Source organism: Dermochelys coriacea, chromosome 1, assembly GCF_009764565.3.
Source record: "Dermochelys coriacea isolate rDerCor1 chromosome 1, rDerCor1.pri.v4, whole genome shotgun sequence".
Taxonomy (NCBI): domain Eukaryota; kingdom Metazoa; phylum Chordata; order Testudines; family Dermochelyidae; genus Dermochelys; species Dermochelys coriacea.
This window is the reverse complement of record NC_050068.2, coordinates 196,085,208-196,229,386: the sequence shown is the minus strand read 5'-3', so window position 1 is coordinate 196,229,386 and position 144,179 is coordinate 196,085,208. Positions and strand designations below refer to the sequence as shown.

The following is a 144,179-nucleotide window of genomic DNA, read 5'->3' as shown; positions in this document are numbered from 1 at the left end:
CCGTTTATTACTCTGTATAAAGCCTAGCATTACAGGTTCCTGATCTCACTTGGGAGCTCTAGGTGGTACTGTCATACAAATAATATAGCTCCTACAGTAAAATTTATTTGCCTTTAATCACATAACTCTGTGCATCATGGATCTTTTATGGTATAAAGTTAATAGCATAAACAGAAATATGCTAAATGAAACAAAAATAGAAAATACTACATATGTGCTGCATGTCTAGGTTAACATGACTTTAATGCTTTCTTCTGTTTTCTTATTTTAATGTTTCAACCTTAACACTGCATTTGTATTCCTATGACAAGTATTAGTGGCAGATCTTTATAGACTTTTTGTTTTCATTCTGAGCTTTTCCCACCTGTCAGATCATTTATATAATTAGAACGCATGCAGTCCAGAGTTTTGGGGGAAGGAAGAATTTAAGACCCAGATTTTTAAAGGTATTGGGACATTGCTCTGCTCAGCTTTGCAATGCCTAACTGACTTAGGAGCCTAAGACTTAGTGAAAGTCAGTGAGACTTAGGTTCCTAAATAGAGCTGGGTGAAAGATTTCATTGCAGTTTTGGTCACTCTGAAACTATTCACAAATTTGACCCGATAGTTTTCAGGGCCAGCAAAGTGAATGCATGCGTGAGTGTGAGAGAGAGAGTGTGTGTGTGTGCACGCGCGCATGCATCTTCCTTTAATAGTAGTTAGTGCACTTACCAGGGTTTTGGGGAAGCCTAGGTTTGAATCCTCACTCTGGTGCAGGGGCATGAATTCAGATCTCCCCTGCCGGTGAGTGTGCTGCCGATCAAGTTATAGGCTATTCTGGGGTGTGTCACCCTCAATCTCTCCTGTTGAAGCTGTTCCATTCAGTATAAGTACTTAAATATTCATTGTGCCAAAGAAAGAATTATACTACAGCCTGGTGATTCAGGCACTCAATCTTGGAGGTAGGAGATATTAATTCAAATCTTCTTTGTGATTCAAAGTAGAGATTTGAATTCACATCTCCAGCTTTCCAGGTGAAGGCCTTAATCACCAGGCTGTAGAGAGACTCTCTCTCTCTCTCTCTCTGGAACAGTGGACACACACACACACACACACACACACACAATGTGGAATAGCTTCAACAGGTGAGAGACTGTGAACAACCCATCCTAGAACTTGCTGGCCTGAAATGGACTTTTTCAGTTTGTCAGCAAAATCTGAAAATGTTTTGAACCCAGCCAAATAGTCTCCTAGTTTTTTGGTTTGCTGGCTGAACTGAAAAATCAATTATTCACCCAATTCTACTTCTAAATCGCTTCTAAAAACGAGATCCCAAGACAGCTAGGCCTTGAAATGTTGAGCAGAGCAATGCCTAACTACCTTTTATAATCTGGGTTTAAGTTCTCTACAAAAGTTAACAATGCTCATGTTCAATTGATATTAGAGACAATATGTGACCATGTTAGGCCCCATATAAAATGATGGGGTCTATATTAGTTGTTACCACTCAAGAAAGAGATTTTGGAGTCATTGTGGATAGCTCTCTGAAAACATCCACTCGTGGCAGTAAATAAAGCAAACAGAATGCTGGGAATAATGAAGAAAGTGATAGATAATAGGACAGAAAATATTTTGCCTCTTTATAAATCTATGGTATATCTTGAATACTGTGTGCAGATATGGTCACCCCATCTCAAAAAGGATATACTGGAATTGGAAAAGGTCCAGAAAAGGACAACAAAAATTAGGCATATGGAACAGCTTCCATATGAGGAGAGATTAGTAAGACTGGGACTTTTCAGCTTGGAAAAGAGAAGGCTAAGGGGAGAGATGATTGAGGTCTGTAAAATCATGACTGGTGTACAGAAAGTAGATAAGGAAGTGTTGTTTACTACTTCTCATAACACAAGAACTAGAGGTCACCACATGAAATTAATAGGCAGCATGTTTACAACAAATAAAAGGAAGTATTTCTTCACACAACGCAGAGTCAGCCTGTGGAACTCCTTGCCAGAGGATGTTGTGAAGGCCAAGACCATAACCGGTCATGAGGTTATTACATGGGGTGTTGTGAGTTGTCAGCCTTCACCCCAAACCCTGCTTTGCCTCCAGCATTTATCAGACTGTTAATTTATAAGGGGGGTTGCGCTCAGAGGCTTGCTTTATGAAAGGGGTCACCAGTACAAAAGTTTGAAAATCACTGGTCTTGACCAGGTCACAAAGGCCAATGTTTGCAAGCATGGATGCATACTCTAGACTGTGAAATCCATATTTAGCCACTAAAACAGAAGTGTCCTGACTTTCAGAAGTACTGACCACTTCCAACTCTCATTGACTTGAGTAGGAGTTCTGTGCTCAGCAGCTCATAAAAATCAGGCCACTTTAATTAAGGGGCTTAAAACTGGATTAAGAGCCTAACTTTAGGCTCTCACACTTGAAAACATTGACCTTGACCTATGTGTGCCTCAGTTTTCATACCTTTATAAGGATGATACTTCCCTAGAATGCCGGTGCAGTGTCATGTTTGTACATTTCTTTGGAAATCTGAAATAGTGGGCACTATGTCAGAGAAAAGTAATATAATTATTTAGTATCTGGTGATATGCCTACTTTGCACTGATGTAAAATGACTACACAAGACAGAAAGCAGTGGTGAATCTGGCCCTAAAAGCATTACTGTGCAGTTATTACATGAAATCAGTAAAATCTACTCGTTTGCATATTCTGTAACTTAAAAATGTCTTGGATCTTGTGAGCCAGATCTTCAGCTGTTGTGAATTAAAGAAAAAGGAGCTATATCAGTTTAATTCTAGACTTAAAATAAGTATTTAACCCTTGAAAACAAGGTTTTATCATTCTTATAGTGGCATAATCGTTGCTGCTAGATAAGGTTTTTGCCATTGTTTGAAACATATGGTGGATTTTTCTTTTATTGTAGTGAATTGTGCATCATTTTCTTCCATTAGCTAAGATTCCACAACTTCACCTTTCTGAATTAATGCAAACTTAACTGTTCATTGTCAACTAATTCATTAATGTAGAGCCAAACTCCACAGAAACATATGGCCTGAAGTTAATAAATTTAAATACATGAAGTAAATTAGAACTAGGGTTTTCATATTGATAGCTTTTACTACAAAACGACTGCCCAGAGTGATTTTTTTTCAGTTCTTCATATGCATCATTTTGTATACGAGAACACAATAGAATCATAGAAGATTTGGGTTGGAAGAGACCTCAGGAGGTCATCTAGTCCAACTCCCTGCTCAAAGCAGGACCAACCCCAACTAAATCGTCCAAGCCAGGCCTTTGTCAAGCCTGACCTTAAACCTCTAAGGATGGAGGTTCCACCACCTCCCTAGGTAACCCATTCCAGTGCTTCACTACCCTCCTATTGAAATAGTTTTTCCTAATATCCAACCTAGACCTCCCCCACCTCAATTTGAGACCATTGCTCCTTGTTCTGTCATCTGCTACCACTTTGAACAGCCTAGCTTCATCCTCTCTGGAACCCCCTTTCAGGAAGTTGAAGGCTGCTATCAAATCCCCCCCCCTCACTCTTCTCTTCTGCAGACTAAATAAGACCAGTTCCCTCAGTCTCTCCTCATAAGTCATGTGTCCCAGCCCCCTAATTTTGTTCCCTCTGCTGGACTCTAATTTGTCCTCATCCTTTCTGTAGTAGGGAGCCCAAAACTGGACACAGTACTCCAGATGTGACCTCCCCAGTGCCAAATAGAGGGGAATAATCACTTCCCTTGATCTGTTGGCAATGCTCATTCTAATATAGTCCAATATGCTGTTAGCCTTCTTGGCAACAAGGGCACACTACTGACTCATATCCAGCTTCTCATTCACTGTAATCCCCAGGTCAGTCCCCAGCCTGTAGCAGTGCATGGGATTATTCCATCCTAAGTGTAGGACTCTGCACTTGTCCTTGTTGAACCTCAGATTTTTTTTTTGGCCCATCACCAATTTGTCTAGGTCACTCTGGACCCTATTCCTATCCTCCAGCATATCTACCAGCTGCCAACTAGACACTGAGCCATTTATCACTACCCATTGAGCCCGGCGATCTAGCCAGCTTTCTGTCCACCTTATAGACCATTCATCCAACACATACGTTTTTAACTTGCTGGCAAGAATACTGTGGGAGACCATGTCAAAAGTTTTGCTAAAGTCAAGATATATCATGTCCACCACTTTCCGTATATCCACAGAGCCAATTATCTCATCATAGAAGGCAATCAAGTTGGTCAGGTGAATCCCTTGGTGAATCCATGTTGACTGTTCCTGATCACCTCCCTTTCCTCCAAGTGCTTCAAAATGGATTCCTTGAGGATCTGTTCCATGATGATTTTTTCCAGGGACTGAGGTGAGGCTGACAGATCTGTAGTTCCCCAGATTCTTGTTCTTCCCGTTTTTAAAGATAGGCACTATATTTGCCTTTTTCCTATAGTCCACAACCTCTCCCAATCACCACGAGTTTTCAAAGATAATGGCAATGGCTCTGCAATCTCATCAGCCACCTCCCTCAGCACCCTCAGATGTATTAGATCTGGACCCATGGACTTGTGCACATCCAGCTTTTCTAAATAGTCCTTAACCTGTTCTTTCACTACTGAGGGCTGTTCAGCTCCTCCCCATACTGTGTTGCCCAATGCAGCAGTCTGGGAGCTGACCTTGTCGGTGAAGACCAAGGAGAAAAAAAAAAAAAGCATTGAGTGGATCTGTCACTAGTTTGCTGAACTTCTTGTTGCTAACATACCTGTAGAAACCTATCTTATAACCCTTCCCATCCCTTGCTAGCTGCAACTCCAATTGTGCTTTGGCCTTCCTAATTACACCTCTGCATGCTCAAGCAATATTTTTATACTCCTCCCTAGTCATCTGTCTAAGTTTCCACTTCTTGTAAACTTCCTTTTTGTGTTTAAGCTCACCAAAGATTTCTCTGTTAAGCCAAGCTGGTCACCTGCCATATTTGCTATTCTTTCTGCACATCGGGATGGTTTGTTCCTGTGCCCTCAATAAGGCTTCTTTAAAACACAGCCAGCTCTCCTGGACTCCTTTCCCCCTCATATTAGCCTCCCAGGGGATCCTGCCCATCCCCCAGGGAGTCAGTCTGCTTTTCTGAAGTCCAGAGTCCGTATTCTGCTGCTCTCCTTTCTTCCTTTTGTGAGGATCCTGAACTCGACCATATCATGGTCACTACTGACCAGGTTGCCACCCACTTCTACTTCCCCTACCAATGCTTCCCTGTTTGTGAGCAGCAGGTCAAGAGGAGCATGATCCCTAGTTGGTTCCTCCAGCACTTGCACCAGGAAGTTGTCCTCCTAAACTTTCTGGATTGTCAGTGCACTGCTGCTTTTTAGATCTACTTTTTTACAGGAGTCTAATGGGAAAACATACATTTTCTTACAAATAAAAGGCTTGTATGCACTGAAATGAAAATGACAGTGTTTCTATTTCCTTCACTGAAGAACCCTGTCTACAGTCTGACAACCACAAAGAGGGAAAAAACTGAAGTGCATTGGGATGTAGGTGAATGAAAACCTTATCTGCATTCAAAAGCAAAAAATTTCTTTGTCTCAGTAATTCTGGGGAAAGAAACATATTGTCTGGATATTTTGAAATATTAGTGTTGGGCAAATTTCCCAAGTTTCAAGATCAATTTGGGTATGCATCCAAAAGTTCAGAGGCCTGATTCAGTATTCATTGCCTTGCCAAAACTCCCATTGAAGTCAGTGGGAACTTGCAAGATCTAGACCCCAGATGCTTATCAAAACTTTGTGAATTATCCAAATCTCTCTATGGCAGGTTTGCAAAGCATGTCATGCTGCCTTTATTGGTTGGTCAACTTAGGAGACTAGCCTATTACTAACTAGGACTAATGACAACTGAGGAAGTTTATCCTTTTGCTCCCAAGGATCTGTGCTTTGTTGCTGAAAGTCCCATGTTCAAATTAAAATAAGCACTTTTGGATCAAAACTCTCAAGCTTTAGTATTTTTTCTTTCAGTATTCGCAGCATCAATTGGTTGGATTTGGTAGAAAACTAATGAGCGTCTAGGATATCGCTTCTATAGTCAATCTTAATTTTTTTTCCTTGCTGAAAACTAAGATATAGCTGTTGTAGCCTCTCTTTGATTGTGATTTTGTTGAAGCCAATTCCCAGTGTTGTTGACTTCAAATGGAACAGGATCAGAGTTTTAACTGATGCGATCTCCCTCCCTCTCTCAATCTGCAACGTTAGGACATAAATATTTTAGTTTATTTTGAAAGGGCTGAACACTTCGAAGAGACAATTTGTAGGATTCCAGCCAATAGAGAGAACGGTAAGATTATTGATCAAGGAGCCATAGATCTTGAGTAAAGTCCAAAACTGACTGAAGAATTACAAAGGGATCTCGCTAAATTAAGTGACAGGCAAGAAAAGAGCAAATGAAATTCAAAGTTGATAAATGCAAAGCAGTGCACATTGTAAAACATAATCCAACCTATCAATGTTCCCTCTAACTTTTAACAGGCCATGTGTGCAAAAAATTTCTTCTGTGCAGCCGCCGAAGCAACAACAACAAAAAAAGCCACCACTGAAGCCAGAGTGCACGTGGTGTTTTGCCGTGTGTGGGGGTCTAAGATCTGTGTGCGTGCGTACAGCTTAGAGGGAACAGTGCAACCTATCCATACAAAATGATGGGGTCTAAATTAGCTGTTACGACTCAAGAAAGATCTTGGAGTCACTGTGGATAGTTCTCTGAAAAGATCTGCTCGAAGTACAGCAGCAGTCAAAAAAAGATAACAGGAATAGGAACCATTAGCAGAGGGATAGATAATAAAGCAGGAAATATAATGCCATTATATAAATCTGTGGTATGCCCACACCTTGAACAGCGAGTGCAGTTGTGGTTGCTCCATCTCAAAAAAAAAAAAAATTAGAATTGGAAAAAGTATAGAGAAGGGCAACACACATGGGTATGGAACAGCTTCTGTATGAGGAGAGATTAAAAAGACTGGGACTGATCCATTTAGAAGAGAGACAACTGGGGGATGGGGGGGTGGAATATGATAGGCATCTATAAAATCATGAATGGTGTGGAGAAAGTGAATAGGGAAGTGTTATTTACCCTCATCAAGAATCATGGGTCACCCAATGAAATTAATAGGCAGCAGGTTTAAAACAGAAGGAATTACTTCACACAACGCAGTCAACCTGTGAAATTCATTTTCAGGGGATGTTGTGAAGACCAACAATATATGTGGGTTCAAAAAAGAATGAGAAGTTCCTGGAGGGTAGGTCCATCAATAGCTATTACCAACATAGTCAGGGATGCAACCCCATGCTCTGGGTGCCCCTAAACCTCTGATTGCCAGAAACTGAGGCTGGACAACTGGGGATGGATCACTCAAATGGCCCTGTTCTGTTCATTCCCTCTGAAGCACCTGGCACCAGCCACTGTGGGAGGACAGGATACTGGGCTAGATGGACCATTGGTCTGACCCAGCATGGCCGTTCTTATCCCTGCCCAGGATTGAGGACTGATTGCCTTAAAATTGTGAGATGAAAGAGTAAGATGCTGACCTCGGGGCCTCACCAGTAAGGCTGTGTAGTGTACGTTTCTGATGTTCAGAGAAGAAAGTCCCACCAGTGGTTGTGGGTGATATACCTACTCCACAGCCTCTACCCCAGCTTAAGGGCTGAGGTGGCTTTTGCAACCCTGCTTCCTGCCTCCTAGCCCTGCACACATACTTTGAAAATCTGACACTAAGTGCTCCAGACCACATTTTCGCTCAACTTGCTGAGGCTTTTTTCAAAATCTTCTGAAATTTTGGCATCTAAATGGGAGCTGAGCATTTACAAAGATGTGGCCCTAACTGTGGGAGCTAAACCCTTTTGAAAATCTATCCCACAGCCAGGATCCATCCACATCCTGGCCCCAAAGAACCTCTTAATGTAGCTATGCATAGTCCCCACAGCTCTGTGAACATGCCACAGAAAATCCTGCCTCACTCCCATTGTTTGAGCTTGCAGGCAAAGTGGAGGTAGTGTGGGCTGGGGATGGGTTTTGTGGCATGATATAGTCCTATAGAAAACTCCATATGCTCTGACAGCAATTTGCATGTATTGTGTCTCCAGTTAGATGGCTGGATGGCATGTGGCCCTCACACTTAGCATTCTGCATGATTTGAGGATTGCTTGATGGTTCAAATCATGAATGAAAAGAGCTGGCAAAAGGATTATGTGCAAAGTGTCTCATTACCCTAGATCAGTGGTTCCCAAACTTGTTCCGCCGCTTGTGCAGGGAAAGCCCCTGGCAGGCCGGGCCGGTTTATTTACCTGCGGCGCCTGCAGGTTTGGCCGATCGTGGCTCCCAGTGGCCACGGTTCACTGCTCCCGGCCAATGGGAGCTGCTGGAAGTGGCACGGGCAGAGGGACATACTGGCCATCACTTCCAGCGGCTCCCATTGGCTGGGAGCAGTGAACCGTGGCCACTGGGAGCTGCGATCAGCCAAACCGGCAGGCACGGCAGGTAAACTGGCCCAGCCCGCCAGGGGCTTTCCCTGCACAAGCGGTGGAACAAGTTTGGGAACCAGTGCCCTAGATGTTGGACAGTGATTAAATATGGGTACACAAACATGTCTGAAATATCAGATAAAATAATCTATATTCAAGAAGACAGAATTGAAGTACTAGTCATTATATTTGTATCAGCTATGTGTGTGACCTTGGGCTACCAGTGTGATAGGGGTATGTGGTTATCCCCACTGTAGAGATGGGCAGTTGTGGGCACCAAGAGATTAAGTGGCTTGTACAATGTCACATTGCTTGTTGTAGAAATGGGAACAGATCCCATATCTCCTGAGTCCCCTTATTGTACCTTAATTGCAAAGCCATATTTGTCCTACTGCAATATTGCTGTTACCTCAATATGATGATGGAAATGTGTGTTTACAGTGGTTCTTTCTCATTATATAAATAGTAAAATTATGTTGATAATTTAGATATCTAGCTACTCAAAGGCCTCATTACTGTAGCATCTGAGCCTGTTGCAGTCATTGAAGGATTTTATCATCACAACACCCTTGTGAATTAGTGATGTATTATGCCCATTTTATAGGTTAGCTTAAGTGACTTGCCCAAGGTCACGTGAGAAGTTTGTTGCTGAGCTGGGAATTGAATGCAAGTCTCTGGGGTTCAAGACCAGCACCCCAACCACTCCACCATCCTTCCTCCAATAATGTATTATTCCAAAATTATATGTGGAATACAAGATGGTGCAGCATGGGTATTTTCCTTACCTGGGATTTGGTAGTTTCATTACTTACAAGGGGCACAGCCTCAAGAAGCTTGAAATAGTTTTCACTTTATTAAAAAAAAAAAAACCACACACACACACACACACACAGAAAAAAACCACACACACTTGCCAAAGAGGCTTCTTCCTTCTTTGGACAAATGTAGAATTTAGCTTCCTAAAATGACCTTGAGGTCTAGGGTGTGTAAGACTGACTCCTTGGACAGTGTAATGTGTTCTGTTTATTTGTATATATTAATGTATATATCCCTTTATTTACATTGTTTGTCCAGTCTTTTATTTTATTTATATATATATATAATATAATATAAATAAATAAAATATTGAATAAAATATAAGGAATTTTAAAGTACAGTATCTATAGCTTGAGGTTTGACTGTATTTAGATTTTTAAATATTTTCTGTTACAATGAATGTTATACCCAACTTTCACCATAATATGAATGAAGTAATAACTGCTTCCTTTTAACATGAGCTGAGCCTAGCTTCAAAATGCAGTAATTTCAGAAGTTTGATAGAAACTCACATTAGGACGTGAGGAAATGCCTTTAGCATCCGTCATTTCTAGCTCTTCCATTATCACCCTTCTACTGTCATCTTTCTCTGTGTTTAAAAAAAACTACATTAAAATGTTACAAAATACCTGCTCAGCTTGATTTGGTTAAATAAAACTAAGTGAACTTGTTTTATTAATGCAATCAGGAATGCCAGCATTAGGGAATCAGGAATGATTTAGCCAGTGGTAATGATTTTGGCCACTCCAAATTGGGGGTGACACAGGATTGGGACTCCCACTGCAGCACCTCCTGCTGTTCACTCTGGGAATTAGCTCAGTTCATGCAGCACACCCTCTGCCAGTGATGTCCTGTCCATCTCTCACCCTAGACTGGCGTCTCAACCCACATTGCTCCCAGCTTACGGCATCCTCTTCAGGACACTGCCCTCCAGCAGTGCCCACTGCTCCAGTCTCACCCCCTTCCAGGGAGTTTGGTGTTAGCCACAGTCCTTCTCTTTGCCCCAGCCACAATGGCCAACCACACCCCAAAGTCTATCCCCTTTTTTGACAGGGGTCTAGCACAGTCTGTGATGGCCACTCCAAATGGCCAGGTGGAAGTGCAAGGGGGGGACCCAGGCCCACCCTCTACTCTGGGTCCCAACCTAGGTACCCTTTGGCAGCAGCCTTCCTACCTGCCCTCCTTCTCTCCCTTTGTCCATCGCTCTCCCTGGGCCATTTCTCCTTTGGCCTCTTTGCACCATCTAGGCCCCTTTTCTCAGGGCCTGCAGGTACTGGGTGGGAGTTCCCTTCAGCATGCACATTCCTGCCCTAGTCTCCTCACACAGGAGGCAGACCTTCACCCTCTAAAGGCTTGGGAGAGACTACCTGCTCTCTTCCTGGGCAGCCTTGATATAGTGCCTAGCCTATCCCTGATTGGCTGGCTGTAATACTGGCCCTGATTGGCTGCCACCTTGCGCAGCTGCTCTGGCCTGTTGAAGCCCAATCTGGCATGGGAGTGGGGCATGCTCCACCACAGGGGGTATGTGTGTTATGGTCCCAATTCATTGAAGCACTTAAACACATGCTTAATTTAAGCATGTGCTTCAGTGCCAATTACTTCACTGGGGCCATTTAAGTGTTTAAAGTTCAACTCATGCTCATGTGTTTTGCTGAATAGGGATAGAATCAGTCAGGGGTGTGTAAAGTTAAGCATCTATGTAAATGTGGTGCTGAATTAGGGTCTAAGGCCCTTAGCCTGTGGATGAAATGCACCAGAGTATTGGAATCTGTGGGCTCGCTTCCCAGATTGCCCCAGGTGGGGATCTAAACTGGCACAGGCCCATCTTTGCACTGGCTTCTGGCTCAGTTTTGCACTTGTCATCTCCTGCACCCCCTCCCAGGGGGTCCCAGAACCTCCATTGCCCATGTAAAGGGGTTCCATAGCATGGATTGATGAAGTCTCTGTGCAAATGCTTCCTCAGAGAGGATTAACATATGCTAATTATCTCAACAAGAGCAGTGAGGAAAGGGGACACAATGCTGCAAGAGAATGGCCATCTGGCCTGCCCTCCCATCCTACTGTGGATCATGATCCTCAAGCAGCTCCTGTTTAGGGGCTTTTCTGGGGCTCCTAGGATTGAAGGGATGATGCAACAGAGGCTGTGCTTCTCCCAGGTCAGAACTCAGCAAGCCTTTCATTCTTTCTACTCACAGTTTTATGGGATGATTTGGCCCTTAAGTCCTTATTCTGTATTGCCTTTTATCTGTACTCAAATCCATGTATGTCAATGGGAGTTGCAAGTGTGGATTAAGACCAGTATATAATAATTTTTTTGTTGGGGGGGATAAAGGGAAGGAATTAGAAAAGTGGTCTAGGAAGCGCTGCCTTTAGTTTTGATGGGCTGGAGAGAAATGAAAATAAAATAGTTGCAGTTCTAAGCAAATTGCACACTAGAAGTGATTCTGATGATGCCTCTTTCCTGGTTAAAACTATTTTGAGATTTTACAAACTAGACATACATAAATAAATGAAAACACAAATGCATAAAAGGTAGTGTGTAGGCCCATCCACTAAAGTGGTGTCTGTAAATGAAGTTTCCACAAACCTACAGAAGAAATCACTCTGCATTCCATAATTTGCCGCAGACTCTTGGGATGCCTCTTTCTTACTGAAATGAGATCACGTAAGTTTGTGCTGCCAAGAGCGTGAGTAGAGGATGAATGCTTTTTTGTCTTGACAGAACTGAGAATTCTCCCTCTACCCCAATCTTTTTCTACAGGAACATGGGACATTCCATGACCTTTCCATGTGGCTCAGGGATTGCCTCTGTGTTAAAAACAAAAGTATTGCAATGTTTGCCTCATCAAACAACTTTCTTGGATGATCATCTCTAGGTGCGTTATGGGGAATAGCGATATTAACAATAATACAAAATATTTCATTTCCTTGGAATTTTCCTTTACTTAATTTTTCAAATGTTTCCCCCGTCACATGCCATAGCAATCAAGAGTCTGGACAGACAATTTTCTTGGTTACAAGTTAGGTAATATTTTTCGTAACAAAAATTTTAAATACAGCAGGGCATAGCTGGCCAAGCAAGGGAAAGTATTTAAATACAACCACAGTGAAATCTGAGTTGGGGGAGAGCAAATAGTTTTACCTCTCTCCTCACCTCAGAGCTCTTATTCTCTTCCTCTTTGTCCTGTTCCTCTTCTTCCTTTCTTTGAGGTGGGAGTAGGCAGGGTTTTTTCATTTCTTCCTAGTTATTCCATAATTGCCCACCTTTAGTGTTCCTTGTACCTTCCTTTTGAAGCAAATATGGATACCATGCCTCTATGTCCTACATCTAGCCTCTGATTTCTTCTCTGCTGCTCTATTGGAGGGCCTATGGCTTTCAATGGGAGTTAGGCACCTACCTGCTTAGGCACTTTTGAAAATCCCACTAGATGCCTGTCTGCAGTTAGGTGCCTAAATACCGTTCTAAATCAGGCCCTAAGTGGAATCTCTGTGGGAGCCAAAATCGGGGTGTAAAATGTTTGTCTCATCTTCCTCTCTCTGCTGGCATCTTCTCTGTTGTGCATCACGGAGCATCATGCTACCAAAATGTGACCCATAATGCAAGTCTCTGCCCAATCACCCCAATTGATCTCTCAGATCAATCATTAGTTTGCAGGCTGATACAATCATTGAACACATATTGAGAAAGCTTTTGTAATTTGCTGTATAGCTTTAATCGAGCTCTAGTTTTACTGGTTCAAATAGCTGTACAGTAGGTGGTGCCCATGTCCCTCACATCTCACTTCAGTTCTCAAGGATAGTAGGAGTTAAAATTATTTCTAATTTGAGAAATCTGTTTAGGGCTAATTATAAACCAAGTTAAAAGCAGATTGATGAGGACTCTGCCAGATGGAAACAGCTTTCACATTTCTTCCTAGGGGTTGTGGGTGTAGTTAAAAGAAATATTCTCCCCCGACTAGTCTATCTCCATCAGCTATTACTTCTCATAACAGTCCTTTTTTTTCTCCCTAACCCATGGGGGGAAAATGTAAACTTTCAGGTTTCAAAATAAGATGGCCAAGCTCAAAGCCTGCTTGCTGATGAATCTAAAGATGGATTCATTGTGCAATTTAAAATTTCATTTTTTGGTGGCACAGTGTACTGAACATTTATTCCTGGCTAGTTGAGACACAGGGATTCTCATATTTCATCCCTCTTACTTCATTGCAGAACTTGTCTCCTGGACTTGAGGGCAAAGTGTTCCAATTATAGTACTGCATAATGTTGTTTTTGCTTATCTTCTGCTAGGCTGAAGGACTGTATATTTAAGAAATAGGGCTGTCGAGTCTTGAAGTAAAACATGCCAATATCTGCCAGTCTAGCACTCTCTTAGATGCTGGACTAGTCTTCCAAAGTAGGGGAAAAGCTCCAATTTTTGCACATTTCAAAATTAGTGCAGTGGTTCTCAAACTGTGGGTCGGGACCCCAAAGTGGGTCAGACCCCATTTTAATTGGGTCGCCAGAACTGGTTTAGATTTGCTGGGGCTCAAGGCAGAAGCCCGAGCCCCATCTCCTAGGGCAGAAGCCAAAGCCTGAGGACTTCAACCTTGGGTAGCGGTGCTCAGGTTACGGGCCCCCTGCTAGGGTCTGAAGCCCTTTGGCTTCAGTCCTCCCACCTGAGCAGTGGGGTTTGAGCTTTTGCCCTTTCCCACCCAGGGTGGTAGGGCTCAGGCAGGCTCAGGCATTGGTCTCCACTCCTGGGGTCGTGTAGTAATTTTTGTTTTCAGAAGGGGGTTGCAGTGTAATGAAATTTGAGAACCCCTGAATTAGTGTAAATAAAGTACACAAGAATACAGCAGAAGGAAAAATCTTGCACCTGGCAGAGGAATGGACTTAGATGACCTGATGTTGATATTTGTCTATAATCATAGAATCATAAAATATCAGGGTTGGAAGGGACCTCAGCAGATCATCTAGTCCAACCCCCTGCTCAAAGCAAGACCAATCTCCAACTAAATCATCCCAGCCAGGGTTTTGTCAAGCCTGATCTTAAAAACTTCTAAGGAAGGAGATTCCACCACCTCACTAGGTAACGCATTCCAGTGTTTCACCACCCTCCTAGTGAAAAAGGTTTTCCTAATATCCAACCTAAATCTCCCGCACTGCAACTTGAGACCGTAACTCCTTGTTCTGTCATCTGCTACCACAGAGAACTGTCTAGATCCACCCTCTTTGGAACCCCCTTTCAGGTAGTTGAAAGCAGCTATCAAATCCCCCCTCATTCTTCTCTTCCACAGATTAAACAATCCCAATTCCCTCAGCCTCGCCTCATAAGTAATGTGTTCCAGTCCCCTAATTATTTTTGTTGCCTTCCACTGGATGTTTTCCAATTTTTCCACATCCTTCTTGTAGTGTGGGGCCCAAAACTGGACACAGTACTCCAGATGAGGCCTCACCAATGTCAAATAGAGGGGAACGATCACATCCCTCGATCTGCTGGCAATGCCCCTACTTATACATCCCAAAATGCCATTGGCTTTCTTAGCAACAACGGCACACTGTTGACTCATATCCAGCTTCTTGTCCACTGTAACCCCTAAGTCCTTTTCTGCAGAACAGCTGCCTAGCCATTCGGTCCCTGGTCTGTAGCGGTGTATGGGATTCTTCCATCCTAAGTGCAGGACTCTGCACTTCTCCTTGTTGAACCTCATTAGATTTCTTTTCGCCCAATTCTCTAATTTGTCTAGGTCCCTCTGTATCCTAACCCTCCCCTCAAGCGTATCTACCTCTCCTCCCAGTTTGCCATCTGCAAACTTGCTGAGGGTGCAATCCACAGCATCCTCCAGATCATTTATGAAGATATTGAACAAAACCAGCCCCAGGACCGACGCTTGGGGCACTCCACTTGATACTGGCTGCCAACTAGACATGGAGCCGTTGATCACTACCCATTGAGCCCGACAATCTAGCCAACTTTCTATCCATCTTATAGTCCATTCATCCAGCGCATACTTCTTTAACTTGCTGGCAAGAATACTGTGGGAAACCATGTCAAAAGCTTTGCTAAAGTCAAGGAACAATATCCACTGCTTTCCCCTCATCCACAGAGCCAGTTATCTCGTCATAGAAGGCAATTAGATTAGTCAGGCATGACTTGCCCTTGGTGAATCCATGCTGACTGTTCCTGATCACTTTCCTCTCCTCTAAGTGCTTCAGAATTGATTCCTTGAGGACCTGCTCCATGATTTTTCCAGGGACTGAGGTGAGGCTGACTGGCCTGTAGTTCCCAGGATCTTCCTCCTTCCCTTTTTTAAAGGCTACATTAGCCTTTTTCCAGTCGTCCAGGACTTCCCCCGATTTGCCATGAGTTTTCAGAGATAATGGCCAATGGCTCTGCAATCACATCTGCCAACTCCTTTAGCACTCTCGGATGCAGCACATCTGGCCCCATGGACTTGTGCTCGTCCAGCTTTTCTAAATAGTCCCGAACCACTTCTTTCTCCACAGCGGGCTGGTCACCTCTGTAATGTCTGTACTTCTTTAAGTGAGGGATTTCCTGCCTCGATGGAACAAGGGACATCCTCTCAGCACCTTTTCTGGCTGCTTTGTGCCGCCATGCAAAGGAGCTGAAAGCTTTCCTCATGGGGCAGTCAAGGATTCCTTTTGATACAGGGGCATTGCAAAGACAGGGTAACTAGCTCTACGCTACCCATCCTTCACCTCTGACTAGAGGAATGTTGAGGCCCAAGAGAGCTAGGAATAGGGCATGCCCCGGGTGGGGCAGAGTGCCTGTCTCTTCACCAGATCATCAGATGGTGCAGCAGCTGGCTGCAGCCAGTTTCACTTAGCACAGACTTGAAGCTAAGATATGCCTGCGGCAGTTTCAACGTCTCACTGACCTAAAATTGGGGGAGTGGAAAGATGGATTTGGTCCACCTTCCCCCTTTTTTCTTCACTTGCACCAAGTGTAAACTCAGTACACCTCAGGATAGAGCCCAACAGCTACAGTATGAAGGCTATCTATTCTACTGCTTAGTGTTTTCAAATCCTGTCACCAAAAGCCAACCATGATATAGTACTGGGAAAGAGTATTTTTGAGTGCTTCTAGATCAAGAATTTGCATCTAACAGGGACTGTCTAGCCTGTCCTGGTCTGACTTAGTGATTCCTGTTACCTCCCTGGAAACACGTTCCCTTTTTAATGTCAGAATGGGAAAGAGTTTGGGTCTAAGTTTAATCAATATTAAACCAAAACAAAACATGTCTAGCTGCTGGCTAAGTAGCACAAAGTGAAAGATTGGTGCCAATAAGTTTATATTTTTATAAGGTTCAAAGATACTGGTGTAATTACACCAAATGTTTGAAAATTACCTGAACTACCTAGATCTTTTGGGTTTAAAACGACTAACTTGAAAATATCACGTGAACAGGCTTGCCCGGTATTTTCAGTACTTCCTAGTTCTAGTCAGATCAGATATTTAGGGATGGACCCAAACCAAAATCTTTGATCTCCTCTGATTCCATTGAATGTAGTGGAATTAAGAGGATGAAATCAGGATGAGAGCAGAATTGAGCCCAAAATGTTTACAGCAGCTTAATTAGCATTTTGTTCTTATCTGACTGTTCTAGTGCCGGGTTAAAATATGATTACTATAGGCAAATACAATGCAATTAACATAACTGTGGAACAGGAGAGACTTGTGGGATATGGTTTACATATCTGATGATGGGAAAGAGTGTGCAGAAAAGAGTTTCTCTTGCCTATATATTTAATTGGAGACTCAGGATACAAACAGAATGTCTCTCCTGCCATTTTACCTAGGCAGGTAAATGTTTCTCCTTCCATTTCCTTTTTCTTTCATGATAGTCTGCCCAAAGGGAGTAGAAAATGAGCTAAGCCTCTGCTATTTTGTAAGTTTAACTATGTGACCCATTAAAAAATAGAAATGCTTATTTAGGAAGCATAAAGAATGCCATTAGTAACTAGGCGGGGGGGAGGGGTGGCGTTGGCTGCTTCCCAAAGTCTTTTTTCTTCACCCTTCTACTTTGTTTTACTCATTTATTTTTTCTCAGCATCTTCTATTCATCTGGTATCAGCCTGGATGTTTCTTTGCCTCCAGCCAGTAGATGGATCTGTGAATAATCCATACAGAATTATCTGTAGATGAGGTGACAAAGACCCCACAGAGGAAGCAGTATGACCACCCCCATAAACTCAGACTGTCAGTTCAGTGTCTAGCAGAGCTGTGCTCTGCTGGAACTCTCAAAGCAACATGGCTCAAAGCCCTGAGAAATCACATTTTCCTACGCAATTTAGGGAAGCTAAGATGACAAGCCCAAGTGTGGGGATTATGGCAGCCCTTTTGTACGGTATCCTCCGCTTTGTGCTTCTGAAACTTTAAAAACTGCTCAAAACTGCTTTGAAGAAGTTTAGCCTCATAATTAAAAATCCTCCATCCCCTGCTCTGTTCAATGTTTTGATGAAGAGACATACTCTGGGACCCATTACGAAGAACTATGTGCACCAATCCCATTAATGAAGAGGGACACCAGAAGTACATTTACAAGGGATGCTGCATGTAGATTCAACATCCTGTAAAGCACGGCAATGCAGTAAAACTGTATGTGTACAAAAAATACATGTATATGGCCATTTATTACCTAATTTGAATTTTAATAGATAAACTCTTACAACAGTGGCAGGCTGGAGAGAAAAAATGATTGAAAAAAGCCAAAGATATTATTAACAGATAATTATTGCTCAATTTAAAATGCATTTTCTCTTCCTCCTGTGTAATATTTTATTAGCTCATCATAGCATGTTGGAAGGTAATGGCTGAAAGCCGTGGTAAGAAGCAGATCCCCATTATTAGTGGTGTTTTCCCCCCTGCAGCAGGTGCAATGAGGCATTGGATTGTAAATGGAAAGGTACACTGGATGACCATCTCATATCAGCAAAACAAAATTCATTTGCACATCAAGGAAGCAAACACCAGAGCTTCGGGAAACGACAGCCTTACAAACACTGGCATTGCACAGGGACTGAGAGACCAAGGGAGATGAAATAGTTTTTACAAAAATTGTGACTACTGTGGCTTCAGTAAATATCCCCAGCTTCACAAAGCTGATGATATAACATTTAGAAAGCTTTTAAGTGCTTTGTGTAAATGGTGGGCACGTTCCCACTGGAAAAACCTCTCAGCACTGAGGCAGCAGTGCCAAAACAATTTGAAAAGCAGAAACAAAGATTGATTTTCAATCTTTTTTTTTTTTTGTGGTTAGTGTCTCTCCCGCTCCTCTCCCTCGCCCCTTAACTTTTTGGTAGCTATTTGCAGCTGCTCAGCAGGTACAATAACATTTCACGTGTCACACTGAACACCGGATGAGGGGTTGGCATCTACTTGATAAAAGGAAAGGGGGAAAAAGTCCTTTCCCTTTTCTGAAAGAAACACAGTGTATAATCACTGCCGAAGCTGTGATTAAAAACACCTGTTGAATATAGGATTGATTTTAGCAGGGTATTTGTTCTCTGTCTTACATGACTCACTACATGAGAAAAGCATTTCAGGCTTCTCTTGAGAGAAGGGGCTAGCTTACCTATATCTTTAATAACTCTGGCTAGGCGCTTTTTTGCTGCCATTCTAGCAGATGTCTGGCTTGATTGCTTCTCAGATCCTTTGGTAGAAACCTGCAGAAAAGGATATTTTGCAAGTCTTTGTTGCATTGTTAAAGCTGAATTGATGTACTATTTTTAAAGAGCTCTGAAGAGGAGGTGCCAATAATGCAGTGGTATACATGGTTCAGTGCTTCCTTTTAGCTTTCACCTATCTATTGTCAAAGGAAAAATAGATGAAAAGAGATCCTGAAGATGTATCTGCAATGTTTGGGGGGATACCATTTTTCTTATTGCTCTTAAAGTATGCTGGACCATTCTTGTAGATGGAAAAAGCCACAGGTTTCATATCATAGGTCTTGATTATTGTATATATTCACCAAAGCCATCCCTTGTCAGTAGTGAACTGGAGAGCATCTACTGTGCACAGAGAGTTGGAGCTGATGGCTTATGGGTTATATTGAAAGCTGAATCACATTGGCTGTTTGGCCTTTGTGAAATAAGTTTGGTGTCAGTTCAGTTCCTAATGCACATGATGTTCAAACCACACACACCATCACCTAGCTATACCTGCCTTCAATGGGAAATAGAAGAGCTGGAGACTTTAATCTTATCCTGCAATGTATTCAGACAATGATGGATCTCTTGACTCAAGAACTTCTTAACATCCTTTCTGGACAGGGCTCAATTTTCTATATCATCCTGGGAATTGTTGAGATTACAGAGGCCCTGTGACTAGTGGCCACCCTAAATAGTGGCTCAGAAAGTTCAGAATGCTATAGAAACCAGCCCTTGCCACTACTGAAAATCTTAAAGTTATGGAAGCTGAGCTGGGGGCATGAGAATTTCTACCTCTTCTTCTGCCCACAAAGCCTGAGTCCATAGGCTAAACGCCAGAGGTGACAGGTATGTTACCATCATGAAGAGTATGTCTTCACTGCCAAAAAAAAAAAGTGATCTTAAATTGGATTAGCTAACTTGGGTTAAAAAAGCAGGGAAGACACAGCAACTCTACTTGAACTATTGGCTCTATAGAGGAGACTGGGGTTGAACATGAGCTGCTAACCCAACTTTAAAGCCAATTTGCTGTGTTTTCACAGCTTTTTCAATTCAAGATAACTAATGCGGGTTAGCTAAACCGAGTTAAGAATACACTTTCCCCCCCCCCCCCCCCCACTGAAGACATATCCTCAGTTCTCATTGGCAGACTTAGTAAAGAGGCCCAGGACTGAATGGAGACTAAGGCCTAGTCTACATACAGGTTTGGGTTTTTTTGTTTTTTTTACAGTGTAAATATTTTGGTTAGGGGTATAATTGTTTTACTGATATAGCTACATTGGAACTCCCCTAGCGTGCACAGAGTTATGGTGGAAAGGTCCCCTATAGCTTGTCACAGGGTGCTTAGTCTCTTTTAGAGAGAGCAGAGCCAAGTCCCCTGTGACAAGCAGCCTGCTCATGTCAAGGGTTAACTGAGCCTGGTGAGAGATACCAGCAGGTACTTAGGTGATACCAGTCCTGGCTGGGGTGGATGGGGAGTGTGGGTTAAAAGGAGGAGGGTTGTATAGGAGGAGGAGTTCTGCAGGTGCTTTGGTTGAGAGAGGAAGGTTGCTTGGGAATGGAGGTCCAAGTAGTACCCAGTACCAATTAAAGGGGGGGGGGAGTTGTGAGCCAGACCTCTCTGGAAAGGGGGTTGCAGGCAGGGGGTGACTGAAACAAATTGCAAGGAAACTATTTGCTTATGAAATACTTGTATTGCTTGTTCCCCTTCCCATACAGGAATAAACTCTATTGATATAGCTGTGTCTGTAGTACAGGATCGTACTGCTTTATCAATGCCGGGATAGTTAAGGTGGTACAAATTTCTAGCAAAGACAATGAGCTGGTCTCATTTCTATAAGCAGCCTCTCCAGAGCTAGTTTAAGAGTGGTGAGTCAGTGCTAGGAAGCTTGAACTGCTGTTTCCTGTGCTACATCTGTTCAAGGGGATAAACATACTCCTTCGATATCCAGAGCTGTCAATCTGCAACCTTTGGCAAGCAGGAAATTCCCTTCATTTTATTTTGAATTAACTTTATTTCCTTTACATTTGAAACCCCATGCAAGAGAAGTGTTATTGGCATTTATGTATATACACATACGCGCGCGCGCACACACACACACACACACGCTCTGACTCTTAATGAATTCATATCAGATTCATTCAGTTTAAAAAAAAAAGTAGTAGAAGATTTTATAGCTTAGGGCTTTTGATGGCATAGAAATGTCACAAAAAATCACATGTGAGCAACATTGCTACACCGAAAAAAGTTTCTAGTTTAGACTCAGCGTAAGCACTCCTGGCTGAAAATTTGCTTTTGAAACTTTTTTTCCATGGAAAATTGTTTTTTTGACAAAACACACACACATTTTAACAGAAAATGTCTGTTTTTTTAAACATATTTTTTCAATTAGGAAAGCAATCCCCCCTCGCCCCCCAATATTGAAAATTTTAGGCTCAACTGAAAATTTCAGTTTCCAATCGTCTCCCACCCCCAACCCCTCCCCAAATAATTCAGCTTTTGGCAAAAAAATTTTTTTTTCTCAGGGGGAGAAAAAGAATTCCTACTAGCTCAAGAAATAAATCCAAAGAAGCTAGCCCTAACTCCTTTCCTTGGTCTTATTTGTTAAAATGACATTTTGCTTTTCCCTCTTTCAAAGGGGGAAGCTTTTCTTTGAATCTGCAGTTGCTGAATTTGCTAAAAGGAAACAAATATGTAAAATACCAAAGAAATAAGCAGTTTCTGCATTGGGCATTGATATATGCTGGTGTGGACTCCTTGTGTCTATGCAGATTCCTACTGAAGTCAGTGGAAACCTGTATAATGCCAGGATCTGTCCCAGTGGATCCCAGCACAAGGTCAGGACCTAACCGTATATCCACTGTGTCATGTTGCTCTTCTCTGTTAACTTACCTGGCAAAAGTATTTGAATGTTTGGTCTCTGTTACATTTAACGGTTTGAAATTTGTGCTGCTTTGTACTTTTTAATGGGGTGTAATGGTAAAACATGAATGACTTTTATATCTTCTGATGGCAGAAACTATGCAGTCCCTTGTTTCATGAATTTAAAAGCCTCTGCATTAAGAGTCCTTAAGTTTCCTTGTATTGGCAAGATTCTTTGTGGCAAGTCTGTGAACAATATGAATTCAGAAGCATTTTTTCAAAGCCATACATATTCCACAGAAGTTACACAAAAAAACATAATATTTGCTGCCATATGCACAGGAACTGTGTTCAAACTGTGCAGCTTTGAGTTTTATTGGAATTTAGCATCAGTCAGTTTAATCAAAGATTTACCAAATATTTGCAAACTTTTTCTATTGTTTTAGTTTGAAAAGTCTGAACATATGTTGCCTTGTTTCATCTATTTCTCTGTTAAAACAAACAAATACAAGACCCCGAAAATTTAAAAGAATGGGGAAACAATGAACAGTCTGCTCAGGAACAGAGAATTGGCCATAGCTGTTTTAATCAATTGATGATGAAATTATCTGTGAATGTTTTTTTCATTATTTGACCAGTTTCATATATGGCTTGCTAATATTCATCATATAAAGTCTTTGTAGTCTTCCTCATCAATTGCTAAATAAATTACCTGTGAATATATTTTTTTCATCATCCAACCAGATCTATGCAGCACAGGGATGTTCAGATCCAGTTGTTGCCATATGGCCCATTTTATGACTGATGGATCCAAATCAGAATGTTCTGAGGTTTTGGTTCAGCCTTATCTTTACTAATATATAGCTAGGCTTGGGGGAAGAAGATTTTTATTTTTATTTTTATAATTTTGACAGATTGGTTTATTTTTAAGCCAATTATTATTTATTTAATTTAAATTTTCACATTTGTGCAAAATTAGGGGTTTTAAGCATTTTGTTTTAGAATGTTATCAATTTAAAATTTCACAGCTGTGGGAAATGACTTGGGAGAGGTCAGACAAGAATTATTTAATGACAACTGATGTTGAGATTGAAAAAGTTAAAGCTTCATAACACATTCTCAGCATCACATGGCAAAGTATACAAAATAAATAGTTGTAAATCAAACTCTAGTAAGTTCTCAAAGCTGCATTTTTCTTACTTGAAATTTACAGGTAGGTAAAGTATTATCAACAGAAATATTTTTTCATCGGTACATTGAATGTTTATCAGCATTTACTGACAAACATAGAATCCTTCCAAGCCTATTTATAAAAGTCAAACTCTCTTTCCCTACACTTGCTTCTCTCCTTCACTTCCCCAGCTCCCTGCAAACATTGAATTCAGGCGTACTTAGTACCACAAATGTACAGACACTCAGGTTTGGGCTCTAGAGCCACATATAATTCTGTGGTGTCCTGAGTGTAGCTTTTCACAGGGTTGCTCTGTGTTTATAGCTGCTCTGCCATATGTCAGATGGCGAGTGGCTGGAATTGTAGTAGAACTTATCAGAAAGCAGTTCTGGGAGTGAATCGGAGACCCAGCTGTGTCAGAACTCTATTGGGATGTGCTGGTATGAAAAGCTGTGCTCCCAAATCCCATTCTGACTAGTGATGTTCAATGGTTGCAGCCCTCTACCTCTTAGTTCCTCCCTCCTTCACAGTTTCCTTGTGGCAGCTGACAGGAAACTCCAGATGCCTCAGTATGGGCGGGACACCAAGGCTAGTTGCTTCTTCCAGGCCTGCTCACCCAGTTGGTGGGCCTCTCTATATTGATGTCTCCATTCTGATGCACAAGGCAACAGAAAAATATAGTGTTATTAATAGATAGGTCATTCGAGCAAAAAGAACAGGCTGGGGAGGGAGCCTCAGAGAGCTGTGGAACTGTTGAGGAAATTCCCCTCGCTCCAGAAGTAGGGGGGAGGAGGATTGCTGCTCTTCATCACCTCTGGCCTCAACAAGAGAAGTAACTGGTGGATGGGGCTGGAAGCAGAAAGCCTCTCAACAACTGCTCCTTAGACCTAGTGAGGGTACAGGGGAGTAGAAAGAAACCCCTTCTCCATCTTCTTGCCACTGATAAGGGATATAGACTTAATGGCACAAGCCAACCTGTATTTAATGGTGGTTAGGAAGAATTTTCCCCTATGGGCAAGTTATTCCATATATGTCCTTTTTGGGGTTTCTTGCACTGACCTCAGAAGAACTGGTGCTAGCCACCATTTGAGGCAAGATGGACCACTACTGGAATTCTGTATGGCAATACTTGTGTTCCTAATGGTCACAGGAATTATTTGGTGAGTAATTCTGAATAGCATATATGCTGTCTTTGGACAATCAGCAAATGGGAAAAGAAGTGAAATTCCATTAATAAACTATTTATTATGAATTATTTGTCCAGTTCTACTTTCTAAGCCTGAGCCAAATATAACCAATAACGATTATTCTCAGCTACGTTGGTTCTGGAGTTTGATTGTAAGGTGACTATTATTTCTAATAATTTTCTCTGTTCAGTTCCTATGACAATGCTCAGATTTTTAATTTTTCTTTCATTTCTGACTTTGGATAGACCTGAGTTAGACTTCAGCTTGCATGTGTTTTTTTTTTTCAGCTAAGTGCTAAATTTTAATCATGAACTATAAAGGGGAAAAATATCAGTATCTTTTTAGAAAATCCTGTTGTAAAGGGAAACAAATTCAAAAACCTAAACAATGAGAACTCCCAACATCTTCTAAAACAGTATACTTGAAAACAATATTTGGTTTCTGAGTGCAATAATACGAAAACTTATAGTGGGGAACTGATGAAAGTACTTTCAAAGAAATATCACTTAACAAAAGAAATACATTAACCGTAGCTTTTGTGAAACCTGCATTATAACATTTGACAAAATGGGCTTTGAGGCATAACACATTAAACTCTGTCAGTGGTTAGGAGTCTGAATAAACTAAAGAATTAGGAAGCTCCGGTGAATGAATACATAAAACAAGTTTTTCGCCTTTCAATATTCCAGTATGTTATATTCAAAAATTACTCCCTTATAACTAATAAAAAATGCCTCATGAAATGTTATAGAATTGCACAGGGGAGGGTATGTATGGCTAACTAGATATTTGCATCTTCTACACCTATCTATAAATATCTTCTCCAGCCCATATAAATAATTTCTGTCTTAAACGGCTTTGGGTATTGTACCAAAAACTTGAGTGATGGCTGTATTTCTGGGTAATATTGCAGCATATTATTTATATCTTCAAAACAGCTATTTTTATTTTGTAAAGCAAGCATTTTATGTGATGTATTTAGGATACTGTATATTCCATCACAGTATGCCAGCAGTCCATATCCCATTCAAGGTCAAAAGGAGGAGGTCTTCTTGGGCTGTTAATTCAGACCCAGTTCATCTATCCTTAGGAAGCCTATATCTTTATCTAAGTGGAATATAGTGACCTTAAAAACTCACAGGAGTAAAGCTCAGATGGTTTGTTCATGTCATCAGAATTCCAAGATAAATGTCATAACAGAGCTCAGACATCATGCATTATATATCCACAGGCAGTGCACAGTTTTTCTCCCACTCTGCTTCAGGACTGAAGCTTCTTTAGATGACAGTTAAGGAAAATCTGAAGTGCCTGGTTTGGGCAAAAATAGAAAGTTCTGAATGCGGTTATTAAAAGTTTAATGTGTGAGTTACATCAGCATAGAAATAACTAGTGATGGGTGAAACCCATAGTTGCAGCAGTTCAGGTAAAGTTCTATATCTGAACTTTTTAAAGATCTCTTTCCCTGTCTGCGTATGGACTTCCCATCATTTTCCCATGCTTCCGCAACACAGTCATATTCTTCTACCTGACTCAATCTTTCCATTCTCCTGACTCACAAATGAATCTGCTCATCCTCAGCTAGGGTTGCCAACTCTCTAGGATTGTCCCAGAATCTCCAGGAATTAAAGATTCATCTTTAATTAAACAGTATGTCATGTGATGAAACCTCCAGAATACATCCAACTGAAATTGGCAACCCTAACCTCAGCAGGTCCTGTGAACCCCAACTTTCAATGCGGGTGCCTGCGCTGTTAACTCTGATCTAATTTTGGAGATGTCATCAGGGTGGTGGAAGATCTGCAAAGAGACAGGTGAACAGAATCAAGCCTTGATTGGTTAGAGAAGTGAGGGTTGAAATGTCAATGAGAGAAGAATGATTACTAATAAATAAACCCAGAGAAAAAAACTAAACAAGCAGCACAGGTAAAAATAGAGTGGGGTAGAGTGCTAGAGCAAAGAACCCAAGCAGCCATAATGTTAAAACGAACTTATTTTATTTTTTTCTCTTTAAGAGACAGCCTTCATATTGCTGTTTCATGTAACCAAACATTGTTGCTGCAAGGGAGGGGATTGTGTCTAGATGATGAGCTCAGGCTTGCAAGTAAAAGCTGATGTACTTTATTTTTAAGCGTAACAGGAAGCAACCTCGTATTTCTTCGAGGTGTGATTGAAGAGCAATGGAGAGAGCTGCCATTTGCTAAAAGACCATTGAATTAGCTGTGGTGACAGCAGCAAATTTCAAGCCAGAGGCAATTTCTTTTCACATTGGACCTGGTTTTCATCTTAGAATCATAGAATCATAGAATATCAGGGTTGGAAGGGACCCCAGAAGGTCATCTAGTCCAACCCCCTGCTCAAAGCAGGACCAAGTCCCAGTTAAATCATCCCAGCTAGGGCTTTGTCAAGCCTGACCTTAAAAACCTCTAAGGAAGGAGATTCTACCACCTCCCTAGGTAACGCATTCCAGTGTTTCACCACCCTCTTAGTGAAAAAGTTTTTCCTAATATCCAATCTAAACCTCCCCCATTGCAACTTGAGACCATTACTCCTCGTTCTGTCATCTGCTACCATTGAGAACAGTCTAGAGCCATCCTCTTTGAAACCCCCTTTCAGGTAGTTGAAAGCAGCTATCAAATCCCCCCTCATTCTTCTCTTCTGCAGACTAAACAATCCCAGCTCCCTCAGCCTCTCCTCATAAGTCATGTGCTCTAGACCCCTAATCATTTTCGTTGCCCTTCGTTGTACTCTTTCCAATTTATCCACATCCTTCCTGTAGTGTGGGGCCCAAAACTGGACACAGTACTCCAGATGAGGCCTCACCAGTGTCGAATAGAGGGGAACGATCACGTCCCTCGATCTGCTCGCTATGCCCCTACTTATACAACCCAAAATGCCATTGGCCTTCTTGGCAACAAGGGCACACTGCTGACTCATATCCAGCTTCTCGTCCACTGTCACCCCTAGGTCCTTTTCCGCAGAACTGCTGCCGAGCCATTCGGTCCCTAGTCTGTAGCGGTGCATTGGATTCTTCCATCCTAAGTGCAGGACCCTGCATTTATCCTTATTGAACCTCATTAGATTTCTTTTGGCCCAATCTTCCAATTTGTCTAGGTCCTTCTGTATCCTATCCCTCCCCTCCAGCGTATCTACCACTCCTCCCAGTTTAGTATCATCCGCAAATTTGCTGAGAGTGCAATCCACACCATCCTCCAGATCATTTATGAAGATATTGAACAAAACGGGCCCCAGGACCGACCCCTGGGGCACTCCACTTGACACCGGCTGCCAACTAGACATGGAGCCATTGATCACTACCCGTTGAGCCCGACAATCTAGCCAGCTTTCTACCCACCTTATAGTGCATTCATCCAGCCCATACTTCCTTAACTTGCTGACAAGAATGCTGTGGGAGACCGTGTCAAAAGCTTTGCTAAAGTCAAGAAACAATACATCCACTGCTTTCCCTTCATCCACAGAACCAGTAATCTCATCATAAAAGGCGATTAGATTAGTCAGGCATGACCTTCCCTTGGTGAATCCATGCTGACTGTTCCTGATCACTTTCCTCTCCTCTAAGTGCTTCAGGATTGATTCTTTGAGGACCTGCTCCATGATTTTTCCAGGGACTGAGGTGAGGCTGACCGGCCTGTAGTTCCCAGGATCCTCCTTCTTCCCTTTTTTAAAGATGGGCACTACATTAGCCTTTTTCCAGTCATCCGGGACTTCCCCCGTTCGCCACGAGTTTTCAAAGATAATGGCCAAGGGCTCTGCAATCACAGCCGCCAATTCCTTCAGCACTCTCGGATGCAATTCGTCCGGCCCCATGGACTTGTGCACGTCCAGCTTTTCTAAATAGTCCCTAACCACCTCTATCTCTACAGAGGGCTGGCCATCTCTTCCCCATTTTGTGTTGCCCAGCACAGCAGTCTGGGAGCTGACCTTGTTAGTGAAAACAGAGGCAAAAAAAGCATTGAGTACATTAGCTTTTTCCACATCCTCTGTCACTAGCTTGCCTCCCTCATTCAGTAAGGGGCCCACACTTTCCTTGGCTTTCTTCTTGTTGCCAACATACCTGAAGAAACCCTTCTTGTTACTCTTGACATCTCTTGCTAGCTGCAGCTCCAGGTGCGATTTGGCCCTCCTGATATCTTTCCTACATGCCCGAGCAATATTTTTATACTCTTCCCTGGTCATATGTCCAAGCTTCCACTTCTTGTAAGCTTCTTTTTTATGTTTAAGATCCGCTAGGATTTCACCATTAAGCCAAGCTGGTCGCCTGCCATATTTACTATTCTTTCGACTCATCGGGATGGTTTGTCCCTGTAACCTCAACAGGGATTCCTTGAAATACAGCCAGCTCTCCTGGACTCCCTTCCCTTTCATGTTAGTCCCCCAGGGGATCCTGGCCATCTGTTCCCTGAGGGAGTCAAAGTCTGCTTTCCTGAAGTCCAGGGTCCGTATCCTGCTGCTTACCTTTCTTCCCTGCGTCAGGATCCTGAACTCAACCAACTCATGGTCACTGCCTCCCAGATTCCCATCCACTTTTGCTTCCCCCACTAATTCTACCCGGTTTGTGAGCAGCAGGTCAAGAAAAGCGCTCCCCCTAGTTGGCTCCCCTAGCACTTGCACCAGGAAATTGTCCCCTACGCTTTCCAAAAACTTCCTGGATTGTCTATGCACCGCTGTATTGCTCTCCCAGCAGATATCAGGAAATACAGCCAGCTCTCCTGGACTCCCTTCCCTTTCATGTTAGTCCCCCAGGGGATCCTGGCCATCTGTTCCCTGAGGGAGTCAAAGTCTGCTTTCCTGAAGTCCAGGGTCCGTATCCTGCTGCTTACCTTTCTTCCCTGCGTCAGGATCCTGAACTCAACCAACTCATGGTCACTGCCTCCCAGATTCCCATCCACTTTTGCTTCCCCCACTAATTCTACCCGGTTTGTGAGCAGCAGGTCAAGAAAAGCGCTCCCCCTAGTTGGCTCCCCTAGCACTTGCACCAGGAAATTGTCCCCTACGCTTTCCAAAAACTTCCTGGATTGTCTATGCACCGCTGTATTGCTCTCCCAGCAGATATCAGGAAAATTAAAGTCACCCATGAGAATCAGGGCATGCGATCTAGTAGCTTCCGTGAGTTGCCGGAAGAAAGCCTCATCCACCTCATCCCCCTGGTCCGGTGGTCTATAGCAGACTCCCACCATGACATCACTCTTGTTGCACACACTTCTAAACTTAATCCAGAGACACTCAGGTTTTTCCACAGTTTCGTACCGGAGCTCTGAGCAGTCATACTGCTCCCTTACATACAGTGCTACTCCCCCACCTTTTCTGCCCTGCCTGTCCTTCCTGAACAGTTTATAACCATCCATGACTGTACTCCAGTCATGTGAGTTATCCCACCAAGTCTCTGTTATTCCAATCACGTCATAATTCCTTGACATCACCAGGACCTCCAGTTCTCCCTGCTTGTTTCCAAGGCTTTGTGCATTTGTATATAAGCACTTGAGATAACCTGTTGATCGCCCCTCATTCCCAGTATGAGGCAGGAGCCCTCCCCTCACAGACCTTCCTGCCTGTGCTTCCTCCCGGTATCCCGCTTTCCCACTTACCTCAGGGCTTTGGTCTCCTTCCCCCGGTGAACCTAGTTTAAAGCCCTCCTCACTAGGTTAGCCAGCCTGCTGGCAAAGATGTTCTTCCCTCTCTTCGTAAGATGGAGCCCGTCTCTGCCCAGCACTCCTCCTTCATGGAACACCATCCCATGGTCAAAGAATCCAAAGCCTTCTCTCCGACACCACCTGCGTAGCCATTCGTTGACCTCCACGATTCGACGGTCCCTACCCAGGCCTTTTCCTTCCACGGGGAGGATGGACGAGAACACCACTTGCGCCTCCAACTCCTTTATCCTTCTTCCCAGAGCCACATAGTCCGCAGTGATCCGCTCAAGGTCATTCTTGGCAGTATCATTGGTGCCCACGTGGAGAAGCAGGAAGGGGTAGCGATCCGAGGGCTTGATGAGTCTCGGCAGTCTCTCCGTCACATCACGAATCTTAGCCCCTGGCAAGCAGCAGACTTCTCGGTTTTCCCGGTCAGGGCGGCAGATAGATGACTCAGTCCCCCGGAGGAGAGAGTCCCCGACCACCACCACCCGCCTTCTCCTCTTGGGAGTGGTGGTCGTGGAACCTCCAACCTCAGGACATCGCATCTCATGCCTCCCAACCAGCGGAGTCTCCTTCCGCTTTCTCCCCCCAGACATATCATCTGGTCCACTCTCTTGCTTGCACGGATATAAATCAGGAGTAACCCCACAGAAATCAATCTGTTTACACCAGTATAAAACCAGAGCAAGTGAGCTCAGAGCCAGATTTGTTGTCTTTGGGGAGGTACACCTGCAGTGCTCGGAGAAATTATTATAATTTAACATGATCAGTCCAGATAAATACTGTTACATTAGATTATTGCATATTCATTATCGTTGATGGTTAATTTAGTGTTAATCAGTTTGTCAGCATGGCTCTTGAAGTTCTTCACCAGCTCTGCTAATATATCGTAAGGAACATGGCATTAACTCTCATTCTTTTGAAATTTGTTGGGCAGGGGAAAAAATTCCTCTAAAGATGAGTTGAGATCCATGTGCTGGCATCACACCCAGCCCAGAAGTGAATTTAGTGCTATTGAAACATGATAAGTAGATTAACGTTGGAGTGTGGAGTAGTTTGTTTTTTTCACAGAATAGGCAGCGGCAGTACAAGTGCCTCTCTACCCGGAGCAACCTACCTCCATGTTCGTTCAAATCCCAGTCCCGAAAACCTTGCCCTCTCCACCAGAATTACAAAACTGGCCATATGTGATGGCAGATTTTATGATGTGCCCACCAGCAATTGGATGCTGACATCTAACTCATTTCAACAAAAGCCACTGAACAGCTGTCGAATGGTAATGGTTTTTCATTTCTAATGACTTAGGCCAGATATGAACTAGTAATTTAGAAATAAAGGACACCATATCCAATTATCAGTCCCCTCTGCCATTCAGGCGCCTCCTTCCCTCACTGTCTCTTAAGGAACTCTGAGGGTCAGCTGCTATGGGAAGGAAGGAAGGAAGCATACATACATACATACATACATACATAGTATATGAGAGAGAGAGAGAGAAAGAGAAGGCAGAGAATCTCTTTGTAAATCAGGAGGAGAGAAATACATTAGAGTATACAACATATACTGACTAAATAAAGCTGCAATGCATGCATGATGTATCATGCCAAGGGCCCAATATCTAATTAAAGTCAAACCTTTTCATGGATGGAAGAGGGTTGAATCCACAGCTGCTGAAAAGTGCAAAAGAATTAGAGTACTATTTGTGTGTATACAACTAGGGAAATAAGTAGACAAGGAAAGGACTGTTTAGAAGGGCACTTGGCTTCTTATAAGGCCTTGAGGTATTACTTGATTTCCAAAGTGTGCTCCAAGTTACCTTGAGAGACTTTTTAGCCCACAGATAATCCAGGATTGGGAGATTGCAAATGTCTTTGCATCCACACTCCTTTGTAATCCCTGATCTACTGTATGTGAATGTGAGCTGCATGGCCTCTGGCCTCTGAAAAGGCCGCAAGGTACATGCTACTGATCTGGACCTAAATTTGTGTGCGAGAAAAAGTTGGCTTGTTCCCAGTTTTTTTTAAACCCAACCATATTAAATGTTAAATTCTGTAATCTGTGCTAGTTTGATCACTCACTAGGGATTCTTGGGTAAGAAGGAAAATGATAGAGCTGGACAATGCAGGTATTTTGAAGCTTGGACTTCCAAGTAGGGTTTCTTTGAACAGGAAAGGAGAGTGTGTGTGTATTTGGGGATTGTTAGGTGCAACCTGAGTGGAATGCAAAAAAGTGAAGCAAAGAGCATAAATAGTGAAAAGTCAGAAAGCATTTTGAAGAACTGCCCAGGAATTGAAGGTGTTACTGGTTGGGAAAACTAACCTTTGGCGAGTGACATTTGAGGTTACAAATGTGAAGGCTGAATGATTTATGTATAGCTCAAGGTAAGAGTTTCAAGTGTTACTATCTTTCTTTATTTCTCAATGGGGCAGGAAACCTTATTCCTGAAACTAGTGTGTGAGAGTGACTTGGGATAAAAGCAAACAAAAAGACTTAATATTGTGTAATTCCTTCACATTTATATCCCCACAGAGTGGAATGAGCTGTCCACCAATAAGGATGTTATCCCACAGAATTCCTCAGATAGTCCAGGGGCCATATCCCAACGTCTTTACTGAGGTTTTTATTTCTTCAGGCATAACTCCCCTTCTAGTCAGTGAAGTCCATAGGAATTTTGCTTGAGAAAAGATTAAGGACCTCAGGAATTGGTCCTACCTCTTTTGACACCACAGCCTCTGAAATGATAGCAAGGTCCACACATGTAAAAAGTCTTCATCTCCTAGCCAGAGTAAAAAAGGGGTCTTCCTAAAAACTGCTGCTGCATTTCTATTGAGTGATTATCCAACCCAAACCTTAAGTCTGAACCTTTTGGCGTTCCCCTCAATGCCTACTTTATACTGTTGACATGATATGAAAAAGCAATAGATTCACTTGCAAGAACAAGTATAATGTGCCTGGGTGCTCTACTAACATGTGTGGGCTATTTTTTTTAAATCATTGGTTTTCATTTCAAGTATGTTTTTTCCCCCATGGATGCAATAAAGAAGCTTATTAAGTAGAGCTGCACATTAAAATTGAACAGATTTTTTTAATGGCAGTACCTTAACCAGCTCAGCCCAACCCCTTTTCCTTTAATAGAGAGGGAAGGGCAAGAAAGGAGTCAGGGCTCTTGCCCGTGGGCCAGTGGTCGCAAAGCACAACACCATTTTTTATAACAGTATGCTCCCTATAAATAACGAAGAGGTCTGGCTTTATGAAAAATACCTATATTCAAAAAAACATTTTTTAAAGGACAGAATAGCCCCCCTTCATGAGAATCTGCCAGCCAAGAAAGCAAGAAGACAGGCGCATAACATAAAGTCCTATTCACTGACAATTAAATCAGAAACGTGTTATCCCACTGTGCCCACAAACATACATACTTTGGATGAGAATATACCACTGAGGTCTGTATAGTATATTCCTTTCTTTCCCCAAAAGAGAACTGAGTATACTTAGGGTTCTTGTCTTTATGAATTACAATCGTTACGGGTAGAACTGGTCAAATGATGCAAAGTTCTGTTTACAAACTGTATCTACATTCTAAACAACTGTTAGCTTCTGCAGCTGGGTTGGTTAACTGTGCTGCTTTGTATGGTATTGCTTCTGTTCTTTGACCGGCTGGATACAAGCACTTCCAGAACAAATTCTCATTTGTTTGAATTTAAAAATCCTTCTTGCAAATATTCACACAGGCAGCTTTAGACTTTGCTTTCTAAAGAGCTGCTGGCTATTGTGACTGTATTGGTTAGTTGTGATTAGTTACATGGTATTGCTTCTGTTCCTTGACTGGGGGTACTTGAAAGATGCCCAAGGTTGGATCATCTGTGAAGAGTGACCCTGAAACCTCGGTATCTAAAAGCATGAACGTGTGCTGCTTCAGCTAGAGAACCCAGTGCATAAACTAGTAGACTTCTCACGCTCTAAATGTGATCTAGCCACTATCGGGTGGTTGAGTCACATTGCATTAGCTTGGTTTACAAGTGCACAAGCATTTTGGCTCAAACACTCCCACATGTGAATTTTAAAATTCAAGTTTTGCAAATACACATGCATGCAACTTGTATCCGTGCTTTCCGTGAACATTTAAGCCAGTACAATTCAACCACCTGCATGTAAATAGAGAGTAGAGCTGGCTGAGTTTTTTGCACCCAAAAATGCGAATAGGTCAACCTGCATATTCATGTTGAGTTCACCAAACAGTTTCAACTGAACCCCCACCCCACTCAAAATGTTTTGGAAATGTTGACATGTTTTGTTTGAATCTGAATTGAAATGTTTTGACTTTTCAGTTTGGCAAACATTTCTGTTTTAGTTTGATCTGAAACCAAACTCTTACATTTTTTTTAATTGCAAGCCAACCAAAAAAAAATCTATTATTTGGCCAGCTCTAATGGACAGTGAACACTCAGGGCAAAATTTTCAAATGTGATCACGGATGTTGGAAGCCGGAGGGTTTGGGTGATCAAAGGCAAACATCTTGAGCATGATTTTCATATAGGTTGGCCCTTTCTTATTGCCTTCAGTTGGAGTTGTGTGGGTGCTCAGTTTATATGAAAATCAGGTCCACAGTTTATCAGTCTGGGTACTCAAACACTGAAACAAGTAACTGCTTTTGAAAATGTTGACTTAAAGGGGCACAATCATGGCCAAGGTGAATTCATTTTTAAAATTCCATTGATTATTCACACAGAATGTTTCTCAGCTTCAGATGAAATCTAAATCAAGAGCGAGAAGCTTGCTGGGATTTTTCACTATTTATGATTTTATAACTCCAATTCCTTGCATGACTACTCCATGTTACAAGTTATGGCTAAAATAGTTATTTTCTTAATAATTTCTGCTGGACGCCTTGTGGCCCTATTATGGCCTGCCCCAGAAAAGGGCAATGGAGAGGGTCCTCCAAGCTGCCTAAAGTGGCTGTGTGGAACACAGCTGATCAGAAAGCAGGGAGCAGCCAATCAGGGCCCAGCAGGCTAGTATAAGAGCTGGAGGGCCAGCCTAAGTTCAGTTCCTTGCTGGATCTGGAGGAGTGTGAATGGCTGAGGGAGCTGTAGGGACTGGACTGGACTGGACTGGCAGAAACTGGGGAGAGCGAGAAGATGCTCTGGACTGGTTGTTGGGACTCCATCAGGACAAGCCCCTGAGGTAAGGGTGAAGATTGTATCAGGCTGCAGGGAATTAGAACAGTGGTGTAGCTTAGATAAAGGGACACGGCAGAGGGCTGCTATCTACAGGGTCTCTGATCTGGGACCCAGGGTAGTGGATGTGCTCAGGTTCCCACAACATCAATTAACCAATAGGAGAAGTGGCCTGGACTTTGAGGCACTCCAGAGGGTGCTTTAGTGGCCCTGCAGGAGAGCTAGGGCCTGAAATGCCCAGAGGGGTGAGGGCCCTGCCTCTGGGGGAAGCCCTGGAATACAGCACAATACCAAATCTGAGATGATTGGGATTAGGTCCTTAATTTCTCCCCTGATCAAGGAGGGCTACAGGGAGAGAAAGTGCAGGCCTGTACACACCTGACTAGAAGGAAGCACTCACGAGATGGGTGCACTCCATTATGTTTCTTTATATCTGCTTTTTAAATTCCAGTTACAAAAATGGACAGTGACTATTTATTTAACTTCAGTGGCTTGCATAACGTTATGGCAACAAATGAAGTTTTTTTAAAGTAAAATTTCATGACTGTGTGGAAGCTTTAATCAATGGGAAAGAGTAAATACTTAATGAGTCAGAGCTTGTGATACAGAATGTTAAACTTGCTTCTGCTTATGTTTAATAAATAAAAGGAGGCCTTTTAAAAAGCCAGTGTATTTATGCAGATGTTGATGCACAGCCTTTCATATGTCAATGGAATCATGATAGTGGCCACAGTGAGTAAAATAAAGATCATGGAAGGGTGTCTGCAGTGCTTTGAAGCATGGTTCACTTACATTAGCAGTTCAATCCACATATTAGTGCAGACTAATGTGTCATATTATTGTACTAGAATGATGCCAGTTCATGTGAGATTTACTTATGTGAGTAATCCTTACTCACGTATGTCATCCCACTGAAGCTGATGGGGACCACTCATGTGAGTCAAATTTTGCAGAATTGGGTCCTTGGATTTGATGTCCTAGTTTTCTTTCACCTTTCCCAGTCCTGATGTAACTAAGGTCTTGAACCTGCAATTAGCACTCGTCATTTGTGGATCTCTTGACTTCAGTGGGGCTCCATACCATAGATATATGGTGTATATATAATATTGTGCATGTAGGTTGTGTGTCCTGTGTGTGTCACACAAGAAAACAAGCAAACGGACAGCTCATTCCTTTCCTTAAATGTTGTTTTTGGGAGGTGTCCTGCAGATGTGTTCAAACCTATCTCCCCCCCCCCCGCCCAATTCAGAACACACTGTGTACTTCTCAACAAGCACCTCAGGTTGCTTTTCATCACAAGAAAGTTTCTGATAATGTGTCCCTCAAAGCATCTAGCTGGACACAATTATTTTGGATAGGAAAATATAGAAGCAAGGAATTATTGTGCAGGGGATGTGCTGACTTCTTAGACTTTTGCTAGTGGTGCATGAGTGATTTATAAGCTTGCTGAACAAATTCAAAGAATGATACCAACATCAATTGGTCAAGTGTCAAAATAAACTAGTAATAACCAAGACACACGGTATAGAAACATAGTACAACTCAACAGAAACTATTCTGGGCAATCTCCACCCACAGCTTGCAGTCCACATGAAGTTGTAAGAAAGAGAAGTTCATTCTGGATGGCTACTGTCTTGTGTTACAGATTTTGTTGTTTTTTTTTTTAAAAAAGGCCATTTTCTATCAAAAATATTTGACAGAAAATTTCCACCTAGCTCTGAAATGTAACAATGATCCCACAGAAAATTTCCGTTTAGTTTGAAAACAGACCATTTTGTGTTTTCATATTTCTGATTTACCCTCCTTTTCTTTTTTCCACTGAAAAAGAGAGAGGGGGAAGAAGAGAAACTGAAAAAAGAAAAAAATTGTTTTTTTTTCCTTAGGGAACAACAACAAAATATGGTAAAGTTAGAAATTTTTAAGGAGATTAAAAACTCCCACAAAAATATTATTGGTATTTTTCAACGGCTCTCAGTATGATAGTTATAGTGGTTGTAAGTATTCATTTTCTTCCTGGTTGATTTTTTTTTTTCTTCAGGGAGGGAGAATTGTAATAATGTAATTATATACAAAAATATATGTTAAAGTGTTGTTTAGGTTGCAAGACAACCACTTGGAAGTTAGGAAATGCCAGATGGATAGCTGCCTGTACAACCTTCATTTGTCCCCCAGATGTGTCCATCCTGTGCACTGAATGAGGCAGGAATATCATGCAGATAATAGAAATAGTATGTGATCATGTAATTAAAGATTGTGTAATATGTATGAAAAGGGGGCAGAATTAAGATGATACACCCTGATTGCTCCCTTGTAGCTCCCTTGAGGGAGCTACATGGGCCACTGGGCCCAGGTGCTGACTTTGGGGATGAAGGGCCCAGCTTGCTTCTGTTCCCCTGCCCCACCAACTTGTTATAGCTGCTCTGGCAGCTCCCAGGCATCCTCTAGTACAGTGTGTCCTGGTGCTGCTTTGGGAGCAGTACAGGTCCAGCCTTGTTTAGTTGTTGTTTTGGCAAACTGCAATAAGCAAGAGCAGATAAATTGAACTTTTTAACTGTTTGGTGTCTGGAAAAACTGAATGGAATTTCATGGGACAAAGAAAAGTCACTTCCACAGCCTTGAGTGCTTTCCCTAGTTGAATATTAAAGGCCTGCTAAAAATAATAGACATATGAGAGCTTCTTGGAAAAAGGTTGCAAGAATGTTTTTATAGGGGAAAGTGTTAGGCAACCTAAATATATAGGGGTTGCTCTCCCTATAATACTAACATGTGGTTCTGCAGCTCCTATACTTTGTACTCTCTATTCAGACCCAGGACATTGCAGCCTGAAATCTGAGTAGAACAGAGTCCATGTTGCAACATCTCTGGTGTAGTCTCCATTTCTGATTTCTTCCCACCCTTCCTAATCAGGCATTATTACTCACATACACTGCAATCTTTTTACAGGTCCCGGGGCCTAAACTGACTTATTGTGGTGTTTAGATGTTGCTTGTAATTATTAGAATTGGGAGCACTGGCTGTTGGGAGTCTGAAGGACAGGAAACAGGAAGGAGGGGGGAGGAGTTGAAGAGGCTGAGGGAGAGCTACTGAGGGTGCAGTAGCAGCTTGGAAAAGAGGTTTCAACTTTAAAAAATAAAGTCCTGTTGAAGTTTGTTAGTATCTTGCCTGGCTACAATGTTCAACATTCACTACAACATTTTGGCAACAAGGATGGATCTTCTGCCTCTGAAGCCACCTTCACCCTTTTTACAAAACCCAGGTGAGCCTCCAGTTGCTTTTACTGCCTGGATCCACATGTTTAGACTTATCTGCTTGCAATCAGTGCTACAGAGATTTCTGAAGTAAGAAAGTGTGCTCTGCTAATCCACTGCCTTGGAGCAGAAGGGAAGCATATATTTTACACTTTTCCCCTTGCAGACAATAAATATGGGACTGCACTCACTGAATTAAAGAACTGTTTGGTACCAAAAGTGAATGTATTAGCTAATCGCTACAGATTTTGCCAGCGTGAGCAGAAACTACGGGAAACTATAATGCAGTATATTGCATCCCTGAGGAGTCTGATTGTAACTTGTGACTTTGGGAATATAGCAGATGAGGAGATTAGAGACCAGCTCGTTGAGAAAACAACTATGCTTCGTGTAAGAGAATGTTTACTTCTAGAGCCACAACTTACACTGGAAAAAGCAACAACCATTGCTACCCAGATTGAGTCAGCTACAGCTGAAGCCAAAATAATGAGCATGGATACAGGAGGCACAGTCCAGGCTGCACTCCTTTGCAGAAAAGGTCACTACCACTGCAGACACATAATTACAAGAGGAAAATTTATGAAAAACCACCAAATCAGCTAATTCAAAATACAGTAAAACATGCTTTTGCTGTGGATCCCCACAATACCTTGCAAGCTACACAGGATGTCCGGCAAAAGTAGCTCAGTGCAATCATTGCAAAAAGATTGGACATTTTGCTAAAGTATGTTGCAGCAGCCAGTTCAATCAACAGGTGCATGCAGTTACAATACCAGGTGTTACTGTGCTGAGTGTGGACAAAATCACTACTGCATATATTCCGGAACTGATAAAGTGCACTGTAAATGTTTCTGCCATACCCTCACATCTCACTCTATTCAGCTAATGTTGGACACTGACTCAGCAGTATCTATACTACCTGATTCCATCTATTTGCATTACTTTAAAGAGGTGCCTCTTACTGAACCCAAGCTTCACTTGGTGTGCTATTTGAAAAACCATATTCCAGTATGTGGCTGCCTGCCAGCAATAGTTAGTTTTGGTGATTGCTGTGTAACTGCAGAGTTCTACATTGTCCACAAAGGCACTCCTATCCTTGGCAGAGATTTAATGGACAAATTGATCTTCCTCAGCAAAGCACTCTTGCGGTACAGACTTCAGTTTCAGCTAGGACCCAACACCAGGTTGAGGACAAACTCGGCTGTGCTTATGGGTTTCTGCATAAAGTTAAAATGCAGAATAATGTGATGCCTGTACGACAGAAATTACGGCGCTTACCATTTTCAGTCAGAGAAGTTGTTTCAGAGGAACTTAAAAAACTTATTCAAGAGGACATTATTGAAGAGCTCGACTTCTCGGAATGGGTTTCACCTATAGTAATGACACAGACGAAGGGTGGAGGCAGTCACCTTTGTGTGGACTTAAGGGAGCCAAATAAAGCTATTGTGATTGACAGCCATCCTCTTCCTCACATAGAAGAAGTATTTGCAGAACTCCATGGAGCAAAGATGTTTTCTACTCTTGATTTGCAGAGCGCATAACACCAGGTTATGTTGCATGAAGATAGCAGAGACCTCACAGCATTTATTACACATGAGGGTCTATTTTGTTTTAAACGTGTTCCATAGGGTCTCGCATCAGCCCCAGGTGCCTTCCAAAAGTCATTGATTTTGAAGAATCAACATAGAGTTCAGTGCTATTTGGATGATATCGTGTTTGGAAATACTTCTCAGGAGCATCACAATAACCTGCAGTCTGTACTAAACTGCATCAGCAAAGCAGGCCTCCAGCTCAATAGGTCTAAATGTAAATTTAGACAAACTGAACTCTCCTTTCTGGGGTGTACAATTTCACAGGCTGGACTAAAACCTGATCCGGCTCATATCCTGGCAATTTCAAATGCTCCTCCTCCAACAGATTTGCAAACCTTACGTTCCTTCTTGGGTCTTACTTCCTGGTATGCAAAATTCATTCCCAATTATGCTTCTGTCATTGAACCGTTACAGGAATTATTACGACGAAGTTCAACCTTAGTGTAGACAACAGATGCACAAGCTAGTTTCGAAACAGTGAAAGACTTGATTGTACATAGTTGAGTACTTGCACTATTCAGTCCTGCATTGCCCACAATTGTAACTACTGATGCTTCTGATTATGGACTTGGGGCTGTCCTCTCAGAACTGCATGTGGACAACACATAGGACTGTTGCATTTGCTTCAAGGACACCAAGTAATGCTGAGAGAAAATATTCTACAGCTGGAAAAAAAGCACTTGCTTTTGTCTGGGCTACTGAAAAATGGAGAACTTACCTGAGGGGCTGCCATTCAAGTTGCGCACAGACCACAGCCCTTTGACAACGTTGCTCACCATGAAAGGACTGGGAAGAGCAGGATATCGTATTGCTCGATGGTCTGCAAGGCTACTCTCGTTCAATTATGAACTGGAGTATAAGCCTGGAAACCAAAATGTGGTCGCTGATTGCCTTTCTCGCCTGCCTTTGCCTTCACCAGATGGTCCACCGGAGGATGAGGATGTAGTCGTGGCGCTTATTACAAGCACTCTTACTGCAGTTACAAGAGAACAATTTCAAGCTGCTTATTCAGCATGTCCAATTCAACAAACTATGGGACTTTGACAGAGATGGCCCAGTGACCCTAAAAACTTTGACCCAGTTTTGCTGCCTTATTTTAGAGTTTGGGATGAACTTTCTTTGTTTGATGGCAGTGTGCTATGAGGTACACACTGGCTACCTGTGCCAGAATTGCAGTCAAAACTCGTACACCTGGCACACAATACTCATCAAGGAATTGTCAGAACCAAACGACTATGGGATCTATATTGGTGGCCAGGGATGGATTCTCAAACTGAAGCACTCATAAAATCCTGTGTCACTTGCCAAATGCATGATAAGACAGCAGTGACATGTACCCCTCCATTACAGCCTGTTTTTCTTCCTGAATCTGCCTGGGGAAAAAGTGGCAATTGACATTGTAGGACCTTTTGATACTGCTCCAATTGACTGCCATTATGCCATCACTTTAATAGACTATTTCAGTAAATAGCCTGAGGTAGCATTTACATTACAAATCTCTTCAGCTATAGTAATTAAGTTCCTCTCTTCAGTTTTTAGCAGGGAAGGTAACCCCAAAGAACTGGTTTCAGATAATGGTAGTCCAATTTACTTCCCTGGAGTTTGAAACTTTTCTAGCACAGAGGAACATTCATCCCTATACTACCCTCACGCCAATGGGGAAATCGAACGGTTTAACCGAAGTTTGAAAGAGTTTGCAAACGGCTAAACTGGAAGGGTGATTGTGGATATACCCTTCACTACTGATTTCTTGCAAGCATACCAGGCTACACAACATGCCACAATGCAAAATCACCCACAGAGTTACTGCATGGGAAACAGATGAATACTAAATTGAACATTGTTGGATTGTTAAAGGCACAACCTGAGGCCCCAACAGAGGATGATGTGAGAAAAACAGTTGAACAGAGCCAAGCTTTTACAGACAAGCAGCGGGGTGCTAAGGAACCAAAGTTTCAGTGTGGTTCCTTCATTAGAATATGAAAACCCGGAATTTTATGCAAAGGGGACCATAAATTTCACAGCTCCTCTTAAAATCAGAGAAGAAGGGACTTTACACCTATCGACTTTCTGATGAGCGGGTATGGAATGCTTATCTTGCACCTGCCTATGCACCAAGGGGAGATTATGCCAACACCCAGTCTGCATTGGATGACTTCACCGTAGTATCAACACAACAAGACATTGCACTGGAACCAGGGCTTGAGAGACGGCCTGTCAGACCCAGACGACCACCTGTCTGGAGTAGAGACTGTTATGTAGTAACTATAGTGTGTTTAGTGTAATAATTCTGTCAACAGTATACTGCCTTGATTCCTAGTTGTTTCTGTGGTTAGAACAATGTTTATTTTAATTGTGAGTTTCTTACGAGGAGGAAATGTGGTGGTTAGATGTTGCTTGTAATTATTAGAATTGGGAGCACTGGCTTTTGGGTGTCTGAAAGGACAGGAAGGAGCGGGGAGGAGTTGAGAGGCTGGGAGAAAGCTACACGGGGTGCAGCAGCAGCTTGGAAAAGAGGTTTTCACTTTAAAAAAAAGTCCTGTTGAAGTTTGTTAGTACCTTGCCTGGCTACTACTAATGTAACTCTCAAACTTCCTACATTCATCTCTTGTGTCATCCCCAATCTTCTCTGACTATTCTCCTCTTTGGTTGACTACCGTGTTCGTTGTTATAAGTAATTATCATTGGACAGGTTAGTAATTTTGCCCCTGCATTAATAAATATGGACTTTTAGGGTCTCACTGCATTCATTTCTCCAAACTTTTAGAGATCTCATGAAACTGGGAGAAAAATGGTTGTCTTTGTTGTGCAGCTGTTTAGCTTTGGTGGAACTTTTCAGTATTGCCAGCATTCTGAGGGAGGAAAAAGAGGTTGAGGAGGGTAATTTATGGAATGTTTTTATTGTGGGGGTTGTAGGATGAGGAGCGAGGATTCCTTTCAAGACTAAATATAATACAATAAAATATCTGCTCCCTATATTTTACTATTGCCATGCTGCTGAGGAATGGTCTTGCCAGAACCAGTAAAGAGGGGTCAGAACAGTAAGTGCTAAGGGATGGGGGAACAAAACTAAAAAAACAAACAAACCCCTCCATGGAACAGAATTAATGCATATGAGACCTGGAATTCCATACAATGCCCTTGGCAAGTGTTTTGAATAAACTAAATTGGTTTCCTGATTTTTTTGGAGGGATGGGCTTTGGTGCTTTTTTATTTTCTTCATATCTTGCTTTGAATCTCCTAATTCACTGATGTAGTGAAAAGCTTTTGAGAGTGAAAGAGCTACTAGGGTACAGCAAAAACCATGCTGCTTAAAAACAGAGCTATAAAACGCAAGTTTACCTCTTTTTTTTTTTTTTTTTGTATTAGTTGCAATGAAGCTTACATCACGCTTCTGCACAGAGAACTTGTGCGTATATCCTTACGAATGCTCAGATAATTGTAGCTTTTGTGGGAGGAAAAAGCAAGTTTTTTTTTTTTTTTAAACAATTTGAAAATGTCATGTACTATGTGTGCTAAGTGGTTGAACTTTAGGTTGATTTACACTAGTATTAGGCAGGATTAATTTTCTTTATGAAAAAAAGGACCAATTTTAAGAAATCAGTTTGGGTACATTTCTCAACCTGGTCTCCATGTAAACCATGTGTTTTTTGTAAAATAAATCACTTCATTTCATAAAGACCATTAATCTTCTCTAAAACACACAGCACTCTTATGAAGCAGCTGTGCGTCACACACTTTGGAAATGAATTTCTACAGGGAGCAGGAGTAACTTGTATAGTTTGTATACTTATACAACCCTTTTGAAGATTAAATAAAAATGGATCAACATGGGTTATCTGAAAGTAATTCACAAAGGCCCCAGTTCTGCAAAGTTAGGTATGTGCTTACCTTTAGACATGTTAACTTCAGTGGGGCTAATCACAAAACTACTTGTGTAGAATTAAGCACACCTATTGGGACCAAAGTGTCATCTTCTTCTTACTAAGCAACCGGAGAAGAAGAATTATTATTAAATAATAATAATAATAATTTGTGTTTGATACAGAGCTCATTTCTGTAAAGGCTCATTACGTGCTTACCTTCATGGATGTGAGTAATGCCATTAACTTCAATGGGAGTACATGTGCATAGAGGGAAGCCCATGCATAAGTCTTTGCAGGATTGCACAGATAATATCTAAGGCGTTATCTGCATGGGGGGAGGGGTGTGGCTCAGGGATTTGACACGCATTTGTTAAGCTGCCATATGTGGGCCCAACTAACAGTGTACAATGGATGGCTATGTCCTCTTTTAATTTGAACATTGTGGACACATAGCAAGCGTTTGGCACATGCTAAGTGCGTTGCAGTCTGGGAGGGTATCCCATGGTCCTCTGCTTCACTGTTGAGCTGTGTACATTCTGGCATGTTTCTTGCTGCGCATTGTGGGATGCATAGCAGAAGCCAAGTAGAAGTCAGTGGGATTCTGGGGCTTAGGTTCAGATTTTACAAATCCCATGATTCTATGCTCTCAGTCCCATGATTCCTCTCTTCCTGGGTGGGCTAGCACCATTCTTGAATTGTTGTCGGGCTGCATGGACACAACAGTGCTCCACACTACTATGCTGGCAATTGCAAGCACGCAAAGGCTGCTTGGGCTTTTGATTTTGGGTGGCTTTGGTTTTTGGACTTCGTCAGCCACACTGCTGAGCAGTTGATGTGGCTATAGCAGTGGCAGAAGAGGAAGGAGAATGAGGACGGCTAGGAGAAGACTGAGCAGCTACTACTATAGGAGCTGTTCCTGCAGCAGTTTCATATGATATGGTGGTGTTTCTTGGCTAAGAAAAGCAGCATGGGTTGGTGGGAAAAGATCGTTCTGCAGACCTGGGATGAACGCAAGCATGAGGTGGCAAAAGTGACTGTCTTTCAGATTTGTGCTGAACTAGTGCTGGTGCTGCAGTGGCAGCTATCAATATGCAGTGCCTTATACCCATGGAGAAGTGGGTCGCCATTGCCATCTACAAGTTGGCCAGCTGTGAATGTTACTGGTCCACAGCCGAGCAATTTGGTGTAAGGAGACTGACTGGGGCCATTGTCACGCCGGTATGTAAGGCCATGGAAAAGGTACTGTTGCACAGCGTTATAAACATTGATGATCTCCTGAGCATTATTCATAGTTTTACACACATGGGGTTCCCAAACTGTAATGGGGCAATTGATGTACCTATCATTTTCCCCTGCCCCCAAGGGTCAGAATATATAAACAGGAAGAGGTATTTCTCCAGGATGCTCCAATGGCTGGTTCACCATCACAGCAGGGTTACAGATATAAATGCTGGGTGGTCTGGAAGGGTCCATGATGCTAGAATCTTGCAGAACTCAGCTCTTCATGAATAAAGGACAGTTTGCCCCCAGGCTCATTTATAATCATTAGTGGCATGGGGATTGCTCTGGTTATTCTGAGAGACCCAGCTTATCTTCTACTTCCCTGGCTAGTAAAGCTAATCACAGGCCTCTTGAACAGAAGGAAGGACTTGTTCAGTGATTGCATCTGCAGTTGCAGAAAGACAGTGGAGTGTGCATTTGGCTAACTGAAAGGAAGTGGTGCTGTTCATGTGCTAGGTTGGTAACTGCAAGAGGAGAAGAAAAACTTTCCTAAAATTACAGCTGCACATTTTACTTTGCACAATATTTGTGAGAGTCAGGGAGAAAACCTTCAAGATGGGTAGGAGGCTGAAGTGCAGAAGCTTGCTCAGTTGTTTGCACAACCAGCAAGGTCTCCACTAGAAAATGGAAACAACCAGATAGTAATGTCAGAGATGCCTGTTGCTCTTACTTTGAGTCTCAGGCCCGAAAATGTGCAACTGTACATCCAACTGTTCTCCTAAGACAGGGGTGGCCAACCTGTGGCTCCAGAGCCACATGCGGCTCTTCAGAAGTAAATATGCGATTCCTTGTATAGGCGCCGACTCTGGGACTGGAGCTACAGGCGCCAACTTTTCAGTGTGCTGGGGGGGCTCACTGCTCAACCCCTGGCTCTGTCCCCCCGCCACCCTTTTATACCCCTTCCCTGAGCCTGCCATGACCTTGCTCCTCCCCCTCCCCCCACCTCCTGCATGCCACAAAACAGCTGATTGGGAAAGAGGGGGAGGCACTGATTGGCAGGGCTGCCAGTGGGTGGGAGGCACTAGGAGCTGTGTGGGGGGGTGGCTATTGATGTACTACTGTGGCTCTTTTGCAATGTACATTGGTAAATTTTTAGAGACGGATTGTAAGCAGTGCCATTTCTTTCATGGGTAGAAGTGGCTAGTAATCCCCTGTACAACCTCCTTAGGCTGTCCTGACTTTCTTCAATAAGGTAAAGGGCAGAGCAGCGAGATACACCATGAAGTTATTCACCAACATGGTTCCCCCAAGAAACACTGAAGGGAATTACAAATTATGCTGGGGACAGTGACCATGCTGCTATCCCACATATTGTCCAGACCAAAAGCAAGCAATTTCTCAGTTTGAGTCTGGTTTCTCTCTCCTGCAGTGCTGAAAGGTGTGAAGAAAAATGGATCAGGTTCTGCACTGACTGTTCAAAGCCTTAACTGCTCCTAGTCTCTAGTGTGGGTGCAGTGTTGGGAGGCCTGTGACTTATATAGAAGGTCAGACTTAGTGGTCCCTTCTGGCCTTAAACACTATGACTGTATTTGAGCCTGTGAAAAACCATTCAGAGCCCTCTGTATGGTAAACTTATTTTCCTGTATGTTACAGAGCATGTACACTTTAGCATAGTAACTTTAGTAAGCTGTGGTCTTAGTACTTTTGTGGGCATACAGTGCATACACCTACTTCATGTAAACTGGGAATACTAACCAAACTATTTTTCCTGTAATTACTTTTTCAATAAACAGCTGAATTCCACATGACTGTTTTCATCATTCGAATATGCTGTGGGAAGGGAGGTGGGGGCTTTGGGCTTGAGGTTATGGCTGCACTCTTCCACTGGCTGCCATTTTGAGCAGGTGAACTGGGCTGGGGGTGTTCGCTGGGGAAGGGAAAGGAAAACAAGTAATGGGCATGCACCCTCCATGGCATAGGCTTGGAAAGAGTTGATACTTAGTTCTTCTGTCACTGTTAACTTCTGCCATTTTAAAGGGGTGGGGTGGGGCAGGGCAGAAGAGATTGCATTGGCTGAAGGAGGCAGGCTGGAGACTCTGGCTCCGAGTTCACATCTACATAAAATGACTGGCTGTGAGGCACCCACAACAGAAGCTAGCACAGTGGTAGAGTATAATAATTATAGTGAGCTGTAGCCTGATCTCTAGATTATGTCTAAGATTCTCAGTTATCACTTTAAGAGTAGACAGGTTCTTGTCCCAAGATCTGACCCAGTATTATAAAAATTATTATATAGTTGGGAACCCTGATGTGCAAAACTCACACTATAGGAACTTTTATATTTGTACATTTAAAGTCTCACACACTCTGACTCAGTAAGGTAGATTGAGATAATACAGAAAGTACATCTGAACATCCAAACTCGCACCATCCCTTGCAGAACAACCTGATATGTTAGCCACTCTCTTCCACATCACCATCACCTTCCTAATCTTCACCAGTGGCCATCATTCTGGCCCTTCCCTGGGTTACATCTCTCTCTCTCTCTCTCTCCTACTGCCCACAGGCTGGGATGCCACTTTTATAATACATTACACTGACTTTACCATGTCTAATGGTATATTCAGTAAGGGTTTCTCTCCTCTTCCTTATTTGTATTTCCTCCCCTTACCAATGTTGAGGTAACCTTCTTCTCTGGTTAGTATATTTATCACCCCATTATCATATGTCACTTCATTTCCATAGCACTCTTGCCGTTGGATGTCCTATCCAAAACCTTCCAGAAGCCGGTGTTAGTTCATTATGGACAAAATTTCCATTCTTACATTTTTACTTCCAGTTCCCCAAAACTTATGAGTTACCTAAGTTTATCTGTGCCAAAGTTCGTAGGCCAGAGCAGTGGAGGGCATGCAGATAGACACGCAGGTCAGTAATCAACACCTGTAAAGCAGTGTGGGATAATAGTTGGAAGACTGCCAAAGTAGTGTGCAGCAGCATTGCATGCACATGAACAGACAAAAATAACTCAATTCACATCAATTTAGTGCACTTTGAAAGAGGACTCTAGAGTTTGTGGTAAATGCTGAGTCAGTGTGATCTAATAAATTGTGTTGTGTGTTTGCAGGCATTTCCACACTAGACTAACTTGAGTCAAAGTGAACGAAGCCCCTCCATTTACATAAACCAATATGTATGTTAGGGCTTATCTATGATAACATTATCTATGATAGCATTTTTTTGCTGCCCCAAGCGGCAAAAGAAACACAACAAAAAACCTTGCCGCTGAACACGGAGGTGGAGTGATGGTGCGGCCGCCAAATTGCCACCAGCGACCCAAGAAGAGTTGTGTCCCCGCTGCCGAATTGCCACCGAGTGCAAAACACGCTATGACTGAGCAACCGCCCCAGAGCCCAACGTCCTGCCGCCTCTTTACATTTGCCGCCCCAGGCACCTGCTTGGTTCGCTGGTGCCTGGAGCTGGCCCTGATTCTAGTGACCTTCCAATATGGAAAGATTTGGGCAATTGTGAATAGTGTTAGCAATTCAAGCATTATTAAAGAGAAAATAGTGATGTACCAGCATCCTATTCATTTTAATTGTGGAACACCTCTCAATTCAAATGAACCAAACTCATCACTGCTGTAACTCAACAGAGGTTCATATTTTTGCTCATGGCTTTTTCTTTAACACCTCATATTTGAATCTTTGTATATTGCAAATAACACCTTTTTCCATTCAGTACTGCATTTGCATGTCTTAAGTCTGTAAACTAGCAATTTGATTTAAATCTCCAACTTGTCTGTCTTGAAAGGCTACCATTTAAGGGTACATATGATGCATGTAGCAATTTAAATTACAGATTTCTCTGCAAGCCAACTTGTGTAAATTGTCATTTTGCATTAACACTCAAGGAACATTCAAAGCTGTCAAAAGTTATATGCTGAGGGCCCAGAGGAGAGAGTAGTGTAACAAGCAAATCGACTAATAGAAGAAATTTGCCCTGCAGGAAATCCCCACAGAGCAGGTAGAATGTTAACACTTGTGAAATTCATTGCAGTGAAAGTAGATACTGACACAGACAATTGGTGTCTAACTCACTTAGTCATTACAAGTGGAAATTCCACAAATATCTTATTTCAGGGCAAGATCATGGTATTTATGGTCCTGCTGTGAATTAAGTGCTCCTGGGAGGAGCACAGGAGAAATTGTGCCTCAGATGCATGCAATCCCACCCACATCTTCTCCATGCTTCAAGTGGGTGATCATGCTAGACACACTGAATGGATGAGCTAGTAATAGCCATTTTATCTAGAGGGAACTTTTAACCCTATTGATCATGAGTTTCTGTTGTCTTACCAAGCCTCTTATCCTTAGAGGTGTGCTTTCCAGGTAAGGGGACATGGGCAGGATAATGTGTGGGAAGTTTGTGCCTGATGCCTGCTCTACTGCCCCCACTCCCTGGATCAGTAGCATCCCCATTTTTTAGCATGGCCATTAAACTCAGTCTAAATGAACAGAAAAGAGGGGGAAAAATAGCCCCTGGATTTTAATTATAGAGAATTTTTCTTGCACCCCCTTATTCTAGCACAGAGGTGGGCAGCCTACGGGCCACATCAGGCCTCCGGGACCGTCCTACCTGGCCCTTGAGCTCCAGCCAGGGAGGCTAGGAAAACTCTTTCTTACAACTACAACCAATGCAGAGGCAAAATTGCTCTAAGGGCTCCATCCACCAGTGCTGAGCACTCTGGTCCCAACCCAGCAAAGCATTTTGGCACATGCTAACTTTAAACAGGGAAGTAATCCCACTGAATTCACTCACATGCTTGAACGCGTTGCTCTGTCAACGTCTGAGTGCTCAGCTCCTTGCCAGATCGAGACTTCTGGCACCAATTTAGCAAAGCAATTCAGCATGTGCTCAAGTAATTTGCTGAATAGAGCTTTTAGCACAGAAATTGACATTAAGACTCTTCACTAGAAACATGCATTTTGTTCTTGGATACTCTAAGATCCGATCCTGCCTCTTTTTGAAGTCAGTGGAATTTTGCAACAATTTAAATCAGCAGGATTAAGCCCATTGTGAGTAGGGCATATTGAAAGTACAGGGTTCAACTTAAGTGACTTGAAAAGGGGGTAGCCACCTTTTATGGTCTCTGAGGCGAGGCTGTCATCCCCCACATCTTAATACTTGATAAATATGCAGTGGTGCAACCTGGTTCATTTAAAAGACTAAATCGTTTCTCTTCAGAGTATTTTTAAGAGTCTGAAGGAGTAAATCATCTGGCAGGGATGATTTTATACATCTAAATAAGGGGTGTTTCCAACAGAAGCAGAGAAATCCACCCAACCATCCCTTCTGTTAGGTTGCAGAATTTCATTAAGAGACTCTTGAAAACCTGTGAGAGTCTACTCCAGCATGCCAGTGGCTTTGTCTTACGTTTCTCTTGACTTTCACAGTATGGCATGATGACAGTTTTCACTCAGTGCCTCCTTATCCACTCAGACAAGTCTGGCATGCTGTTAGTTCATCAACCATAAAATGTATCACTTTCCAATCAATGTGACTCTTAGTGAACAGTGTCAGATGTTTTCAGAAGCAGTGAAAATGATGATGGCCAGAAGCGTGTAGAAGCTGATAATTACTCAATTTTAGAACAGGCAGAATGGTGCTGAAAATCTTCCATGAATATTTGTTCAAATTTTGAAATGAATTTGCTTCAGCTGTGTTCATGCCCCTATTATGCTGACCTTCTGTGGACACTTGTGCCATCAGATTTGACCAGCATAGAAACCCAATTGCAAAGTCCAAGCACGTATTGGTGGGAAGGTCATAGGTAGGGCCCTTTTTTTGGTTGGCTTCCACAAATAGTCAAAAGCCAGATTTACAAAATCAACTTCTAGTGAGAGTTGAGCACTTTCCAAAATCCTACCAGGTACCTATCTGTACCTTTACTTTTTGTAAATCTGGCCCTAAGTGATCTATTTGGTCTGGCTGAACAATCCTGGAAAGTGAATTTGAACATCATGTGCAGTCAGGGAACAAACAATACTATGACTTATCCCACCAATCACCACTAACACTCACAGATGAAATAGCAAACATCTAATACTCATACTCATGAGATCAAATCATAGAGGATTTTTTAAAATGATGTGAATAAGTAAATGAAATGATCTCAGTTCACTCATGGATAACAACAAAGGTTTTCAAGTGATTAAAAAATTAATCATGATTAATTGTGCGATTAAAAAATTAATCATGCTGTTAATAGAATACCATTTATTTAATATCTTTGGATCTTTTCTACATTTTCAAATATATTGATTTCAATTACAGCAGAATATGAAGTGTACCATGCTCACTTTATATTTATTTTTATAAATAATATTTGCATTGTAAAAACAAAAATATTATTTTTCAGTTCACCTAATACAAGGACTGTAGTGCAATCTCTTTATCATGAATGCTGAATTTACAAATATAGAATTATGTACAAAAAATAAGTGTTTTATTTTTGAATGCAATGTCAAACTTTAGAGCCTACAAGTCCACTCAGTCCTACTTCTTGTTCAGCCAATTGCTCAGAGAAACACGTTTGTTTACATTTGCAGGAGATAACGCTGCCTGCTTCTTGTATAAAATGTCACCTGAAAGTGAGAACAGACGTTCGCATAGCACTGTTGCTGGCGTTGCAAGACATTTACATGCCAAATGTGCTAGAGATTCATATGTCCCTTCATGCTTCAATCACCATTACACAGGACGTGTCCATACTGATGACAGGTTCTGCTTGGTAATGATCCAAAGCAGTACAGACCAATACATGTTCATTTTTATCATCTGAGTCAGATGCCACCAGCAGAACGTTGATTTTGTTTTTTGGTGTTTTGGGTTCTGTAGTTTCTGCCTTGGAGTGTTGTTCTTTTAAGATTTCTGAAAGCATGTTCCACACCTCATCCCGCCCAGATTTTGGAAGGCACTTCAGATTCTTAAACCTTGGGTCAAGTGCTGTAGCTATCTTTAGAAATCTCACATTGGTACCTTCTTTGCGTTTTGTCGTATCTGCAATGAAAGTATTCTTTAAAATGAACAACATATGCTGGGTCATCATCTGAGACTGCTATAACATGAAATATATGGCAGAATGTGAGTAAAAGAGAGTAGGGGACATACAATTCTCCCCCAAAGAGTGCAGTCACAAATTTAATTAACATTTTCTTTTTCTTTTAACAAGCATCATCAGCATGGAAGCATATCCTTTGGAATGGTGTCCGAAGCATGAAGGGGCATACAAATGTTTAGCATATCTGGCATGTAAATACCTTGCAAAGCCAGCTAAAAAAGTGCCATGCAAACACCTGTTCTCACTTTCAGATGACATTGTAAATAAGTGGGCAGCATTGTCTACTATAAATGTAAACAGACTTTTTTGTCTTAGCAACTGGCTGAACAAGAAGTAGGACTGAGTGGACTTGTAGGTTCTACAGTTTTACATTGTTTTATTTTTGAGTGCAGTTATGTAACAAAAAATCTATATTTGTAAGTTGCACTTTTTACGATAGAGATCATTATGGTACTTATATGAGGTGAAATGAAAAATACTGTTTCTTTTGTTTATCATTTTATAGTGCAAATATTTGTAATAAAATATAAAGTAAGCACTGTACATTTGTATTCTGTATTGTAATTGAAATCAATATATTTGAAAATGTAGAAGAACATCCAAAATATTTAATTTCAATTGGCATTCTATTATTTAACAGTGTGATTAAAACTGTGATTAATCATGATTAATTTTTGAGTTAATCATGTGAGTATCTGCGATTAATCAACAGCCCTAATAACATTTAAAGTCTAAATGTAACAAGAGTATTAGGGACTAGGGATCAGCCAACCCTGTTTGCATGGCCTACCCCTGTAAGGGTTCAGGAATTTTGTAGTACCCAAGGAACTAAGACATAGCAGAGGCAGCTACTGGGAGAGAGGGAGAAGTCCCAGAGGAATAATTTAGTGTTTGGAGGAAAAGCTGAACTACTGTTTCTTTTAGGCCTGGGATCAGAAGTCTTGAAGTGGAAGGTGGCCCTTTCTCCCAACCAACTGGAGCAAGCTCTGGGAAGGAGGGCACCATACTCCATACAAGACTTTAGTCTGAGGAAGGTTGATGTCTGCTGCTCTCTCAAAGCCTAGGAGTGAAAGGACTGATTGGAAAGGGGACAAGTGTGAGAAGCTGGCAGAGGGCTGCAGCTGGCCTGGATTATAATCTGCTCCAGAAGGAGGACTGTGGGAATCCTGTTCTCTACTTGAACTATTGCTCAGGCCTCCAGAAGGAGTGCTGTCAGGCTCCTGAACTTACAAGAGCAAGCCTACCTGAATTAGTACCTGGGCCCCACAAGAAGAGTTGGACTTGAGAGGCTAAAGAAGAGTTTTATACTCTGTAAAAGAGTTAAATAAGACCCCAACAATGCGGGATCTTGTTCTCGGTAGTCAGGTCTGTGAGTCAATTATTGTAAGAACCAAGGGGAGCTGGGGCAGCTTGCAGAAAGGGTGCGCTGTGCCTCAAGGAGGCGTGCATGGGGACAGTACTCTGCTGCACTAGGCTTGTTGAATAAATTATTTGTTGGGAATAACTTGCTCTTCTCTACACCACATAGTAAATACAGAGCTTTAAAATATTTCTTTCACGTAGATGTGAGGTGGTCTGAAATGCTTCTTGTTTTTAAAGTTTCTCATCAGTTCTGCCTCTCATTCACTCCTAAAATGAAAAGCTTAGCACTATCTCAGATGAGCCACAATATGGATCCATGCCAGGTAAAGCCATAAGGTCATTTTCTTTTCTGTAGCTTAAATATGAGGGTGAATTGATCAATTCTCTTCCTTCATGCTAGATTTCTATTGCAAAAAAATGTGAAGTCACTTCACTATTCCTTTGCCTGGCCCAGATGATTCCTTCTGTCTTGTGTCTATGAGATACTGTACCATGTGGCTTTTTTCTTTGTATTGCATTATCCCAACTTTAACATCAATGCTCTCCATTATCTTTTCCAGATTGAATTTAGTTGGATTCTTAAAAGGGAGAGAAATTGATAAGTCTCTTGAAAAGCTCTGCTTTTGTGTGGATCATATCATCTTCTCTTGTGATGAGGATTCAGTCTAATCTTAACTGAAAGATATTGCTTAGGCTTTTCTATTCAGTGTCTTTATTATTGCAGACATTGTACAGCTTCTATAGAACCATAGCCTCTACTAATTCACTAAGTATAGTTTCAACCAGCCTTATTTGCTCTTGCATTTCAATGAAATTCAATCCCTAGAGGAATCTTTTTCAAAGTAAATTCTACCAGTATTAAAAGATTTCCTGGTAGAACAAACTCGCCACACACAGACACGCAAACCACCACATCTTCCTACTTATCTATACTATATTACATTATAAGCCCAACTTATTGTAACTCTAAATTTAAAAAAGAACAAAACAGACAAACAAAAAACCACCCACTTTGAATCCTGGACTCCAAAGGTAAATGCCTGTCACAATGAGGTTCGAGTTACTTCCTTCTCTCTTCCACATCTATCTCTCTTTTGAATCATGATCATGTTTCTATTCTTACTTGTCTATTTTCCCACTCACCCTCTGTTCTGCAAGTTGAATTTCATTAGTTTTCAAACTTTTCTTTGGCTCCTTCACCTCAACTGTTTTTGGCTTCATAATCTGCATTAAAGTCATGAAAAGTAAACACTCTGGATTAACCCTTTGGTGCTGACATCCTGGCACTTCTGCAGTTTAAGCCTTGATTGAATTCATTCCTCCTCTTAAAGAGAGTTAATAGCTGTTCTATCTCAGTTAAGTGTACTTTAGTTATGTCATTTTCAAGAAATGCTATCTATAGCCTGTTCTCTGTAATTTCGACCTTGTTGTAGCTATATAGTGGATACTTGCAATGCCACTGAATAATTTGAAGGGATTCAACAGTTTGGATATTTTTCATCTGTAAGAAAAAATTATTTGGGAACTGAACTGAAGATCATTGAAGTCAATGGAAGGATAATTTTCCATGGATTTTGGATCTGGCCCTTAGAATCCCAAGAATTTCAAAGTAATGTATTTGCATTTCCTTTTCGTCAAACTGTTTCTTCAATAGGATCATTTTCTATATACATTTTGCTGGCAGATAATTTTCCATATCAACCCTGGGAAATGCTTCAACGATTAACACTTATAAATTCTACATTTCCTGGTCTTCTCTTTAATCACTGTGATTGCTTTGGCACATAATAGTATTTAAATTTCAGTTTAAGATTCTGTACTTTGACCAGGTATTCAATTTACTATATTTTGTTATCTTACAAAAGAACTCCTTCACATTCTTCTCATCTGGCAGAGTCATTCTTAAGAATGGAATGATATCTTTGAAGCTTCTGTGAAACTTTAAAATTGATTATTTATAACAAAATCAGGACTGTTAAACCAACTTTAACTACATGCGGGCCTAAAGGGAAAATAATAGAATGTGTGTGTGTGTGTGTGTGTATAAGTAAAAGCTGGGTGCATGATATGGAATTGATCTCGCAGTAGAGGATTTCATGTGAGGTGAATGATATTGGAAAAAAATTGGGTTTGTTTAGTCTGGAAAAGAGAAGACTGAGAGGGGACATAAGTTTTCAAGTAGATAAAAGATTGTTACAAGGAGGAGGGAGAAACATTGTTCTTTTTAACCTCTGAGGATAAGAGAAGAAGCAATGGGCTTAAATTGCAGCAAGGGAGGTTTAGGTTGGACATTAGGAAAAACTTCCTAACTGTCAAGGTGGTTAAGCACTGGAACAAATTGTCTAGGGAGGTTGTGGAATCTCCATCATTGGAGATTTTTTTAAGGGCAGGTTAGACAAACACCTGTCAGGGATGGTCTAGATCAGGCCTGCACAACTTATAAAGCGGCGAGGGCCATATTATTCCAGAGAAAACAACTGAGGGCCGAACCCTCCCCCCGCCCCCAGTGCCGCCCGGCCCTGCGGAAGCAACCCCTCCCTCCCCCCAGCGCTGCCCATCCTGCGGAAACAAACCCTCCTTCCCCAGCGCCGCCCTCCCGAAACAGCTCTGGGCCAAAAAGGAAGGTTGGGGGTGGTGGTGGTGGTGATACTTTATTAAGAATTTTTCAATTAAAGCAAACAATTTTTTTAATTTTTTTAATAAATCATGGAAAAATGAAAAACAGCTGTTCCGTTGAAAGAAAACATTTGTACTTTTCATAATTACCTTGCAAATTTAATGAGAGATAGTACATCTCTTTTCGGCAACAAGCTTGTCATGCTTCTGTGAAGCATTTCCCATCAGCAGCAATTTCCTTAGAAATTTGAAATCTTACTTTACTAACCTTATTGTTCTCAGTGCTCACTTTCTTGAAAATTTGCTGTTCTCCAGTAAGGTTTTTCGCTAAACTGGCTGCTTTAATTATTTTTTCATGTGGGTTCAATTTGGCGAGATTGGGATGTTTAGTTTCAAAGTGCCACCAAAGGTTGTATTCTTTTGGAACGGCTAATGTTTCGCAACACACAAGGCACAGTATTTTGTCTTTGGAAACAGTACATAAGTATTTATTCATCCATTCAGTGTTGAAAACTCTTTGCTCTGATTCTATTTTTCTTTTCACTCATAGTATCCATTATGAAGCTCAAGATTGTATTGAATAAATTCACAGAAAAGGGAAACACTCACAGTTGCACACAAAGAGAAGAGATATCTCATGGTGCATGGCACATTAACAAGGTACTGATGGTGTGTGGAAGCCTGTAGAGGGGGAAAGAAACGGCGTGCATAGGGTGACCAGATCGCAGCAGTAAAATAAGAAGACCTGCCCCCTCCCAGCTCGGCCCCACCATCACACCCCTCTTCACCCCCTAGCCCCTTGCTGACTTGCTGCATCCCACCTAGTCAGTCCCCCACCCACCACTCACCTCCTTTCACCTCCTTCCTCCCCTGCCAGAAACCCGCATGGCCATCCCTAGAACACCTGCTGGCTCACTGCTCACTTCTTTGCCCACCTGCTTGCCCCTGACTCGCCGCTTGCCCCTTCGCCCCCCGAAAGTATAAAGCCTCATTCAAAGACCCAGGGTCACTATATTACTGCACACAGCAGTCAATCATTGCAGTTGAAGATAAATCTCTGCATTATGCATTTTTGTATAACTTTTATATGACGTTGTATTGAACCTTGGTAATATGTTATAGCAGACCCTTACAGTAGTAAAATTAAGGTAAAAGAAAAATGTCTTTTGCTAGAAGTAGAATAAGATCTCCTCCCCCGCCACCCCCCCACTTTGTAATAAATTGCCCTGTTGAATGAATGAGGTGTGAATGAGGAAGGCATTGAAGGCAGGCACCTCCAGGCAGCTGCAACTCTTGGAGAGGTGATGGGAGCCAGATCAAGGACAATCAAACTTGTCAAGTGGGCTGACTAGAGAAGAGCAGACATACTGACGGCCTTGGGGGTTAGAAGCAAGCACCTTCCTTTGGGAACTCCCTCTTTGCAGCATTAGGACAACCCCCAGCCCAGAGAAAAGCAGTAAAAAAGACCAATGGACACAGTCCCAGATTTTGAATCTGGGAGATTTGCATAAGAGGGTAGCTGCTATAAAAGTGAGGTGTCTTGCAGAGAACCCTGGGTTTTGTCTTGTCAACATCGGAACATCGATCCAGATTGGCAGAAGCCCGGCTCCCCCTCCCCCCATCTAACTCACCTGGCCAGTGAAGTTAAGGGGAGCAACTCGTTGATAACAACAGCAAGATGGAGAGTGTGTGTGTGTGTGTGTGTGAGTGCATGAGTGATATATATCATATGCATATGATAGTGTTGATTATTACATGTAGTACTAATAAATGTGGCGTTTTGTCTTATTCCCCCTGAAAAGATCCTGTACAGTACTTTAAGTACAATACAGTAACATAAATTAAAATACTGAAAATGGATGCCGCCCTCCAGTCACTGACTCGCTGCTCGCCTCCTCAGTCCCCCACCCCCGCCGCCAGCTCACCTGACTCCCAGCCACTGGCCTCTTCACCACCCCGCCCGCTTGCCAGCTGGGTGTGGAGCGCTTACCTGGGGAAGCTCCTGTTTGGGGCTCAGGATTGGGGTGGGGATGTGGGGGGGTGCAGGAGTCAGGGCAGGGGGCTGGGGAGGTCTGAGGGGGTGCAGGGGTCAGGGCAGGGGGCTGGAGGTGCAGGAGTCAGGGTGGGCATAGGGCTGGAGGTGTGGGCTGGGGTCGTGGAGGTGCTCACGGCAGGGGCTGGAGGGGGTATGTCCCGATTCCAGCACCTTCTCCAAGGCCACGCTCCCTCTCCTCCTCCTCCTCCTCCTAGCGGAGCAGTGAGTGTGCTGAGGCTCTGCTCTTCCCCCTCCCTCCTGCCGGCAAGCAGGGGAGGGGAGGGAATGTAGCATGCTGGGGGAAGAGGCAGGGGAGGAGAGGCCACAGGAGAGAGCAGGGGGATGGAGAAGAACAGGCCGGGCCAGGGCCCCTTTGGACCCGTGGGCCCAGCGCCAGTGGTGCCATGGTAAATCCGGTATTGCTGCCACTGCCTACCCGCCCACCTGCTCGGCTCGCCATCCCCCCACCCCTCGCAGCTGGCCTACTCGCCTCCCACCGCCGGCTCGCCTCCTCAGCCCCCCTCCCCTGCCGCCAGCTCACCTGCCGGCCAGCCAGCCAGCCGTTGGCTTGCCCTATCCTGCCACTTGCCTACATCCCCCGCGGGCCGCACAGTGAGCTCACGGGGGCCATGTTGTGCAGGCCTGGTCTAGATAATACTTAGTCCTGCCTAGAGTGCAGGGGACTGGACTAGATGACCTCTCGAGGGCCCTTCCAGTCCTATGAGTCTATGATATTTAGGAGCTATTAATTGGAATCTCATTGCACAGGGAGGGTTGCACAAAGAGAAACATAAGCAGTTCCAGCCAATTTTGAGTCTTAAATATTATGACAATATTCTTGAAATATACAAAACTGTCTTCATTAGTGAAGGTGTTCCAGCATGGGAGAAAATTAGAGAGTGACTCAATGTCAACTGAAGGATGCCTATTGCCTTCAATGAAAATGAGATCAGGCATTAGTCGAGTAAAATCTAGCATAGTTTGTTACATAACTGATGCAATTTTGCTAATTTCATCTCAGAAAAATATTAGGGATTTACTGGGAGCACAGTCCAAAAAAGCTTTAAGTGGATTACGAGTGCTCATGCTAACAAACTGATATAGAATATGTGCGTTCAAGCAAAATGAGAATGGATATAGATGGGAAAAATATTGGAATTATAGAACAATGTGAATTCTGCAGGAGTGTGTGTGTCCACTCTACAAATTAAGGTGTAAATGTAGCACAGGTAGGCATACCAGAACAAGCTTTAATCTAGCTAGTATGCGCACCAATAGCAGTGAAGACGTGGCAGCACTGGCTTCAGCACAGGCTAGTCACCCCACTACTGGCCCACTTGAGACCCCAAGTATGTACTTGTGTTGCTAGCTCACACTGGGGTCCATGCCACCACATCTTCTCTGCTCTTGTTACTTGTGCTAGGTAGATTAAAACTATGATGGTATGCTTCCCTGCACTGCAGGTACACATTAATTTGCAATGTGACCATATCTTTAGGTGTCTAAGTCCCATTGAAAGTCAATGATACTTGGGTCCAGATTGCCGAAATCACTTTTGAAAATGGAACTTAGGTTTCAAAGTCTCAAGAGGTTTTGAAAATTTGACCCCAGATATCCACATATGTGGGATCAGTTTCCCTATGCATATTTTTGGCATACATGTAGTTCAATCTGGTTTTTGGTGTGGAACTTTGGGACCTTTTTTTTTTTTTGTGGTGATGATGTGCTGATCTCGCTCTCTTTTTTAAATTTTAATTTCAAGTTATTTTTTTGAAGAATTCATTTATGTTTGCTCTTTTCTTTCTTGTATGTCAGATGGCATTCCTGAGCCCACGGCTGTAACGTTTTTGGTAAGTTTAAAGTGAATGAATTAATGACAATTATGCATTTGATTTTGTGTTGTTTTTGTGTGCGATACATGGCATCCTTAATTAATTTTTGCTGCCTCTTCCTTCTTCCCAGATCTCTTGATAATGTTATTTTCAAGTTGGAAGTTGCTAATTCCTTTTTGAGATCAGCCATATGTTCTTTTTTCCTCTCATAATTACTTTCCTTTTCTAAATAGCTACGGTATTGAATATGCATTTGGGAAGGAGTTTGTGCTTGGGTTTGCTGAGAACTTATATATATGAACTCTGAAATATAATAGTCTGCATTAGAGCTTGTTAAAAGCTTTTTTTATATATAAAACAATTTTTTGTCAAAAAATGCAGTTTCAGGTAGGAACATGATTTTTGATTAAATTTGATGGGAAGAAGTTGAAACATTTCTCTTTAACAATGTCTAAATGTTTTGATTCATTTTGTTTTCATTTCTGTGTTATACTAAAATATTAAGTAAATATATTATATGCACATTGCACACACATTACAGGTATTTAATATAATAGTAAAAACAAAATGAATTAAAAGGGCAATATCAAAATGAATTTTTTTTGAATTTTTGTTCAGAAGGAAAATTAAAATTTGGGGGGGGGGGGTGATTTGGAATGAAAAATATTTTTGAAATGTCAGAATTTCCAGTGACCCAGAAATTCCATTTCCTGACCAGGTCTAGTATACAATCCTGTCACCTTTGGCAGAGATATCTTCAAACTGCACAGACCAAATAGGGCCAGATCATCAGGCAGGAGACCTCCAAGGAAAAACAAAAAGGCTGCAGAAAGTAGTGGTGAATATTCAGTTTGTGGAATTTTGTCTTCGTTTTCAGAATTAAAACACTATTCTAGCTTGGTATCTACCAGTGTTTCAGCCTGGGCTGTCTGAGGTGTCATCTTTTCGATCAGCACTGGATCAGGCTGCAGTTTACTCTAAAGAGATACAAGTCTACTGACCATTTCTAAGCATTACAGGTCCCATGGGACTCTCTGGCATCTCCCCTGGTGTCAGGGATAGTTTCCAATATAGCAAAAAGAAAAGGAGTACTTGTGGCACCTTAGAGACTAACAAATTTATTAGAGCATAAGCTTTCGTGAGCTACAGCTCACTTCATTGGATGCATTTGGCCAAACTTAAACTTGCTTTCAAACAACATGGTATTCTTCATTTACTCTCCTTAAGATGCTGTGTAGCTTTGTTGATACTTCTGCAGCCTTGTCTTCTGTTTTCTGCATCCCACCCACTGGTGGCTGTATTTGGATTGTCGATGAAGTTATATAATTTATGTGCATAATTTTAATTAGAAAAAGAGTCTCAATCAAAACCCTGGATCTGCACAATCCTGAACTTTGAGGAATCAATCTCTGAATCCAAGTCTTGCTTTGGCATCACCTCCGCTTCTAGTTCTGTAAAGCTGTTCTGAGACTTGTTCTAGGAATTATATAAATAAGTGAGTTAGCGCTAGATCCTGCCCACCTGATGGTGCTACTCACTGTGGGGTAGGTTGCAACATTATAATCGTCTGCTCTGCCCTAGGAGCAGACCAGGGAATGAATTGTGACTCAGTCACAATTCTTCTCCCCTGTCCCTGCCACTTGAGCAAAGAAAGGGAAGGGAGTTTGCCTGTCTTTGTGGAGCAGTTTATTTTCCTTGCATGCTAGGCCAGCTCCTCTAATTTAATAAGTAAGGAGGCAGAGACAGAGACCTAGCCAAAGCCATGTCCCACTTTCTGGTCCTCTCCATCTTTCTCCTCCTATGTGCTCATAGTAGAGAATATTGCGTGAGCAGCCTCTGCAGCTGAATTTGCAATCTGAGCGTGGTATCAGAAGCCTGCTGAGCTGGGCAAGGGGTTGTGACTGGAATTCTGTTATCCGGCAGTCCTCAAGTGGTATGTGGCTCCAAACTGAAAAATTCATTATTTGCTCAACTCTAGTCAGGAGCTGTTTGAGTAGATCCCTGTGACTGACGCAACAGCAGATTTGTTGGAATCTTCTAGTCTACTTCAGCTAGAGGTAGAAATCAGAGTTCCAATGAGAGTGAAGGAAAAAAGGATAGACTGGTAGAAACCCTAAACAGAATTGTAATTATTGGGGCTGTTCAATGCCAGAGTACACCAAACCTGTAAGGTTATATCTACACTGCAGCTGGCAGGTGGGATTCCCAGACTAGACCCATGGAGTTAGGTGGGTTTGGACTTGAGTAGCTAGCCTGTCCTCACTGCTATTTTTAGCATACTGGCTTGAGCTGAACTACTGCAAATCTGTCTACCTGTTCTGGGAAATGCATCTCCTAGGTGCAATTTGGACATACCATAAGGTACCAGTAACATGCCAGGTGCACCATTACTTAGAAGCAAGCACTTTAGGTGCTTCAGCAGCTAGGCCTTCTAGGATTTAGCTCAGGTGTGTCCCATTAATCACTCAGACACATGGGCAAAGGGGTAGGGTTGCCACCTTTCTAATTGCTGATAAACGGACGACCCCAAGCCCTGCCCTGCCTTTTCTCCAGGGTCCAACCCTCTTTTCTGCCTCTTCCCCTGAGGCTCCGCCCCTGTCACTTACTCCACTCCCCACTTCCTTCTTTCGCTTGCTGGATCATCTCCACCTCCCTCTTCCCCCAATTGAGCTCCCTCTGCTCCGAGGCTGGAACAGGAGCTGCTGCAGCCTGACATGGAGCCTGCCTACAAGTGGAAGTCAGCTCCAGATGAGCAGGGGTGGCATGGGTTAATTACCCCATGCCTAACCCCACCCCACGGTAACCGGACTTTTGCCAGGCCCCCTTTTCAATCAGACTTTCTGGTCAAAAACTGGGCACCTGGTAATCCTATGAAGGGAAAGGGCATTTTAGTAGTCTGCAGGAAAGGGAAAGATTGCAAAAACCCTATGTACAGAGGCTTAAATAGTTCCAATTCAAAGTGAGCAACAGCAGTTCTTGTTTGGGCCCTGAGGCAGTCCATTTCAGTGTTTGGGTGCCCTACACAGCTGTGCGCTTTGCGTATGGGTAAGGATGGATCTGGCTCTGAATACAATTCCTGTGGGATTTCTCTCTGCATCTGGCTTCTCTGCAGCTCCTGGTTAACCATGTTGCTGTTTCCCAAAAGTACTCTGTCACTTCCTGGTTCAAGGCATTTCTTCTTATCTGGCCAGGGGCTTCTGGGAGTTGTAGTCCTCTGTTTAGCAGGTTCTTCATGGAATGAAGCACTCAATCAAATCAACTGTGTTGGGAGTGGATTTTCACAAATGTCCGGGATCACTCTCCTTCCTTTCAGACTTGGAAGTTAAACATGTTGTCTTATGCATGGTACTGTGAGGATCACTGCTTCTTTGCACAGAACTAAAATATTTGCTTCTAAATTCACATTACAGCTGTTAAAAAAATATCGACACATTGTCAACCGTATGGCATTTGTTCCCAGAGTCTATAAAACCTGCAAAAATCACATTGCCAAAGCAAAGCATCAGGCTAATCATTTGTGCAGCCTACGAGGTACTTCTTTCTGAGGCATGATATTTAGCATAGTACAAACATTTTGTTAGTTGTCTGAACCGTTAATTTTATATCCATTGCACATTGTATGATGATTAAATCCAGATTGGCTAATCCTGCTCTTATTATATACGATGCATACACAGATGTAATTTTAAACAAAGCAAATACTGATTACATCTAATGAGTTAGAAAACATTAGTTGAATTAAATGATGGTGCACGGAAGATCAGGTTTGTTTAGCAAAAGATATTTGCTTGAGTCTTTCAAATTCCAGTGGGTGGAAAATATTTCTCTTTACTAAATATGTTTGAATAAAGAGGTTGCATGCATATGGAGGGAAAGTATAACCCTATGAAAATAAAATATGTAGCTAGTAGTGTTTTTTCCCCCTTAAGGAGAATGGTTGAGATTTTCAAAAATGCCTAGGGAATTTAGATACATGCATCCCATTAAAATTAATAGTAAATGTGTCTGAATTCCCTAGAATTCCCTAAAATCTCAAACTATGTATTTACCAAGAGAGAGAAAATAACCAGTTGCATTTATGGTTTCAAAGGTACAAGTAATCAAACTGGGAAAAGAAAAGTTGGGCCACTGGAGAGAGAGGAAACGGCCACATTTTTGGTGGTTTCAGGCCAACTAGGACTGATCAAAATGTTTTTGATGTAATAGTTTTCCTTCAAAAATGATGATTGGACAACATTGAAATGTTCTATGGGAACATATAGATTTCTTTGAAATTTGTAATGCAAAATTATCAAAATGATTAATTTCAATAAAGTCAAAATGTTTTGTTTTGATAAGTTTCAGCTTTATTGCTTTAACTTGTAAGCTTTTGTATTACAGTGTATAATAAAATAGAACAGGTCAAAACATCTTGATTTTATATTCTAAAATATCATTATAAATTATAAGTCAAAATGAAATATTATTTTCTTGTTTTCCAAAATTAAATTCTGCATTTCCCATTCTGTGGGACTTGAATTTTCTTTCTGATTCAGAATGAAAAAAAATTACATTTCAGAAATTCCCCTGAAATGGGAATTTTGCATTTCAACTAGGTCTGAGGCCAACTTCTAGTGGCCAGATGTCCATATAAAAGTATAGCAATTGACTACTTTGTTGGCAGTCTCAGCAGAAACCCAAAGACTTCAATGCAAAATGCTAATGGTAATTTTAATGTAACTACAATACCAAAATGATATGTGGGGGCGGGGGAGTAAAACTAAAATCAGCCATCAAACAGAGTTAATTTAGTACCATGAAAGCAATGGGTGTGTCTCCCTATTACTTAAAAAGAATTAAATCTATTTCAGAGTTCAAATATGCAGAGAATGTTCAATGTGTACACTATGGATGTGCAGAAACAAGTTGTTTCTATACATAATTTCTTAGAAAACATTTACATCTCTGGATGCTGCAAACAGAGCCTCATTCTCCATGGCTATACATCTTGCGTGGCCATTTAGGGTCTTACCCAAAAACCACTTATGCACTCCCAGTATGACTGTTCATGAGTAAAGTAATGCATGTGTGTAAGTGTTGCAGGAGCCAGGGCTTACATGTTATCATCTGTTTCACTCTTTACCCTGGTAAAAAATGCCTACACAAGTTGCAAGGCAGCAGAGAATCAGATCCACATTATCCTCTCCTAAGTGGTTTTTTTGGTTGATGGTCTGGAAAGTGATAGAACTTCAAGGGTCCGCATTAGAAAGAGTCAAAAATGATTTTGTTTTTCTGTGAAAATGTTGTATTTTTGGTGGAAATTCAAAAACTGAATAATTTCAAGTGAAAACCAAAAAAAATTACAACTGAAAACTTAAATACTTAGATTTGAAAATTTTGCTGAAGTCCTCATAGAAGTTGTAATTTGGGTGTCTCATTCTCCCATTCTCGTTTGTTGGTTTGTCTCACTTTCCTCCCGTGCTTAGCTGGCTGGTTCTTGCTCACATGCTTAGGGTCTAACTGATCACCATATGAGGGTTTGAGAAGGAATTTTCTTCCAAGTCAGATTAGCAGTGACCATAGTGGGAAGGGAGTTCACATTCTTCTGAAGTGTATGGGTTTGGTTCATGTGCAGGCATTATCTGGTTATATTTCATTTAATTAATTCCCTGCCATTGCAGAAGCCTCAGGCACAGGTACACCCCAGCCCCTCCAAATCTCTGCCGTAATCTAGTCTCCTGAGGACTTTAAAACTTTGGTCTAATTTCAGTTGTTGGATTTAGTGTGCAGGTGGTCGGTGGTGTTGGTGGCTTGTGATATACAGGAAGTCAAACTGATTATCTGGTGGTCTCTTCCGGCCTTAAGCTTGTGCCTGCATGATTACATCTCCCATGAGACACCACAGTCTCTCCTCTTGAAGAGAGGATGCAGTACATCATGGGAGTCCCTGGATGTAGTGCATTATGGGAGATGAAGTGCAGCTCATAGAGGATATTTGGGTGCCTCCTGCTGCTATGCTCAACTCCCATGAGGCACCATGGTGGCATTTCTGAAAACCAAAATATTTAGATTTTGGCCTTCGTTTTGTTGTGAAAAATCACACACTTCTTTAAAAAAAAAAAAAAAAAAAAAAAAGGGATTTTGAAAAAAACCCCCCAGTTTTCCATTGGAAAACATTGTGAATGGAAAGATTTTTTTTGATCAGTGCTAGACAACATATGTTTTGTTTCCTTTACAAAAAACCCCAACCTTCAGAGCGGGCTCTGAAGTTAGCGGAAGTCATTAGAACTGCAATGTGAAGCCCCCAAAGGTATGAAAAATTTGTTGAAAATATTTCATATTGTTCAAGATGATCAAATGCTGGAAATGTAGGGACATGCTTTCCAGTGAATAGGAAATGTCAAGTATTTTAAATAAGAACAAAGGCAATATGTTTAAAAACTTCTTTAAAATGTAACACAAATGTTTTATTCACTTGGAAACTCACTTGGATTTAAATAGAAATATTGTTATCTCTACCAGAGGGAGCCCGTATTGTTCCATACAAGAAAAAAAAATTATATGTGAATATATATGCTATAGTGTTTAAACAAAGTGTGTTCTCCTAGACCCTGACTTAGCAAACGACTTAAGCTTGTGTCTGAACTGAATATCCCACTGATCTTGGAACTAAATAGAGCCCAGTTCAACAAGGTACTTCAGCACGTGAATAATCTTATTAATTTCAGTGGGACTACTCACACTTATGTACTTTGCTGAGTAAAAGCCCAAGTTAGTATCAAGATCTACAGAACAAGATATGCATGTAAAAATATTAAAAACATCAGACTTACTGTATACTTTTAGTGCTAAAAAAGAGAAATAAGTTCCACCATATTTTGCATGTGATGTTCAGTAGGTTAGATCTATGGGGGTAGAATAAATGAAAATAAACCTCCAAGACGATGAAGTACAAAGCTTCAGTTTTTGATGTTGTCAGTCTGTGTATAATAGCAATTGTGCTGTTTTTCCCTTAATGTTGTTTTTTAGACTCTCGGCAGTGATTCAGAGTTGGAATAATTGAAAATAAGCCAGGCTAAAGGCAAACTAAAACATCTCCTTTTCTACCTGTCGGCCGTAGTTGCTAGTACTCAGTACTGCTCAGTGATGTGTTGACTTTTGGCATAAATACGTTTTAGAAAAAGCAGCTGTGCCCATCAGTGGTGTGAAGAGAAATGTAACAGAAGAGTTTAATTTTAATTAGTTTTCTCTTCCTGAAAAACATCTTATAACTACCATCACCACCAAAATAAAACCTGTTAGAGATAGCAAATTATTCACCCAGAATATATGTAGGCTTAAACATTACAATTATTATCAATTAAATACTATTTTAAAAACCAGTTTTCTCCTTCATGTACATAACCAGAACTAAAATCAAGGGCTGGTATTTTTCCTTGCAACAATCTGTAATTACATTAGCTCAGGTGCATAGTATAGACAGTTGGAAATTTCCATATGGAATGTTTTTTTTTCCATCGGAGACTGCCTGATTCATCAAACTAAGTGTTTTGCAGAGATGGTTCAATTGTATCGAAGCTGCAAGGGAACACAGACACAGTTCCAATAGAAATTTTGCCTGATTTTCTTGCCAGTTCACCTGCTCAGCTATTTAATGTGTAGACAAACCCTTAGATTGTGAGATCTTCAGACAGGGATTGCCTTTCATTCTGTGTTTGAACAGCACCTAGCACAATGGGTCCCTGATCCATAATTAGGTCCCTTAGGTGCTACTACGATACACATAATAAGAGAGAAAAAAAACTGTAAGATCTAATCTTGGCAGGTAAATAAAGGTAACATTGGTACTGTTTTTAAAATTTTAAATGCCTTTACTTATCCTTCCAAGTGTCTTGTTACAGAGTAGTGTATCCAGTAAACTTGGATATTAATGTAGAAGACAGGAAGAATTGCATTGGTGTAAAGTACAGATGGCTGCTAATAATGGGGCGTTTACACTTGTTCGTCCTGTTTTTGCCAACTATGTATGTATTTTGAATTTTATTTTTTAATAGAAAGGAGAATAAAGTGTGAAAATAGAAAATGCTTATTTTATCAATAATCATTCACAGTGGAGCAAGGAAATGGTGCAGAGAGAAAAACCTCTCTGCTTTACATTTGCACAAGAATAAAGAATTTCAATGTCATGTTCACGCTTGAATTTCATTTGAGATGTCAGCCCTTCCAAAGCCTTGGCACATGACATAGTAGAGATATTATCATCATGATCACATGATAAAGTTTACATTATAATAAGCAAAAAAAAAAGCCAACAAGTTGTATTGCTATTTATTATTGCCTTAATATTATTTATATAACACGGAAACTGGGTTGGATGTTTTGTGATTGCAAACACCCATAAGAGAATAAGGTCCCTGCCTTCGGATATTGCAATCTAAATAAAACCGTAGTATATACATTATCTGCCAGTGGAATTCTGAGTTCTCTTGTGAATCTTATCTCATAAGAATAATTGTAACTTGTTGCAGTTTGCCAATATAATTGTTTTCGTAATCTGACTTCTATCTGTCAGGACTAAGAAGCACAAGCAGTGATAGTAGCATGTTAATGCTTTTAATGGAATATAAACTATTTGGACATGGTTGCTTTATCATGGCAACACATTGCCATTGAACTGTGATATTGACTGCTGTCAGTAATGTACTGCTAGCCATTGTTCTTATAACCATATTGCTCTTCATGTAACATGGGAGATGAAAGGGTGTGGCAGAAATTACTGTGATGGTGTTAAGTAACATCTGCTGTGCAAGTGAAGAGTTGCGGGTGAATTTCATAAGAGACCGGTAGACATCGTCTTCAGCTGGTGTCAATTGGCATAGCTATAGTGGAGCTAGGCTGATTTATCTCAGCTGAGTGTCTGGTCCATTGTTTCAAGTAGTCAGAAGCTTGCTTTTGAAGGACACAATGAATTTAAGCATCCCTAAATTACAGAGAATTAACAAATTAGTCACATAGCTGAGCCAATATAGTCTGAAACTAGTGACACATCCAGCGCCTGCAGACATGTTCTTGAAGGTGTGCCCAGCCAGATAGTAAGTGATCTAAGACAGTACTGTTGCCAAGCAATGTTATTGGCACTGAAGGAGAAAACTGCAGACTCCTTTTGCCAAAATAGGGTACAATGAGCTTCACGATACTGTCAGTTGTTCCAGCTATAGCGCAGCTATGGAAACTGTTTCTGTGCGTAGAGGTTTGTTTAATGTTTTCTTCAATGTTGATTCAGAGGGGTTGGCACCTTACTAAGTTGTCTTTGACATGAGCCCCAAAACACAATTAAACCACTAAATTCTGGCTGGTTCCCCAGTATGTAACTCTTATTTTTTTCATCCAATTAGGTATGAGCCAAAAACAGAACTCTGCATCCTTCCATCCTTGGATTAATGGAAAAATTCACATCTAAATTCTGATAAAATCTTTGCTATTGGTTCCAATGTCAACCAAAAATACAGATCTAGATACTACTGGACTTTGAGAAATCTGGATTCAAATAGCAGTTTTGCAGCTGTAATCTCTCCATCTTTTTTATGCTGGGAAACCACAAATCATTTAGCACTCATTCCAATTTGGACCCAGGTTCCTTCAGTGAACCCTTTAGTGACCTTATGATCAGTTTTAAAACTATAACAAAACCCCCAAAATGGACAACGTGTGTCAGGTTTTGGCTTTCATTATGGACAGTTTGCACAGCTCTGTTCATAGTGGTTAATTGTTTGCAAGAAGTCAAACACAAAGGAGCAGCCAAAGAACACTTCCTGGGCCTGTCATAATTCTGTCCAAAATGTTCAAACTATATGCCTAAAGTAAGGCTCCTAAATCCATGTTTAGGCCCTTAAATATAAATGACCTGAGTTCTAGTAGTGCCCAGATGCCACTGAACTCAGTCAGAACTGCAGGTGGTCTGTATCTCTGAAACTCAGGCCACTTCTGTTTAGATGCATAATCTGGGATTTAGGAGCCTAACTGTAGGCCCCAGGTCTGGAAAGGTTGGTTTGTTTTTGTTTATTTATTTATTTATTTTATTTTTAAGAAACAAACCTAGGCAGGGAATATTGTGATCATAATGCTGGACAGGAACATTTTCCAACTATGTGCAGGAGGATTTGCTACACATACTACTTAGATGGTATCATCTCATTTATTTATTTTATTTATTTATGTACCTATAGGCAACAAGAGCCCAGTTTACAAACTTTCTGCCTAAAATCAGGTGCCTAACACGTGTACTTTAGCCATCTGGATGCTGATTTAGGAGCCAAAAATTGATATTTAGGTGACAAATTACAGATTTCAGTGACTTATTTTCAGTACCCATTTTGAGAACGGGGCCTATTATTTCCCTGATTGGTATGCAGTTTTCTCTAGATTGGCAAAGTGACTGAGGGCCTAATCCCTGCTCCTATTGAAAACAATTGGAGTTTTGCCATTGACTTTAATAGGATCAGGAGCAGAGCCTGAAACCTGTGCGTGCCTCCTGCAACGTAAAGGTCATGTGCAGATTTCCATTTCTGACTGAGTAATGTTTTGGCAATTGGAAGAATGTTGTAATATATAAATGTATGGTCTGAGATTAAAATCCCCTAAATAAAGAGGTTTGGCTCACTGGGAATATCAGTGTCCAAGTTTATATATGTTCTCCTTATTATCCCTTTCCCAAAAGGAGTTCACCACAGGGACAACTCCACAACATCTGTACAGTATTAAGTCCCCATTCTCATTTCTTCAGTCACTGCACTTACTCTAAATTAGGGCTGCTTTCTTCATTCAAGTTTGGGTCAAGTATGCACTTTTTTTGTTTTGTTTCACAAACCTTTGGAGGAATTATTGAAGTTCCTGCAGGTTTGGCTTCCAAGTTTGTTTCTATCATACAGGATTACATTCTTCAATTTGCACTTAGTGAAAGAAAGGAGAAAGTTACAAATTATGGAGGTTGTGGTTTTGGGATTTGGCCAACATTTTAATAAATATTAGTAATGATTGTGGTTCAGAGAGAGTTCCAGGTTTTGTTTTACTTCACATATTTTATATGGCATTTTCTTAAAAAAGCTTTGGCAGAAAAGAGAATAATAGATTTTACAAATTGAGCATTGACATTGACACAGACGACTGTAGCCATTATGCAAAACTGTGATATTAAGGGAATTAACTGTGGAAAGATGGAATATAAAGAAATACAATATATTGGTAATACCTTGTGTTCATACAGAGCCTCAGTTCACAGTGCTGTAATTACTTTATTTTATAAACGACTTGGAAAATCTCAAGCAAGGAAGATAACTGGGAGAAATCTGACACTATACTTTTCTTGGGGTGTTTTAGATACCTGGTACAATTTTCAAAAGCCTCTAATGGCCAGATTTTCAAAGGTATTTAGGTGCCTAAAATGCAGATATGTTCCTAGTGTGATTTTTCCGAAGTTTCTATGATGAGTTTATATAGGGTTAATGGGACCCAGTGAACCCAATTAGGCCATTCTGTGACACCTAGAGGGGAGATGGATAATTAAGGATTAGACCCAGCTGGGGAGAACCAGACTGGGTAGCTCCTACAAAGAAAGGACTACAGAGCACTAGGGAAAGGAGACCCAGGAAAGAGAGGTAGTTAGAAGTTTCCTGCCTCTGGAAAAGCAACCAAAAAAGGGGCCTGTTGGAAGGTGCTTTATCCTGGGGATGTTCCTGAAGGGAGATGGCAGCTGAGGAGAGGGAAACTCCTAAACTAGGCCTGGGAGAAGAATCTCCAGGGAAGAATCCCTGAGTGAGTGGCTGTGGAGGTGCCAGACCACCATGGAGAAAGTCTTTTGAGGCAGCACTCTGTAGAACCAGGGAGATGTGTGACCAGTCTGTGGAGGATTCAGCCCGGGAAGGGTGGAAGAATTTTTTGTTCCTTTTCACTTTTGAGTTGGGCCCTTGTTACCCCAGAGGGCTGGGACTCTTAGTGAGACCTGGTCACAGGGCCAAATCACCATTCAGACCCTCTGGAGGAGGCAGGTGAGGCAGAGGGGCTGCAATGCTGCATACTGCCACAAGGAAGTGCTCCAGGATGGTGAGTTTATGACCGTTCCTAAGTGAGTTAAGTGCTTAAACCCCATTGAAATTAATAAGAAGCTATATAGATGTTCTTTGGTAAAGTGTTCTGAGATCTACAGATAGGCTGAAGAGGGTTTATTATTATTGTTGTTCCACAAAACCATATCTTTGATCGTGTAAGGGATTCTGTTTTAATAACTTTCCATGATAATGGCACAATGTAGGATCATCTTATAAAACGGAGAATATCTTATTGCCCTTATATAAATCCATAGTATGCCCACATCTTGAATACTATGTACAGATGTGGTCCCCTCATCTCAAAAAAAAAGATATACTGGCATTAGAAAAGGTTCAGAAAAGGGCAACTAAAATGATTAGGGGTTTGGAATGTGTCCCATATGAGGAGAGATTAAAGAGACTAGGATTTTTTAGCTTGGAAAAGAGGAGACTAAGGAGGGATATGATAGAGGTATATAAAATCATGAGTGTTGTGGAGAAAGTGAATAAGGAAAAGTTATTTGTTCCCATAATGTAAGAACTAGGGGCCACCAAATGAAATTAATTGGCAGCAGCTTTAAAACAAATAAAAGGAAGTTCTTCTTCACGCAGCGCACAGTCAACCTGTGGAACTCTTTGCCTGAGGAGGTTGTGAAGGCTAGAACTATAACAGGGTTTAAAAGAGAACTGGATAAATTAATGGAGATTAAGTCCACTAATGGCTATGGGTAAGGAATGGTGTCCCTAGCCTCTGTTTGTCAGAGGGTGGAAATGGATGGCAAAAGAGAGATCACTTGATCATTACCTGTTAGGTTCACTCCCTCTGGGGCACCTGGCATTGGCCACTGTCAGCAGACAGGATACTGGGCTGGATGGACCTTTGGTCTGACCTAGTATGGTCATTCTTATGTTCTTATCTGAGATTCGGTACACACTGTTGTCTTAAGGTTCCCATGTTTGAAAATTAATCCCAGTGCTGTATTTTGACATTCCAGCCAGCACTTTGGCACATCCAGAATGAAATCCTGGCTCCACTGAAGTCACTGGGAGTCTTGCCATTGACTTCCGTGGGGCCAGCACATCACCAAAATGTCTGCTTTTATCCATTTAAGTCCACATTTGAACATCCAAAAGTGGATATTTTATTAAAGTCATCAGGTTATAAAATTGTCTGCCTTTCCCCATCAACAGAAGAAGAACGTTCCCTCTCATTTGTGGGAGGGAGTGTCTTTTTTGTTGTTGTTAGCTTATTGTACAATTGGATATACAATTGGGGCCTCTAAAGTATTTATAATAATATGGATGAAGGTATGTATCCATGATTTAAATCAACTGCTAGTCTGATGTATTTTCTGCCTGCTCTCTGATCTCTGGGATTTATACAAGTTAGGCTGAGGACACCATTGCCAGGACCTGCTGCTCAAATTGCTAATTAAATAGCACACGAGGTCATATGGAATCTGTGCCCTGATGAATTGCCTTACTGTCCTTTCTGAATATTCTTGCCAAAACTAAATGCACTTAGTTTCTCTTATCTTCTTCCAAAACCAAAGTGAACAAATGGAGATATATTGGGGGTTCTGACCTAAATAACAGTATGTACAAGATCTGAAGTAGAGATCAGTATATGGGTATGTTGGGAGATCCACTATACAGACTGAAAACACTTTATAAGACACAGTGGACTCCAGCCAAAACATACAAGCTCAGGGTTTGCTACTGCTCTCCTTCCAATCAACACACTCAATAATTGTAATAACAGCATATTATGTAGTCTTGTTTGGCCTCATGCCACGTGTTGTGGAAGCCACAACATGGAACCAGATCTTCAGCTGGTGTAAATTGACCATAGCACCATTGACTGGAGTGGAGTTATTCTGATTTTATACCTCCTGCAGATTTGGCCCAAGGTATCTCAAACTAATTTTTAGATTTCAGAGTAGCAGCCGTGTTAGTTTGTATTCACAAAAAGAAAAGGAATACTTGTGGCAGCTTAGAGACTAACAAATTTATTTGAGCATAAGCTTTCGTGAGCAACAGCTCACTTCATCGGATGCATTCAGTGCAAAATACAGTGGGGAGATTTATATACACAGGGAACATGAAACAATGGTTGTTACCATACACACTATAAGGAGAGTGATCACTTAAGATGAGCTATTACCAGCAGGAGAGTGGGGGGAGGGGGGGAGAAAATCTTTTGTAGTGATAATCAAGGTGGGCCATTTCCAGCAGTTGACAAGAATGTCTGAGGAACAGAGGGGAGGGGAATAACATGGGGAAATAGTTTTACTTTGTGTACTGACCCATCCACTCCCAGTCTCTCTATTCAAGCTTAGGTTAATTGTATCCAGTTTGCAAAATAATTCCAATTCAGCAATCTCTCATTGGAGTCTGTTTTTTGAAGTTTTTTTATTGAAGAATAGCCAATCTTAGGTCTGTAATCGAGTGACCAGAGAGATTGAAGTGTTCTCCAACTGGTTTTTGAATGTTATAATTCTGGATGTCTGATTTGTGTCCATTTATTCTTTTACGTAGAGACTGTCCAGTTTGGCCAATGTACATGGCAGAGGGGCATTGCTGGCACATGATGGCATATACCACATTGGTAGATGCTCAGGTGAACGAGCCTCTGATAGTGTGGCTGATGATTTTTAGATGATGATATCACACTTGATAGTCCCAGATCTTCCTCTGGGGCATGGCAGGCTTATGCCAACTTCCTCATATCACCTTTTTGGGATTGACCCTGTTGATCTCCTGTCTTGATTGGCAGCCCAAGCCAAACAAATCTGTGAGCTACAGCAGAGCTGCTTGGTTAAGGTCCCTGCAGCAAGCTCTATGAAGGGAGTTAAGAGAAACAACTTAAACTTCCTAGAAATTAGGATATCACCACAAAGTTCTCAGGCAGCATAAAACCACTCCTTTCTCATACCAGACAGTAATAGACCATGTCCCTTTAGGGTTAGAGCCCCCTCCTGGCCCCAAAGCATCCAGAGGTTTGGCAGCATTATCTTAACTGGCCCTAGGTGTCTCATTCGTGACTCCGCCTCCTGACAGGTCAGAGATCAGTTTTTTTCCAGGGAACATGCAGCAGGGCTTGTCCACACACAAAATAAGCCTTTAGGCCACCTTTGTCAGCTTTCTGAAAGGATGCAGGGCATATTTGGCATGTAACTGGGAATGAAGGGAGTGTGCAAGGGAAACATTAGGCTGAATATAAATGTAGTGAGCCTAGACATGAATATATTGTAGTTGGTAAATAGAAGTGGGTCAAGTGACAAGCCTTGCAATGTATACAGTCTTTGTGCCTCCCACACTGTTTGTACTGTATGGGAAGTCAGTTTCTCTTCTTCAGAGCAACCTTGCTCAGCTGTCCGTCTCCTCCCATGGTTAGTGTTCTCTGTGGTCTTGTCCCTCTGGCACTTTGTACTCAAGGCATTAGTCTTCATTAGCATATTGTAGATTACCTCTGCCATTAGTGCTCATGTATCAGTACACGATAAAGCAATCCCCTGAGCACTTCTGGAGGCATTGGCCACACTTTTTTCATAAGTGACTAGTAGATTTTGGTTGCCTCAATTGTTGGGTGCCCAACTTGAGACACCTTTAAAAGAGCCTGATATTCAGATATGCTCAACACCAGTCCTCGTCAAAACAAGTCACTGGAGGGTATCTCAAGCTAGGCACCTCAAATCACTAGTCACTCTGTAAAACTTGGCCGTTGTGACTCTGTGCTGGGGTATACAATCCTCACACTGGGAAACGGGTTAAGGAACAGCGCTGGATCCAGGCAGTGCCACCCAGGCAAACCTGCAAAGCCTGCACAAGCTGGAGGCAGGGCTCTAAAAAAGGGAGCAGAGCAGTTGAGAGGAGGCAGTGGAAGGGAGCGGTAGTACTCCCTGAGGGGAGAAGTACTGTCCAGGAGCTCATTGCCCGGGACCTGACAATACAGACCGGTGCGCAAACACAAAGGAGAAGCGGGTGACAGAATGCAGGCCAGAGACTTGATTGGAGTAATCTGCCCTGGTAAGCTGAAGGAGACTGGGGTAGGAAGTGGTCTGGGGGGGGGAGGTGTTTTAAAACACCAAAGTGTTGAGTGTAGCTACTCCCCAGCGGGCCTTGGACCAGATTCCTGTGTAGAGGGCAGGCCCGGGCTCCCCTACTCCCTCCAAGAGGACAATATAACAATGAGACACTTCACTTAGGAGGAGAGGCCAGCTGGAAAAGTCTTTGACTGTTCACAGTCCACAAAATCCCTCTGTGAAAGAGGAAGACTGGAAAACCCTGGGGTGGAGGCAGTAAAGGACAGGACTGTTTCAAAGGCGAGATGACCTGCCAACTCCTTTCTGACCATTAGTCAGCACTGTTGGTGGGCATGCCCCTTCAACAGACTTACAAAGACAAATGTCTCCAAGAACAGCTGCTCAGGTCTCGTCTCCTCCTATCAGTCTTTGGCTCAACTTCTTAAGAGGCATATAACTGTGGCTCTTCCCATTTTTTACTTTCTGCAGGTGATGATAATACTAATCTCAAATCTCTGATTTGTGCTGCATTTTCGGGGAGAGCAGATGGTTTTAGAATTATCAAATGGCTGACTGGCCCATGAGATGTCTAGTTAAGATAGATGTCTATGATCAGAGTTCTGTGTATTATCAAGGTTGTGTTGATGTGTGCTCACTACTAGAGCTGGTTGGAAATTTTCCATCAGAATGATTTTCTGTTGGAAAACACAGCAGAAAGTTTTGATTTCCCATCCCCTCCACCCCACCAAAAATCAGCTTTTCATGGGGAAAATCTAAATTAAATAGTTCAGTACAAATTGTGTTCTGGGCCAAGGTGCTCGAAGCACCACAGGCCTGGCAGGAGTACTCTGAGAAAAATGAGGCTTACACACAGCTGTGAGTTATTGGCTTTATTGAAGGTTAGTGACCCACACACAATGGGGACTCCAAGCATTGCAGTCATGGAGGCAGGGAACCCAGCACACCGGAGCTTTGCCTGGGACGGAGTGGCAGACAGTCAGCATTAATAAGCATTACACAAAAACAGCTCATGAATATAAAGTTAGGTGCTTCTTAAAGGGTGGCTTTCTACTATCTGGTGAAGGGCCATGCAAAGCAGCTGTGTCCTTCAAGAACTATCGCTATCCCACAATAATGAAGCAGCTATCTATGTCCCACAGTAACCTCTCGGCTTGAGAAAGCAGAAGTTCCCTAGCTAGGCTGTAACAAAGTCTTCCGCAGTCCCTTACAAATTGGAATATTTGCGGTTTCTTAACTGACCCCCAAACCTTTTTTTTTTTTTTTTTTTTTTTTAATAAGTTCAGGAAAACATGAAAATGCATCTTCCTACTGTGGTGCATTATTTTATGGAAATTGTAGTTATGGCTCCTATTCTCTCCTGTGGGCCAGGTTCTGTGGAGGACTACATCTCCCATGAAGCAATGTAGTGATTTCACTTTGAGCTGTATGGTGCATCATGAGACACACATGCCTCTGGATGCATTATGGGAGATGTAGTCTGGCCAAGGAGCCTGGCTCATCAGTGAGAATGGGAGTATTGGGCTCCCTATCTCCAACTCCTATAAGTGACTATGCCACCCCATAAGAAAAATTCAGTTTAATATTGACCTGGCTTCAAACAAAGGGTTTCAGGTCACTTGAACAAATAAAAATGGAATATTTTGATTTTGGGAGTTTCAAAACATTTAGTTTTTGTTTGAAAATGTCCAGATAAAATATTTTTACACTTTTTAAAATAGAAATCTTTCAGCGTTTCTGTTCCATGGAAATAATTGACATGTCTACTTTTTGTCCCATTTTGGGATGAAAAGAAATGGTGGCATTTCTTGTGGGATGGAAATTCCAAATTTAGCAGAACTCTACTTGATATGAACAAAATATTTGTAAACTGTTTACAAATAATATGGAGAAAAGATTTGGGAAACATATACAGAAACTCAATTGAATAAATTGAGTATTACTTACAGAACTGTGGAAGGTGCAAAACTAAAATAGCTAAAGGGCGCCACATATCTGAAGTCTGTCAAAACATTAGAGGCTACAGTTATGTTCCATGGGGTCATGGTGTAAGTGTAAAACTGAATTGAACAAGTTTTGTAACGTGCTTGTATCATTGCTGGACAGCAATTCTGAAGAAAAACAGCAGATTATGTACCCAACTCCAGGTTATTCTAGCTTTGTGTGTACTGAACACCTTCTCACACATCACATAGTGAATATTTCTTGTAGCAATAAAAAAAAAGAATATGTATGGTGTGAACAACAGCAAAACATGCTACTAAAAGGAAACCACCCCATCAAATGACAGGATCTACTCTTTTGGAGACCCAGATTCAGCACAGCATTTAACCATGTGCTCTACTTTAAGCATGTGTTTCAGTCTCATTGAAATCAATTGGACTTTAGTATGTTCCTAAAGTTAAGCACCAGTTTAAGTGCTGTCTTGAATAGGGATGTTTTTCCAGAATCAGGTTCTGAGACAGCAGGCTATGAAAGAGTGTTATACAGACTGCTGTAATATCTTTATTTGGTAAAAGCTTATTGACTATTATTGAGACTTAAGAACTGAAATGGCTTGTTAAAAACAATGATGGTTCAAACATTTCTATAAACTCATGAAATAACATTGTCTGTTACTCCAAAGATAGAGATAATGATACCTTCCTGAGAACTGCATTAAATGTAGTGCTTTTTGTTCATTTGTATATTTTGCTTTTTTCCTTTTTTAAAATGTGTTCATATATTCTTAAGGTTTTTATAATCAGAATACTGGTCTCTTAAACAAATACTACATTTTTAACATATCTAAATTATATATTTTTTTTTGGCCTACGAGGACAGTAAGATAAATGATGCTAGTAAAGTTATTGTTTTGACCAATGCACGTACTATGCCATTAGATTTACCTGCATGTGAACAATTTAGATGGGTTCCAGATAACTTAGATTTTTAATGTCAGAAGATCCATTATGATCATCTGCTCTGACCTGCTGTACGACACAAATCTCACCCAATAATTTCTGCATCAAGCCCACAGCTTCTGTTTGAGTTACAGCATTTTTTTTAAAAAAATCTTGTCTTGATTTAAAGACTTTAAGTGATAATAGTCCAACACATAAGTAAACATTCCGCTGGTTAATTGTCGTCTTTGTTAAAAATTTGCACATGATTTCTAATCTGAATTTGTCTAGATTCAAGTTCCAGCCATTGGAGTTTCTTATTCTTTTTTGGATAGATTAAAAAAGCTGCCTGTTAACTCTTCCCCATTTACGTACTTGTGATCAAGTTGCCTCTTAAATCTCTGCAATAAAGTAAATTGAGCTTCTTTAGTAACTCACTGTAAGGCACATTTCCCAGACCTGTTTCCAGGAAAATCATAGCTCTCCTCTCTCCCCTTTCCAATTTGTCAACATCCTTTTTGAAGTGTGAACACAAGAACTGCATTGAGCTGTAAGGTATTTGACTTGGTACCATGTGATATTTTTATTGAAAAACTAGAATGATATAAAGTTAATATGGTACTCATTAAATGGATTGAAGCTGGCTAACTGACAGGTCTCAATGAAAGTGTAAACAAGGAATCATCATAAAGCAGATGTGTTTCTAGTGAGGTCCCACAGATTGATTCTTGGCCCTAAGCTATTTGACAATTTGATCATGATCTAGAAGAAAACATAAAATAATCACTGATAAAGTTTGTAGATACCCAGATTGGGGAAGTAGTAAACATTTGAAGACAGGTTGCTGATACAGAGCAATCTGGACCTCTTGGTAAGGTGCGCGCAAGCAAACAATATGCATTTTGTGGCAAATTGCCCATACGATGATGATGGGTCCCATACTTCCTCTTCTCGTGTGTGTGTGTGTGTGTGGGGGGGGTTTTCAGGGCGCAGTTTCCTGCCCCTGAACTAGGTATTTACTGTCCCACTAGTAACCCAGAGAAGGGTAGTGGAGAGGGAGGGACCCTGGCCTGCCTTCTACCCCGGGTCCCAGCCCAGGGGCCCTAGGGATAGTGGTAAACCACTTGAACTAGTGCTTCCTTCCCCTTACTTCCCTCTCCTGCTCTTCAGCTTGTGGGGCTTCCTGCCCCCCCACAAGCTGGGTGTCTCTTTACCTAGGGTCTTGGTCTTCTAGCCAGCCACAGCACTCCTCTAAACTCTCCTCTACTTCAAACTCTCCTCTGCTCCAACTCCTTTCCCTGGCTGATTGAAGCAGGGGGTTTTTATCAGGTGACTAGCTTCAGGTGCTCTAATTGGCTTCAGGTGCTTTTAATTAGTCTGTAGAAACCTTTCTTCCCTCTACAGGGAATAAGACTTCTCCTCACCCTGGGACTTACATATTTCTCCTATATCACTCTCCTGCTGCCTTCTGGCCATGCTGTATCACAATTTTAATATGGTTAAATGTAAATCTATTTATATAGGAATAAAGAATGTAAACCATATTTACAAGATGGGGGACTGTATCCTGGGAAGCAGTAACTCTGAAAAAGACTTAAGGTTTGTGGTGGATAATCAGCTGAACATGAGCTCCCAGTGTATTGCTGTGGCCAAAGGGCTAATGCAATCCTTGGATGCATAGACAAAGCAATCTCGAGTAGGTGTAGATATTTTATCTTGTATTTGGCACTGGTGCAACCGCTGCCAGAACACAGTGTCTGGTTCTGGAGTCCACAATTCAAGAAATAAATTGGAGAAAATGATAAATTGGAGAAGATTCTGAAAAGATCCATGAGAGTAATTAAAGGATCAGCCTTTGTCCATGGTTTCATAAAAACAGAATGATGGGGGGATAATCCTGGTTTCAGAATTGATGGTAAAATGATATCTTAGAAATATTTGCAATTTCCATCTGTGTAAGTCAGTTATTTGACATAGGAAAAATGTTCAATAAGGAGGGGAGGTGGAACTTGATGCTAGCAATATCTGCAGCTAATTAATGTGACTAAAAATGATGGAATAGAATTAGGATGAGCTCTAAAAGCCTGGAATGCTGACTATTCTTGGGCTACTTCATTAACCCCAACAACAACAGGGCTTCATTAACTGAAGGTATAAAGCCCTGACCTTGCAATAAGCTTCTTGCAGGTAGAACCTTGTACTTATCTCCTTCTAGTGGGCCACACAGAGTTGAGCCTGCCACAGCCTAATAAAGCTGTATCTCTTAGGTCAGAGAGTAGAGGCTCATATATTAAGATCTAAAGGGTGCTGGAGGATTCTCTCCTCCTTGAAGTCTTTAAACCATGATTTGAGGACTTCAATAGCTCAGACATAGGTGAGAGGTTTATTGCAGGAGTGGGTGGGTAAGATTCTGTGTCCTGCATTGTGCAGGAGGTCAGACTAGATGATCATAATGGTTCCTTCTGACCTTAATATCTATGAATCTATGAATAGAAAGTCACTCAGGGTCACTGGTTTTACAAGTGAAAGAGACAAGTCTCTGTAGCAAATATCCTTTTCAGCAAAGAAATGAAAACCAAGCTAATGCTCTCATGGAGAGGAGCTTGAACTACATAATATGAGATGGAACCAAATACATAGGGCCATAAATTAATCACTCCTTAACTTGAGACTGAAGTGAAACCTGCAGAAGTTGTTATTTAGGATTTATTCAAAATCACAAGATGAAAACTTGTATTAATAAGTGCTTGAGCTGGGGAAAGAAAAAGCAGACCTCAGTCATAGGATACGACTCTGGCTGCACAAGTACCTGAAAGAAATAACCAGAAGGTTAAACATGAAATTGGAAATGGATTTACCTACAGAGCCTATGATCTTTATCCTTTGAGTCTTTGCTTCCATAACAAGTACTAATAAGGAAAAAGATGATTTTTGACTGAGGGTAATTCTAGCTGGGAAAAATTAGTTTTACAAACCTGGAAGTCTACTAGAAGAAAATGGAATGGCATTGTAAGTAGGCCTGAGTGGTCAACCTTGGAAAGAATTAAATTTCAATAAAATGGACCAAAGGAGCAATTTAAACAGTCTGGGCTCGTTTTCTAATGGCCAAACTACACTGTTTGAATAATTGTTGCAGGATTGTGGAAATCAATTGGTAAAATCTAAGGCTAGAGCCGAATGAACTAGCAAATGGTTTGAACTAGCAAATGGTTTGATCATTTTGTCCTCTTTTCTGTGTATGAATTATCCACAAACATGTTGACTTTCTCATTTGTCCATTACTCAGAATGGCTCAGCAAACATTTTATGTGAAGCTTCTTTTGGGTGTCTTGTATTTGAGACAGGATGGTCCTGTGGATAGGCCACTCATCAGGGCATCTAAGCTTTCTACCATTGATCTGCAGGTGATCTTGTGCAAGTCACCTCACCTCTCTGTGACTTTGTTTCCCCATTTGTAAATGGGAAAAATTATACTGCTATTTTAAAAATCGATTTTTAAGGCCAGAAGGACCATTAGATTATCTAGTCTGATCTGCTGCGTATCACAGCCATAACATTTCATCCAGTTACCCATATTGAGCCCAATAACTTCTTTGACTAAAGTACCCGAGAGCTTCATTAAAGGGTATTTTGAGAAAAAATAGTTAAGTGCTAGTTAGGAGATGATTATATTTGAACCTACAAGCTTGTCTGCAAACTATTCATTTTGACTGTTCACTAGTCTTAGATCAGTTAAGCCACAGGTGATGACCAAAAATTTTATAAGTAGGAGGTTAGAGAGTTCACAGCCATGTGAAGACTTCTTCTAGCCCAAATATTCCATGCATAGCTTTCCTGCAAACATCCTTGTAAACAAAAAGTCAAATGAATATTCATGGAAAGCAAATAACACTTGTGAATGGTGTCAAAGCAAATGTATGCTTTTAGTCAAATTAATGCTCATGAATACTTCTTGCAGTATTTTCCGGCTAAGAAAGGCACTGTATAAATGTAAGTTGCTGTGGCAGTAGTTCTATAAAATTGAAATAAGCCGCCTTATTCAGAAGTGCAAGAAAAGCATTTTTGTCAAGCAGTATTGAGGTAAAAAATGCTGTGATATGCCTCCTGCTGTTGGACTTTGGTTGGGGCTCTTACGCAGGGCATCAGAACAGACAAAACAGACTAACTGACACAACCTTGGCTTCCAATAAGCCCTGGCAGAAGCCTTGGCCACATAGCTGGGGTGGGATTTCTGACAAAGAATCAGAAAAATCCAAGATTAAAAAAAATTCTCTGTAGTCAAAAAAGTTGCTCCTTTCAGTAGATCAAAAGAAGAAATGCTACTTCCTCTCACTGATATTCATAGAATTATAGAATATCAGGGTTGAAAGGGACCTCAGGATGTCATCTAGTCTAACCCCTGCTCAAAGCAGGACCAGCATCTAAATCATCCCTGCCAGGGCTTTGTCAAGCCTGACCTTAAAAACTTCAAAGGAAGGAGATTCCACCACCTCCCTGGGTAACGCATTCCAGTGCTTCACCACCCTCCTAGTGAAAAAAAAGTTTTTCCTAATATCCAACCCCCACTGCAACTTGAGACCATTAATCCTCATTCGGTCATCTGCTATCACTAGATCCATCGTCTTTGGAACCTACTTTCAGGTAGTTGAAAGCAGCTATCAAATCCCCCCTCATTCTTCTCTTCCGCAGACTCAACAATCCCAGTTCCCTCAGCCTCTCCTCATAAGTCATGTGTTCCAGTCCCCTAATCATTTTGTGGCCCTCCGCCGGACACTTTCCAATTTTTTCACATCCTTCTTGTAGTGTGGGGTCCAAAACTGGACACAGTATTCCAGATGAGGCCTCACCAATGTCGAATAGAGGGGAACGATCACATCCCTCGATCTGCTGGCAATGCCCCTGCTTATATGTCCCAAAATGCCATTGGCCTTCTTGGCAACAAGGGCACAGTGTTGACTCATATATCCCGCTTCTCATTGACTGTAACCCCTAGATCCTTTTCTGCAGAACTGCTGCCTAGCCATTCGGTCCAAGGTCTGTAGCGGTGCATGGGATTCTTCCATCCTAAGTGCAGGACTCTGCACTTCTCCTTGTTGAACCTCATCAGATTTCTTTTGGCCCAGTTCTCTAATTTGTCTAGGTTCCTCTGTATCGTCTCCCTACCCTACAGCATATCTACCACTCCTCCCAGTTTAGTGTCATCTACAAACTTGCTGAGGGTGCAGTCCAGATCATTAATGAAGATATTGAACAAAACCGGCCCCAGGACCGACCCTTGGGGCACTCCGCTTGATACCAACTGCCAACTACACATGGAGCCATTGATCACTACCCTTTGAGCCCGACGATCTAGCCAGCTTTCTATCCACCTTATAGTCCATTCATCCAGCCCATACTACTTTAACTTGCTGGCAAGAATACGGTAGGAGACCGTATCAAAAGCTTTGCTAAAGTCAAGGAGTAACACATCCACTTCTTTCCCCTCATCCACAGTGCCAGTTATCTCGTCATAGAAGGCAATTGGGTTTGTCAGGCATGACTTGCCCCTGGTGAATCCATGCTGACTGTTCCTGATCACTTTCCTCTCCTCTAAGTGCTTCAGAATGGAAGTTAGAATGTTGGTGTCAGTGGCATGGATACAGCTCAGAGCCATGATAAGGCAGTGTTGCTGTATACAAGGAAGTGTACACATGAAACCAAACTTCAGGTAACTGCAAGTGGAATTCTATCTTAGGTACTTAAATGGCCCCAGCACTTGAGTCCTTAATGTATTCAGTCTCACAACATTCCTGTGAGAGAAGGTGGGACTATACCCATTTTACAGATGGGGAACTGAGGTCCAGAGATAGCAAGTGATTCCCTAAAGTTACATAGGAAGCCTGTGACAGCACAGATAACTGAACCAGGGATTCCTGATTCTCATGGAAAGGCCCTAACTACTGGTCCTTCTTCTTTAGTAGTTAAAGAATTATTAATCCCATAGCTCTTTTTTGAAAGAACAGGAAAGTCTATGTCCCAGCCATATATATCAATAATTAGATGCTTATTGTTTAAAGGATCTGCTTGTTTATTAGCGTATGTCACTTGAGACAGTAAAGGTACAGTGGTACATGGCATAATGAATGCATAATGGCTTTTTCTTATAATCACAACAGTGGGAATACCTTATGATGAAAGATGCTGTCTAAAACTAAAGTCTATTCTACACAGCATATAACTGTCTGTTTGGGGGCATGAGGTGTTATTGATAGGATAAAACTTCTTTTCCCCTGCAGAAATCAAGCCAAAATGGTGTCAGTGCTCAAAAGGTTTTAGCCTGGTGAAGGAGGCAAGGGAGGGTGATAGAGTGCCTTGTGCTGGAATCTCTCCATTTTATTCAATAGAAGGATGTGGATCATTGTTTAACCTTTTTTAAATTCCTCTTTTTCCTTCTCTTTACTCTTATAAGAGACAGAGTTGGAATGTTTCCACCTTCAATGGAATGGGATGGAGCTACCAGATTCCACAGTGTGACAGGCCTTCAGCTGGCAAGCCACATATAGTACTTCACAGAACACAATCGTGGGACTATTTTACAATGCTCTTGGGTTTCACTGATTATAGTTCTCGGACCTCCAGCTAAATTATGATCCTGATCAGAAATTAAATTGCTTTTACTTTTCTTATTCTGCATGTGCATTTGGCAGAATGACAACCCCATACTTTCATAGTTTCTCCTTCTACATGGTGACTTGAAAAGCATCTATACAATCAGAGGGAAATGTATTAGTGGTAGTGAGGTTGCCTAATGCAGTGTTTTGCTGCTGTTTTCTGACTTGATTGTATACAGTGAACTTTAAATATTTTACATAGTTTTTAGAACAATTTTTTTTTAATTTTAAATGAGCAATTTTTAACCTAGGGGGAACAATTTTGCTCAGCACAAGAATTCCACAGGTCTTTGGATGTTTCCCTCCCTTTACTTTTGAATGCAGATGGATAGCCTATAATAATCCCACAAAAGGTGAGGCAATACATTTTCTACTGTAGAAGGAAAGAAGGGATGTCACGTTTCCAAGCACCAGCAGGACTCTTCAGGAGTTCTCTTAGAAGATAAAAGCAAAAAACCCTAAAATCAAAACCACAGAATGGTGATCCAACTGCTGTTTTAACCCCTCAGTGTAATCAGTTTTGGAATTTTAATGCTTGCAGCTGAAAAATACAGAATCCTTATTTCAAGGAGTTAAAAGAATCAATATTATGTGATGGTGCTGTGTGTAAGAAAACGTTGTTAGCCTATTGATCGGGGGTAAGGCATTGGCAGTATAACCTTATAGGCGGAGGTGAGCAGGTATCTTACTTCTCAGGTATCTTTACCATATATTCCAAGATAAACATTATTAGGGCATGTTGTGCCTTGCTGCTTGGATAACTTAGGACAGTGAGCAATTGAATGGAAGGTCAGGTGTACTGTAGACTGCATTCAGATATCAACAGCATTACTGAAAACGGGCTTGAGGTCTCATGTAGTCATTCTGAACCCCAGCATCGTGGCAGCCTTCCCTTCCTTTTGTGTTTTTGCCTAGGAGTGGTGCTTTACATCTTTTTCTTTTTTCAGAGCCATGATGATACTTTCTCCCTTTACACACCTGCCCGTCTTGGACTAGGGAGGAAATAACCAGAATAGTGATCAAATTTGGATCTCCTCTAGGACAGTACAAAGCTTACCACAAGATAACTGAGCAAACACAGCCTGTTCATCTAGTCTCCTTTTATTCTAAGTCATCTGTGTTGTTTGTTTGGGGGTGGGAGGGCAACTTTTTTCTTCTTCTGGGTTTCCTATAGAGCATAAGCTTTCGTGAGCTACAGCTCACTTCATCGGATGCATTTGGTGGAAAAAACAGAGGAGAGATTTATATACACACACACACAGAGAACATGAAACAATGGGTTTATCATACACACTGTAAGGAGAGTGATCACTTAAGATAAGCCATCACCAACAGCAGGGGGGGGGGAAAGGAGGAAAACCTTTCATGGTGACAAGCAGGTAGGCTAATTCCAGCAGTTAACAAGAATATCAGAGGAACAGTGGGGGGTGGGGTGGGAGGGAGAAATACCATGGGGAAATAGTTTTACTTTGTGTAATGACTCATCCATTCCCAGTCTCTATTCAAGCCTAAGTTAATTGTATCCAGTTTGCAAATTAATTCCAATTCAGCAGTCTCTCCTTGGAGTCTGTTTTTGAAGCTTTTTTGTTGAAGGATAGCCACTCTTAGATCTGTGATCGAGTGACCAGAGAGATTGAAGTGTTCTCCAACTGGTTTTTGAATGTTATAATTCTAGACGTCTGATTTGTGTCCATTCATTCTTTTACGTAGAGACTGTCCAGTTTGGCCAATGTACATGGCAGAGGGGCACCTCTGTAGATCAGCTCTACTTCCTAATCCAGTTAAGATGGGGGTGGGGAAGGAGATGTCTGCATGGAGTAGGCATCTTGTTTGGGTTTGTATTGCTAGCTCCATAACTGCTGTTTTTTCTTAAAGCCCTTGCTCCAGGAGTCATGTGATTAGCTGGGATTCTCAGCTGTATTTTTTTTTTTTAAGTTTCCATCTCTGATTGTTGAGGAGAAAAGCTTTAAAACATGATCCCTGAAGAATCAAAAATCAGCTAATGGAGTATCCAACATGTATTGTTCTTAAACCAATCTCATGGTTTTATGGGGCCTGACTCATGATTTTTTAACACTTCAACTGTTCCATGGGAAGATCTGTGAGGAGAAAACAAAGTAACTTCACAGTGAGTTGAGGAAGGGAGTGATCAAGACCTTTGGACCCACAGAAATCTAAACTGTATTGAATTGTGTTTATGGTGTGTGCAGGTGCACAACCAGAATTTTCATAAGGATGGGGGCCAGATCTCTCCCTCTGCTGCTCTGCACCCAGACCCCACACTCCCTGCTCCCTCAGAGTCAGTCTCAAACACTCTCTGGCTGCTTCTGCACCCTATGCTCTCACCCCTCCCTGCATCCATTTCCACACACTCCCCTCCTGCTACCCCACACCCAGCTCTGAGCTCTCCCCACTGCATCCAGCCCTGTGCTCTTACCTAGAGAGGAGGTCAGGCTGCTGAGCACCACCTCCACCAGGATTTCCAGGCCATTCTGGGAACCCCAGACCACATACTTTATCTCCACTTTCCCAGAAAGCACCAAAAGCCTGGATCCAATCTTCCCACCCTTCTGGGAACTGGGTTTTGCTGATGCCCCCTGCTCTTCTTCTAACTGGGCTACCCAGAGCCTTGCACACTGGAAGGACTCCAAAGGGGGGGAGGGGGGAGTGTGAAGCAGTGTGCATGGGGTTGCAATGCCACTCAAATTTGGTCTGTCCACCCTTCTGTCACGCTCCGCTTTTAAGCTACCAGCTCCAGTCAGGCCAAGGCATCCTCCCGCTCTTGTACCCCTGACTATTGTGCTATGCCTTGCTAAACTAGTGTTACTTATTGTAAGAGAAATACATTCAAACCAGAAACTTGGGTGTATGTTATGGTTGTTTGCTGATCTTATGTTTCACATGGCAATTCCTATGAACTGTGAAGCTATGAGAATATGCTTAAGGGAGATTATTTAAAGGAATTATTTGGTATGAGTTGGATTATTTTATTTAAAATATATGTAATGGGAACTGACAACTTTGAAAGAAAAATTGAAATCATATTAAGGGAAATGGAGTTGAAAAAAAAATGTTAAGGCCTTGTGTGCTGTGCTGTGCATTATTCCAATAGCTGGAGGTCAGATGTAAAGGGAGTCAGAGTAGTTGGTATAAATACAATGATGGATTAGACTATAAATGTTTACAAATTAGGGCTGAGATTTCAAATGCACTTAAGGGGTTCTGATGCCTAACTCTCATTAACTCCTTAGACTTACTGGAACTCTGATCCTTATTCCTCCCTTGACGTCTCTGATTAAGACTGGGGTTGTTATAATACCAGAGTAGGAGAAAATAATTGTCCCCAAAGACTAGAGCTCCTATTGCTTCTATCCATAAGAACTGGCAGTATGTAAGAATCAGCAACTTAACCATCCCAAGAAGATACTGATATATTTCAGAGGCATTTGTTAGACAATCCATTGTCCCAGCCCTGATTTTGTGTGAGGATTTGTTGAGGGAATATATGGAACCTTGATTTGTGGGGGAAGGGTTGGACAGGGGCTAGATTGTTTTTTTTCTTCCCCAAATACACTGACCTCTGTAAAGAGAAACTCATAGAATGGGATGAATTTTGTAACTTTGTGAACTTGTTAATGTTCATCAACATTTGGCCAGATGATCACCCAGGTTGCTTGCTTGCTTGTTTGTTAATGTACATTCATTTATCGCTGACCTTAGGTTGCCCCTCCAGAGGTGAGACTGGCAACCAAGAAAGAACCACCTATTTTTGTAACCTTCCAGGGACTATAGAACAGGGTCAGAAAGAGTAGGGTGTAGAGTTATGCTGACAAAGAGATCTGCTTTGTATGAAGCAGAATGTTTGTAGTTCTCCTCCTACAGATTGAAGATGTGGGAGTAGATCTTTCAATACTGGGCGAGTGGAAGAACATGGGATGTGGGTTTCTTTGCAACCTTGGATAGCCTGATCTAAGACACTGAACTGGAAGTCAAGAGACTGGGGTTCTTGTCCTGGCTTTTCCATTGATTAGCTTTGTTACTGTGGGAAAGCCAAAGCACAGAATGGTGAAGTGATATTCTCTCCCACACTTTGTCTGTCTAGATCGGGGTGGGCAAACTTTTTGGCCCGAGGGCCACATCTGGTTATTGAAATTGTATGGTGGGCCGTGAATGCTCATGAAATTGGGGGTTGGGGTGCGGGAGGGGGTGAGGGCTCCAGCTGGGGGTGTAGTCTCTGGGGTGGGACCAGAAATTAGGAGTTCAGGGTGCAGGAGGGGGCTCCAGGCTGAGGCAGGGGCGTTGGGGAGGGTGGGGGCTCTGGCTGGGGGTGCGGGCTCTGGGGTGGTGCTGGGGATGAGTTGGGGGTGCAGAAGGGTGCTCTGCGCTGAGACCAAGGGGTTCAGAGAGTGGGAGGGGGATCCGGGCTGGGGGTTGGAGCACAGGAGGGGTTCACGGGTGCAGGCTCCAGGTGGCACTTACCTCAAGCAGTTCCAAGAAGCAGCGGCATGTCACCCCTCTGACTCCTATGTGGAGGCACAGCCAGGGGGCTCTGCATGCTGCCCCATCCACGGGCGCTGCCCCTGCAGCTCCCATTGGCCATGGTTCCTGGCCAATGGGAGCTGCGGGGGCAATGTACGGAGCCCCTTGGCTGCCCCTACGCTTAGGAGCTGGAGAGGGGACATGCCTCTGCTTCCAGGAGCCATGCGGAGCCATGACACATGTGGAGCTGGGCAAGCCCTGGACCCCACTCCCCAGTGGGAGCTCGAGGGTCAGATTAAAACGTTTGAAGGGCGGATGTGGCCGTAATTTGCCCACTCCTGGTCTAGATTGTGAGCTCTTTGGGAGAAGAAGACTATCTCTTGCTCTACTGCTGCCCTGAACTTGCTTGGATCTCTATGTGCTACTGTGATATAAATAATAATTGGAGATGGTTTTGTTTTTAAAAAACAGAATTGTCATAAATGGGTTTATTCCACTTTTTTTTGGTTGTAACATTTCCTGATAAGCCGCAACTTTTTTTGTATTTTTGATTTTTTTTTCATTTCACAGTTGTGGGGAAAATGTCAATCTTCTCTCAAATTTTACCTGCTCCTCCCCTCCTTTTTTTCAGCAGTATTAAAATGGTGATGGGGATATTAAAATGAGAAAGTATCAACTTTAAAAGGCATTTTCATTTCGGTTTTTTTAACTCTCCTCCTGACCTTATCCCCAGTAGAAATAAAAGGGGGGAAATAAAGTGAGAGTGGTGGGATCTTTTCCACAAAAACGGGGGGTGGGAAAACAAATCCAAAAATACAATCTCTTAATTTTTGAAGATTTTCATGGGGGGAAAAAGAACCCCCCAGTTTCTAAATGCTCTAACAGAAAATCAAATGCTCATAGTTATAAAAAGCAAAGAAGAGAAGACAATACAGAGACTTTTTTGAAAGTTTTCCCATACGTATTGTAGATCTTTAAATTGCCTTTCCCCTTGATCTTGTGGATGAGCCCCTCTGAAATCAGCAGTTGCTGTAAGTTATTGAATGGCAGCACTGCCATCAGAAGTCCTGGCAATACAGAAAGGAATTAGGACTTGCCATGAAAATGGGAGACTTGTTACAATAACAATACTTACAAAACACCTTTTATCCAAGGATCTGGAAGGGTATCACTAACAATGCAGGGGACTTTACACAACATGAAAAGACAAGGAGAAAATGAGTGCTATAGAAGAATAATAAGAGTAAAGGAGAATCATTAGTGTTGAAAGGGAATTAGAATGTCTCCTTGTTCATCCCTCTGCTTGGAGAGTAGGAGTGACTTTATTATACCTGAAACATCCCTGAGAGATGTTTCTAACCTTGATTGTCTCCCACTGATGATGATTTTATAACCTCCCTTGACAGTTGGTTCATTGGCCTAACTCTTGTTCTTACTGTATGAAACTTCCCACATTAACTGTTGGACCTAAATTTCCCCTGATGCAGCTTAAGTTCATTACTTCCTGTTCTGTCCTCATTAATTAATGGGAACAATTGATTCCTGTTCTCTTTATAACATCGCTATATACTTGAAGACAGCTAGAACACACACACACACACTCTCTCTCTCTCTCTCTCTCTCTCTCTCTCTCTCCTATATAGAAAGGAAAAAAAGGGAAATATTTCTCTGCCAGGTTGATTTAAACAAAATGGCAGCTGTTTGAAACTGCTCCAGGGTTTGCAATGTTGGAATAAGTCAGGGGGAAGGTGGATTAGTAGAAAGAGTGCACTGAAATAGTGAAAGGGTCATGATCAATCTTTCACAATTTTGGATAGGCCTGAGAACAATTTCTTGTCCCTCCTCTTCCTGTCCAATATAACAGGTTGCTGTCTACCATTATAAATTATAATACTATTATCATATCTACCATTGGACACAGGAGACCAGATCCTTAGTTAGTGTCAGTGGAACTACCCATCATGTAACCAGCTTGAGGATATGACCCTTGGATTTTTAAATAGTTTTGTTAGTGAGTGAGTGTGTGTGTGAGAGAGAAAGAGAGAGAGAGACATCAATTTCCTGCAATATCCTTGAGAAACCTTATTTTATTAAGTTTATGCATTATTATGGGCCAGGATGGTATGGGGCGGGGGGGGGGGGGGGAAAGAAATGGTGTGAAGTCTGAGAATTCAAAGGGCTCTATTGCAAATGTGCCAGACAAGAATTGACTTTTGGGACAATAAGTGCTAAATAGATTTTCTGGGAAATACCTAGGGTGAGGTTAATGTAAATTCTCCACCTCCAGTTATGCAAAAACCTGTCTTTTGAAGCTATACCCTTAGGGGTGGGTCACTGTTTGCTGATCCAAGAGATAAGATAAAAGGCCTAACCCATATAAAGGAAAAGCTGAACTGCCCAGCCTGAGTTCTGGTTCTATATCGGAGACAGTTATGAACTTATTTGAGCATAAGCTTTCGTGAGCTACAGCTCACTTCATCGGATGATCTGATGAAGTGAGCTGTAGCTCACGAAAGCTTATGCTCTAATAAATTTGTTAGTCTCTAAGGTGCCACAAATACTCCTTTTCTTTTTGTGAATACAGACTAACACGGCTGCTACTCTGAAACCTGTCGGTTATGAACTTGTAACCATGGGGAAAACCCAGATGTGGGTTTTGAAGGCCTGACATCTACCGGAGCCTGAGGTTGAAATTGGGGTGACTGCTGATGAGCTTTTTAGCATGTGTGTAGGTTTTTATTGGTTTTCAATATTGTCTCTTTAATGTTTTCACCTTAAAAAAAATGTACTTGCTTATAAAGAGCTGTGTGGTAACTCATAACTGTGGGTATAGCCTCTGGAGGGGAAGCACGTTTTAGGCAGCTTGGCCTCCTGGGAATATCCTAGTGAAAATCAGGGGACTGAGTAGCCTTAACATCCGGGAAAGGGAAGGGTTGGGAGAGTTACATCTCTCTGCCCAAGAGAGGTGATGGCTGAGGAGCCTTGAGTGGGTGCCCTTGAGGGACCACAAAGAGAGAATACAGGTGCAGCTGCTTTGAAGTGTGTGAAGGAGGCAGGAGGGGGAGAGAGTTCAAATATAATTGACTTATACAAAAAGTGTGTTTTTGTATCTTTAGGCACCTCACTCCCAGCCTTCTGATGAAATTGAGCACAGCTGCTTGTTCTATTCAGCCCTAGCAATCTGCTTATCACTTTTTATCAGTTTACGTTTTCAACGTTATCTCTTCAAGGAAAAGAGCTAGAAACTTTTTTTAAAAAAATGTGTGATTATCTTTTACACACACAGTTCCTGCAAGCCACACTTCACGAGTCCCAGAGGATGGCTCTGGATACATACAGTTTATTCTGCACTGTACCACATAGATGTCACCCTCACATATGTGGTGTCTGTATCTGTCTAATGTAAAATGTATTTTCATTGTGTTATTTCTCTGATAGATAATACCAGGAGTGTAGATGTATCTTATATATATCTTAAACTTTCCTGAAAGTGGAAAAGAGTAACATTTTGGATTACACGGATTATTTTGTCTGGAAACATAAGGTTATTTATAATGCCTTAATAATAAACAGAGTGAGTACGCCTGTTTTCTTGATACAGGGATTATTATGTTATTCCAGAATGAGCTGCCAATGACTTAGTGTTTTAACATCTCAAAGCTATCAGTAAGTGTTAGTAATCTTAGGAAATTGTTCATTTATAGCCTAGTAATGTGTTCCCCCCCTCATCTATCTAGCTAGTGACATCACTAAAGTACAGTCCCTGAACATGGTGGATGCTCCATGAATAATATTTCAATTTATTTTGGTGGTGAAGAGGAACCACTGATTATGGCTCTCTTCCCAAGCAGTTCAGATACCATAAAACCTTTCTGCATATTTCTCTTACGGCTGTGTTTTTCATCTCTACTTACTGAATTAAATGTATTTTAATGCCTTGTTGGTGGGGGAGCAAGGCTTTCATTGCAATAAGTAATACTATTTAGTAATTATGTTGGGCTTTTTCCCCATAGATTTCAGTGTTTAACAAACTGGGGAAGTATCGGTTATCAACACTTTGCAGATGGGGAAGCTGAGTGTCAGAAGTTGAGTGATTTGCAGAAGGTAATCAATGGCGCAGCTAGGAACAGAACCCAGATATCCTGGTACCGACTCTGATGTCCTCTTCAAGGTATCCTGCTTCCTCTGAGTCCTGGCAGCTAACCATATTGTGCACAAAGATAATTTCCAAAGATTTCATAAAACTACTAGCTCATATGGGAGCCTCTCCCAGCTGCAGTGAATGTGTAAACCAACACAAATGGAACCTTTGCTGTGCTTTGACTAGACGGTTGCCTCATGCTGTTCACAGATTGAATAGGAGTGCAGACACTGGGAGGGTAATCTACTGTAATTCCAATTAATATTTATGGCTCTTTCTATAAATCTGTGAGGTGCTGGAATGAGAGTTTGGCACATCACAGGAAGAAGAAAAGCTTTTTGAAATTCATGGGAAGACTGGAACGACAGGATTCTATTTATATAGCAAATACTTGGTTTTCATACGATTTTTGTAGACTTTTTTTTCCATTAAAGCAAAGTGCTTAAGAAAAATGAATCTTTTTCCTTTCTGTAAAATCCTCTCATGTCATTTGCTAACCTTCCACTGGGATAGTAAATAGGAGTGTTTTAACCTGTCCTTTTTTTATGACTGGGAATAAAATTGTCCTTAAAGTTTAAAAAAGCAGGCCTCTACTATTTGAATTAAAGGAGATTTCCTGTAGCAGGGACTGGTGGTATGTCCAGTATCCTCTCTGTAAGCCTGGCACTGGTAGTGCCGTAATTACATACACAGACACTACAATCAATGCTCACCTTCACAGTGTAGAACTATAAATTCATAACTTGAAAATGAGGGACTGGATACTAGGAAGTGTGAAAAGAAAAAGAGTACTTGTGGCACCTTAGAGACTAACAAATTTATTTGAGCATAAGCTTTTGTGACCTACAGCTCACTTCATCGGATACATACGACTGGGAAGTGTGGAAAACCTTTGATACTCATGATGCTCAGTGGAAGTTGAGCGCTCAGCAGATGTGCCATATCTCTCAGCATTTGGCCCATGTTTAAATAGTAGCAAGATTGTATTAGTAAACAGTACTGTTTCATGCCAATAAAAACAGGTAATGACACCTGCAAATGGGCACTGGAGAGCACAGCTTCCCCCCCCCATCTGCAGATGCAAATCCATGCACGTATTTGGCAGACACTACTTATGTTTTCTCATAGATATAGCTAAGAGATGCTTTAGACACTTCTTTTGGAGTAGTAACATTCAGCTTTTTCCATACTGGGACTCTCTCCCCCATTTAGCAATATGGAATGGGCAGGGTGGCAGTGATTCATTGTCAGCTATTTGCAATCTTCCTCCAGATCCTGTGTTGACTGTTTTGGGGCAGGATGGGCCTGAACTTGTATGGTGCTGCTCAGTGGGAGCTGAGTGCTGAGCATCACCCAGCATTGGGTCCTGTCTGACCTACCTAACTACAGCACAGAGATGGTCACAGCTTCAGCTGTGTAAAACTTCTCCAGGGTTCAGGTTTAGATACTTGGATCAAGTATGCAGAAAAGTTTAGAGCTTTGGGTACCCTTGTTTGAACCCAGGCAGAATTCTGAGCAAGATGGGTATGTATAAAATGAAAAACAGAGCATTGTTTTATGTGAGTTCTACCTAAGTCCAGTCCAAATCATACAATTTTTCATTTAACTTTATTTCTTAGATCTGGGCTTTTTGAAGTCAGAGGTCCAAAACAAAATTTAGAGGATTCAATTTTCACTCTATTGTGTAGAAATCCATTGAACGGAAGAATTCAGCTGTAGCTGGGTGACCTTGGTTCAGTCACTTCTGTGTCTTTTTTTTCTCATAATTAAAGAAGATATTAATAACAAACCTTCACTGGGTTATTAATACCTAAACAATTCAGTTGCGTGTTGATGCTCCTACAATGTTTCTAAATCATTTTTGAGATTCTCAGATTGGTGCAGTCTAAGTGAAAAGTTCTATTTTTTTATCCTTTTTGCTGAGGGGAAAAAAGAGAGACTATTAATGTGACTTTGCAAAGTGCTCAGATATCACAGTGGTGAGCACTATATGAATACCTACACCAGGAGTTCTCAAACTGGAACTCACAAGTGCTCTTCCTTTCCCATCTTGTTATATGGCAGGACAATCTCCACTATATCCTGACTAGATGGGAAAGGAGCCTCAACATGGAAAATGGGGCCATGATAAGCAAAATATTGAGAACCACTGACTTGGAGAGACTTCTAAACAATGATAATCTCTCAGGCTTCAATTCATGTCACAGACCTCATGAAAGCATAGAAGTCTGCCATAGCTAATGTGATAGATGTTCCTTTGACTTGCTGCAAGTGTGTGTGTGTGTGTGGTATTTCAATAATGACTAAGGGGTGGGGATTTAGGATATTGTATGTAACAGCAAGGAATTATTTATGAAGTAAACATAGCTCTGATGGTGCTGTAATCCAGCCTAGCTGTATTCCGTGTTTTAGTCTTGGCTACTGGCTCTTGTCTCTGTATGGAAGGAATTCAGAGTCAGCAGGAAATGTGTCACTGCATTATCATGCAGGATGAGTGGCAATCCAATACTTCCTGATGCAGCTTAATCCTTTAATAGCATAATATATTTATTTCTTACTTGGAGACAGAATGGTCTAATGCAATGTTTCTCAATCTTTTTGATACCAGGAACCAGCTTGCTGCCTTCCTAAACTGTAGATCTCAGGAACCAGCGTCGGTCCACAGACTGGTCATTAAGAAACAGTGGTCTAGTGCAGGGGTGGCCAAACTTTTTGGCCTGAGGGCCACATTGGGTTTCGGAAATTGTATGGAGGGCTGGATACGGGAGGCTGCGCCTCCCCAAACAGCCAGGCGTGGCCTGGCCCCTGCCCCTTATTCACCCCCTCCCGGTTTCTTCCCCCTGATGCCCCCCCAGGACTCCTGCCCCAACCCCCACCCCTGACTGCCCCCCGTCGCCCCATCCAACCCCTCCTCTCATTCTTGACTGCCCCCCCAGATCCCTGCCTCATCCAACCACCCCTTCTCCCTCACTGCCCCCGCCACCCCATCCAACCCCTGCTCCTTCCTGACTGCCTCCCCAGGACCTCTGCCCCCATTCAACCCCCCTGTTCCCCGCCCTCTGACTGCCCTGACCCCTGCCCCCCCCGATCAACCCCCTGACTGGAGCCAGCTATACCACCGCGCAGCACAGAGCACCGGGTCAGGCCAGGCTCACCAGCTGCGCTGCCCCAGGAGCTTACAGCCCCACCACCCAGAGCATTGCACCAGCGGCTCAGTGAGCTGAGGTTGCAGGGGAAGGCCCAGGGGTGAGCTTCCCCGGCCAGGAGCTCAGGGGCTGGGCAAGAGGGTCCCGCAGGCCGGATGTGGCCTGTGGGCCATAGTTTGCCCACCTCTGGTCTAGTGGATATTGACCTAAAGAGAGACTCGGGAGACCTGGGATTTTTTTCCTGGCCAATACCCTTGGCAAATCACTTCATTTGTATACGTCTCACTTTCATGTCCTGCCTTTTTTTTGTCTTGTGGGTTTAGATTGTAAGATCTCTGAGGCTGGGACCATCTCTCACTATAGTGTTTGTACAGTGCCTAGCACTCTGGGACCTTGTTTTCAGTTGGGGCTGGTGGGTACTACATATAGAACTGGTCAGGAATTTCCTTAGAATATAGAACTGGGTGGGACCTCCTGAGTCACTGAGTTCAGTTCCCTGATATCACAGGCAACTCTTATGATGAGATAACTGGCTCTATGGATGAGGGGAAAGCAGTGGATGTGTTATTCCTTGACTTTAGCAGAGCTTTTGATACGGTCTCCCATAGTATTCTTGCCAGCAAGTTAAAGTAGTATGAGCTGGATGAATGGACTATAAGGTGGATAAAAAGCTGGCTAGATCATCGGGCTCAACGGGTAGTGATCAATGGCTCCATATCTAGTTGGCAGCTGGTATCAAGCGGAGTGCCCCAAGTGTCAGTCCTGGGGCCGGTTTTGTTCAATATCTTCATTAATGATCTGAACTGCACCCTCAGCAAGTTTGCAGATGATATTAAACTGGGAGGAGTGGTAGATATGCTGGAGGGTAGGGAGAGGATACAGAGGGCCCTAGACAAATTAGAGAATTGGGCCAAAAGAAATCTGATGAGGTTCAACAAGGACAAGTGCAGAGTCCTGCACTTTGGATGGAAGAATCCCATACACGGCTACAAACTAGGGACTGAGTGGGTAGGCAGCAGTTCTGCAGAAAAGGACCTAGGGATTACAGTAGATGAGAAGCTGGATATGAGTCAATAGTTGCAATAAGCCCTTGTTGCCAAGAAGGCTAACGGCATTTTGGGCTGTATAAGTAGGAGCATTGCCAGCAGATCGAGGGACGTGATCGTTCCCCTCTATTCAGCATTGGTGTATCCTCATCTGGAATAGTGTGTCCAGTTTTGGGCCCCACACTACAAGAAGGATATGGAAAAAATTGGATAGAGTCCAGCGGAGGGCAACAAAAATGATTAGGGGACTGGAGCACATGATTTATGAGGAGAGGCTGAGGGAACTGGGATTATTTAGTCTGCAGAAGAGAAGAATAAGGGGGGATTTGATAGCTGCTTTCAACTACCTGAAAGGGGGTTCCAAAGAGGATGGATCTAGACTGTTCTCAGTGGTAGCAGATGACAGAACAAGGAGTAATGGTCTCAAGTTGCAGTGGGGGAGGTTTAGGTTGGATATTAGGAAAAACTTTTTCAGTAGTAGGGTGGTGAAGCACTGGAATGTATTATCTAGGGAGGTGGTGGAATCTCCTTCCTTAAAGGTTTTTAAGGCCCGGCTTGACAAAGCGCTGGCTGAGATGATTAATTTGGGGATTAGTCCTACTTTGAGCAGGGATTTGGACTAGATGACTTCCTGAAGTCTCTTCCAACCCTGATATTCTATGATTCTAACCCTGTCATATAATCTCTTTTTAATAAACATATTAAGCCTCATCTTAAAACCAGTTAGGTTTCTTACCCCCAATATTACTACTTGGAAGTTGTTCCACAACTTCACTTTTCTGGTAATTAGAAGCCTGCTTTCCAGCTTAAATTTATTTATGGCCAGTTTATACTCTCTGCGCTTGTGCCAAAATTGCCCATTAGCTTTTCTACCTCCCTGGTGTAATCATTTCTCCTCTTAGCTCTTTTAGTCTCCTCTCCTAATATAGGATCTCCATTTCCTCAATCATCTTAGTCAGGGCCAGCTCCAGGCACCAGCGAACCAAGCTCTGGAGTGGCAATCCGCCTTTGGCGGCGGCGGGAATTCGGCAGCCGCTCTGTCACAGCGCATTTCGCACTCGGCGGCAATTCATCAGCGGGGACACGACTCTTCTTCGGTCGCCGGCGGCAATTTGGTGGCTGCAGCATCACTCTGCTTCCGTGTTCGGCAGGCAGGATTCCTCCTCCCTGTTTGGCAGCAAGTGGGTTGTTTGTGTTTTGTTTTGTTTCCGTTTAGGGCAGCAAAAACACTGGAGCTGGCCCTGATCTTAGTAGCTATTCTCTGCGCCCATTCCGCTTTGAACCCATCTTCCTTGAATATGGGTGATCAGAATGGTACACTGTATTCCAGAAGACACCACACCAGTGCCTTGTTCAATGGCAATAATTCTTCCCTGTCTACTGGAAATACCTCACCTGAAACAAACTTTTATTTAAAATAAAAAATGCTGGTTTTTATCAAAACTAAAACTTTCCCTTGGAAATGTCCAATTTTATTAATGCTTTAATCAGGAAATGTTTAGGTCCAGGGTGGAATTTCTGGAAGGGGAGGGAGAGCGAGCAAGCCCACCCTAAAATACCCAGGGCACTCACCTGGGATGTGGGAGATCAAGAATCAAGTCTCTGGCCTGATTCAAGCAGAGGAAGGTCTTGAAAGTGAATTTCCCACATCCCACATGAGTGCCTTAAGCACTGGACATTAAAGATGTGCTTTCAGTCTCTCCTGTTGGAGTTGTTCCACTTTGTATAAATAAATAGAATTGGAGCAAGGACTTTGTGATAAATGAAGGGGGCGGTAGCTCCCTTTTATGGACAGCCAGCCAGTTAGCTACAAAATCCCTGTTAGTAGTTGTTCTCTACTTGCTTTATTTGTAAAGGGTTAAAAAAAGCCCATAGGTAAAAGGAAGGGAGTGGGCACCTGATCAAAAGAGCCAATGGAAAGGCTAGAACTTTTTAAAATTGTGGGAAAAAAAATCCTCTGTCTGTCTTGCTCCCCTCAGAGAGGGGAGACAGAGCAGCAATGCTGTAAAAAGCTTTAAACCAGGTATGAAAAATCATCAAATCATACCTCAAAACTACTTATCTGAAACCCCAGATAAGTAAGTATATTGGGGAATGTCTAGGAAGACACGATTAGGTTTATCTCTTTTATTTCTTTATGGCTTGTGGACTCCTCTGTGCTAACCCCAGGTGCTTTTGCTTTGCTTGTAACCTTTAAGCTGGACCTCAAGAAAACCATTCTTGATGCTTAATTATTATATTTTCTCTTTTTTTAAAACCTAGCAATAGCCTACGTTCCAGATGTATTTTTTTATTGTTTTTTTTAACAAAATTTACTTTTTTTAAAAACAGGATTGGGTTTTTGTGTCCTAAGAGGTTTGTGCATATGTTGTTTAATTAGCTGCTGGCAACAGCTGGTTTTCTTTCTCAGCTCTTCCCCAGAGTGGAGGTGAAAGCACTTGAGGGTACCCCACAGGGAGGAATTCCCAAGGACACCTTTCTGGGTTCAAAGAGTTTTTTTTGCATTTGAGCGGTGGCAGCATCTACCCATCCAAGATCAGAGAGAAGCTGTAACCTTGGGAGTTTAATACCAGCCTGGAGTGGCCACTATTAATTTTTAGAATCCTTGTGGGCCCCCACCTTCTGCACTCGAAGTGCCAGAGTGGGGAATTAGCCTTGACAGACTTGGACTTGGTTCTCCCACAGCCAAAGTAAATGGCCCCGCTTCTGGGCTGGAGAGTCAATCTTTCTTGCTCTCCCTGTTTTAAAAAAAATTTTTTTTAAAAAGGTCTTGGTTTCATCTTGATGCAGAACAGGAAACGTTTTGAAATCTTTTTTTTTTGTGGGACAAACTGTTTCCCACCAGGACTGGCTACAAATAATTAATTGAAAAGTCTGTGTGCATAACTGTTCTGAAATTTTACCTATATGAAAAATATTTAATTCCTTTAAGTCAATTAATACTACAAGTCAGTTTTGTTGCTAGTAGCTGATGTAGGACAGAGTTGTTGCAGAATGTCTTGAGGGCCACTTGATTTGAAGTAAGCCTGAAATGAAACCGAGCAACTAATCGGTATGTCAGGCAGAGATGCTACAATTCAAACTATCAGCCAATCACTTGGCTCTTGTGAACAGAGGAATGATTGACTTTACATGAGCAACATTTCACAGCAGTGAAGCTGGTACAGGTAGCAGCGGTTAATTGCGCCAGTCACCCAAGGGTAGAAATAGGGAGCAGATGTTATGCTGATGGCACATCTTCATTTCAACAAGCTTCAGATATGAATGTAGCTAGTAGGGATGAGCCAAAAATATGTGGGTCAGTTGAGATTTTGCCATCTCAATTTTGAAGATTATAATTGAATATTTGCCTCTCCAACTTTCTAATGCCTTTTGTATTGTTCTAACTTCTGTTTTTTGTAAGCCTCTTCCCATTCCTTGTAGAATCACTGCCTATAAAGTTCTTAGAGACAAGGTGGGGGAGGTAATATCTTTTATTCAATCGATTCTGTTGGTGAGAGAGAGTGAGAGAAGCTTTTTGAGCTTACACAGAGCTCTTCGTCATGTCACTTATGCTGGTACAGAGTCTTATTACTTATGCTGTTTAGGTCTGTTATGCTGCTACAGGGTGGACTGACAAATCCATCCACTTAAATGATTTATTACTCCAATTTGCTGGGCAGTAGCACTGATCACTGAAAGGACAAATTTGTCAGTTTGTTTCACAGAGATCTTTATGATTTGCAACAAGTGTAGAGGCATGGGGTTAGTGGAAGAGCTTCTGTGTTTGCAAGAAAAATGATGGAGAAAAACAGCGACAGAGTAGGAAAAGGTAGAGATTGGGCATGGGAAGAAAAAGAGTTTAATTTTCACTTGTATGAAATGTATACACTACTGGGATGAATTTAGTTTTCATCTCACAAGGTTACCTTGTGGCTGGTGGATTACTGGTTCAACATGCTGCTCCAGCTAGCAATCTTTTCCCATTCTCTCAGAAAAAAGGAAAGGAGGCTCCTGGAAGGGATTTTCTCTGTGAAGAGCCCTCAGCTTTGGAGCCTCTTCCTCCTCCCGCCCTCTTCATCTGAAATAGTCCAACTTTGTTGACTTTCTGTGCACACGACAAAGCCTATGGCTGAGATTTTCAATGAAGTCTCAGTTAACATTCAACTCCATTAAAAGCCAATGGGACTTGAGAATCCCACTCCATTAGGCCCCTTCAGAAATCCCAGCCTCCACACTGACCAAAGCTTTTGGAGAGGAAGTGGTATTAGAGGGCTTGTGGTTTGTGTGGGGATGATGGGTAGCATCGTTTTTTTAGCATGTGGGTTATTGTGGGGTAAAGTAGCTGCTGGCTTACTTTTAATGATTGTAAGTGGTAATTTCAGTAAAGGTGCCTAGAGTCAGTGAATAAATCTATTTATCTGATTGATAAAACAATCTTAATGAACTGCTACTTATAATGTCCCCAGACCCACCTCCACTTCTCCTGTTTTTTGTCTCTCAGTCGTCCCCTTGGGACTTACCTGCTTTTGTTTTGCGGAGTGGACTGTTCTCTGCAGGCCCTTTTGACTGGGATGAGTGGGGTGTCTAGGTTCCAGAACTCACCTCTTAGCCCCTCACAACAAGGTTGCTTGGGTGCTAGTCTCTGAACTTCTTGAATTTTCTTTCATTGTATCTTTCACTTGGCGAAACCTGGATTTTCATTGATTCTGTGTCCATAGATAATTATCAGGTTTTCAATCAATCTCTCTCTCTCAAAAATTCTGCTTTGTGGAAAAGCCAATTTTTGTCAAAGTTGTCATTCCCCAGGTCATTTGAAGATGAACTGTGGAAAAACCACAGAAGCACACTCCTCCTTGTAAAAATAAATATATATCCTAGCTTCTCCAGGGAACAACTTATCAGATGAAACCACATTTTGAAACCACCTGCGTTTAGTGTTGATTTTCAAAGTACTGAGTAGCCACAGCTGCCATTGCCTACACCCAGCTTACATTGGTCTCAGCAACTCTGAATATCAGACAAGCATTCCTTCAGTCAGATTTGAATTGATGTCAAATTGCCATGCTTACAAAAATGAGCACAGTGCAACTGGATGTGGAAGGACTTAGTGGTTTGGATTTGGACCTGCAGCAGACCTTTCTGTGTCCCCTTTTTTATGTATGTTGTGACAGAAGTGCACAATAAGTGGATGGGAAAGGTCCCTTAGCACGTAAACTGAAATCTCCCTTGGAGTATCTTCCCCAAGCAGTGTTTCTGGATCCTGCCGTTTCCAGTCAGGCTCTAGTACATTCTCAGGCATGTACTCCAGCTCTTAAATAATTAATTTTTCTAAATATTCCCCCATTCTCCAACTCACTATCACCACCATCATTTGTCCAATCTGCAGGCAGTCCAGTTGGTGACTAAAAGCTCTTTGAGTCTCATGCACTGGAAATGTTTTTTTAAAAGATTAGAAATAAATCTTTACTTTGTATAAAGGTCGGAGAGAACAAGCGATGGAACCTGGACTTACACAGATCTCTTCATGAATACGACAATATGTACACAGCATTCTGTGCCCTTTCTCTTTTTCTTTTACAACACTGAGCACACACAATTCCGAGAAGATCTTTATAAATTACATCTCTTCAAAGTATCATTTGAGAAAACTTAAGGTAGTCAGAACAGTAGAAGAGGAAGAGAGGGAGCACAAAGATTTACAAGGGGAAAGAAAAAACAAGGGTAAAAGAGAAGAGGGTGACTAGTGTCTCCTGCTATCCTTCCAACTGATTTCAGAGTAGCAGCCGTGTTAGTCTGTATTCGCAAAAAGAAAAGGAGTACTTGTGGCACCTTAGAGACTAACAAATTTATTAGAGCATAAGCTTTCGTGAGCTACAGCTCACTTCATCGGATGCATTTGGTGGAAAAAACAGAGGAGAGATTTATATACACACACACAGAGAACATGAAACAATGGGTTTATCATACACACTGTAAGGAGAGTGATCACTTAAGATAAGCCATCACCAACAGCAGGGGGGGAAGGAGGAAAACCTTTCATGGTGACAAGCAGGTAGGCTAATTCCAGCAGTTAACAAGAATATCAGAGGAACAGTGGGGGGTGGGGTGGGGGGGAGAAATAACATGGGGAAATAGTTTTACTTTGTGTAATGACTCATCCATTCCCAGTCTCTATTCAAGCCTAAGTTAATTGTATCCAGTTTGCAAATTAATTCCAATTCAGCAGTCTCTCGTTGGAGTCTGTTTTTGAAGCTTTTTTGTTGAAGTATAGCCACTCTTAGGTCTGTGATCGAGTGACCAGAGAGATTGAAGTGTTCTCCAACTGGTTTTTGAATGTTATAATTCTTGACGTCTGATTTGTGTCCATTCATTCTTTTACGTAGAGACTGTCCAGTTTGGCCAATGTACATGGCAGAGGGGCATTGCTGGCACATGATGGCATATATCACATTGGTAGATGCGCAGGTGAACGAGCCTCTGATAGTGTGGCTGATGTGATTAGGCCCTATGATGGTATCCCCTGAATAGATATGTGGACAGAGTTGGCAACGGGCTTTGTTGCAAGGATAGGTTCCTGGGTTAGTGGTTCTGTTGTGTGGTGTGTGGTTGCTGGTGAGTATTTGCTTCAGATTGGGGGGCTGTCTGTAAGCAAGGACTGGTCTGTCTCCCAAGATCTGAGAGAGCGATGGCTCGTCCTTCAGGATAGGTTGTAGATCCTTGATGATGCGTTGGAGGGGTTTTAGTTGGGGGCTGAAGGTGATGGCTAGTGGCGTTCTGTTGTTTTCTTTGTTGGGCCTGTCCTGTAGTAGGTGACTTCTGGGTACTCTTCTGGCTCTGTCAATCTGTTTCTTCACTTCAGCAGGTGGGTACTGTAGTTGTAGGAATGCATGATAGAGATCTTGTAGGTGTTTGTCTCTGTCTGAGGGGTTGGAGCAAATGCGGTTATATCGTAGCGCTTGGCTGTAGACAATGGATCGAGTGGTATGATCTGGATGAAAGCTAGAGGCATGTAGGTAGGAATAGCGGTCAGTAGGTTTCCGATATAGGGTGGTGTTTATGTGACCATCGCTTATTAGCACCGTAGTGTCCAGGAAGTGGATCTCTTGTGTGGACTGGTCCAGGCTGAGGTTGATGGTGGGATGGAAATTGTTGAAATCATGGTGGAATTCCTCAAGAGCTTCTTTTCCATGGGTCCAGATGATGAAGATGTCATCAATGTAGCGCAAGTAGAGTAGGGGCATTAGGGAACGAGAGCTGAGGAAGCGTTGTTCTAAGTCAGCCATAAAAATGTTGGCATACTGTGGGGCCATGCGGGTACCCATCGCAGTGCCGCTGATTTGAAGGTATACATTGTCACCAAATGTGAAATAGTTATGGGTCAGGACAAAGTCACAAAGTTCTGCCACCAGGTTAGCCGTGACAGTATCGGGGATACTGTTCCTGACGGCTTGTAGTCCATCTTTGTGTGGAATGTTGGTGTAGAGGGCTTCTACATCCATAGTGGCTAGGAGCCGTATAGAGTGGAAATCTGTCAACTTCATGAAAAAACTCACACAGATACAGACAGTCATCATCTTCCTCTCCAAATGCAAACAGATGGACATCATACCGAAAGGACTGAAGGTAAAAAATCCATTACAATCTACATACCACACAGACTATGCTGACAGCTTGTGCCACACACTCTCAAGGAAACTGCGGAACCACCTGATCAACATCCTCTACAGCAAACAGGGAAAGATTAAGAATGAGCTCTCAAAACTGGATACTCTCATAAAGAACCAACCTTCCACACAAACTTCCTCGTGGCTGGACTTTACAAAAACTAGACAAGCCATTTACAAAACACACTTTGATTCTCTACAAAAGAAAAAGGACACTAAGCTATCTAAACTACTATATGCCACAAGGGGCCACAACAATGGTTCCCGTAACCCACCCAGCAATATTGTTAATCTATCCAACTATACTCTTAGCCCAGCGGAAGAATCTGTCCTATCTCGGGGCCTCTCCTTTTGCCCCTCAACCCCCACGAACATGATACAGTTCTGTGGTGACCTAGAATCCTATTTTCGACGTCTCAGACTCAAGGAATATTTCCAACACACCTCTGACCAACATATTAACCCACAGAGACCTTCCTGCCAACACTACAAAAAGAAGGATTCTAGGTGGACTCCTCCTGAAGGTCGAAACAGCAGCCTGGATTTCTACATAGACTGCTTCCGCCGACGTGCACGAGCTGAAATTGTGGAAAAGCAGCATCGCTTACCCCATAACCTCAGCCATGCAGAACACAGTGCCATCCACAGCCTCAGAAACAACTCTGACATCATAATCAAAAAGGCTGACAAAGGAGGTGCTGTCGTCATCATGAATAGGTCAGAGTATGAACAAGAGGCTACTAGGCAGCTCTCCAACACCACTTTCTACAAGCCATTACCCTCTGATCCCACTGAGAGTTACCAAAAGAAACTACAGCATTTGCTCAAGAAACTCCCTGAAAAAGCACAAGAACAAATCCGCACAGACACACCCCTGGAGCCAGGACCTGGGGTATTCTATCTGCTACCCAAGATCCATAAACCTGGAAATCCTGGACGCCCCATCATCTCAGGCATTGGCACCCTGACAGCAGGATTGTCTGGCTATGTAGACTCCCTCCTCAGGCCCTTCGTTACCAGCACTCCCAGCTATCTTCGAGACACCACCGATTTCCTGAGGAAACTACAGTCCATTGGTGATCTTCCTAAAAACACCATCCTAGCCACTATGGATGTAGAAGCCCTCTACACCAACATTCCACACAAAGATGGACTACAAGCCGTCAGGAACAGTATCCCCGATACTGTCACGGCTAACCTGGTGGCAGAACTTTGTGACTTTGTCCTGACCCATAACTATTTCACATTTGGTGACAATGTATACCTTCAAATCAGCGGCACTGCGATGGGTACCCGCATGGCCCCACAGTATGCCAACATTTTTATGGCTGACTTAGAACAACGCTTCCTCAGCTCTCGTTCCCTAATGCCCCTACTCTACTTGCGCTACATTGATGACATCTTCATCATCTGGACCCATGGAAAAGAAGCTCTTGAGGAATTCCACCATGATTTCAACAATTTCCATCCCACCATCAACCTCAGCCTGGACCAGTCCACACAAGAGATCCACTTCCTGGACACTACGGTGCTAATAAGCGATGGTCACATAAACACCACCCTATATCGGAAACCTACTGACCGCTATTCCTACCTACATGCCTCTAGCTTTCATCCAGATCATACCACTCGATCCATTGTCTACAGCCAAGCGCTACGATATAACCGCATTTGCTCCAACCCCTCAGACAGAGACAAACACCTACAAGATCTCTATCATGCATTCCTACAACTACAGTACCCACCTGCTGAAGTGAAGAAACAGATTGACAGAGCCAGAAGAGTACCCAGAAGTCACCTACTACAGGACAGGCCCAACAAAGAAAACAACAGAACGCCACTAGCCATCACCTTCAGCCCCCAACTAAAACCCCTCCAACGCATCATCAAGGATCTACAACCTATCCTGAAGGACGAGCCATCGCTCTCTCAGATCTTGGGAGACAGACCAGTCCTTGCTTACAGACAGCCCCCCAATCTGAAGCAAATACTCACCAGCAACCACACACCACACAACAGAACCACTAACCCAGGAACCTATCCTTGCAACAAAGCCCGTTGCCAACTCTGTCCACATATCTATTCAGGGGATACCATCATAGGGCCTAATCACATCAGCCACACTATCAGAGGCTCGTTCACCTGCGCATCTACCAATGTGATATATGCCATCATGTGCCAGCAATGCCCCTCTGCCATGTACATTGGCCAAACTGGACAGTCTCTACGTAAAAGAATGAATGGACACAAATCAGACGTCAAGAATTATAACATTCAAAAACCAGTTGGAGAACACTTCAATCTCTCTGGTCACTCGATCACAGACCTAAGAGTGGCTATACTTCAACAAAAAAGCTTCAAAAACAGACTCCAACGAGAGACTGCTGAATTGGAATTAATTTGCAAACTGGATACAATTAACTTAGGCTTGAATAGAGACTGGGAATGGATGAGTCATTACACAAAGTATCATAGAATCATAGAATCATAGAATATCAGGGTTGGAAGGGACCCCAGAAGGTCATCTAGTCCAACCCCCTGCTCAAAGCAGGACCAAGTCCCAGTTAAATCATCCCAGCCAGGGCTTTGTCAAGCCTGACCTTAAAAACCTCTAAGGAAGGAGATTCTACCACCTCCCTAGGTAACGCATTCCAGTGTTGAGTCCAGTAAAACTATTTCCCCATGGTATTTCTCCCTCCCACCCCACCCCCCACTGTTCCTCTGATATTCTTGTTAACTGCTGGAATTAGCCTACCTGCTTGTCACCATGAAAGGTTTTCCTCCTTCCCCCCCCTGCTGTTGGTGATGGCTTATTTTAAGTGATCACTCTCCTTACAGTGTGTATGATAAACCCATTGTTTCATGTTCTCTGTGTGTGTGTATATAAATCTCTCCTCTGTTTTTTCCACCAGATGCATCCGATGAAGTGAGCTGTAGCTCACGAAAGCTTATGCTCTAATAAATTTGTTAGTCTCTAAGGTGCCACAAGTACTCCTTTCCTTCCAACTGAGTCACAGTAGTTGATTTGCATCTAGTCTAACATGATGCCAGGTACCTGTTTATGCAGTTTAGTACTAATCTAGTCTCACTCTAAACCCATTTACTTTTTCTGAAAGTAGTTGACCATGGCCACGGTATTGTGTATCTGTCTGCACAATTAGTGTTCACATACATAGAATGCTTCTGGATACCACTGGATAAATATCTACACCATGGGTTCCTAACTTTGGGGTTGCCATCAGATTTCAGAGGAATATAGCTGACACTGGTAGACGAGGTGCCAGCTCTTGCTGGTGCCGCAGTCCAATTCACTTGTGTTTTAGTATAGATCAAGCGATTGCTAAATGTATGAGTGTATTTGGTGTAAATGTCATGAAAGCTAATGGGATGTCACCTGCATCGTTTTTTACTTATCTGTATCCCATTATAATGTATTGGCAAACATTTACATTGTGTATACCCCTATAACTAACTATACTTCAACAAAAAAGCTTCAAAAACAGACTCCAACGAGAGACTGCTGAATTGGAATTAATTTGCAAACTGGATACAATTAACTTAGGCTTGAATAGAGACTATTCTAGGGAATGGATGAGTCATTACACAAAGTAAAACTATCATCCGATGAAGTGAGCTGTAGCTCACGAAAGCTTATGCTCTAATAAATTTGTTAGTCTCTAAGGTGCCACAAGTACTCCTTTTCTATTTCCCCATGGTATTTCTCCCTCCCACCCCACCCCCCACAGTTCCTCTGATATTCTTGTTAATTGCTGGAATTAGCCTACCTTGCTTGTCACCATGAAAGGTTTTCCTCCTTTCCCCCCCTGCTGCTGGTGATGGCTTATCTTAAGTGATCACTCTCCTTACAGTGTGTATGATAAACCCATTGTTTCATGTTCTGTGTGTGTGTGTGTGTGTGTGTGTGTGTGTGTATAAATCTCTCCTCTGTTTTTTCCACCAAATGTATCCGATGAAGTGAGCTGTAGCTCACGAAAGCTTATGCTCTAATAAATTTGTTAGTCTCTAAGGTGCCACAAGTACTCCTTTTCTTTTTCCCCTATAACTAAATAACCCATCAAAGGAGGGAGAAGCCTTTTGGAATGCAAATGAAGAACTTTAAAAGAAACATGCTAATTTCAAAGCAAGTGGTCATTGTGTGTGATGATTGGAGGTCAAAGACTTAAAATGCATTCCTCACTTTCCGTCATTAAAGGAAAAACTCACAGGGTAGTGAGCCTGTCAACTTGTTTCCTGTGAGGAGAAGCTATAAGTATGGATTTAGGGAAAGATCCTGGATCTCTGGGCTGTTTGGACTCTTACAAAGAAGTGTACCAGATGCAAAGCAGAGATCCCCAGAGACAATCTGAGAACCCTGAAAAGGCTTTCGGGAAACTGGCAGTTTATTACATCATTGCTGCCATTTGGAATTACAAACTCTGACTCACCTGTGCATATATTTTATCTGCTTTAACCTCTCAATAACTCTCACTTCCTTTTCTTAGCTAATAAACCTTTACTTAGTTTACTACAGAATTGGCTGCCAGTATTTTCTTTGGTGTAAGATCTAGAGTACCAATTCATCTGGGGTTAGTGACTGGTCTCTTGGGACTGGGAGCAACCTGATGTGATTTTTGGTTTAAGTGACCTTTTATCACAAAGATCAATTTGTCTGGGTGGTAAGATAGACTGATGAGTCCAAGGGGACTATCTGAGACTCCATGATAAGACTGTTCTAGTGATCCAGAAGTTCATATTGATTACTGACTTGGTGAAATCTAATTATAGCACATGCCACCAGTTTGGGGTGTCTGCCCTGTTTTCTGACAGTCTGCCCGGAGATAGATCTCTCATGGTTGAGAGCTACTCCAGAAAGCATGACAATGACCACCTTCCCTTTCTTTATGGCTAGATGGGAGGAATGTGACATAACGTGGGTGTGTGGGTGTGTATTCTACACATCACAGTTAAAAGAACATTACTATTGTTGCAAAGTCAAGCCCTCAAAAGTCAGGAAATTACAGAGTTAAGATTGCCTGTGCAACCTTAATTCAGTCCCGTGTGTGTGTGTGTGTGTGTGTGTGTGTAGATTATGATAGTCTTTAGTTACATGATCACATACTATCTTTTCCACAGGCCCTGCACCTCATACAGAGCCCAGGGTGGAAGATGCTCACTGAATGAGCAACTATTTTGGTATTTTATTTACTTCTCACTGTTTAGTGTGTGGCCCCAGGCTTATTTATTGCATGCTACTCAAACTCTGCTCTGAATACACAACTATTTAATCTTCTCAAGGTCTTTTCTCTTGCATTTGTCACTATAGCATGAGGGCTTCACAAACAATTAATCATCACCACTCCTCTGTCAGATGAGGGGGTGATATTATCACCATTTTTAGATAGGGAACTGAGGCCAAGTATCTGCTAATTTTGGGTGCCCAGTTTGAGACACCTCGGACCTGATTTCTTCAGAGTACTTAGCTTTATAGAGCATTTGATATGTTCGAAACACAGCTCCTAGTGACTTCAGTTACAGATATTAACTTCCGCAGATTGGCTCCAGGATCCCAAATTAGGCACCAAGAAATTGTGGAACACATAATTACTGACCACCTGGGAAAAGTCTGGTTTAAGTGACTTGCCCAGCATCACACAGGAACTCTGGGGCAGAGGCAGGGATAGAATCCAGTTCTCCAGGGCAGCATTCAGCTCCTTTAGCTATGAGACTATCCTTTCTTTTCCTGCAATCCCCAGCCTCATTCACTGCCCATCTCCCAACTTCTGCAACAAATGAATCAAGAGTCCTGTGGAAAAATAGTATGTGATTGTGTAACTAAAGATTGTATCATAATGCATACACATTAACTTGGGTGCTTTAACATTGCAACCTTAATGTTTTAATGAAGTACTTATTTGTGTAATTTCTTAGTTATTTTAAAAAGCAAACTGAAAAACCAATTCTACAATGTGGAATCATATGGACACCCACATGAGTAATCAACAGGACTGGAATCTTCATATCATCTGCCACTTGAGCGAATGGTGTAACTGAGAGTAGTTGTAAGTTGGCCTGCTTTATGTGGACCAGAGCTAGAGGGGAATGAGATACTTTGCCCAGTGGGCTTCACAGGTATTTGGTGACATCAGAGGAATGGTGAGACTCAAGGATGTTGAATTTCATTTCAGACCCTAGCGGGGAGTGTGGGCACAAACTCTTCTGCCTGTTTTCCCTAAACGTAACCCTTTCTGTCCCATCGCCTCCATCCTGCCCTGTCCTGTCTCTTCCTAACCTCTGGCTCAGTGTCCCATTCCCATTCTCTTCACCTAGCCACAAACAGTTTCCATTCCTGTCTTTCCATTCTCATCCCATCTGTTTTCTTGCCCAGCAACTCCTCAGGACTCCCCGTCTCGGCCCTTGTTTTTCCCCCCTCATTCCCAGTCTGTCTCCTTGCCCAACCATTCCCATTTGCCATCCCATTGCCCAGCTTCTTGTCCCCAGCCAGTCCCAGTTCCTCCCCATCTTGCTTCTCATCAGATCTTTCTTTCCCACTCTCTTCCCCGCACCCTGACCTACAGTAGTCCCCATCACCTTTGGCTCCCAGTCCCAATTTCCCTTGCTGTGCATCTCCTCCAATTTATGCGTGCCCTCAGTGCTCCTGGCACCAGTTCTCCCTCTCCTTTGTCTCGCCCCCTTTCCCTCCCAGCTCCTCATCCAATCTCGGTCTCCTTCTCCACAACTCACAGTCCTAGTTTCCCGCTCCTCATTGCAGGCCTGGCTTTGAGTTATTTACATTTGAATCAGATTGCTTCCTCCTCTGTGCTGCCTGGCTGTCAATGTGGGGGATATTGGGAGCATAGGTCTTCACGCTCTTGTTTCTGGGAAACCCAGAGCAATCCAGAACTGCAACTGCAGAAAAAAGTCCTGCTCAGGCCTGCGCACCACTATAATTGCTCCACAACTTGTGAGATCAAGCCTTAAATGCTGAACAGAGATCTTTGTGCTCCTCATTGGGGTGAAGTAATCATAAGGTTTTCTTGTGTTTCCAGAACATCCAGAGAGAATGAGCTCAAATAAATTAGTAAAAATGTGTTTCATTCCTCTGCCTGATACACTATAGGAAATGAACCAAAGCTTGTTCATAGGGTTACAGTGGGTACTAGCCTAGGACTTGGGTTCAAGTCCCTGATCTGCCAGAGACTGCCAGTGTGACCTTCAGCAAGTCACTGAGCCTCTCTGGGTTTCAGTGCCTCATCTGTAAAATGGAGACAATAGCACTTCTCTACCTCGGAGGCATGTCGTTAGGATACATACATTAAAGATTATGAGGTGCATAGATAGTTGGGAATATCATCTTTCATTTTAAAAAGATGTTTGTAAAGGTGCACCCCTACATACTGAAATAACCAAAGGCAAATTTAAAAAAAAATACACCCCCTTTTTTAAAATCTCATGAATTTTTCGGGGGGCCTGACTCATGATTATGAAGGCTTCTTAGGATCAGCAACAATCCACACCCCTGAGATTCGAGGATCTGACCCAGTGTTACCCCAGAATTCTCTAGCCAGTTTCAGGAGATCCAAGAATAGGAACAGCCAATTTACAGCTCTTGCTCCAGCTATTAGGGGTGGGCTTTCTGGCAGGAACCCACGTGCATACTTGCCAGATTTTAACTGTACATATGTTCATTATCAGTTTCTTTACTGAGCTACATGGGGAGAACACAGGGTACAGGGCAGGTGGCGTAGATTGGAATGCACTTGTCAGCCCTTACTGCCAAAGCTGTTCTCTGAGATGAAAACAAAAGGAAATCAGCATAATAGTAGCAAGCCTTTCCTAGTATTTGGAAGCGCAAACAAAAAAATAACAACTCCTTCTATTTAAACTGGTGGTTTACAGCCTCTTTGCTTAAGGTCTTGATCCTCTTCTCCCTTTGGAAATCTTGCCAACTGTTTTCTTCTCAGGATAATCTGCCACCACACTGTAGCTGCTCAGAGGTATTGAATGTGCTGCACCAGCATTTCATTTGTAACCTTGGAAGTCTCAGAAGCTAAGAACAAAAGCGTTTACACAGTAAAATGAATTAAAAATACAGGTACAAGAACTGACCTTACTTCGGTGAGAGGAGATCACCGAGATGCACCCTGGCTAGCAGGGGCAGATTGGCAATGGGAGAGGTCACTGGGAGTGAATGGAAGGTGAGACTCTCAGGAAGGATGTGCAAAAAGAAAAGGAGTACTTGTGGCACCTTAGAGACTAACAAATTTATTTGAGCATAAGATTTCGTGAGCTACAGCTCACTTCATCGGATGCATTCCAGGAAGGATGTGTATGTGTCATACAGGCGTGCCTATAGAAATGCTGGTTGGGAAACCAGGCCTGTGATCTGCCCCCTGGAGATGCTGGAAAGAGGTGAACTTATGGGTTGCTGCAGAGGATGTTGGTTAGTTACCAGACCTTCCTCAAGAAAGCAACAAGAAGGGAGGTGAGCTCATGCCCTGATAGGCTAGGGAAAAGGGTAGCAGGGCCTGTTGGGGGGCTTCATAGACTTGTGCCTGGTTTTAGTAGTGTTGAAATGTACCTTGCTGACTGTTTTGACAAATGAGGACTTGTTCAGTCATAAGAGCTGTAAAGTGCATAGAAATATTAAAACTAAATGGGAGAGGTGAGACTTAAACTCTTTGTTGGCTGGGTTTTTTTTGTTTTGTTTTTCTGCTCTCAGTTCACTGTACTTTCGCCCCCTACACAAAAGGATAGCTTGTGGGAGATAAAGAGAGGCTTATGCTCAAATAAATTTGTTAGTCTCTAAGGTGCCACAAGTACTCCTTTTCTTTTAGAGAGAGGTCAGTCTCTCTTCTGTTCCATTCCAAACAATGAGATATGTGACTGTCTTTGTTAGGGGCTGTCTCTCTTCCATATGAAAAGGCTTTAGGAAAATGGTGATCATTGAAACTACAGGCAAGCTCTGGCTTATTTTCTTTTGGCAAATAATGAGGTTTGGACATTTTGAATAAGGGCAAAAACTGTGTTTAATGCCAGCAATCCTGAAATCATGAGAAACTGTAATAATAAACATCAGAAGTCCTATGATAAAACAATAAAATCACATGAGTTGCCAACTGTGCAAATGTGCAAAATATATGTAAGAATGTATGAATTGGTTGGTTGATTGGTCAGAGCTACCTGAAAACTCTGTTTAGAAGATTTGATGAGAGATTTGTTTTATAACACCTTCCCCCCCTTCTGCCCCCACCTCCTGGGTGTGTGTGCGCTTTTAGAAGATAAATGCTTGTGATATAATCTAACAGCTGGCAAACCGTTCTATAAAGAAGTATAAAATGTGAAACATTATCCTGGTGTTCTCTTGGTTCACTCTCAGGATGAAATCCTAGCCCCTTTGAAATCAGTTTATTCTGTGCCACCCATTGAAGTCTATTGAGATCCGTGGACACACACACACAGACACACACAAAAATTGCTTTCTTTCTATAACTGGGTGACTACTGATCTTAGACCTGAAACTAATTTAGAATCTTATCCCCAACAACTATGGGCAACTATGGAAGCAAATGTTTATTTAAAAAATTGTTTCCACTGAAATGAACAAAACATTTTTTTCGTTGGGATGAGGTTACGTAATAGTTTTTTATAAAACCTAAATCTGGGATTAAATGTGACCTGTCATTTTAATAAATGTCTTTTACATATTAAATCAACACACAAACTATTTACAAGGTGTGGGGTAGACTGTAACTAATCTGTGACCTAAATCCTACTGTGACAATTGCTGTAGAAATGCCAGTGTATGAATATCTACCCTTGCTAGACAGACAATAGGTTTTTAATTGTAAATAGAGCCTACAGCTTTGTTTTATTGAGAAGTAGCAGGGATCTATATTTCTATGCCTGTCTCTTTAAATCTGGAACTCTGGTGCCCTTTTGGCATTCAGCTCTGAGGGAATAGGAAGTACTTTGCTGCAGAGCAAGTTTACTCTTGAGATGTATTCACCTTCCTTTCTGCAAATAATTTAGCTCTGTATCTGCTAAGATTTCCATCTTCTGATGATTTTTTTTTTAACTGAGACACAAAACCTGGAAACTGGATATATAGAAGTGAGTTCACAAATTATGACTTTGTAAAACTCTAGGTTTCTAGCCTTTGGCAGCAGAAGAGAAAGGAAGCTGCAGCACTCGGTGCAAACTCTGAGGCATATGCTTGCAGATTGTAAACAGGGAAACATTGAGGGGTGCAGTCGTGGCCTCACTGATCTCAATAGACTTCAATGGGTGGCACAGAATAAATTGATTTCAAAGGTATTTCATCCTGAGAGTGAACCAAGAGAACACCAGGATAATGTTTCACATTTTATACTTCTTTATAGAACTGTTTGCCAGCTGTTAGATTATATCACAAGCATTTATCTTCTAAAAGCAGCAAAATATTAACTTTCTTTGGTGTGATTGCTTAAGTAACTTTTTATTAATAATATTTATTTTAACAGACTGCAAAGGTGTGCTATGCACTTTACCTACCTGTTAGAAAAATGGCAGGTCCTCTTCCTAAAGAGGGCCAAGGCAAACAATAAAAAACAGAGACATGGGCAAGAGTGGGGTGGGGAGTAGGGAAAGAATATGACACAGCTTGAAATGGATGTAAAATTTATATCTAGCCCTATGTTGGTACGTCATCTGAGTTTCATTTACTGACATATCTGAGCCCCTCCCAGTGAAACATCACGGGCAATAAACCAACAAAAATCTCTCTCCCCTTTTTTCTGCAGGAGTAGTTTTAAACATAGATGTTTCTTCTTTCCTCTTTTCCATCCCTCCACTATCTAACTGTAACAAGCAGTGCTGTGATACAACAGTTTGAGCTCCCTACTTTAGGATGCCATATTGATCATTCACTTTGTTTTTTGCAGATGCAATAATCAGGTGCATGAACTGCAGTTGTGATCAGTCTATGAACTAAACCTATTGCAATGTCCTCTCATTTGTAAAGTGGGGAAACGTAAAAACTAGAAAAAACTGAAATCAGACATTGGACACCTCAAAATGCATCGGGCCAACCTCTTACTGGAGTACATGGCAGCTCCATTGACTTCAGTTTACACCAGCAAAGCATTTGGCACCCAGAGTCAGATTCAGCTATGGCATGATTCCAAGATTTTTGCCTAGCTGGTCTGTATTTCCTATAATGCATGGCACTCTGTGGCTGAGTAACACTGCTTTTCTAGGAGGTGCCACAGAAGGGATAGTTTCACTTTGGGGCCGTACTTATTTCCTGACATAGTCACTCTTATTCCCAAGAGTAACTTCCCCATTCTCAGCTATTCTTCCTGGAGCATATAGCCTCCTTAATAAAATAAGTTTGTGGAGAAGCCTCCCCTGAAATTTTATTCAATATATTTATAGTACTGAAAGTAAACAAATCTAGAATTTGTAGTTTTGCTGTTCAGAGTTTTCTTACACAGAAAAGAGGAAAAAGCTGTATACAGGAAACTTAAATTTAACTGCTCTATCACCTTGCCTAATGTAGGTCAATTTGTCTCTAGTCTGTGTGAACTAGGTTACTGATTTTAGCTGAGGGCAGTGTTTCTGCTGTTAGTTGTTATGGATTTCTTTTACTCCCTCCAGTGAGTTAGAATGGTGAGAATGAGAGTGTTGGGCTGCCTGGAGATCAAAGATTTTATTGTCAAAAGTGAAAAAAAAGTTACAGCAAGCTAACTAGGGGTCTGTCTACACTACAACAGCACAGCTACAGTGCTGCAGCTGTGCCTCTGTAGTGCCACAGTGTAGACTTTTCGTACAGTCGTGGACATGGGTTTTCTGTTGATTTACTTAAATCCACCTCTCTGAGAATTATTCCATTGACCTAGCTACATCTACTTGGGAAGTGGGGGTGAGGGAGGAGGAGGATTAGGTTGACCTAACAATGTCACACAAGGAGAGAAATTGTTCACAGCCCTGGGCGATGAAGTGAGGTCAACCTAATTTTTATATGTAGACCAGGCCTGATTAAATGTTAGTCTAATCTCTATTATATTAGATTACAAATCAAAATGCTCATCCTTTTGGTATCTGCATGTGGCCTCTGCCCCGATGAATTTAGGCCCAGAGACTCAAATGTATCTCTTGCGCTCGCTCACTCTCTCTCCCTCTCTCTCTCATGACAGTTAGGGCGGGTCTACTCTTAAAATGCTGTATTGGTGCAGCTGCACCACTTTAATGAAGGCGCTCTATGCCCTAAGAACATAACATAAGAATGGCAATACTGAGTCAGACCAAAGATCCATCTAGCCCAGTATCCTGTCTTCCGATAGTGGCCAATGCCAGATGTCCCAGAGGGAATGAACAGAACATCATCAAGTGATCCACGCCGGTCTCCCATTCCCAGCTTCTGTCAAACAGAGGCTAGGGACACCATTGCTATATCCCATTGGCGTAGTTAATCCATGTCCACGAGAAGCAGTAGATATGTCAACAGGTGAAGCTCTCTTGCCAACATAGCAGTGTTGACACCGGCACTTAAGTCGGTATAACTACGTTGCTCAGGGGTCTGGATTTTTTACACCCTGAGTGACACAATAATAGCGAAGTAATTCTGTAGTGTAGACACACAATGCAGATGGATAGTGGAAGACCCCCAGCAATGATACTTATTGGAACAACTTTTTGAAACACTAGAGGCAGAGGTGGTAATGCTGCCTGGAGCTGAAGTTGCCCAATACCTTGCATGATAAGATTGTGTTTTCACTTGCTTATAACTTTGACAAACGTTAACTAGTTAGGCTGAGATTTATCACGCTGGGTGTCTGCCTTAGGTTGAACTTGTTGGTAAAGTACAGCTAAATTGATTTAGTTGGGGATTGGATGATTTAGTTGGGGATTGGTCCTGCTATGAGCAGGGGGTTGGACTAGATGACCTCCTGAGGTCCCTTCTAACCCTGATATTCTATGTTTCTATCATTCTAAAATGGCTCATCCATTTCAAAGAATAAGATGAGGGGGAAAATACATTGTCCACGTTAAACATATTCTTAAAGGCATTTTGCAAAAATACTTTCGCACCTGTGTGCATTAACAGAGTAGGGACTTGGAATTTAGCAGGGGGAGTCAACCTGGTGCAAGGAAAGTGCCTTTTGCTGTCTCCATGAAAATCCATCCAAATTTGGACATATTATAGGCTTCTGAAAAACACATGTCGTGTGTGTGTGTGGATTGTGTATGGTCATGCAATTAAACAGTAGCATAATGTGTATGCATAAGGGGGCTGAAGGAAGGCTGCACTGGCAACCTTAACTCTGGAATTCCCTAGGTCTTGAGTTCTGAAGACATTAATTCTGTAATAGTGTTGGTGGGTTTTTTTACAAGGATTAGTGTGTGGAAGAGGTGAGATTTAAGAAGTTGAAATGCTTTATACATAGTATACTTATTTATTTTATAGCTATATTATTCCCTTCCCCCTGCCATGGGGCAAGAAGAATAGGCAATCAGGCATATAATTATTTATAGTACTAAAAGATGCAGATGAACTTTGATGATTAATTGCAAAAGAGTGGGTATTGTAATGGCATGTAACTGTTAAACGCTGTAGTACATTGCCCTTAAAATATTTATCCTTTCCTTCACTCTTACTGGTTCCTACTTTTTCTTCCTCCTCTGCTGGCTTTCTATTATTTGCCCTTCTCTGTGCCACTTTCCTCACTACATTGTCCCTCCTCTTTCCTGCCGTATTCAAGGATTGTTCATGCTGTTTCCAAGTTTCTACCAGGTTAGGTTCCTCTGACCAGCTCACTCTGCTCTGTTGTGTGAGAGCAGGGTGTAGCATGTAGTGAATGGGTGAGAAAACAAATGCTGGCTATGTCTGCACTGGAGCTGGAAGGTATAAATTCTGATTAAGGTAGCATGCTTAAAAAGAAGTGTAGAGGGTAGCTAGCACATTCTGCCACAGCTATGCTTCTATTTTTAGCATGCTAGCTTGATCAGTGCTAGCACCAGGTATATCTCCTCAAGCTGGAATATAAACATTCCAGCTCCAGTGTAGACATACCCTCTGAGCACTATGTTGAGAACCTTTGAGAGGTAGGTGCTAATGTTGGTGTAATCTGAGACAGTTGAAAAATACCTTAGGCAATAGGATGAGAATGGGATAACTATGTATGTATTTAATATGGCCCCATTTCCATACAGCATGTGAAGACTCCTCTTAGAGGAGACAACTTTGTTGCTGCAGTAGTAGCAATGCAGAATAAAGCAGTTTTTGATGGAGAAAATCAAAAGGAGGAAGGGAGATTACCTTGAACATCTAATAAGAAAAAAGAAAAGGAGTACTTGTGGCACCTTAGAGACTAACAAATTTATTAGAGCATAAGCTTTCGTGAGCTACAACTCACTTCATCGGATGCATTTGGTGGAAAAAACAGAGGGGAGATTTATATACACACACACACAGAGAACATGAAACAATGGGTTTATCATACACACTGTAAGGAGAGTGATCACTTAAGATAAGCCATCACCAGCAGCAGGGGTGGGAAAGGAGGAAAACCTTTCATGGTGACAAGCAAGGTAGGCTAATTCCAGCAGTTAACAAGAATATCTGAGGAACAGTGGGGGGTGGGGTGGGGGGGAGAAATAACATGGGGAAATAGTTTTACTTTGTGTAATGACTCATCCATTCCCAGTCTCTATTCAAGCCTAAATTAATTGTATCCAGTTTGCAAATTAATTCCAATTCAGCAGTCTCTCATTGGAGTCTGTTTTTGAAGCTTTTTTGTTGAAGGATAGCCGCTCTTAGGTCTGTAATCGAGTGACCAGAGAGATTGAAGTGTTCTCCAACTGGTTTTTGAATGTTATAATTCTTGACGTCTGATTTGTGTCCATTCATTCTTTTACGTAGAGACTGTCCAGTTTGGCCAATGTACATGGCAGAGGGGCATTGCTGGCACATGATGGCATATTTCACATTGGTAGATGCGCAGGTGAACGAGCCTCTGACAGTGTGGCTGATGTGAAGTGTCCAGGAATTCCACCATGATTTCAACAATTTCCATCCCACCATCAACCTCAGCCTGGACCAGTCCACACAAGAGATCCACTTCCTGGACACTACGGTGCTAATAAGCGATGGTCACATAAATACCACCCTATACCGGAAACCTACTGACCGCTATTCCTACCTACATGCCTCTAGCTTTCATCCAGATCATACCACTCGATCCATTGTCTACAGCCAAGCTCTGCGATATAACCGCATTTGCTCCAACCCCTCAGACAGAGACAAACACCTACAAGATCTCTATCATGCATTCCTACAACTACAATACCCACCTGCTGAAGTGAAGAAACAGATTGACAGAGCCAGAAGAGTACCCAGAAGTTACCTACTACAGGACAGGCCCAACAAAGAAAATAACAGAACGCCACTAGCCATCACCTTCAGCCCCCAACTAAAACCTCTCCAACGCATCATCAAGGATCTACAACCTATCCTGAAGGACGACCCATCACTCTCACAGATCTTGGGAGACAGGCCAGTCCTTGCTTACAGACAGCCCCCCAATCTGAAGCAAATACTCACCAGCAACCACACACCACACAACAGAACCACTAACCCAGGAACCTATCCTTGCAACAAAGCCCGTTGCCAACTCTGTCCACATATCTATTCAGGGGATACCATCATAGGGCCTAATCACATCAGCCACACTATCAGAGGCTCGTTCACCTGCGCATCTACCAATGTGATATATGCCATCATGTGCCAGCAATGCCCCTCTGCCATGTACATTGGCCAAACTGGACAGTCTCTACATAAAAGAATGAATGGACACAAATCAGACGTCAAGAATTATAACATTCAAAAACCAGTTGGAGAACACTTCAATCTCTCTGGTCCCTTGATTACAGACCTAAGAGTGGCTATCCTTCAACAAAAAAGCTTCAAAAACAGACTCCAACGAGAGACTGCTGAATTGGAATTAATTTGCAAACTGGATACAATTAACTTAGGCTTGAATAGAGACTGGGAATTGATGAGTCATTACACAAAGTAAAACTATTTCCCCATGGTATTTCTCCCCTCCACCCCACCCCCCACTGTTCCTCAGATATTGTTGTTAACTGCTGGAATTAGCCTACCTTGCTTGTCACCATGAAAGGTTTTCCTCCTTCCCCCCCCCCCCCCCCGCTGCTGGTGATGGCTTATCTTTAAGTGATCACTCTCCTTACAGTGTGTATGATAAACCCATTGTTTCATATTCTCTGTGTGTGTATATAAATCTCCCCTCTGTTTTTTCCACCAAATGCATCCGATGAAGTGAGCTGTAGCTCACGAAAGCTTATGCTCTAATAAATTTGTTAGTCTCTAAGGTGCCACAAGTACTCCTTTTCTTTTTGCGAATACAGACTAACATGGCTGCTACTCTGAAATCTAATAAGAAGATACTGGAATGTGCCTGATTAAAAAACTACGGAAGATACAACAGGCTGAATAACATCAGAGAGGGTTAATGATATAGGACAATGAACATCATAAACAGAGGGTAATCATGACCACTAATCAATCATGGCATAAGCTAAAGGTCCACCTGCCCTCTCAGACACTACTGGCACTTGATAAGAATTTTGATTACTCTTCTGTATGTTGCAAGAAGCCTGTAGACATATTAGCAGGTACATTGTACTCTAGCTAAGGAATTTTCTTGTAATGGGTTCCTGAAATCTTGTTTGTCGCATTGAAAAGTAGGTCATTTGAAAGTTATATTCTGATATTAACAAGAATAATGTGCATTGCAGAGTAGAATAATCATATTTAATTATCATGGGAGGTTCTTTGAATCCATCAGCCAGCTGTCCGCTTGTTTCTCCAATGTAAAGAGCTGAGGTGAGGTGTCAAATATGACATAAGATGTGCTTGGATGACATAAAAAACCCCCCAAAAGCCATAGGTAAGAAGAGGTAGCAGAAGTTTATGGGGAGGTTACAGGTCTGATTTATGGGGAGGTTACAGGTCTGATTCCCTGATCACAGGGAACTACTGTGGTGACGACTTGCACTACATACTTGTAGAAATGTTGTTAGTTTCACAAGACCTTTTTGAGGGCAGGTTTTTCTTGGCAGGGGCTTTGCCTGCCGAGAAAATAAATGTAACATTTATAAAACACCATACGCAACTCCTAGCCATTCATCATCATACTTTGCCAGCCAATCATGCCTATCAGTGTGCTTCGCTACATATTAGTTAGACCTTAACAATGACTTGCAAACTTAAAATGGGGAGGGAAAGTGCACTTTTTGCTTTTCATGATGTAGTAAAAATTCTTTACCCTGGTAATATCAGGAATATCAATATTTTTTCTCTCCTACTGGTCTCATTGGAGGATCAGAGAATTAGAATTGGAACATTCCAAAATCTTCATTGAAGAGGTTTTTTTTAATCTTATCTCAGATATTTCTTCCTAAATGTTGTTGAAAGTTTTTATTTTTTAACACCTAGTTCACTCAGAGTTTTAAACAGTCTATTTAAAAATCCCTATCACCCTGAATTGCTTAGGTGGCACTTCTTGGTGCTTGTGATGTCACAATCCTACTAGTCTGCCAAAATAGAATTTTTAATGTAAAATAAGCCAAAAATGAAGGTAACACAATATACTGCCAATCCTTTCCCTTTTTTTGCTTTATAATAAAAATCCAATTATTTTGCTTCTTGAGGTCACCTTTCAAAAAAAGATTAAGAAACCACCTATTGCAAGTAAATAAAAAATTAACCGTGAAAGAAAACTAAATTTATTTAAGGTTCTATGGCAATGCACATTAAATCTATCTAGATAACCTTGCATACCTTTTATCCTCATTTTAAAACTATCCTTAGAACCTAGCTATTCTGGAGCAACTTAAAAAGGAGCGTTCTAGTAATAACCTTTCTTATCTTAAAAAGAAAAGGAGTACTTGTGGCACCTTAGAGACTAACACATTTATTAGAGCATAAGCTTTCGTGAGCTACAGCTCACTTCATCGGATGCATTTCGGATGCTGTAGCTCACGAAAGCTTATGCTCTAATAAATTTGTTAGTCTCTAAGGTGCCACAAGTACTCCTTTTCTTTTTGCAAATACAGACTAACACGGCTGCTACTCTGAAACCTTTCTTATCTTGAATTATAATCACTCTGCAATTCGTTGTGTTAATCTGGCAAAAAGGATTGGTGGGGGGGAAGCATTTATTTTATATTCTTGCTTGGGAGTTATCTGAGTGCAGCTCTCAAGAGTTCAGGAAGTTAGGAACCTAGAGTCTCCACAGACTCTTAACAGACGGGTTTGTTGTAATAAAGAACCTCAGAATCAGAGTGGCGCGAACCATTAATTTTCTCAGATCTGTTCCCTCTAACCTTGTTTGTTCTTTTGTCTGTCTCCAGCAGATGGCTAGATGATTGGCATCCTCTAACAATGTTCAGTGCTTATTATCACCATGTCATTTCAAGCACTGTTTCCATCTTTCTTGCTCTTTTTTTTCCTTCTCCATTAATCAACCTATCCTTTCCTGAGTTTAGCAAGCTGTTGACAGAGTTGTAGATTTTAACACTTGATTTTATTTTTTCTTCCATAAATCCTACTTGATATTTGGGGGCAGGAGGGGAGTTTGATGCACCAAGTGATCAATGAATTATTCAGCTCAGCAACTATTTTCTGAAAACTTTTAGAAGCATGACTTATTTGTTTTTACTCATCAGTTGTTCAGATCAGTGCAAACACTTTAAAAACTATAATCTTCAGGGCAGCCTTTTTTTTGTAATGTTTAAAGAAATGTGATTAAATTGTAGAGAGTGTCATAATGTTAAATGGATGCTGAATCAAAGCTATGTAGTAAATGAAAATTACTTGTTTGTGGATCCTCTTCTAGGTCTCAACCAGGTATCAAATCTGCAGTTAAAGGGCAGCATTTGGTACTCAATAGTACATTCTAGTATTTTTGTTGTTGTTGTTGTTTTCAATCCCCATATTGGCAAACCTGATGAGTGATATATTTACAAGTTCCATCGCTGGCGCAGTGTTCCTTTCTAGATACAATCTCCTCACAGATTTCAGGAGTCACCAGTAGAGTTGCTGAATGATGGATATTTCAATGTGCTGGCAATAATAAAATAGTTCTGGGTTGAACTGAAAACATTTTTTTCTTTTTAACATTTCTAGTGTGTTGTAAAGTTGGAAAAAAAATAGTTGGGGTTAAATGAAATGTTTCATTCGGTCCAAAAATCAGCATTTCATTTCTATTTTCAGCATTTGGAATGTTTAAAATACAAAAAAAATGAAAGGAAACTTTAATCTGAATGGCTTCAAATAAATACTTTTTATTTTTTTTGGTGGTGGGGGGAGTGGGAGTTTTAGGGTGTCTTTTGACCAAATCAACTCAGCAAAATTGACACAAGTTTGTGAAAGAGCTTTGGTGTTCCCAAAATTACATTTTTTTTTCACTGAAAGTCTTGGTTGTAAAATTTCACCCAGTGTTACTTGCCTGTCAGCTTTACTGGAAATAATTAATCATCAGCTTGATAATTAGACACTAAGGACCTGATTCTTCACTCACTCATGCCAATGCAAGTTGGAAGAAGCTCCACTGAAGTCACCAGAGTCGCACCATTAGTGAAACTTCATTAACTTCAGTGGAGGCATTGCTGACTTACACTGATGTGAATCAGAATAGCAGCCGTGTTAGTCTGTATCCGCAAAAAGAAAAGAAAAGTACTTGTGGCACTTTCGAGACTAACAAATTTATTTGAGCATAAGCTTTCGTGAGCTACAGCTCACTTCATCGGATGCATTCAGTGGAAAATACAGTGGGGAGATTTATATACACAGAGAACATGAAACAATGGGTGTTACCATACCCCCTGTAAGGAGAGTGATCAGGTAAGGTGAGCTATTACCAGCAGGAGAGCGGGGGGTGGGGGTGGGGGTGTGGGTGGGGAAGAACCTTTGGTAGTGATGATCAAGATGGGCCATTACCAGCAGTTGACAAGAATGTCTGAGGAACAGTGGGGGTGCGGGGAGGGGAATAAACATGAGGATATAGTTTTACTTTGTGTAATAACCCATCTACTCCCAGTCTTTATTCAAGCCTAAGTTAATTTTATCCAGTTTGCAAATTAATACCAATTCAGCAGTCTCTTGTTGGAGTCTGTTTTTGAAGTTTTTTTGTTGAAGAATTGCCACTTTTAGGTCTATAATTAAGTGACCAAAGAGATTGAAGTGTTTTCCAACTCGTTTTTGAATATTATAATTCTTGAAATCTGATTTGTGTCCATTTATTCTTTTACGTAGAGACTGTCCAGTTTGGCCAATGTACATGGCAGAGGGGCATTGCTGGCACATGATGGCATATATCACATTGGTAGATGTGCAGGTGAACGAATCTCTGATAGTGTGGCTGATGTGATTCTATCTGCTACCCAAGATCCATAAACCTGGAAATCCTGGATGCCCCATCATGTCAGGCATTTGCACCCTGACAGAAGGATTGTCTGGATATGTAGACTCCCTCCTCAGGCCCTACGCTACCAGCACTCCCAGCTGTCTTCGAGACACTACTGACTTCCTGAGGAAACTACGATCCATCGGTAATCTTCATGAAAACACCCTCCTAGTCACTATGGATGTAGAAGCCCTCTACACCAACATTCCACACAAAGATGGACTACAAGCCGTCAGGAACAGTATCCTTGATAATGTCACGGCAAACCTGGTGGCTGAACTTTAAGACTTTGTCCTCACCCATAAATATTTCACATTTGAGGACAATGTGTACCTTCAAATCAGCGGCACTGCCATGGTACCCGCATGGCCCCACAGTATGCCAACATTTTTATGGCTGACTTAGAACAGCGGTTCCTCAACTCTCGTCCCCAATGCCCCTACTCTACTTGCGCTACATTGATGACATCTTCATTATCTGGACCCATGGAAAAGAAGCCCTTGAGGAATTCCATCATGATTTCAACAATTTCCATCCCACCATCAACCTCAGCCTGGACCAGTCCACACAAGAGATCCACTTCCTGGACACTACGGTGCTAATTAGCAATGGTCACATAAACACCACCCTATAGCAGAAATCTACTGACTGCTATGCCTATCTACATGCCTCCAGCTTTCATCCAGACCACACCACGTGATCCATTGTCTCCAGCCAGGCTCTACGATACTTCTGCATTTGCTCCAACCCCTCAGACAGAGACAAACACCTACAAGATCTCTATCAAGCATTCTTACAATTACAATACCCACCTGCTGAAGTGAAGAAACAGATTGACAGAGCCAGTAGAGTACCCAGAAGTTACCTACCACAGGACAGGCCCAACAAAGAAAATAACAGAATGCCACTAGCCATCACCTACAACCCCCAACTAAAACCTCTCCAATGCATCATCAAGGATCTACAACCTATCCTGAAGGACGACCCATCACTCTCACAGATCTTGGGAGACAGGCCAGTCCATGCTTACAGACAGCCCCCCCAACCTGAAGCAAATACTCACCAGCAACCACAAACCACACAACAGAACCATTAACCTATCCTTGCAACAAAGCCCATTGCTAACAGTGTCCACAGGGGAAACCATCAGAGAGCCTAATCACATCAGCCACACTATCAGAGACTGGTTCACCTGCACATCTACCAATGAGATATATGCCATCATGTGCCAGCAATGCCCCTGTGCCATGTACATTGGCCAAATTGGACAGTCTCTACGTAAAAGAATAAATGGACACAAATCAGATGTCAAGAATTATAATATTCAAAAACCAGTTGGAGAACACTTCAATCTCTTTGGTCATTCGATTACAGACCTAAAAGTGGCAATTCTTCAACAAAAAAACTTCAAAAATAGACTCCAAGGAGAGAGTGCTGAATTGGAATTAATTTGCAAACTGGATACAATTTAATTTAGGCTTGAATAAAGACTTGGAGTGGATGGGTCATTACACAAACTAAAACTATTTCCCCATATTTATTCCCCCCCCCCCCCCGTGCTGTTCCTCAGACGTTCTTGTCAACTGCTGGTAATGGCCCACCTTGATTATCACTACCGAAGGTTCCCCCCTCTCCCACTCTCCTGCTGATAATAGCTCACCTTACCTGATCACTCTCCTTACAGTGGGTATGGTAACACCCATTGTTTCATGTTCTCTATGTATATAAATCTCCCACTGTATTTTCCACTGAATGCATCCAATAAAGTGATCTGTAGCTCACGAAAGCTTATGCTCAAACAAATTTGTTAGTCTCTAAGGTGCCACAGGTTCTTCTTTTCTTTTTACTGATGTGAATGAAATCAAAATCAAGCCCCATGTGTATTCATAGCTATTCAAAGTAGTGCTCTGATAGGGAAATATTTCAGGTGACTGTCAAAAACACTCTCAGCATTGTCTTAACTCTGCTCCCATTGACTCCATGGGAACACAGTTAAACCAAGGTTGAGTGTGTTTGAAAATCCCACCCTATAGCATGGATCTTCTACAGGTAGGGACAAATGTGAGCTATGAAATCAGGGCAACGCAAGTACAGTAGAACCTCAGAGTTGGGAATGGAGGTTGTTTATAACTCTGAACAAAACATTGATCTTTCAAAAGTTTACACCTCAACATTGACTTAATGCAGCTTTGAAACTTTATTATGCAGAAGAAAAATGCTGCTTTTCTTTAACTTTTTAGTAGTTTGTTTAACATAGTATTGTGCTTGCTTCTTTTTTTTTTTTTTTTTTTGGTCTCTGCTGCTGCCTGATTGTGTACTTCCGATTCCAATTGAGGTGCATGGTGGACTGGACAGTTCATGACTCTGGTGTTCATAACTCTGAGGTTCTACTGTAGTTGGTGTCTATATGAACTTTACCCAATGTACTCTGAACCAAAGCAAAAGGAACCAATTTCCCCCCACACACCATTACATTTACCACAAGAATATATGCTAAAATAGCTTCCGCTGTTAATTCTCTTAAAATCTGTGCTTTCTTAAATTATTGGCAAAAAGTCTCTGCCTATGAACCTTCTGAGTTCATTTGCATTTTTCATATTATCATGTAAGTAGGAAAAGTGTGACTACAAATCTTTTATTAATCATGGGAAATTCTACACCTGCGTGAAACCTGATTCATGCCTGCTTCTTGACTAGTAGCTATAGCATTCTCGATGTGAATTTTCATAAATTGAGTATGCCACCATAGTGGTGTGAATGGATGTAATCATCAGTATAAATCAGTAACATCTAATGAGAACAGTGTGTATGGAAGGAATTCCAGTCACAAACTTCATGTTATTTAGTGCAGTGAATTTTAAAGAAAGGGTTTATTCTTAAAATAAAAAAACCTATAATTCCCTCTCAAAGGAGATGGTTGAAGGACTCGGTGCTACACTGTGATTCCTTGAGCTACAGGAATATTTAGTAGAAACTGATTGTAATGAACACTACTTGGTAAAGAACACATCAGAAACCAAAAAATTATAAAGAAGTAAACTATTTAAGTGTATAGTCCATTACATTTAATAACCAAAGGAAATAGGAACTTTGCAAGAGTTCACAGATATTCAAATAGTCTGGGATGTTGACTCTCTTACTGAATAAATTAATTTAGTAGAACCAATAATTAGTAAAGGCAAGTATTGAGTAATAGGAGGAAAAGTTGTATTTGACAATCACTACGTCAGTTGTAGTTAATGCAGACTGCATTTAGCACAATAAAATTAAATGAAATGAATAAATATTATAACAATCAATAAAATTATATATATAAATCAATAAAAATAAACATTGGTTTGAGCCTAGCTAAAGCCTTCTTCCTGAGGCATGTTTCAAAACAGCATTTCCATATAAATAGAAGCACTTCATTTTGTGACCAAATTTGTAATGGACTGAACTAGGCGTCTGTCACCTAAGAGACCTGGGTTCAATTTATGGTTTAATCATAACTGAGAACTAATCTAATTGTTTCCTCTGAACCCCCATATATAGAGCCCCGCACAGATACAAAATTTGTATATGCATTGGGTCCACGATCCACAAACATGATCCGCGATTATCCGTGGGATGCAGATATCCACAGATATAAAGTGGATATCCGCAGATTTGCAGGGCTCTACCCATATGTCCAAAACAGTAAATTGATCTACAAAGAAAAGCCTTTGTATGGAATAGCCTGGGCTGATGAGTCCTGGGGATGCTTGAGAAATGTCCTTGTAACCCACTGGTCAGCATGTGGTGTCTGACACATGTGATGTGAATTTGTTAAAGGTATCTTTAGCTTGGTAATAGAGGCTTTTAGGTCTGGAAGTTCAATTCCCATTGTTGGCTAGGATGGCTGTCATATGTGCCTGTGATATACAGTGGCCCTGGTCCTGATCCTGCAATGACCTCCATGTGGTTGGATCATATACTCATGCTGAGCTCTGCTAAAGTTAAGTAGGCTCTACCAGTTTGTCTCACTGCAGCATTGGAGCCCTAGTGCTTCTACATACTCAGAACAACAGCAGCAAGCCTCTCAAGATACAAAATGGCAGCCCTGCAGAGGTTGGGAAAGGACTGGGTGGCAATTATTTCAGAAGTAGGTAGGTGAAGCAGTGTTTTTATAACCATTTTAAATATGATTACAAGCCCAGATGTGGACAGAGATTTCAGACCAATGTAGACATACACACTTGCATCTTTTGAAGTCGAGCAGACAAAGTCAGGCATTAGTAAGGAGGCATGGGCTGAGTTGTTGTCAGTGGGCTGGTGATACCCATCTGTATGTCTCCATTTCCTCTGATCTGGAGAGTGTAGTGGAATGGATGGCTGATATTCTATTGGAAACTCAGGGCCTGAGTGAGAACATGCTGGATGAGGATTAACCTCAGTAAAGACTGAGATAATGTCTTTAGTCTGGGGTACAACTTAAAGACTTGTGTGTGTATTCTGTCCAGGCTACCAGCTACTAGGAGAGGGCTTGCAGGTCTTTTCCCTGGTCAGCACTGAAATAATAACTACCTGCCTTTTAGACAGTGAGTGTGGGTGTGAGTTTTAAAACCAAAATTTTAGGTATCCTGTATGTATGGAATTCTAAACTAAGACTTCAGTGACGACCTATATTCTAATCTAGGGATGCTGTCAAATTAAAAGGTTTCAGAGTAGCAGCCGTGTTAGTCTGTATTCGCAAAAAGAAAAGGAGTACTTGTGGCACCTTAGAGACTAACAAATTTATTAGAGCATAAGCTTTCGTGAGCTACAGCTCACTTCATCGGATGCATTTCCCCCCATCCGATGAAGTGAGCTGTAGCTCACGAAAGCTTATGCTCTAATAAATTTGTTAGTCTCTAAGGTGCCACAAGTACTCCTTTTCTTTTTGTCAAATTAAAAATCACACTTCTGTCTGCACATTTGTTAATATCCCAGAATGGAGTTATTGTTTAGATTCAATATCAGTAATTTAGAGTAATGCATTACACGGATGTTGCAGTTATCCCACAAGCAAGCGTTAAACCGAGCAAGTTCAGAGTTAAGTCTTAAAAGAAACTCCAAAAAGTGGGACATACACAATGCACGGAAAGGAATGCAAACAACCGTAATGTAGTGAAGCCATGAGATGATGGCATGATTATAATTAAGGCGTTTTAGTTTGTGTGGTCCCAGATTAGATTAAACTGATTTTTAAAGATATGTTGTTTTTCATTTCCTCTTTTGTTGTGCCATGGCCCTGATTCAGGGTGGCTCTTAAGCAGGTGCTTAGGTCCAGTTGACTTTCCTGGGATTTACGCATGTGGTTAAGTGGTGTCCTGAATAAGAATGCTTTCCTAAACCTGAGCCTACATGCATAGTGAGATGTGTGATTGTTGGCATGCCAAAAATATTCCTGTTCTAGCCTTAGAGCAGCTCAGGACTCTGGCGTAGGTTTGTGAGACCTTTTTCTCGGTTCCTCTGTATTCAAACTCAAAATTCAGGGGATGCAATGCCCTGTGAACTCAAATTCATTAGTCAAAAATGTACTCATGCCAAGCTCGGCTAAAGTTAAGTAGACTCTACCAGTTTGTCTCCCTGCAGCATTGGAGCCCTAGTGCTTCTACATACTCGGAACAACAGCAGCCTTGTTTTACCTCAAGATCCAGGCAGCCAATCCAAAATTATTAAGCCCAGTCTGATGAATATTTCAGCAAACATAGTTTGATTTTCCAGTTTAAAATGTAACCTAAAATCAGTATGGCAACATTTTCCTAATTTCAGATTTCAACACACAATTTCACTCTGCTCTAGTAAATCATGATCTATGCAGAGATGGCTACATACCCTTTCTGTTACGTGTCTACTCATCTCAGTTAGAAGCTGACAAATGCATGCATTCACTTTCTCCTCTTAACTGTACTACAGACAGCTATCAATCTCAGTCTAATGCTTTCTTGGCTTCGACAATACCAAATGAAAAACAGTTGCGTCTATGAATATGACGGAGTGCATCAGCATGAGTTCTGTTGCCTGTGCAGAACTTTTGAGGTCTTTAAGTTGTGTTCGATCAATTTTGTGTCTGACTTTCTCGCTCAGCGTCTATCTATTATCATGTAAAGTTGTCTGTCTTACCCTCAGGATTACTAGTTTGCAATTATTGCTTTCTTTACTTCACATACATACGTGATCTAACTTTTCAGATAACAATTGCTTGATTTTTAAGCAGCAATGATACTCATGTCTTAGATTTTCTTTTTAAACCAAAGCTGCAGTTTCCTTATCAAGTTAGCTTTCAGTGGACATTGTGCCTGAGCCACTCAAAAAAAAAAAAAAAAAAAAAAAAAAAAAAAAGTTCAAACCTAAATTGCCAGTGTCATTGGGGTAATCCAGCCCTGTACTCATCACTGGTCAAACTTTTTGACAAAACAGTTTTCTGTCACAAAATACTGTTTTGTTGAAATGGAAACATTTCACCGGAACATGTTAATTTTTGATGGAAAAATTTCAGAATGATTCAGACTCCAAATGGAATATTTCATTCTGACTTTCTTGTTTCATTGAAACTCTCACTTTTGTCTTGTTTTGACTTAAATTTTTAACTGTTAAACTTAAAATTTCTGTAATTATATTAATAGCTGATATTATGTTTTTACCTTATTAGAAGCATTTAGTTGAGATAATGTCATTTCACTGTTCCAAATCATAAAATTTTGGAATTTCCATTCTGATTCTTTGTACCAGTTCTGGATATTTTTCCCTAAAATGTTGATTTCCCTAGGGGTGGAAATTCCTTTTTTTTTTCTGACCAGTTCTGTTCTACAACAGCAGAAGTCACCTGTGGAAAAGGGCTGGTGTGGCTCTGCTCTGCAAGATAGGGCTAGATAGGCGGAGTTGTTCAGGGGCTGTATGAATCTGCATCGTAACACTAACCCTTTGTGGGGCATTGGGGAGTGGTACAAGAAAGGATGGTGCTTAAACCTGTAGATGTTGCAACTTTTCAGATCTCCCTGTTTCCTCTTCTGCTTGCAGGGAGGAGTGTGCTTTTGAGTCTTGTATGCACTTAGTTTGAAGTAGCCTTGGCAGACCAGCCTGCAGTGGGAGGATTTATCTCATCTGTGCACCTTCTCAGTGCCGGGCCTGGCCTGCCTGTTTTGGCTCAGTGGTAGGCTCTTGAATTTAATCATAATGAATATAATGGCACAAATTCTTCTGTGGTTCAACTGCTTAGCCTTATCAGGGATTAATTTAGTCCCTTTAGAATAAGGGGAGGGGAGAGTGTCTGTGTCTGTCTGCTACATAAACTTAATAAAGAAATTTCACCACCTTCGAGGCCACTCTGAAGGGTGCACTGCTGAAAATGTAACCCGCTTAGTAGATGCCATTCCTTTCTCATTACCTCCTGACTGCAGGAAAGCTACCATCTTCCCAATGAAAAGGATTTAAGCTTGATAACCCTGAAATTTCTCTGCTGCGCTCCCAATCAGTGAACAATAACACTGGGCATTACTAGGCTGGTTTGTTTTCTTATTTGTTTGTTTATATTTGCCTATCATGCTGACCCTCCATATCAGATGGCGAGTTCTGTTTTTGTGAACAGGTGCCAGGGGAGCTTGAGTCCTGGTTACTTCAAACTGTCTGCCTACCAGGATAAAGCAGACAGGGAGAGGAGGGGCAGTGCAGTGTGCCTGTGTCACGGCTGTACTATGCATGAATAGGAATGCTAATACCAGGACTGTCCATAATGTATTCATTCCACAGTGTTCTGGTTCTGAATTTCCATTTTTTAGGTTAGTTAGCTTTAAATATAGGTGAGTATCTTTACCTAAAAGTAGGGTGAACAGATATCCCGATTTTGTAGGGACAGTCCCAATATTTGGGGCTTTGTCTTATATAGATGCCGATTATCCCCCACCCCGTACCGATTTTTCACTCTTGCTTTCTGGTCAACCTACCTAAAAGACCACTTTACAATTAAAAAAGAGAGAATTGTGGGCTGGGACAAGGGCGAGGTGGCATGAGGAAAAGGTTGTCAAAACATGTGCATCCCAGTTTGTAAAAGGTTTTGATGGGATATTTCAGTTAGTAGTGTGGGGGGGAAAAGCTCTAGGTTGTGCCACTGCTATAGGGTCCTTAATCAATCCCATGCCAGGGCAGAGGATTGGTATAGCAAAGCAGAGTTCTGCAATGCATCCCTCCTCGCCCAGTATAACCCCTTGCCAGGAATGGACCCCGGGGCACAGACTAAGGTCTGTTAGTTACATGTGGCAGCAATTTCTTCTACACCAGGGATTTCTCTGCTGGGAATTTGTGTTTGCTGACTACCTCTTACACCATCTGAGTAACACAGTGTGGCTTGATCTCATTCGAGAATCCATCTGTATTTTCTTTTCATCCTGTCCCTCTATCGCACAGCTACAGTGATTTTTTTTCTCTCATTTGCATGTAACAGGACTTCAACTAAAGATCAACACTTAAAAAATAAATAAAAAAAAATCACAAGGGAATAACCAGTTAGAAACCCTCTAAACAAAGCAAAGAAACAAACAAAAAACTGAATGCTACTTCACATATTACACTAAAGGGAGTGATATGGCTGCATTAAAAATAAATAGTCAATTAACTGTGATTAATTATCCTGCTGTACATTAGTCCTGCTTGTCTCTTTCCTTAAAATAGTCCAGGAAAAGATTAAAAATTAATACTTAGTTAGCCATGCGGTTCCTGGCAGAGTAAACAGCCTGTATCTTTTTTTTTTTTTTAAAGCCAGACCAATGTTTTTGAATCTCTGATCTGCAGAGCTCTGTTTGCAAGTAATGACACAGTGGGTAGAAAATTAGAGCTATAAGTATTTCAAGCAACACATCTTCTCTGTATAGCATCCTATATGTCTGATATTAGTTAAAAATCATTATGACGAGCGTCCAAGAGCATTTCCTTTGGATGAGAGCAACCAATCACCGCTCCTGAGGGTGTGATGGGGGTGGGGGGAGGCGGCAGCGGGGGGAAGGAATCTGTTCAGTAGTGGTCTGTTTGTTGGATTTAAGTGTAGAGTTGAAGGACTATGCAGATGAGTGGCCACCCCACAGCACCTCCTGCTGGCCTCAGGGCAGCCCTGCACACAGCTCCTCACCTAACGTTCCCTTCTTAGATCCCCTAAATAAACTACACACGGGTTTTTTCCAGTCCATTCACAATAGCCTTCCTGAAGGTTTGATTCACTTTCTTAAAGTTCAGAACTAAATACAAGTCGTCCCTTCAGCCTGCAGCTGAGTACAGCCCAAACTCCTCTGATCTGGTCAGAGTCCTTCCTGCCTTATCAGGCTATTCCCAGCCCTTTCAAACTGGAGCAATTCCACCGCTCTCAGGGTCTTCCCTACAGGAGCCTCTCACTCACTACAACTTCCTGAGATTCTCCCTTACTGTGGCCACCTTCTGCTCTTTGTAGGAAATAGCAGATCCTGAAGAAGAGCTCTGTGTAAGCATGAAGGAAGTGTCTGTCTCTCTGTTTCTCTCTCTCCAACAGAAGTTGGTCCAAAAAAAGATATTACCTCACCCACCTTGTCTCTTTAATTTCCTGGGACCAACATGGCTGCCACAACACTGCATATAAAGAATAGAGATGCTTTCTTGGAAGAAGGTCTATATTAATGGTGGGCAACCCACTGCCTATCAGGGTAAGCGAGCTGCGAGACATTTTGCTGACTTTGACCATCCACAGGTATGGCCCCCTGCAGCTCCCATTGGCCACGGTTCACCGTTCCTGGCCAATCGGAGCTGCTGGAACGGCCTGCCAGGATGTCCCTATGGCCCGCAGCTCCCATTGGACGGGAATGGTGAACTGAGGCCCCTGGGAGCTGTGGGAGGCCAAGCCAGTGGATGGTCAACATCAGCTGTCATAAATATAAAGGGAAGGGTAACCACCTTTCTGTATACAGTGCTATAAAATCCCTCCTGGCCAGAGGCAAAATCCTTTCACCTGTAAAGGGTTAGGAAGCTAAGGCAACCTCCCTGGCACCTGACCCAAAATGACCAATGAGGGGACAAGATACTTTCAAATCTGGAGGGGGGGGGAAAGGCTTTTGTCTGTCTGTCTGTCTGTGATACCTTTGCTGGGAACAGATCAAGGATGCAAGCCCTTCAACTCCTGTAAAGTTTGTAAGTAATCTAGCTAGAAAATGCATTAGGTTTTCTTTGTTTTGGCTTGTACATTTGCTGTGCTGGAGGGAATGTGTATTCCTGTTTTTGTGTCTTTTTGTAACTTAAGGTTTTGCCTAGAGGGATTCTCTATGTTTTGAATCTGATTACCCTGTAAAGTATTTAACATCCTGATTTAAAGAGGTGATTCTTTTACCTTTTCTTTAAATTAAATTCTTCTTTTAAGAACCTGATTGATTTTTCATTGTTCTTAAGATCCAAGGGTTTGGGTCTGTGTTCACCTGTACCAATTGGTGAGGATATTATTATCCAGCCCTCCCCAGGAAAGGGGGTGTAGGGCTTGGGGGGAATATTTTGGGGGAATAGGGACTGCAAGTGGTCCTTTCCCTGTTCTTTGTCTAAATCACTTGGTGGTGGCAGCATACTGTTCAAGGACAAGGCAAAGTTTGTACCTTCGGGAAGTTTTTAACCTAAGCTGGTAAAAATAAGCTTTGGGGGTCTTTCATGCAGGTCCCCACATCTGTACCCTAGAGTTCAGAGTGGGGAGGGAATCCTGACATCAGCAAAATGTCTTGAGGCCCGCAATCAGCTTACCCTGATCTGCTGCAGCTTGCCCACCACTTTGTGGTGGCTCTCCACTGTTTTTTATCACTCTGACTCTGTGTGAGAAATCAGCCAAATGTTGGTAAGCCAATAGAGTCTCATACTGCAGAAAAGAGAGATTAGAGCTTTGAGACTGATACAGAAAACAAACAGAGGATTGTTTATATGAAAGCCAACTGTTCCGCTTTCTTGCCTGATCATTTTGAAGGATTGGGTTGTCTCAAGTGTCCCTCTACACATTAATCAGGTAAAGAAACATAAAATTCTGTGTTTGTCTTTTTCCGTTTGAGATACTGATTTGTAAAATAACTGTCTTGCTTTGTAATAGGCTGTTGTAATATTGCATAATTAACAGTTTGTGAATTACTCCACTTATAATTGATACAGAATGCAACTCTTCAAGTACAAGTTAATACTTCATATCTTGAGCTAAATTATTTATATGTAGCTTGATGATGTGTTTTCAATTCAATTTAAAATGCCACCTATGTCTTGGATAGGCAGTCTGTCCCTATCTTAGCACTCAATGATAGGAGAGAGGCAAAGTGAAATAATACATGCTCATTGTATTTTAGAGGGGGGAAAAGGAAAAGTGGATATTGGATGGTTTAGGGGATTTGGTAGATGGATATCGCTCTACCAGGTTTTAACTTACACCAGATAACTTAGAGGAAAAAAATGGTACCATCTGTTGGTTGTTCATTTGCATATGTGAAACGAGTTGCTGGTCTCAGTCTAATATCCTACCCCTTTTAATAACTAGCATCCTTGTAGGTATCTTAGAGCTTGTCTACAGGGTGGGGTTATGCACTCTACATTAGTGTGCTTTACAAATCACTCCCCTGTGTTGTGCATTAATTGGACTCTGGTGACCCTGCTGGTGCACTTTAACATCGTGCTATTTCAAACACTACATTAAAGTGCACTAGGGAACCTTCAGTGAAGACTAGCACTGTCTACACGGACCAATTAATGCACAACATATTAGTGCATTTCCTCAGAGAGCATTACCCCATCACCTAGAAAAGCCCTTAAAAGAGGGGCTGGTGATTGTTTAAGTTATGGAGATTTTATTATCCTCTAGGCTCACCCATAGTTATGGCTACTTAAGGTTTTTGCCCCATTGATAGGGTCTTGCACTTTTTCTGCTTCCCTGGTGAAGCATCAAGCTCTAGATGAACAAAGGACTACAGTCTCTAGGACTGTCAATCTGGCACTTTTCACCAGTGCTAGATTTATTCTGAAAGAAAAGGGCAAGGAGGAATTATAAAGCAAAGAATGTTTTGCCCTTCCCCTTCCTAAAAATGTAACCGGATTTATGTCAACATCTGAAAAGATAAAAAGGAAAAGAATTATTCTCCTTATTTGTACTCTGTCAACCAAAGATGCATATTTACAGAGCGGTAAAATGTGGTGTTTCAACCAAGATATTGATGACATGATGCAGTGCGCTTTGCACCACACCATCTGGCAATGAGGAGGAACTATCAAATGCTAATAAGAACATTAATAATCGGTTGTAGAAAAATTGCTACATTTGTCTGGATTACTGTTTGCTTTTATTACTGTTACATGATACTAAGGCCAATGTTTTGAAAATTGGGTGCCTAGTTAGGCAGCCAAATCCATATTTAAGTATCTAAATAAATGACCAGATTTTCAGAGAGGCTAAATCAGATCATTTCCTTCTGGTGCCTCAGTATGGTTTTAAGAGTTTAATGTTAGTCATCGACTTGAATATTTTAGCCTTCATATTTTGTTTATGTTTTACATATGGAATGAAAGCTTTTATCTACTTTTAACTATTTTGAGATGCACAGTACATATTCCAACAACACTGTTGGTGTCATTTTAGTAACAGTCAAAACGATCCCTTTCTAAGACACAGGTTGTAGCAAATATTTAATTGTTGCGAAGAACTGCCACTAGTTGTTAATAATGTTTTCTCTGAATCCCAGGAAGGGAGAGTACTCCCATTGCACTGGAGGAGTGGGAATGTTGGCAATTTATGGACACTGGGCCATGTATTGTGTTTATTAACGATCTTTAGGAGAACACTATAGTATTGAAATTGGATCCTCTCTGCGTCATGTCGCTAAAATAGAAATGCAACAGATCAGTGTTAATGCTAGCAGAAAAACAAAATTAACTTCAATTTACTAAAACAGTATACTACAAGCTGGCCAAAATTCATACTATGTATATAAATCTCTATTGTATTGGTTTATTTTGCATTTTTGTAGTTCAAATACCATATACTTGTGATTTAAGGTATAATTTAAGGAACTCCATTTACTTCCTAATACTAATTATTGCATCGACTTTATTCCATATTAGAGTGTCTGGGGGAAAAGTGCTGCTCATTACACTGTCTGTGAGGATTTTTTTTCTGGGGGAAAAATACCCTTAGCTGAATCCGGTCTGATTTAGATAATATTAGTCTGAAAGGTGTAATGCATTAATGTCAAGCATAATATTTTAATAGCAGCAACTGCAGTGCAACAGAGGAATTGGCCTTGCAGTGCTAGCCGTCCTGCATTATCACATCTCTAATTTTTGTTAGGTATCCTTCATCCATGTTTGACTGGCAAAGGAGGAAAATGGTAAACCAGGTTAATGTTATATGGCAACACAGTAGCATGTGTACCTGAAGCTGTTAAAGGGCAGAAGGCTAGATTCTGGGTCAGATCCTCAGGAAATCCTCAGGACAACTCCATTGTTCTCATTTACACCAGCTGAGGAGCCTGTTAATCAGCATGGTTCCACTGACTTCAGTGAAGTTCACCAGTCTACACCAGCTGAGAATCTGGCCCTCTGCCTTTAAGACCTGTAGCTCTATCTTTAGGTGTTCCAAAGCACTTAATTTCTATCACCCTTTCTGTAGAGTGCAGCATGGATTCTGCCCACATGTAACAGAAGCCTCTGTAGTCAGTGAATATTGGCCCCACCATGTGAGAGGTGTATTGGCCTTAGATTCCCTGATCACGAGACTGTGACCTGGAATGGAATCTACTTTCGTATCAGGACTCATCTGTTACTCTAATCACACTCATCAACACTACACCTTGGCAACTCTGTGGGCAGGTGCAGTGAGAGGGAGCATAGCTACCCAGGCCCATTGCAGAGGCTAGCACCCCAGGCAATTCTGCATAGACCACTCCCGGATCCCCTGCATAGGGTTGTAACAGGATAACTCTTGTTACTAATATACAAATGGACCAAAATTCCCCAAACCCGGTACATTTAAATGGAGGATTAGTTGCAGTACTTAGCAATTATAAAAACATTGTTTTAAAGAAGGGTATGTTTGATATTTGCTAGTAGCCAGTGACTAAGATGTGTCATGTTGATATGAGGCAAGAAGCCAACTCAGAATATTATACTGCCATTATCAAAAATTTAACATTTTCTAGACAGATACCATCAACTTACCATCCATGTTCCCTAGTCTAAATACAGTATAGGAAAAACTGACCACTGATAGTATCATGTGGTAATTGTTACCAAAAAGAGACTCTTTAATGCTGACCTCTGTTGGTTATAGCATTTATGAGAGTGAAATATAAAGAGGAGGCAGAGTTCTTGAACACAGTGTAGGCATGGCTGAGCCCAGTATTTGTGAGGATGAAACATGAGAAATGCCAAAGGTTCTTGAGAGGAACTGTGAGTACTACTATTAGTAATCACTTGCTGACCAATCAGAGGCAAAGGTTCAGACTGAGAGGCTGAAGGGTATTAAGTGACCATGGTGGAGTTTTGGGATGAAATTCTGCCTCCATTCAGGTTAATGATAAAATTCCCCTTGATTGGAGTGGAGCAAGGATTTTACCCTTCATCATTTAGGGTATGTTGAAGGTTTGATTGCAGCCTCTTTAATCTAACTAACATGGCTAATAATAGCAGTCAATATGCAGCAGCGTGGAACCTTCCCCTACTATTACTCTCACCTTCTTGTCAACTGTTTGAAATGGGCCATCCTGATTATCACTACAAAAGTTTCTTTTTCTCCTGCTGATAATAGCCTACCTTAATTGATTAGTTTCATTAGAATAGGTATGGCAACACCCATTTTTCATATTCTCTGTGTATATATATCTTTCTACTGTATTTTCCACTGCATGCATCTGACGAAATGGGTTTTAGCCCACAAAAGCTTATGCCCAAATAAATTTGTTAGTCTCTAAAGTGCCACAAGTACTCCTTGTTTTTGTTTTTTTTTCCTACAAATTCAAATATTCACCCAGATTTCCAGTTGGTCTTATTCAGCCCATGCTGAAGTCTCTGGCAGCTGTCTTCTCTACTATTATTAACCATGCTATCTAGATTGAAGCTAGTGCAGGTCTGTCTGTCTGAGCTGCAGTTGCACATTTGACCGCAGAGAAGGCGTCCCCTAGGGTCGGATCCAATGCCTCTTTCCATTGACTTGAATGGGAATTAGATAAGGCCTTCCTTTTGCACACACAACACACCAGTCTCAGCCAGGAATAATAAGCTGGCAAGTAAAGTCTACTTCACAGCTACTCCCTTTGAGGACTTTTGAAAGGCAGATAGGATTTCACTTGCAAATCTACCCTCCTATATCATAACTCTTTAAATCTCTGGATTGCAAAGAGGAATGAAGAAATTAAATCTTAAGGCGAGAAGATCCTTCCTCACATTACGTTTTCACTCCAACATAAAGCACTGTTAAAATCAGTGCAGATAATTTTTGAAGAACAATGACTGAGGACTTGAATGCATTAGGAAGACAGAGCGATTTCATGCTCATTAATTTGAAAGAATCAATGTTAATGAAGAATTGCATTTACTTTTTTCTGAAATGCTCAGATTTGGTTGAACTAAATCTAGTGAGTAGGAGACAATGTACTGATTGTCAATTGTTAGTCCCAGAGCTAGTTTAAGATATGAATTTGTCTATCAAATGTATGAATTTTATGAAAAACAAAACAAATAGATGTTTTCCATGTGTTTAATGGAATGGGACTTGCAAATGGTTTTGCTGTATAATAAACGATTGACTAAAAATTGAATTCCATGAAATTTTTAAGAAATAAGGAGCATTTATGGTAATTAGTATTGTAAGCTGTCATTTTGGCTGAGTGAATAAACAATTTATTTGTACCTAGAATAAAGTCAGTCTAACTGTTTAATATGATGTATGATTGGAGGCTGAAGAGGCTTTAAAACCTCCACAGGCAATAGATAATCTGCAGCTCAGAATAAAAAGTCTGGAGAGGCAGTATAGTTAAGCTATGCTGATCAGGTAGCTAATGGTAACTGAAATTTCAGAAGTTTCCTGGTAACTAGTTTCGAATAATTATACGGTTGGTAACTTTCCTATTAAAATTACCTGGCACACTAACTAGTAACCAGTTTTGATACCTGAAGGTGAATGTTCCAACTTGTCCCATAAGAACTGTATTGAGACCATCAACTCATTCCTTATAGGGATCAGATGAGCATTGACTTTGTGTCTACCAAGCTGGTCTAGATTCAAACCCATCACCTGTTGGTCAATTACCTATGCTCAGAGCCATTCCCTCTCTCCATCACTAACCTTATTTGCATGATTGATTACTTTGTAAGTCACTATGTTTTGGATAATGTAGTAAGGCATGTGATGTTTAGGGGGTATATGGAACATGGATATGTCAGAACTGTGTACTTGGAAGAACATAATCGTCACTTTGTCACAAGTTCTCAAAGCTGCATTGGGATCAAACTTATTAGTTTTGGAAATGAAATATGGACAATAAGCAGCAAGAGAATAGCAATTACTTGAATTACAGTGTCTTGTCAGAGTTGATTTACAACATTATTTTTATGTTTGACCTAAATGACTTCTAAGTTTAATAAAAGCTGCAATGTAATGAGTTATTGCTTGTGGATTTTTTTTGCTTTGGAATAGCACATTTTTTAAAAGAAGGCTTCTCTATGGATGAAAAAGGTCTGTTACGGTGATTCAGACTGTACTTGAACATTCAAAGCACTTTCCTTTTATTGTTTATGCAGGATGTTTATCAGATTTGTACACACTTCTAAAGAGAGTGTCGTGAATGGCCATTCACACCTACTTTATGAAAAATAGATCCAGTACAACTCCATATGGCCAAAATATTTTTGGGATCTTCAAGGATATGTGGAGGATTGGAGGGAGAGACTGATGTATATAGTCATTTTGCTGGGGACATACCTGTGACTAAAGGGTTGGGTTGTATCGTTTGCTCTGCCAACAACATTGATTGCTGCTCAACTAGAGCTGTTCAAACTGATTTATTCAGAGTGAAACCCCAGAAGTCCTTAAAACAATGAAAATCTTTGAGACTCAGGAAAGAAAAGTTTCTTGCACATCCAGGTGCTCTTATACCTTTTTTTTTTTTTTTTTTAAAGTTGCCAGGGTCAGCAGCTGTGGTCCCTCTGCTTGGCACCAAAATCTTTTCTGAGTGGAAATATTGCATGTTCTGGGTTACGGCTGGCAGAACATTTGCTATCAAAACTGTTTTTTCCATGGTAAATTAGGTTTTTGACTGGACACGATTTTTCATGAAAGCATCTGCTTTCTATGGAAAATTGAGTTTTTAATAATTATAATAATATAATATAATAAAAAAGGTCCAAGAACCAAAAACTTTCCATTGCAAGCCAAAAACTGAACTTTCAGTTTTAAGCAGAAAACTGTTTTTGTTTTTTCTTTCTCTTTGTGGAAAAGTTGAAACTTTCCATTGTGGGGGGAGGGAATGGACCAAATCCTATTTTCTGAACAGCTCTACTCCGAGGTACCCACAAGAGAGAGGGCAAAACTTGGGGTTAGAGCTGTCTGGGTTTTAGCAGGCCTTCATTCACAAAAATAGAGATCCTTAGTAAAATGAAGAATAAGCTCTTAACAGGATTCCTTGGTAGCCTACAGCCTGTTTTGAGGGGAAGGAATCCAAACACTCCACCACCACACTAATTTGGGGTTCAAACCCACCTTTTT

At 41.7% G+C, this 144,179-nt stretch overlaps 1 long non-coding RNA gene across 1 annotated transcript; it reads left to right on the top strand.

The window, feature by feature from the left end:
• Positions 1–34,879: 34,879 nt before the first annotated feature.
• Positions 34,880–94,615, top strand: LOC122459349. Its single transcript, XR_006279967.1, has 3 exons — positions 34,880–35,003; positions 59,872–59,906; positions 94,018–94,615. It is a non-coding gene; the product is annotated as an uncharacterized LOC122459349 (long non-coding RNA).
• Positions 94,616–144,179: the final 49,564 nt, after the last annotated feature.